This window comes from Salmo trutta, chromosome 17, assembly GCF_901001165.1.
Source record: "Salmo trutta chromosome 17, fSalTru1.1, whole genome shotgun sequence".
In the NCBI taxonomy this organism is placed as follows: Eukaryota; Metazoa; Chordata; class Actinopteri; order Salmoniformes; family Salmonidae; genus Salmo; species Salmo trutta.
In genome coordinates this window covers 42,110,015-42,254,193 of record NC_042973.1, presented here as the reverse complement: position 1 = coordinate 42,254,193, position 144,179 = coordinate 42,110,015, and the positions used below count along the sequence as shown (strand labels likewise).

The 144,179-nt window shown below is 42.3% G+C and overlaps 2 protein-coding genes across 5 annotated transcripts; one reads left to right on the top strand and one right to left on the bottom strand.

Moving 5' to 3' along the window:
• The first annotated feature begins 59,602 nt into the window (after positions 1-59,602).
• On the top strand, positions 59,603-83,677 carry cracr2aa (calcium release activated channel regulator 2Aa). Of its 4 annotated transcripts, none has more exons than XM_029696837.1 (18): positions 59,603-59,620; positions 63,734-64,021; positions 69,300-69,411; positions 69,650-69,851; positions 71,089-71,235; positions 72,410-72,500; positions 72,611-72,706; positions 74,193-74,380; positions 74,498-74,569; positions 74,842-74,890; positions 75,062-75,150; positions 75,558-75,915; positions 78,028-78,157; positions 79,175-79,256; positions 79,579-79,693; positions 80,759-80,860; positions 81,359-81,435; positions 81,998-83,677. In XM_029696837.1, the coding sequence occupies exons 2-18, from the start codon at positions 63,806-63,808 to the stop codon at positions 82,083-82,085; spliced, it is 2,214 nt and encodes a 737-aa protein (XP_029552697.1). In that variant the 5' UTR covers positions 59,603-59,620; positions 63,734-63,805; the 3' UTR covers positions 82,086-83,677. The 4 variants fall into 4 exon arrangements, with proteins under 4 accessions (XP_029552697.1, XP_029552695.1, XP_029552696.1 ...); XM_029696835.1 differs by lacking the exon at positions 59,603-59,620 and adding an exon at positions 59,640-59,742; XM_029696836.1 differs by lacking the exon at positions 59,603-59,620 and adding an exon at positions 60,495-60,628.
• Positions 83,678-85,698: 2,021 nt separating this feature from the next.
• LOC115152214 (protein arginine N-methyltransferase 8-B) lies at positions 85,699-123,503 on the bottom strand. Its single transcript, XM_029696834.1, has 10 exons — positions 122,823-123,503; positions 120,806-121,039; positions 119,300-119,455; positions 106,139-106,202; positions 98,729-98,871; positions 98,369-98,456; positions 96,794-96,909; positions 92,492-92,642; positions 88,063-88,184; positions 85,699-86,524 (listed from the first exon to the last, which is right to left on the bottom strand). Exons 1-10 carry the CDS (start codon positions 122,889-122,891, stop codon positions 86,441-86,443), a joined length of 1,227 nt encoding a protein of 408 aa, XP_029552694.1. The 5' UTR covers positions 122,892-123,503; the 3' UTR covers positions 85,699-86,440.
• Positions 123,504-144,179: the final 20,676 nt, after the last annotated feature.

Here is a 144,179-nt window from a genome sequence, read left to right as displayed (position 1 = left end):
CTATGTTTCCATGTGCCGTGTTTGTGCACGTTGTATGTTTATTTGGTACATTAGCTTTGGTGAGTGTTTTTCGCACTTTGCACTTTTACCTTTTTGCTGGAGGTTTTGACGCAGTTTGCGTCCGTCTGTTTGTTCACTCCAGCCTGAATAAAGTGTGCGCCTGTTCACAACTCTCTGCTCTCCTGCACCTCACTTTGCCACCAGTACACACACCCTTGCCAGGGGGTGAATACTGTTGATACACACTGTATCTGCTATCTCAGCATCTGCCCACCGCCTTGCTTGTTCTGCCATCTATGATTAATTTGCTCCCATTGGAAACAACAGGCTGTGGTCTATCTTAGAACTATCTTTAGTAGTAGTGTGACAATGGCAATGGCGGCTGCAACAGCTGTTATCAACTTCAAGGTGGATGTTGTTGCTAATTTGTTTACAAATGATCATCATCTGGTGAGTGGTAGTTTTTTTTGCAGCTGGCTTGCTGTTAGCTATCTCTTTGAAAAGAATGACTGTGAAACTTAGTTGCATTTACAACTTAGTTGCATTTTAGATCACCGGTTAGTGTGATGAACATGATGAAATATATTTGCAATGGGAAGTAATAACTGGTTTGTTAATTTTGGAAATTAAATGATTGTGCTTTTGTGTTATGATTTCATGGGGCCTACTGGAGTGAATGGACTGCTTATTCTTTAACAGTAATCGATGCTGTGTGTGACTGCTGTCTCCTGTCACTCAAAAACTCTCTCTCCTACAGCCACATGGAGTGATCCTGTCCCCTTTGATGTGACACTGTTGTTGTCACTATTGGTGCTAGTGGTGTTAGGCTACCATAGGTTGTGTAAACAGTGCATTCTTTTATGCTGCTGTGTGTCATGTGTCCATGCCAGTTCTGTCCCTTTGTGTGGGCAGCCCGAAGCGCAGCCAGGCCTGTTTTGATCCATTCATAATGTCATCCTAAAACATTCACTAGAACTCGAATGGTCCGACTACAGAATACATCATTTCGGGTGCATTTCGGGTGCATTTCGGGTGCATTGAGGGTGCATTGAGGGTGCATTGAGGGTGCATTGAGGGTGCATTGAGGGATGCTATTGAGTGATGCTATGTTTTTTGTTCTTTTCTTGATTTTGAGTTTGATACAACGTATTGGAAGATTGTTGGTCCCTCTGAAGGCCTGTGTCCTATAGTCACGGTTCACATCTGTGTATCAGCACTCATCACATCCCATAGAAAGTCTTTAAAAAGACATCACAAGGTTACAACAGTAGGAACAGTAGAAACAAAATGATGGCTGGCAAAAGATAATAATACCATACAGATATAACGCATGGTCATGGGGGTGTTTGCATTGTGTCACCACTGTGAATTTCTCAAAACCGAAAGAACCATGGCTAAAATATTGTCACGAAACAAAACTAATCAAGGATTTGGTACCAAATTACTGTGACTATATGTGAGCATTCCTTGGTAAATGAAAGATAAGGCTTTTGCCAAATAACTCAAATTCAGAATGACAAACAAAATTGCCCCCTAGTAAGACGAAGCACAAAAACAGCATTCAAGAAATAACAATGAATCGTACAACATTTTTGGGAGGCAGCTGTCCTGTTCTTGTTGAGAGAAAGGGATTGGGAAACAGAAGAACGGTAAGGTCAGCCAATGCCTCTCCAGCCAGGTACTTATAGGACCAATTTATGGACCATGTGGTGTGCACATTTCTACATTAGAGAGGAGGACACTTGATTCATGATTATTCAGTCTGCTTGATGGGTCTTATCTTTTTTGACAGCATTCTTCATTTTATAAAACTGAACACAAAAACACAAAGACTGGAAACATATGGTGGACTGGAACACCACCAAGATGGCCTGAGCTCTCCAAGCTCCAGCACAAAGAGCATTTGTTTTAAAACGGACGCTTTTCTTCATTTAATCAGTGCAGTCATTACCATGATTGAGGTAGAAAAGCACGACGAAGGAGAGGAATTTAATATCAGCAACACCATAGACTGGAAAGTTTTGAAGTTTTGCTACGTGGGACATCTGAATGTATGGTGATGCGAAGGCAGGCAGGAAACACTACTTGTGAGGTGCAGAGTACCAGGCCTGGTGGGTTTCATGGCAAGTTTAAACAGGTTTGGTGGTATCATTGACAAATAAAAACATGTAGATAATGCCTCAAGTCCATCCACCTGCGAACACTTAGGCGCAAGTGCTTGAATGTGGTCACTGACAGAGTCTGATAGACCACACATAATCCATCTTGGATGTCGACTCACAGGTTAGGTTATATCCTCCGGCCGAGCTACAAAACACTCTTGAATTAAATAAAAATCCACAAGGATAAGGATGTTACATTTACGTTTATCAGATATTTGGCTTTCAAGACAGTACATGCTCTTTGGAATAACAGTATGAGGGTCTTGTGGGATCATATGTGAGAAAACAAGGATCCAAAGCCAATCAGAGAATGAATGGACCAGTCCAGTTAGTGTTAACAGTGACAAAGACAAATGAAAACAATAAAGCGCGCTGCCTCAGAGTACATTGAGTCCATTTCCGAGGAATCCAAGGAATGCTTGACAAGGTAAAGGCAAAACCACACTACTGTTGCAGGTCGGTTCAACATCAGTCCATTCCAATACAGAACCCTGCTCACATCCGAAGTCATGGTGGCTTTTCAAATAACACTCTGGTAGAGTCAGATTTCTGCTGATCGAGTCCAAAATGACTCCTGCGCCGGCTCCAATAACTGACCTTAACTTGCAATTTATTTCCATGTGGAGTTTGTGCTTATTCTGCCAAGACTAGAGCCTGTTTAAATGCAGTTCCATACAGTGTTCCCTGTACTAACATCACTCAGCATGATTAATACTAGGGATGGGCATTTGAAATAATTTCACTATTCAAATAATATCATGCCATTTTTTGCCAACAAAAAACGTTCAACTTGGGAACTGGCTTACTGTGACTTGAGAAAGGCCATCAGTGCATGTTCTGCAAGCAGTACAGCAGATGAAGGCGCGGCATGAGCGGGGTGAACGGATAAATGTGGTTATGGACAGTGAGGAAGGAGAAGAGCCAAGTGGGATGTTGTTTGTTGAGGAAGAATGGCACCAAGTACAAACCGTATTCTGTTGTCTCTGATGGCTAAGAAATTTAAAATTACTAGAGAGAGGATGAATTACTTGTTGTGGCAGGTGTGGTGAAGACCTCAGAGTCGGAGCCTCGCCCCGATGGTCATGGAAAGGATGATTTGGGCCCATTGGGAGTGACATTTTTGGAGAAAGTGGATCCCTGCCTTTTGGCTGATCCATATGTAGTCTCAAGCTGGGTAGAAAATAAAGTTGGGTACTGTTAAAATCAGTGAAGGTAGCTTGAAGTGGACTTCCGTCCAAAGGGAGCAGGCTTTTTGCGTCATGCACCTAGGGACAAGACCTGTGACTTGCTTTGCTCTCCGGAGTAGGGCACCTTTGTAAGGAGTGATTACTGGGGTGGCGTTACATGTAAGTGTTGAGGTGGAGCAACTGAAATGTAAGATTCCCTGTGTCTGTGACGTCAGCCGTTTGGTGGACGGCAGACCTGGTGGTGAGGGTGGTGAAACTGAGAAGACACTGTCTTTTTTAGTTTAGAAGAAGAGTCTTTACCTGATAAAAGTCATGTTAGGATATGTCAGTTATCCCGTGAGAGCTTTTGTGCCGAATCCACTAAGTTGTTTCAGATGCCAAGCTTATGCTCATGTTGCAGCAGTGTGTAGGAGGGAGATTTCGAGATGTGAGAAGTGTGCAGGAGGGGATGAGGAAAAAGGAATGTGTAGTATCGGTGGAAAAACTTTTGTGAGGGTGCCCATGTGGCTGGGGAACAGAAGCGCCCGGGGCGAGAGAGACAGGCTGAGGTTACCAGGGTCAGAGTAGAACAGAGGGCGTATGCTGAGGCAGTGAAGAGAGTAGAGGATGATGGGTCAAGGGTGAGTAGTAGGCCTAGGCCAATGCACAGTGATACGAATTTGTGCTTCAGTAAGAGTCCCTTCCCCCCCAGGCTATCAGCCTGGTGTATAATCAGTTAGGGTCAAAGTCGTGGAATGGGGTGGTGATTTAAATGTTTTAATGAAGTAGTGCTATATGGGTGTAGGGTTAGTTGGTGGTACATTTTATTTATTTTTTTGCATCACAAAATGTAACGAGATCAACCACACACTACCGCAACAGTAGGTGGTGGCATGCACAAACAAAATGTGCGAATGCCATGATACCAAAGAAGAAGACTTGGGTGCCACCAGAGATATTTCTGAGGAGATGGGGAAACTCCGTTGGAATCCTATTAATGCCTACTGTGAATGTTGCCCATACGTTGTCAATGGGCTGCGGTGTGCATTCTGGGTTAATTCTTACAAAAGAGCTCTCCTTCAAGGAGTCAATGGGAGTCAATTGTGCGCTAGAAAAAATAAATAACATGATCACGAATTATGTGAACAAGAAGCTCAACATTACAAATATTTTATAGGATTTTAGATAAATAACTTGTCCTCTGTAATATCGTATAGGTTTGAAATTGTCACATTATTTACTTTCGAGGAAAAGAGGCAGGTTTCTCGGCTCGTGCCACGTTCACATGCTAGTCGGAACTAGGAAACTGAATTTTTCAACTTGCTAATTCGTTGAACGTGGCATGTGTATAACTACATCCAGTTAGTAAGTCGGACATTTTCAAGTTTCCTGGTATCGACTAGCACGTGAGAGCAAACTCTGATTTTTAGAAGGGATTGTGTGAGGATTATTTTAGAAATTGCATGACACAGCATGACAACATGAACAGGATTGGTCGACCGTCTGCTCCTTTTCTCCTCCGAGTGGCGCAGCGGTCTAAGGCACTGCATCTCAGTGCTAGAGGCGTCACTACAGACCCTGGTTCGATTCCGGGCTATATCACAACCAGCCGTGATTGGGAATCCCATAGGGCGGCGCACAATTGGCCCAGTGTCGTCCGGGTTAGGGTTTGTCCTGGGTAGGCCATCATTGTAAATAAGAATTTGTTCTTAATTGACTTGCCTAGTTAAATAAAGGTTAAATAAAAAGATGGTGCTACTTGCTTGCAGCAGTGTGATGGGCAGGGGCCTGTGAGTTTGGCACGAGAGGGAAAGAGAGAGAGTAGCCATACGAAGTTTAGCGGCCTCACCCAGTTGATGGATGATAGGAGCTTAAATTGGAAGTGGAGGGAGTACAGGGCTTAGCATGTCCTTCGAGGAGGCTAAAAAGAGATTTCTACTAGGAAAAGTTGAATATTTTCAGGAGTCGGGTAATTGGTTAAGGGAGGAGGATTGGAGGGAAAGAGGTTAGTTAAGAACTGTTCATCGAGAGCTTCATGAAATGGGTTTCCATGGCCAAGCAGCCGCACACAAGCCTACAATCACCATGTGCAATGCCAAGCATCGGCTGGAGTGGTGTAAAGCTCACTGCCATTGGACTCTGGAGCAGTGGAAACGCGTTCTCTGGAGTGATGAATCATGCTTCATCATCTGGCAGTCTGACGGACAAATCTGGTTTTGGCGGATGCCAGGAGAATGACATTCTAGACAATTCTGTGCTTACAACTTTGTGGCAACAGTTTAGGGAAGGCCCTTTCCTGTTTCAGCATGACAACACCCCCGTGCACAAAGCAAGGTCAGTAAAGAAATGGTTTGTCGAGATCGGTGTGTAAGAACTTGAATGACCTGCACAGAGCCCTGACTTCAACCCAAACTGAACACCTTTAGGAGGAATTGGAACACCTAATCGCCCAACATCAGTGCTCAACCTCACTAATGCTCATGGCTGAATGGTAGCAACATCTAGTGGAAAGCCTTCCCAAATGAGTGGAGGCTGTTATAGCAGCAAAGGTGGGACCAACTCCATATTAACGGCCATGATTTTGGAATGGAATTTATCGACGAGCAGGTGTCCACATACTTTTGGTCATGCAGTGTACATTTGGCCCAGTGGGAGTGAGATTTTTGAAGAGGGTGGAACCAGGCTGATCCATGTGTGGTTTCAAGATGGGTGGAAAAGATGGTGGGTGCTGTTGTGTCGGTGAAGGTAACCCGAAGTGGACATGTGATGTTTGTCTGTGTTTCTTCAGATCAGAGGGAGCAGGCGCTCTGTGCGACGCAACTTGGGGAAAGATCTGTATCTTGCTTTGCGCTAAGGTAAAGTGCACTATTGAAAGGAATGCCCTGCCGTTTGGTGCGACGCAGAACTGGTGGGGAGAGTGGTATTTGTATTTATTAGGGATCCTCATTAGCTAACACCAAGGCAGCAGCTACTCTTCCTGGGGTCCAAACACATTAAGGCACTTACATGACAAATAAAACAAAAGATAAAACAATACATTATTAACATTATTACACCACTACATACAGCTGAAGTTAGAAGTTTACATACACTTAGGTTGGAGTCATTAAAACTCATTTTTCAACCACTCCACACATTTCTTTTTAACAAACAATAGTCTTGGCAAGTCGGTTACGACATCTACTTTAAGTAGAAGTAATTTAAGTAATTTTTCCAACAATTGTTTACAGACAGATTATTTCACTTATAATTCCCTGTATCTCAATTCCAGTGGGTCAGAAGTATACATACAGTAAGTTGACTGTGCCTTTAAACAGCTTGGAAAAATCCAGAAAATTATGTCATGGCTTCAGAAGCTTCTGATAGGCTGATTGACATCATTTGAGTCAATTTGAGGTGTACCTGTGGATGTATTTCAAGGCCTACCTTCAAACTCAGTGCCTCTTTGCTTGACATCATAGGAAAATCAAAAGAAATCAGCCAAGACCTCAGAAAAAAGTAATAGACCTCCACAAGTCTGGTTCATCCTTAGGAGCAATTTCCAAACGCCTGAAGGTACCACGTTCATCTGTACAAACAATAGTACGCAAGTATAAACACCATAAGAACACACAGCTGTCATACCGCTCAGGAAGGACACATATTCTGTCTCCTAGAGATGAACGTACTTTGGTGCGAAAAGTGCAAATCAATCCCAGAACAACAGCAAAGGACCTTGTGAAGATGCTGGAGGAAACAGGTACAAAAGTATCTATATCCACAGTAAAACGAGTCCAATATCGATATAACCTGAAAGGCCGCTCAGCAAGGAAGAAGCGACTGCTCTAAAACCACCATAAAAAAGCCAGACTATGGTTTGCAACTGTACATGGGGACAAAGATCGGACTTTTTGGAGAAATGTCCTCTGGTCTTACGAAACAAAAATAGAACTGTTTGGCCATAATGAACATTGTTATGGTTGAAGGAAAAAGGGGGATGCTTGCAAGCCGAAGAACACCATCCCAACCGTGAAGCACGGGGGTGGCAGCATCATGTTGTGGGGGTGCATTGCTGCAGGGGAGACTGGTGCACTTCACAAAATAGATGACATCATGAGAAAGGAAAATTATGTGGATATATTGTAGCAACATTTCAAGACATCAGTCAGGAAGTTAAAGCTTGTCGCAAATGGGTCTTCCAAATGGACAATGACCCAAAGCTTACTTCCAAAGTTGTGGCAAAATGGCTTAAGGGCAACAAAGTCAAGGTATTGGAGTGGCCATCACAAAGCCCTGACCTCAATCCTATAGAACATTTGTGGGCAGAACTGAAAAAGTGTGTGCGAGCAAGGGGGCCTACAAACCTGACTCAGTTACACCAGCTCTGTAAGGAGGAATGGGACAAAATTCACCCAACTTATTGTGGGAAGCTTGTGGAAGGCTACCCGAAACGTTTGACAAAAGTTAAACAATTTAAAGGCAATGCTACCAAATACTAATTGAGTTAATGTAAACTTCTGACCCACTGGGAATGTGATGAAAGAAATAAAAGCTGAAATAAATCACTGTTCTATTATTCTGACATTTCAGATTCTTAAAATAAAGTGGTGATCCTAACTGACCTAAGACAGGGAATTTTTACTAGGATTAAATGTCAGGAATTGTGAAAAACTGAGTTCAAATGTATTTGGCTAAGGTGTATGTAAACTTCCGACTTCAACTGTATCTGGGGAACGGGCGGGCCAGTCCATAGCATCAATGCCGTCCTCTTGCAGGAACTGCTGACACACTCCAGCCACATGAGGTCTAGCATTGTCTTGCATTAGGAGGAACCCAGGGCCAACCGCACCAACATATGGTCTCACAAGGGGTCTGAGGATCTCATCTCGGTACCTAATGGCAGTCATGCTACCTCTGGCGAGCACATGGAGGGCTGTGCGGCCCCCCAAAGAAATGCCACCCCACACCATGACTGACCCACCTCCAAACCGGTCATGCTGGAGGATGTTGCAGGCAGCAGAACGTTCTCCACGGCGTCTCCAGACTGTCACGTCTGTCACATGTGCTCAGTGTGAACCTGCTTTCATCTTTGAAGAGCACAGGGCGCCAGTGGCGAATTTGCCAATCTTGGTGTTCTCTGGCAAATGCCAAACGTCCTGCATGGTGTTGGGCTGTAAGCACAACCCCCACCTGTGGACGTCAGGCCCTCATACCACCCTCATGGAGTCTGTTTCTGACCGTTTGAACAGACACATGCACATTTGTGGCCTGCTGGAGGTCATTTTGCAGGGCCTGGCAGTGCTCCTCCTGCTCCTCCTTGCACAAAGGCGGAGGTAGCGGTCCTGCTGCTGGGTTGTTGCCCTCCTACGGCCTCCTCCACGTCTCCTGATGTACTGGCCCGTCTCCTGGTAGCTCCTCCATGCTCTGGACACTACGCTGACAGACACAGAAAACCTTCTTGCCACAGCTCGCATTGATGTGCCATCCTGGATGAGCTGCACTACCTGAGCCACTTGTGTGGGTTGTAGACTCCGTCTCATGCTACCACTAGAGTGAAAGCACCGCCAGCATTCAAAAGTGACCAAAACATCAGCCAGGAAGCATAGGAACTGAGAAGTGGTCTGTGGTCACCACCTGCAGAACCACTCCTTTATTGGGGGTGTCTTGCTAATTGCCTATAATTTCCACCTGTTGTCTATTCCATTTGCACAACAGCATGTGAAATGTATTGTCAATCAGTGTTGCTTCCTAAGTGGGCAGTTTGATTTCACAGAAGAGTGATTGACTTGGAGTTACATTGTGTTGTTTAAGTGTTCCCTTTATTTTTTTGAGCAGTATAATACCACCATACAACAACATTACAATGTACATGTGTGTAGAGTGCGTGTGCTAGCGCTTGTGTGCGTATGCTTGTGTCTGTACCTTTGTGTGTCTCTTCACAGTCCCCGCTGTCCATAAGTTGTATTTTTACAAAAAAAATTCAATCTGATTCTACTGCTTGCATCAGTTACCTGATGTGGAATTGAGTTCCATGTAGTCATGGCTCTATGAAGTATTGTACTCCCATCGTCTGTTCTGGACTTGGGGATTGTGAAGAGACTCTGGTGACATGTTTTGTGGTGTATACATGGGTGTCCGAGCTGTGTGCTAGTACTTTTAAAGGCCAGCCGTGCTGCCCTGTTCTGAGCCAATTGTAATTTTCTTTAGTCCCTCTTTGTGGCACTGGACCACACTACTGAACTACAGTGGTTCTTCTTTTAAAAGTTGCATTATACTGCAGCACACCTTGTGGGCTGCCACAGAATGCATTAGATATTCTGTGTTTTTATTTTACCTTTATTTAACTAGGCAAGTCAGTTAAGAACACATTCTTATTTCAACAACAGCCTAGGAACAGTGAGTTAACTGCCTTGTTCAGGGGCAGAACGACAGATTTTTACCTTGTCGGCTCGGGGAATCAATCTTGCAACCTTTCGGTTACTAGTCCAACACTCTAACCACTAGGCTACATGCCGCCCCATTTACAGTAGTGATGGACAGCTGGAGGCATTTTGTTTTTCATAAGCGTAGTTTTAGAGTACTTAAGCATCGAATACATTGCAAGTTTGCCCATTTTGGCCTTTAGGCTACACTTTACAATAGTACAAATATATTATTGAATTAAAAAAAACTGTTTTAAAATGTATATGTTTATTAACCCTCCTGTTGTGTTTGTTTCATGTTAATTAATTCTGTGTTCCCGGTCCAAAATGACTGCCCATTATAGCTGATTATAAATCCATAATAATACATATATTATCGCCTAATGTTGTGTTAGATCTTTTTATCAACTTAAGTGCTTGTGAACATTACAACTTTTGAACTACTATTTGCCTGTAGGCCTCATTGACCTGAGCTCATACAACTCGTTTTTGACCAAAAAAAAGGATAATGTATGTATTATTTTGACTATAAATACTCAAATAGCACAATATGTTTCATCTATCACAGACTACTTTGTGTCAAAGTTTAACAAGGACATTTGTTTTGAAACCCTTTCAAATTTTAAATAGTGGCAGGATTTTATGTCATCAACCCGGCATATGGCGTATCTCGTTGGCCCTGGGGTAACCCTGATAACATTTTCAGCCGACCTCTCCTCTCAGGTGGGGATGAAGACCAGGACAAATTCCCATTCTTTGACCAGAATGTAACAACAACAACCTCAGCAGGGCCCTCTTCCTCATCACCGGATTGTTCCACATCAGTTGTCTCTTGGTCTGGATCATATTCTGTGTTGTCTTCAACTTCTGACACTTCCTCCTCTAATGCATCTTCACTGTCAGTTTCCTGGCCTCCCTCTTCCTCACCAGTGTCATTATCAAAGATATGATCAAGAGTCTCACATACAGTATATCGTTTGGTCATTGTGCTGCCACAGAATGAATTGTGAGCAAGGCCTCAAAAAAGCTTTATATACCAGAGCTGCGGGAAAAATTATATTTATTATTGAAACAATGTTGCGATTGTTTGTGAGAATTCCAACAGGTGTGGTTCCCGTGGGGGAAATATTCTATTGGGGAAAGGTTCCCGTGGGGGTTGCCATTGAAGCCAAGAAGGGGAGTGAGATGTGTGTGTGTGTGTGTGCTCAAACACACATGCCTGTGGGGGTCTGGGAGAGGAAGTGTGTCCATCAGCTGAATGGGCATGTACCTTAACTCAATTGTATACACTAATTGTAGTCTCACCCATCCATTTCTAATGACCAGTCATTTTTGACCGGGAACACCACATGTGTTCAAAAGTTAAATAAAAAACCCAAAATTGTATGAAAATCATCAAAATGTATTTTGTGTGTTCAGATACCCTGTGTGGACAAAGTCATGGAACCTTATGGCAATCAGATTAAATGAAGTACATTTTTTCAGAGAGAACTTGTAAATATGTCCAATTCGACCGGAACACAACAGGAGGGTTAAGTAGTCTTGTTTGTCTCAGAGCAGCGCGAAACGGTGCTGAAATAGTTGACCACATGCAGGTAGGTTATTGCTTCAAATCCGATTATAACAATTGGATGACTTTGGCTGTTCCAGTAAGCAACCATTTGTTTTCTTCATTAGCCTACATTTATAAAACGTCTTATTTTTATATATAGATAGATTTATATATATATATTCCCAATTATTGTTATTTCCCAATTATTATTTATATATATTTCCCAGAACATGTGTGTTCTCTTGTTTTGTACTGTTCTGTAGTTTTGACCCAATGATTCGCAGACAAACAAAGACCATGCATGGATCAAAGCTGGTGAGACATTCAATGACATCATCAAGAGATATGCTGGACCCTATTTCAGAGGTGTTTTTGGGACCACATCGTGTCTATTGTCCTGCTAATAAAAACATGTTTTCAAAAGACCTCCAGGGCCGACAGAGAATTTCCTTACTTTTTCCCCCCTTCCACATGCCTCTTCCATTTATTCCCATAGTTATTGTTTGCATTGCAAATGAGGGCATAAACTGGGTCAAGACGCCAGCAGAGCAATTAGACCTTTATGTAGTAAAATGAAGGTTAAATAAAAATACCTACAACACTTTTAATAGCACATTACTCAACACTAGTGAGACTCATATCACCAACAGTATATAAAAATAAATGTGTGGGTCTTCTGATTTAAACCCGAACTTGTTGCAACTGCATGTTTGCCTGGCATGGATTGTGACTCCAACTCTGCCAATGCCACCTGACTCTCTGCCAATGACGTGATTCTCCGCCAAAAATAGTTACATTTAGAGGATTGGAGGATTCTAAATTAATATCTAAGGGTGTAAGGGCTGTCGTGAGAGAGAATAGACCAAGGTGCAGCAGAGTTAGTGTTCATCATTGAATATTTAATTGAACAACGTGAACACTATACAAAAACAAGAAAAAACTGACAGCCAAACAGTCCTGTCAGGTGCAAACACTAACAGAAACAATTACCCACAAAACCCAAAGGAAAAACATGCTCCTTATGTGTGTGTCACATCTGTCTTCAAGAGAAATGGACCAAGGCGCAGCGGAAGTGTGGATACTCATGTTTTTAATGTTGAAAACAAAAGGAGTAGAGCATCCACTGAAAACCAATAAACAAAACAATGAACGGACTTACGATGTGACGGTGTGGCAGGCTATACCAAACGCAGCAGTGCTCACAACAATTCCCCACAACCCCAAAGACAAACACACACACCTATATAGTACTTCCAATCAAAGGCAACTATACACACCTGCCTTCAATTGGAAGTCCCAATCATCCAACCAACATATACAAACACAAACCTGTCACGTCCTGACCCCAAAACTAAAACACTAGCTCCATCTGCTGGTCAGGACGTGACAGTGTGACTCCCAATCAGCAACAACGAGCTTCAGCTGTGCCTGATTGGGAGCCACACACGGCCCAAAACAAAGAAATACAAAAACATAGAAAAAGGAACATAGAACGCCCACCCAATGTAACACCCTGGCCTAACCAAAATAAAGAACAAAAACCCCTCTCTATGGCCAGGGCGTTACAAAGGGGCATTTTTCGTTAGGGCAAAACTGGTCTGTGAGAAAATCTAAGGGGCTTTTATATACTTATAATGCAGGGTTAATAATAATCATTTTGTAAATAAGGATGCATTATGAAAGTAAAGTGACATGCGCAAGAGAATGTGGTCTATATTTTTATTCATCGCAAATTTCTTTAACCAATTTTGGTCTTTGATGCAGGCCTTTAAGACAAGTTCCTTATTTTAGATTTTTTTTAACTGAAATTGCAACCAACTTTCTATGGCTTGTTTAAAAAACAACAATATTTTGGAGATGATTTTGTTTAAAATAATCGAAAGTGAGCGATTGTAATCTGAATAAAGGGAAAAAGCCCATTCTTGGACATGGGTGAGACATTATTTATTTTTTAAATGTAACCTTTATTTAACTAGGCAAGTCAGTTAAGAACTAATTCTTATTTATTATGACGGCCTACCGGGGAACAGTGGGTTGACTGCCTTGTTCAGGGCCAGAACGACAGATTTTTACCTTGTCAGCTCAGGGATTCGATCCAGCAACCTTTCGGTTACTGGCCCAATGCTCTAACCACTAGGCTTACTAATTTGTAAATAAAGCCAGTTTGTTATTTAGAATTATTTATTTCTGTTTTTAGAGGGAGAGAAATCAAAAGCCTACGTGCCTATTTTTTGAAAATAGTCAGTCCACATGCCAATTGAAATTCCTCCATTATATTTACCCAAGTTCTCTCTTAACTCCAGGACCACCAACAGTTTTTGTTATTGCCTGATGCAGGACTCTAGTGCCAGAGGAGAGACTCTCAGACTGAAAACTCCTCCATTAATGGCCACAATTTAGACTTCCGACAGCCTTCTAACTCCCTCTTGTGACAGTGTGGTGCAATGACAGAATGCCACCATCTACCACAAAAGGTCGCGGCATAAGCTCATAACTTTTAAAGGAAGAACCACTGTAGGGCTTATAAGACCTGCCTTGTTGATATTGTTGTTAAGGCAGAGCAGCACTTTATTATGGACAGACTTCTCCCCATCTTAGCTACTGTTGTATCAATATGTTTTGACTATGACAGTTTACAATCCAAGGTTACTCCAAGCAGTTTAGTCACCACAACTTTCTCAATTTCCACATTATTCAATACGAGATTTAGTTGAGGTTTAGGGTTTAGTGAATAATTTGTCACAAATACAATGCTTTTAGTTTTGGAAATATTTTGGACTAACTTATTCCTTGCCACCCATTCTGAAACTAAATGCAGCTCTTTGTTAAGTGTTGCAGCCATTTCAGTTGCTGTAGTAGCTGACGTGTATAGTGTTGAGTCATTCTCATACATAGACACACTGGCTTTACTCAAAGCCAGTGACATGCCGTTAGTAAAAAAAAGTAAGGGGCCTAAACAGCTGCCCTGGGGAATTCCTGATTCTACCGGGATTATGTTGGAGAGGCTTCCATTAAAGAACACCCTCTGTGTTCTGTTAGATAATACACTTTTTATCCACAATATAGCAGGGGGTGTAAAGACATAACACATAAGTCTTTCCAGCAGCAGACTATGATCGATAATGTCAAAAGCCGCACTGAAGTCTAACAAAACAGCTCCTACAGTCTTTTTACCATCAATTTCTTTCAGCCAATCATCAGTAATTACTGTTGGTGCTGAGCTTGTTGATTGTCCTTCCCTATAAACGTGCTGAAAGTCTGTTGTCAATCTGTTAACTGTAAAATAGCATTGTATCTGGTCAAACATGTTTTTTCCCCCAGAAGTTTACTTAGGGTTGGTAACAGGCTGATTGGTCGGCTATTTGAGCCAGTAAAGGGGGCTTTACTATTCTTGGGTAGCGGAATGACCTTTGCTTCTTTCCAGCCCTGAGGGCACACACTTTCTAGTAGGCTTAAATTGATGATATTGCAAATAGAGGAGTGGCAATATGTCTGCTATTATCCTCAGTAATTTTCCATCTAGGTTGTCAGACCTAGCTTGTCATTGTTGATAGATAATTTTTTAGCCTCTTCCACGCTCACTTTACAGAATTCAGAAAGTACAATACTTGTCTTTCATAATTTGGTCAGATATAATTGGATGTGTAGTGTCAGTGTTTGTTGCTGGCATGTCATGCCTAAGTTTGCTAATCTTGCCAATGAAAAAGTAATTAAAGTAGTTGGCAATATCAGTGGGTTTTGTGATGAATGAGCCATCTGATTCAATGAATGAAGGAGCCGAGTTTGCCTTTTTTCCCCAAAATGTCATTTAAGGTGCTCCAAAGCTTTTTACTATCATTCTTTATGAAATTAATTTTTGTTTCATAGTATAGTTTTTTTCTTCTTTAGTTTAGTCACATGATTTCTCAATTTGCAGTATGTTTGACAATCAGTTGGGCTGCCAGACTTATTTGCCATACCTTTTGCCTCATCCCACTCAACCATACAATTTTTTAAATTCCTCATAAATCTAAGGGGATTTGACAGTTTTTACACTCTTTTTATTAACGGGTGCATGCTTATTAGTAATTGGAATAAGCAATGTCATAAATGTGTCAAGTGTAGCGTCTGGTTGCTCTTCATTACACACCACAGACAAGCAAATATTATTTACATCATCAACATAAGAGTCACTACAAAACTTATTATATGACCTCTTATACACTATATTAGGCCCAGCCTTTGGAACTATGGTTTTCCTAGATATGGCTACTATATTGTGATCACTACATCCTATGGATTTGGATGCTGCTTTAAAGCAAATTTCTGCAGCATTAGTAAAGATATGATCAATACATGTTGATGATTTCATTCTGTAATGAGTACGATGGGAGACAGAGTGCTGGTTTCAAGCACAGGGCGCAGCAGGTGTTTATTGTAAAGGACCACAGGAGGAGGCAGGTAGCTGGGTCCAGGGGCAGGCAGAAGGTCATACACAGGGGCTCCAAAAAGGTAACAGTACAGGCAGGGAAAAGGCTAATAACGTAGTCCGGGAGCTCAGGCAAGTGGTTGATGACAGGAAATCTGATAGTCAAAAGTACAGGCAGGGAAGGGAAAAAAAGGCGTTGTTAATAAGGATGGCCAAAAACTACGATACACGGGAGGACTAATATGGAAATAAACAGAGCTCCGAATAGAATGTCTACCAAAACAAACAATACCTCACAATGATTGGGTGCAAAGAACTGAACTAAATAGTGTGTGTAAATGACATACAGGTGTGTGAACAGGTGATCAGAATTCAGGTGATTGGGATCTGGAGAGTGAGCTGCGTTCAGGGGATCTATGTGTTTGAGAGTGAGAGTTGGAAGCAGACGTTACACATTCCTGTGCTGTTTGTAAATACCCTGGTAGGTTGACTGACAGCCTGAACCAGGTTGCAGGCACTGGTTACAGTTTGAGTAGGCAGCTTGATGAAAGCCAGTCAATATTTAAGTCACCCAGAAAATATACTTCTCTGTTGATATCACATACATAATCAAGGATTTCACACATATTATGCAGATACTAACTGTTAGCACTTGGTGGTCTATAGCAGCTTCCCACAAGAAGAGGATGTAGGCGAGGCAGATGAACCTGTAGCCATATTACTTCAACAGTATTTAACAACAAATCAAATTGTATTTGTCACATGCGCTGAATACAACAGGTGTAGACCTTACTCTGAAATGCTTACTTACAAGCCCTTAAAACCTGTTGAGGATCTTATCCCGATCTTATCCCGGTATTGGGATTCATTGTCATGTGACCATGGCGGGGAATTCAAAACTGCAAGAGTAATCATTTCAAAAAATCAAATAATCAACTATTTTCCTCCATTTGAAAGATATATCTCCTAAATCTAACCACGCTGTCCGATTTTCAGAGGCATTACGGAGAATGCATAAAGTTAGGTTATGTGAGGAGAGTACATTGACAATAGCTGCGTGTAATGTTTAGCCAATTCAAAGAAGGGCATCAACAGACAGAAAACTAGCTAGAATTATGCACTTACCTTTGACAATCTGCATCAGATGACACTCATAGGACATTATGTTATACAATACATGCATTTTTAGTTCCATCAAGTTCATATTTATATCCAAAAACAGCATTTACAGTCGCGGTGAAATTCAGAATTTTTTTCGGCTCGAATGCACCCAGTGAATCCAGCATTACAAATCACGGAATTACTATTCGAAAACATTGGTAAATTATAATATTGTCATTCAAAGAATAATATATTATCATCTCGTAATTGCTACCGAATGGCCAGATCTCAAAATAACTTTACTGGGAAATCACATTTTGCATAAACTGGGTACTATGCTAACAACAATAAGCTATATGCTAAGCTAAGCTATACCGTTAGCATTAGCATCATCTAATATCGATAATAACATTCTAAATATCCCCTTACCTTTGATTATCTCCATCAGAAGGCGCTGCCAGAGATCCCAGGTCCAGAACAAATGTGGTTTCTTTTGACAAAGTTCATAATTTATGTCCAAATAGTTAGCGTTCAGTAGGCTCCCACAAAATGAGGTGGGCAGTGTAAAGTCACGTCGAAAAGCTAAAGAAAACCTAGTAAATAATCTATTTACGTTTGTTTAAACATGTCAAACGTTGTTTAGCACTAATCTTTTGTTCCATTTTTAACGTGAAACATCAGTAAACATCAGTAATATTTTCACACAACCTATCAAGTGTCTAGAATAAACGATAATGACAAAGGCACTCTTCTCAGATTCATGCGCAGGCGCAAAAAATGAAGTGATGACGTGTCAACTTGTAAGCTTTCTAATTCGGTCTGTATTCATGACAGATGCTTCCAACAACTTTCTAAAGATCGTTGACATCTAGTGGAAGCAGTAGGAGTTGCGAACTGAATCCTTTCTCACTGTGGTATCTTTAAAACAATGACACTAAATAGTACAGTCACAAAATTCTCTTTTTTTTTAATCTATTTTTCACAGGTTTTTGCCTGCAATATGAGTTTTGTTATACTTACAGACACCATTCAAACTGTTTTAGAAAATTCAGAGTGTTTTCTATCCGAATGTGTTAATAATATGCATATCCTAGCTTCTGAGTTGGTGTAGGAGGCAGTTAAAAATGGGCACATATTTCTTTCAAAATTCTCAATACTGCCCCCGTGGCCCGTAGAGGTTAACCAACAATGCAGTTCAAGAAATAGAGTTATGAAATGATTTACTAAATTAACTAAAGTAAAAGAAATTAAAATAACTCAGGCTATATACAGGGGGTACCGGTAACTAGTCAATGTGAGATCCTCTCTAAGCTTTACATGAATGTGGTTCTGAATATAGACCGCAACACCGTCCCTGTTAGCGTTTGTTGTTTCTGTAGATGTTATAACCATGTATTGCTACCACTGCATCAAAGGTACTATCCAAGTGAGTTTCAGAGATAGAATATGAATGTCATCTGTTATAAGCGAGTTGACGTCATGAACCTTGTTTCTTAGGCTACATAAGTTAATATGGGCTATTTTTAGCACTTTTCTGATTTGCTTGATTGTTTTCGATGCTTTACTGGGAAGCTTATCAGAAGTAGACTTGTGGTGGTGAAAACAGAGGTGGCACCGTCTGTTCTTTGAGCTTGATTCAGAGGATTTACCTGATAAAGTAATGTTAGGATATATGAGTTATGCTGTTAGAGCTTTTGTGCTGAATCCACTGCAGTGTTATAGGTGTCACGTTTATGGGCATGTCACAGCAGTATGTAGGTGGGAGAATCCAAGATTGGGGAAGTGTGCAGGAGGACATGGGACAGAATAATGTTTCTTTTCGGTAGGAAAAGTTGTGTGTCAACAGAGAGAGGCAGGTCAGTGGCCTGGGGTAGGATGAGATAGGTTTACAGTAGTGAAATAAGGTGGTAGGGTTAGTTGATAGGGTAATTAAAACTATATTTTATTTTTTATTTTTCTTATTTCCCCTTTTCCCATGTTGTATCACAAAGTGTAATGGATTTATAATATAGTTCAGTTGGGAGCGGTAATTCAATATATTGGATACCAACCGCTGGTAAACCTCATCAAAGAAGAAGAGTAGCCATACAGACTCACGCTAGTTAGACAAACCTGTAGATTCCAAAGGTTATCATCCCATCTGGTAGTGCCTGTCTTGAAGATAGCTAGCTAAATAAGATACCCAGCTGTTAGCCAGTTAGCTAGCAACCTAGGCTTATTAAGGCTATTTTGCTACGCTTCCCGTCCTACCTGATGGTTGCTCATCGTTGTAGCCTACTCCTCATTTAACAAACTTTATTATGTAATTTGTATTCCATTTTGCATTGATTAGCGATCTCACACTTTGCCGGCTAAAGATGGAGCCACTGACTGTAGACACTGCCACAGACTCTCCTCAAACGCGCATGCTTTTTCAGTTCTGCCCACACAGTGGTAGGCCACACAAGGCTGAGACCTGCTGAACTGTATCAGACAACTTTTTTGCTGTTGTACCTAACATTTTACCTAACATTTTAAACATTTTAACAGTTTACAACAAAGGAGTTTTTTTTACCGGGAACGTGTCTCTCCGGTAAAACATGTACTTTGCCATGATTGTCAGTTATGTAGCTGCTCTACTGATAATCTCAGTGCGTCCTTGCTGGGATGACACAAATCTACTGCCGGAGAATATCTACACCAAACACATTGGTTCACCGATCCACCGGAGCGGACTATACACAGCATACCATAATATTCTGAATAATGGCCAAGTCTACCTCGCTCCCTATTCCACTGAACCGCTTAGGCGTGACAAACACAAGTCCAACATTTATCGGAAACTGTTAAACTACCTGTTCACTACCCTGCTGCTCTCCGGGGATGTGCAACTTAATCCTGGGCCTAACATCACCGAGCCAGCGATACTCACCGGAGTGGAAAGCAGGGGGTGGCCTCGTCCACAGATCATCGCCGCTGTGGAAGTGGGTGAGTGCTATCGTCCCATGGTTTCTCTCGATTCACCCGGCTCCAGGATAGATTTTGACTCTTCAAACATACCCAAGCCGCTATATGCGATCCCTGACTTTGCTTCTGGTACGCAAGTCGTTTTAATTAGTTCCCCACATCCAGTGCAAGCGGGAGGGATTGTTGGTTCCGCTACCGAACTGCCCCTAATCAAAACGAAACAAAACGGCCTAAACCCAGCTGTCAGAAAACACAGAAAATTTAACTTTTTTCAATGTGTCAATCACTCTCGAGTCATCTGGGACCCACGGGCTAAGCCCAAGGGACTACTAGGAGGGCACTTGAACATTCGTAGTGTCATTCCAAAAAGTGATCAAATTCAACATCTTCTCACAGACTCCAACCTTGACTTCCTCTGCCTCTCAGAGACATGGCTCCATAAAAACTCTCCATGTGCTGCTTTGATTGTGCCTGGCTACAATGTTTTCAGGAGAGACAGGATTGAAGGAAGAGGAGGGGGTCTGATGATTTACATTAAAGAACATATCCGATGTAAACAAATTGAGTGGTCATGTGATAATGAACTAGAATGTATTGGCCTGAACGTTACACTGTCTCCCCAAATGTCTTTTACCCTTATTGGAATGTATAGACCACCTTCCACCAAAAGTGTGTTTTTTGATCAGTTTAATAACATGCTTAGGGAATGTGATTTTGGGAAGGAGGTCATCTTAATGGGAGATTTTAATATTAATTATGAAGACAAGGCTTGTAGGAAAACCCTCAAACGGATCACTAATACCTTTGACCTTACACAGCTCGTTAAAGGGCCAACCAGGGTGACTTGTTGCTCTAAAACACAGATTGATTTGGTGTTCAGTAATAAACCAGAGAGAGTGACTAAATCATTCAATATGGTTACTGGGCTGTCTGATCATAATTTGACACTTATAGTCAGAAAGTTGTCTAAGAGCAGGTTTAAGCTCTCTACTGTTAGAAAGCCGGATCAACTAAGAAGACCTAAGAGTGAATTAAACTATTTTGAAAACGCAATTAATGGAATTAACTGGAATGATCTCTTGTCCTATACAAAGTGGAAGCTGATAGTGAGGTTTTTCTATCCACAATCCAGGCTACAATAAATGGTTTCCTAAAGAAAATCAAATCCAAACCTGGCCAAAAGAGCACTCTTCCTTGGCTAAATGGAGAAATTTGGAAATTGATGAAAGAACGAGATTATGCTCTAAAAACAGCCCTAAAATCCAAATTAGAGCATGACAGACGTAGGTTTACCATGTTGAGAAATAAGGTGATGAAAGAAATCAGACAGGCCAAGGCAAACTTTTTTATTAACATAATTGGTGAGGCAAAGGGAAATTCAAAATTGATCTGGGAGAATCTAAAAAAGTTAACAGGGAAAGACCATAGTAACACTGCAAAAAGACTAGAAATCATGGTGAATAACAATCTAACACAGGATGCAGTCGAAATAGCAATAGCCTTCAATTCCTACTTTATTGACTCTGTCAAGGTACTGACACAGAACCCCTCCACTGGTTTATTGGGCTCAGTGCTAGTGAATGACGCTCAACCTGTCTTCATCATAAGGGAGGTTTCTGAGTCAAAGGTGAACAAGGTGATTAGCTCACTAAAGAACTCTAAATCCAAAGATGTGTTTGGGCTGGACTCTACCTTTCTTAAAAACTACAAAGAGTCACTCATTGGCCCATTTACTAAGGTCACCAATACATCTATTGGTCTGGGGTATGGAAGTCAGCCATAATAACGGCCATCTTTAAATCGGGCGACCCTGCTGACGTGAGTAACTACAGGCCCATTAGTATACTACCTGTAGTGTCGAAGGTTGTTGAAAAGTGTGTAGCAGAACAACTGATTTCCCACCTCAACAACAGCCCCTTCACATTACACTCCATGCAGTTTGGCTTCAGAGCGAAACACTCCACAGAAACGGCCAACTGCTTTCTTCTGGAAAATGTGAAGTCCAAGATGGACAAAGGGGGCGTTGTTGGGGCTGTGTTTCTGGACCTAAGGAAGGCTTTCGATACTGTTAACCATGAGATTCTCCTCACAAAATTGTCCAAGTTCAACTTTTCCCCCGATGCCTTGAGATGGATGAAATCATACCTTGAAGGCAGAACTCAGTGCGTCAGAGTGAGCAATGAGCTGTCGCCCACTTTTAGCTATGATGTGGGCATGCCCCAAGGGTCAATACTGGGGCCCCTCTTGTTCAGCCTGTACATTAATGATCTGCCTTCCGTCTGCACTGGGTCTGAAGTTCAAATGTATGCAGATGATACAGTGATATATGTGCATGCAAAGAGCAAACAACAAGCTGCACAAGAACTCACTACTGTAATGGTCCAGGTTACAAAGTGACTCAGTGACTCGTGTTTGCATCTCAATGTGAAAAAAACTGTTTGCATGTTCTTCACAAAGAGGGCAACAGATGCTACTGAGCCAGATGTCTATGTGTCAGGGGAGAAGCTCCAGGTGGTATCTGATTTTAAGTACCTTGGAATCATACTTGATTCCAACCTCTCTTTTAAAAAGCATGTGAAAAAGGTAATTCAAATAACCAAATTCAACCTAGCTAATTTCCGATTTATACGAAATTGTTTGACCACAGAGGTAGCAAGACTGTACTTCAAATCGATGATACTCCCCCACTTAACATACTGCTTGACTAGTTGGACCCAAGCTTGCTATACAACATTAAAACCTATTCAGTCTGTCTACAAACAGGCTCTCAAAGTGCTCGATAGGAAGCCCAATAGCCACCATCACTGTCACATCCTCAGAAAGCATGATCTCCTGAGTTGGGAAAATCTGGTGCAATACACCGACGCATGTCTTGTATTCAAGATCCTAAATGGCCTAGCTCCCCCTCCACTCAGTACTTTTGTTAAACAGAAAATCCAAACATATGGCAGCAGATCCACAAGGTCTGCCATGAGAGGTGACTGTACAGTTCCCTTAAGGAAAAGCACCTTTAGTAAATCCGCTTTTTCTGTGAGAGCGTCCCATGTCTGGAATACACTGCCATCAGACACACATAACTGCACCACATATCACACTTTCACAAAATGCATGAAGACATGGCTAAAGGTCAATCAGATTTGTGAACATAATCCCTAGCTGTGTATTGTCGCTTTCCATGTTGTCTGTTGTCTGTAGCTTGTGAGGTGTGGAAACACTTTGTTTTTATGGATTTTGTCTTGTTGCTTTTTGTTCTATGTTGCTCTGTCTGTATGCTACATCTTGCTTGTCCTATGTTGCTCTGTCTGTATGCTACATCTTGCTTGTCCTATGTTACTCTGCGTGTGCTCACTGTTCTATGATTGTTTATATTGTAATTGTTTTTAATAACCTGCCCAGGGACTGCGGTTGAAAATTAGCCGGCTGGCTAAAACCGGCACTTTTACTGAAACGTTGATTAATGTGCACTGTCCCTATAAAAATAAAATAAACTCAAACAAACAAACAAATCAAAGTGTATTTGTCACGTGCGCCGAATACAACAGGTGTAGACCTTACAGCGAAATGCTTACTTACAGGCTCTAACCAACAGTGCAAAAAAGGTGTTAGGTGAACAATAGGTAAGTAAAGAAATAAAACAACAGTAAAAAGACAGGCTATACAGTAGCGAGGCTATAAAAGTAGCGAGGCTACATACAGACACCGGTTAACAACAAACACGTGAAACCCTTGTAGGTTACTACGGTATGTCTTTTTATGGGGCACGTCATCAAAACTACATTCAAAGGTTTGTTGTTTTATTGAGTTAAGAATTTCAAATGTCATGGTATATCATTGTGTGTAGCAATGTCACATGAAATGATTTGTCTTTCTCCAAAAATGAATACTCTTGCAAGTATTCAAATACTAATGTCCGTTTGGATATTCTAATAACTGTGCCCATCCCTAATTAATACACAGCGAGAACGTTTGCACATCTCTGCCTTTAATACAACTTCAGGACCAGCAATGTTGGTCAAGAACATGTCATCCATCATGGATTAAAAATGGATGAATGTAAGGCGATTACTTGAGAGGTTGTGTACTGTCCACATTTAGTCTAACATATTTCCTTGAGTTGCCCAGGTACAGCCATTACATTTACTCCATGTATACAATTTCAAGGTCAGATGTATGTTTTAGGGCTCCAGAGTGGCGCAGCGGTCTAAGACACTGCATCTCAGTGCTAGAGGTGTAGGGCGGCGCACAATTGGCCCAGCGTCGTCCAGGATTGGGTTTGGCCGGGGTAGGCCGTCATTGTAAATAAGAATTTGTTCTTAACTGACTTGCCTAGTTAAATAAATGTTAAATAAAATAAATACAAAAATGCCTAATTTCATTCTCTACTCTGGAGCAGTTAATTGAAGCAATCAGCAGGAATGCATCAGCAAAACTGCAGGTGAAACCTATAGCATAGAAAATGATAGCGACTCAATTGGCAACAGATGACTGTGATACAGTAACTCAGTTACAGTACCAAATTCACTTCATTTACAATTGCTAAAACTAGATAATTGAGGCAGGAAGACAGATTGGCAATCAAATTAACCAAAACAATGTCATTGCTGCCACTGCTTCTGAGTGGTGTATAGTGCCATTTTGAGACAAGGTTAACCTCATGAAATATGAAATTCCTGGGAGATTTTTAGAGCAAATGTATTCACAGTTTGATCCCTATATGTAGGCCTTTGCACTCGTACCCGTATACGGGTTGAAAATGGCAGATTTGGGTTACTGATAAAACGGCTACATTGGAATGCAGTGGCTACACAGTACAGTAACATGCTATATCCTACATGACGCCAGAGCTCTGGCTCTGCGCTTCACGGGTTTTGACTGAAAGGTGTTCTGAACTTGAGCACCTCCGCAACAAGGAGTTGCCCCCATCTCTCCTGTTAAACGGACAACTCTCGACAATTTGAGGGAAATGCTGTAAATTTCAAACGATGTATTTTAGAAGATGAGACGTTGAGGATTATAATAAATACCACAGCTTTGGTGTCAAGCCAAACACCTGTGAATCCAAATGTGCACATCACATTTCCATATCCTAACACTCATGTCATATACAGTGTCAACATTTATGGTCATTATGTTTGATAACATGACATCATACCCTGGGTTGTTCTGAACAGAATGAGCCATGTTTGTCTATTGTGAAAGAAAATTGCCACAGGACATACACCTAAATACGCTCATGACTCCTTGCATTGTGTAATATCGTATTTTATTACTTGCTAGTCATGTTGTCAATAGAACAAGCTTTCAAATGATCCCCACCTGACCCAGGCTGTTTTTGGACTGCATAAACAACAGCATATTGTGTGATGGCTGGGATGCAGGATTGTGTTCCAAACAAAACAACTAGAAGTGTGCTTGTTCTAATTCCTCAACTGCACAGTTAGGAAAGCACAAAAAAAAGTACCTTATAGTTGAAGACTCTTCTTTGAGTCATAAAAATGCATTGAAATGGCGTTCACTTTGGAGAGGGGTGAAGCCACTTGAAGACACCAGTTAGTCCTCTCACTCATACCCTTCTCATGTGTTTGTCTTATGTTGCACCTACCCCACATTTTCTAGGAATAGTCTTATCACGTTAGTAAATGTATCCAGAGTATTTTTTTTTCTTTTCGTTATTAGCAAATGCATTGAATACAGTAAATGAAAAATGCACATAAAATCAACAGTGTAATGTTTGGATTCAGTCTTGTGCCAGGTGAACTGTTGTTGTCCTCAACTTTGGTCTAATCATTTTCCCATAATCTCCCAGCTGTTCCCTTTCAATTGCTACCATGCTTATGCATACGCTTTTCATATTTCTTCTGTTAAAAAAAAAGTTTAATTTCTCCCTATCCATATAGACAAATTCCCATAAGTGTAAAGGGTTAATGCAACATCACATAAATCATGGCACGCCCGAATCAGTGTTTTGAAAACAGACATTCATCTTTGTCAATGGAAGCATATTAACATACAGGCTGCATAATAATAATTTAAAAAAGTTAACCTAATTTAGTAGACGTAGAAAGACGTCTGAGCGGAGTTCCCACTTCCGTTTTCAGGGGAAAGGGAAGTTAGTTGTCCCATCGTGCTGTAGCGACTTCTGTGGCGGGCCAGGCGCATGCATGCTGACATGGTCACCAGGTGTATGGTGTTTTTGTGGATGGGTATAATTTGTATGTATAAAATGCATAATAGTAATATTTAAAATGACTAAATCGGGTAATTTTGTATACGTGTATTTACATTTGCATCAGGCCGCTTCTGGGGGGATTCTGGTAAGATGCCGGCAAAGTTGGCTGAATTCCGGTAGACTGAAACGGCCTGATGTACTTGGGCCGATTCTGGGCAGTCATTCATTTTGATTGGGGCCGAGTCTGACACCCGATTCCGGGCCGATTCAATCAGTTCTGGCTCCCCGGAAGAGGGCCGCTTCTGGGGTGATTCCTCATTGCTAGCTGGGAAAGGAGAAGTGTTTGCTGCAACGCTCAGCAGAATGCAGGGCAGAGTATCCATATGAGGCAAAGCTGTTCTGCCAAGTTACTGATTTTGTTTTTACGATTGTCTGGATGGCTCCACAGGTAATCGCTAACAGTCATGCTAAAATGCTCATGTATTCCAATGCAAAATGCTAAAGGTAGTGCTAACGCTAGCGGGCGCAGGAGCTAGCTAACAAGCTCAACACACGGTAATTGTACATAATAGACCACAAAACGTAGCTTCACATAATAGTACACAGATCTCAAGGCACTTACGTTTAGATGCACACACAATCAGACATAAAGAGATTCAGCCCACAGGAGTAAAAGTTCAGTATGAGGGAAAACTGTGGAAGTGCTCATCAGAATGGGGAAAGCACATTTCTGACCACACAGCGTGCTAGACTAACTGAAACTGAAGTCCCGAGAATCAAGGTCACTGGTAGGCTGAACGAGATGTGGTTATAAGGATTTGGCGTGACCTTGGCCAATAAGACACTAAGAAAAGTGGGGGTCCTCTGAATGGGAGACTAAGATGCCCGACTAAAAGTATCCAGAAGGGATGGCTAGAATCAGCTGACTGAGTTGGCCGTTTTAACAGCAGCCAAGTCTTTTTTAAATATTTTTTTATTTTATTAACATCAAATCAATACAGGAAGAACATGAGGGAACACAAGTATATATGGATAATATACAATGGACAATTGAGCTAGGGGTTACAATATCACATTACACAAGGACCTTATTAAGGGACATACATACACTTATAATTCTAACAGCTTTTTTGTTAGTAGAGTATTTAATTGTCTTAAAATACAGTTCAATTTCTTTTTGTTTGTAAATTTACATTTGTGAATATGAAATTTGGCCAAAAGAATAATGAAATGAATTACATAAAAATGTTTCAGCTTATTCCTATAGTAGGTACAGCAGCCAAGTCTTTGAGTACATGCATCCTCCAAGAGGGACGTTTCATGGCTTGATGGTCAGTGCTATCCCATTGCTTGATATGAGGAAGGGTTGTCATTAGTTACCAAAGCCACAAAGTTATAAACCCCGCCTATTTCTGCAATGTATCGTCTTAAAATGTCATTTTAAACCGAACCTCTAGCTTTACCCAGGTTTCTTTGGAATGTGGCATATTCATTTTTGCATTATGGTAGTGAGACGCCCGATGTCGAGAGCTCAAATCAAATCAAGTATACAGAATTGATTTGAAATCTCAGATGATCTAAAGTGAAGTAAACAACTTACGGAACTAATGTAAGTCCATGTAAGAGCAGCAGTACTTGGATGGGCTCTCACATGGCATGAAGGCAGACACTTTTATATTCCTAATATGTCATGTCTGGTCTGCCAATAACTATACTCCTCAGATAAAAGCAACTCCATTTAAAGCCTTTTAACAGATTTAATGACAGTATATTCAGAGCTTTTATCATGAAAGATATAAACGGCACTGAAAGGTGCAGAGACCAACCAACCCACAGTTATTTAAGGGTAACTTCTACCACATTACCTGCTGTGAAAAAAATAAGACAAATAAAGTTGATAAAATATACTGTAATTCTTCCAGTGACAAACCCACAAGAATACCACTCTGATATCACTGTTACTGTGTTTCCAATGTAGAGAAGCCATTGATTCTAAGAAGTAAAATTGTGCCACCCTCTGGAATACCTACAGTATCACCACATTACTACCTCCAACAAACCACTACCTCACATGGCCTGTGATAGCATTAGAAGTGTCTCCAAGGCACAGTAAGAACAGAGTAGTATTCAGTACGGTTCTCTCCTCTATAAAACTGCAGACTGCTTTCACAAAACTCATCCAGAAAACCCTGTGAGTTATAGCATATTGGTGGACGTTTACAGTTACCATCCGAAGCCAAAAGTGAATAGATCCAATTGTTCTAAATGATATTTAAAGTTCTCAGTAGGACAAACGCACTTAATGACTGGAGTGAAGGAAATGTCTGCAAAGAGTGAAATCATGGACTGTTGAGGCTGATAGATATATAAATCATACTGTATATCAAATCCATTTCTGGAGTATGAGGCATAGTTACAGTACATACGTGAATGCATGCTTATAAAACACTTGTTCAGTGCATTTCATTTTTACAATGTCTTTATCTCCTGGATGAGCTGGCTTTTGATTTATAGCCAGCAAGGCAAATCTCCATTCTCCCAATAATCCATGTCTGACATATCCAACGAGAAAATTATGCACGCTCACATCTTTCAACAGAAAACAGGGTGTTGAAATCGCCCTGTCTACCCTCATAATGCCGTCCTGTACATCAACCTCTAAGCCGTTTGGCCTTGGGTTAGGTCACCTCCCATTTAGTTTGGAACCCTATCACAGGGAGCTTTCTCAAGCTCTTGCCTGACTGATGTCTTGGCCTTCATGAGCCCTAACCAACCAAAACACAGTGTTGGCCTGATTGAGGTTGTCTGCCTGTCTTGTGAGGTCAGCTTTTTTTTTTACAAGCTAAGCCACCCATAAAGACAGCAATGCTCACTCAGCGTACCGGTGGGAGGTCTCGCTACCTAAGGCAGGGCACCATTGTGGTTGAGAGAGCAGTTTGTGGCTACCCATTACATGACACAGTAATATGTGTGGACAGACACACTGCCTATACATTCAAACAGCATCCAGGAAGGGCTACTAATACCAACTAATAAGCACTATACAGATAGCTAACACCGCCCACCATTAAATGCATAGACGTTTTGTCCTTCAGCAGACTGAAGGTCTCTGAGGATGCTATGTGAGCAGTAGTCTCTGTGCAGTAAGTCTACGCTATGTGAAAAAGATGGTGTTTTGGCAGAGGTGGCGACTGTGGACCGGAATGGAAAGAATCAGTAGAAGATGGCTGGAAAAGAAGCTGTGGACCTGATCTGAAGCCCTGCACTCCCCAGAGGGCGATATGGCTCTCACCACACTCTCATGCTGTTAGCTTTCAGCCTGATACTAAACCTATTGTGAATCCAGCTAACATTTGATATCTCCAAGAGGAAAAAAGTGGAATTTACCAGTAAAACTAAATGGTATCAATAGGTTGCCACAAGGAAGAAAAGTAAGAAGTTCATTAATCATCTTCACAATCGTGAAGGTCAATGACAAAATAAATCTATGAACTTGGGACATGCACAACTATTGTGAGTGAATTGTAACACCAACCATAGTCATTTAAGATCCAACAACAATTTTTTAGAGGGTGTCTTTCCATACAGAACTGTACTGAACACTACTGTCATGGAAACTAGCCTACATCAAGCCAAACAGTAAACATTTAGACCCAAAGCACCCTTTAAACTTCTGTCTGATACCCTTGATATCTTTGCTATTGATGGTTAACAGGAGGCAGATTGTATTTTTTGAAGTTGGATCATGGAAGTTAAAAGATACATCTCAGTGTGCAACTCAGGGTTGTATTTTCCACAGACCCTTTTCTCTTATTTAATGTCTGTTCCTCTTCATTTGACAGGCTTGTGCAGCTGCAGGATTTCACTTTGAAATGGGCAGCAATGAATGATCCCCATGTGTTTGCAGACCGAACCAGGCATCCAGAGTTGAATTGCCCAATAAATGCATTTCCATTGATCGCCTGGTAGGTGTATTTTACCGAAGAGCATATAACTACTACAACAGCATTTCCTATTGCCACCATCATTAAACTGCTTAGCCACTCACTCACTTTCATCCAAGATGAAAGCTTCTATTTTTTAAAGGGCTATCCTTGCAACCTACCCAATTCGTAGGATTTGGTACGTAACTTTGTTTCCCTCCATTTAGTATTATACTGTATACTACGTTCCATTAGGTTCCATTATGACTGGAATAGCAGTGTACAATATCATACGAATTAGATTACGTTAGGGCTGGGCGGTATACTGTATTTTACTATATACCGGCATTGATGCGCAGACTGCTTTGGGTTTGTACTTTACCTTCTATTAAGGGTATTTAAACATTTACTCAGTTTGCTACTTGAGTCATATTTCTCACTCTCCTCCTGCTGCATGCCGCTTCCCACACCAAGCCCTGCCCCCTGTCACTGAAGGAGAAAAAAAGATGTCCAAAAGGCGTCAGCGTTGGTCCGTGCTTACTGAGTTATAGCCTACAACAGGGATTGGCAACTCCAGCTGAAACTAATTGCATTCTAAACTGAACACCGTGATTAGTTGATTATTGGTGTCAGATGTGTTAGCTGGGGTTGGGGTAAAAGAGTGACACCAATCAGGCCCCAGAAGACTGGAGTTGCCCATCCCTGGCCTACAGTGTCACCTGAAATTACATTTTAGGAATGCCCATCTACCGTTTGTAAACCCCCCCCCCCAAAAAAAAAGAAGTCCGATAGGACCAAAAAAAGACGGTCAAAGACGTCGGCATCCGTGCTTAGTGGGGTGTAGCCTAACATGTCGACCCGCAATGGAATTTTGTGAATGCCCATCCATGCGGGAGGCCCACTGTTTGTAAAACAAGCCATTGCATTGGCCTTATTAGTCCTGAATTGTTAAACTAATCAATTTGGCTATTTAAGATCTGAATATCAGCTACCAAACTTTATTAGGAAGAGTTATCCTGAGCCTATTTGCAATGTGTTTACACAGCTGGAAATGCAAAAGTATTTTTTTCCCCGCTATGATCAGCTCTTAAAAAATCTACGGATACAAACTTAAAGCCACTGATCATCCCCCCAGTACCCAGAACTTAGTCACTGTCACTAGCTGGCTACCACCCGGTTACACATCCCTGCACCTTAGAGGCTGCTGCTCTATGTACATAGACATGGAACACTGGTCAATTTAATGTTTTACCCATTTCATATGTATATACTATTTTGTAGTCAAGGCCATCCTATTCAAATATTGATGTGCATATACTATTCTATCCTAAGTATTCTTCAGATATACTACATATTCTATCCATATACTGTCCATAATGTCTATGCATCCCATCACAAACATATACTGTATATATATTTATATATTTATACTCCAGACGCCGACATTGTTTTTCCTAATATTTCTATATTTCTTATTTCCATTCTTTACTTTTAGATATGTTTGTATTGTTAGATATTACTTCATTGTTGGAGCTACAGTAGGAAAACAAGCATTTCGCTACACCCGCAATAACATCTGCTAAATATGTGTATGCAACCAATAAACTGTGATTTGATTTGGTTAATTTAGCTTGGAAAATGCTGCCCTCGTCAATCTGCCGCCACAGGCGACCGCCTAATCCTGCCCAAAGAGCAGGCCGGCCCTGAAAGAAACACATACCAGACAAGTAGATGTGCAATGGATTATGATCATTGTTGTTAATTACCACGTTTTGTGCCCTAAACTATATTGAGAATATTGGCCTGTTGAAAACTCCCTACTACATTGCACAGTTCAGGCTGGATCAGATTTATCTCTACAGAAACTGTGCTTTGAGCTTGCAGGGGAAAAAACTGAATGAAATGGAATCCAAATAATTGAACCGACATTGGTCAATTAGTTGTTTAAACAATGGAAAATAACCGACATTTTGGTTCATCGCTCAGCACTATGAACCCCTCTTATTTCTACAATTTATCTTCTTAAAATGCTATTTTAAACCTAAACCTAAACTTAACCACACTGCTGGCCTTATGCCTAACCCTAACCTTAAATTAAAACCGAAAGGCACATTTTGGTTTTCATGAGTTCTTGCAATGTTGCCAATTTTGACTTTGTGGAGGGTAATTGTCTACTACGAAGATAGCTATGGCTCTGGCAGCAAATAGTAAAACATATCAACAAGCATTCAGCAATGTAACCAGCTGGTTGCACAGTAACAGCATCAGCATCAGCATCACCAGCTTGAATCTATTCTGTAGTTACAGTTCCTCTATCAGCATATAAATGACTTCCAAAGTAGAAAAAGTTATTTTTCTCGCTATATGTTTATTGAGTGATTATATTTTATTTCAATTACATGCTAAAACCTGGTGGATATTTTTTGCTCAGTAAACTTGGGGGGCCAAATAAAGTTGGGGAACCCTGCCATACAGGGAGGTATAATATTTGCACATTGTTAAATTAGCAGAACACTACTTCTACAGTATTATGTGAAGTATGGTTTGTTCTACATGGAACTGTCACACTTGAAAGTTATCAAAACACCTTATTTAGAATATCTACATAAGTTCAGCAATTGCTCTCTTCTCATATTACTCTGCAGGCTACTGGCCGATACAATGCTTCCTCCTGGAGGAGGCTTTGAATTGGTCAGTAGCCTACAGAGTGGTATGAGAAGAGTGCCATCCTCCTGCATCTCACATCTACCTGTAGGAGTGTCATGCATTCCACCTCTCCTGCCACCTGGCTTCACCTGTCCATAGCCTGTATTACATTACATATAGTAGATGGAAGGGACTTTATCACCCACTGGAGACTTGAAGACAGAACCTCACCCAGAGAGCTATCCATGTCAGTGTGTGGTTAGACAGCCAAATCCTTAGATAGACAAATAGAATGTCAAAAAAGAGCAAATACAATGCCAGTTCTGGTTAGACACCTGCAGTTGTACTCTACACAGAACTTATTTTTAAGTGTAGGCATACTGTCTTTATAAGCACAGCAATATGATATTTAAAGCATAAAATATTTTGTCTTTCTAACACAAACTTACTTTTTTGTTGATAAATGTATCTACCCTCAAGCTGGGTGATGTTTGTAAAATGTCCACATGTATCCTAAACCTGTTGTAGGGATATTAGTAGTTATGGGAGGTGTCCCCCAGGAAAGATCTAACTGCGACCGACAGTGTGGTGAAAAATGCGCAAAAGCGCCTCGTCAACCTCAGGAGACTGAAGAATGTTGTCTTGGCCCGTAATACTCTCACAAACTTCTACAGATGCACAATTGAGAGAATCCTGTGGGGCTGTATCAATTCCAGGTAAGACAACTGCACTGTCCGCATCCGCAGGGCTCTCCAGAGGGCGGTACAGTCAGCCCAACGCACCATCAGGGGGCACACTGCCTGCCCTCCAGGACATCTACAGCACCCGGTGTCACAGGAAGGCCAAGAAGATCTGTGATTTTAATGCAGAAAAACTGAAATCCATTTTACCTCATTTCTACGAGCATCTCACCTGTGCAATTTGAGGGAAAAAAACTCTAGATCACATTTATTCCACACACAGAGACGCATACAAAGCTCTCCCCTGACCTCCATTTGGCAAATTGGGCCATAACTCTATCCTCCTGATAACTGCTTATAAACAAAAACTCAAACAGGAAGTACCAGTGATGCACTCAATGCGCACGGCAAGAGGTACCGGAGCGCCAAGTCTGTGACCAAAAGGCATCTGAAAAGCTTCTACTCCCAAGCCATAAGACTGCTGAACAGTTAATCAAATGGCTACCCAGATAATTTACATTGACCCCCTTTATTATTTATTTATCTTGATTTGCACTGGCTCTATGCACACCCACTAGACTCTACCCGTACACTCACACATACTAAACTGACACTCCAACACACACGCACACATTGACGCCACACACTCATACATAGACACACGTTACATATGCTGCTGCTACTCTGTTTATTATACAGTGGGGGGAAAAATTATTTGATCCCTGCTGATTTCGTACATTTACCCATTTACAAAGAAATGATCATTTTATAATTTTAATGGTACTATTTGAACAGTGAGAGACAGAATAACAACAAAAAAATCCAGAAAAACGCATGTCAAAAATGTTATAAAATGATTTACATTTTAATGAGGGAAATAAGTATTTGACCCCTCTGCAAAACATGACTTAGTGCTTGGTGGCAAAACCCTTGTTGGCGATCACAGAGGTCAGACGTTTCTTGTTGTTGGCCACCAGGTTTGCACACATCTCAGGAGGGATTTTGTCCCACTCCTCTTTGCAGATCTTCTCCAAGTCATTAAGGTTTCGAGGCTGACGTTTGGCAACTCAAACCTTCAGCTCCCTCCACAGATTTTCTATGGGATTAAGGTCTGGAGACTAGCTAGGCCACTCCAGGACCTTAATGTGCTTCTTCTTGAGCCACTCCTTTGTTGCCTTGGCCGTGTGTTTTGGGTCATTGTCATGCTGGAATACCCATCCACAACCCATTTTCAATGCCCTGGCTGAGGGATGGATGTTCTCACCCAAGATTTGACGGTACATGGCCCCGTCCATCGTCCCTTTGATGCGGTGAAGTTGTCCTGTCCCCTTAGCAGAAAAACACCCCCAAAGCATAATGTTTCAACCTCCATGTTTGACGGTGGAGATGGTGTTCTTGGGGTCATAGGCAGCATTCCTCCTCCTCCAAACACGGCGAGTTGAGTTGATGCCAAAGAGCTCCATTTTGGTCTCATCTGACCACAACACTTTCACCAGTTGTCCTCTGAATCATTCAGATGTTCATTGGCAAACTTCAGACGGGCATGTATATGTATTCTTGAGCAGGGGGACCTTGCGGGCGCTGCAGGATTTCAGTCCTTCACGGCGTAGTGTGTTACCAATTGTTTTCTTGGTGACTATGGTCCCAGCTGCCTTGAGATCATTGACAAGATCCTCCCGTGTAGTTCTGGGCTGATTCCTCACCGTTCTCATGATCATTGCAACCCCACGAGGTGAGATCTTGCATGGAGCCCCAGGCCAAGGGAGATTGACAGTTCTTTTGTGTTTCTTCCATTTGCGAATAATCGCACCAAATGTTGTCACCTTCTCACCAAGCTGCTTGGCGATGGTCTTGTAGCCCATTCCAGCCTTGTGTGGGTCTACAATCTTGTCCCTGACATCCTTGGAGAGCTCTTTGGTCTTGGCCATGGTGGAGAGTTTGGCATCTGATTGATTGCTTCTGTGGACAGGTGTCTTTTTTTACAGGTAACAAGCTGCGGTTAGGAGCACTCCCTTTAAGAGTGTGCTCCTAATCTCAGCTCGTTACCTGTATAAAAGACACCTGGGAGCCAGAAATCTTTCTGATTGAGAGGGGGTCAAATACCTATTTCCCTCATTAAAATGCAAATAAATGTATAACATTTTTGACATGCGTTTTTCTGAATTTTTTTGTTGTTATTCTGTCTCTCACTGTTCAAATAAGCCTACCATTAAAATTATAGACTGATCCTTTCTTTATCAGTGGGCAAACGTACAAAATCAGCAGGGGATCAAATACTTTTTTCCCCCACTGTATATCCTGAAAGACTAGTCACTTTTACCCCTACTCACAGTGCCTTCAGAAAGTATTCATAACCCTTGACTTATTCTACATTTTGTTGTGTTACAGCCTGAATTCAAAATGGATTAAATTGATTTTAGGTTATTGTCCTGCTGAAAGATGAATTAATCTTCCAGTGTCAGGTGGAAAGCAGACGGAACCAGTTTTTCCTCTAGGATTTTGCCTGTGCTTAGCTCCATTCTATTTCTTTTCTATCCTGAAAAACTCCTCAGTCCTTAACAATTACAAGCATACCCATAACATGATGCATTCAGTAATGTGCTGTATTGGATTTGCCCCAAACGTAACACTTTGTATTCAGGACAAAAAAGTACATTTCTTTGCCACATTTCTTTTAGTATTACTTTAGTAGAGAAGAAACCCCAACTTAATTAGGTCTATAATCAATAGCCTAACTGTTTAGTGTGCCTGGCTTTATAAATCATCCATATATATCTACATAAATAAGACAGATCTTGTTTTTGGTGCCTGTTTGAGTATTTGTTTAATAGCCTACTGATTTCATGAGCACCAAGCCTCATACAATGTTTTAAACATAATATTTTTATTCTGTACAGGTTTCCTTCTTTTCACTCTGTCAATTAGGTTAGTATTGTGGAGTAACTACAATGTTGTTGATCCGTCCTCAGTTTTCTCCCATCACAGCCATTAACTCTGTAACTGTTTAAAGTCACCATTGGCCTCATGGTGAAATCCCTGAGCGGTTTCCTTCCACTCCGGTAACTGAGTTAGGAAGGACGCCTGTATCTTTGTAGTGACTGGGTTTATTGATACACCATCCAAAGCGTAATTAATAACTTCACCATGGTCAAAGAGATATTCAATGTCTGCTTTTTTTACCCATCTACCAATAGGTGCCCTTCTTTGCGAGACATTGGAAAACCTCTCTGGTCTTTGTGGTTGAATCTGTGTTTGAAATTCACCTCTCGACTGAGGGAGATTACAGATAATTGTATGTGTGGTGTACAGAGATGAGGTAGTCTTTCAAGAATCATGTTAAACACTATTACACATGCAACGTTTTATGTGACTTGTGAAACACATGTTTACTCCTGACCTTATTTAGGCTTGCCATAACAAAGGGGTTGAATACTTATTTATTCAATACATTTCAGCTTTTCATTTTTTATCATTTGTAAACATTTCTAAAAACATAATTTCTTAAAACATAATTGTGTATAGGCCAGTGACACAGAATCTTCATTTAATCAATTTTAAATTCAGGCTGTAACACAACAAAATGGGGAAAAAGTCAAGTGTTGTGAATACCTTCTGAAGGCACTGTATTTAGCATGTTACCATATAATCTATAATTGTATACAATTCAACAGCACAATCCATCTTCCCTGTACTTACTCATGAGATATTCAGGAGACCCCCCCCCCCCCCACAGTCTGTGACCTTGTATCACTCCTTTAGTGTTTCACCCTCCCTACAACCCACATACTGATAAATGCAATTGTTATTACTACAAGTCTCATAGTCAATTGCCTACAGTAACTGTCAGATTGAAACTAAGAAACCACTGCCATTGAGAAAGTAAACACACGGTGTGGAGAGAGTCGAGAAGGAGACAGACAGAGCGGCCCCCGTGGAGCAAGCTGACTGAAACCCTGTGCGGAGGATAAGTGTCGTCTGTGGCCCCTCCACCAGAAAGAGCCACAGAGCAACTGAAGGCAATAAAACATGTATCTGTAAGAAAACTGGCAATGTGGCATTGATATTAGTCAGAAACATTTCTTCTAGTGGAATCTAGTCTCAGAATTGACTACAGAGTGTAAAAGTCAGTCTCGTCCAACTATTTGTGAGATAATTAGGAAAAAATGTTATGTCACGGAATGAAGGATACCATAAGAGTTTTCCTTGGGTTGGGTTTATTTCAATCTTGCCCACATGCCCACAATTCAGAGAGCAGCTGCACGCAACCCAATCGTTATGCCCATGTTTGATTTGGTTTGACATTTTATATCCCTATGCGGCTAGTTTATTACCATCAGTAAATTACACAATGTACACGGGACAATATTTTTTAAATGTCAATAGCTCCAAATTTCAATGGCTTAAAAACTTAAAATCAACTATAAATTGTAGATATTAATGTACAAATATTAAAAACATTTAATTACATAACTATTGTGGGATTGTCATGTATTGCCGGTCCCTAACTAGCCTCAAAGTCAAACCAATTTTGCCACGATGGCACACCGGCCTGGCTGAAGCTAATTGGTGAAAGAAGTTGGCTAGCTTGCTAGCTAGTCTAGGCTACTTCCAAACACAACCTGGTTAGACTGTTTCAAGTTATCTAGAAGAGTGACTGTAAATGTGACCTATTTTTGACAGAATGAAAGTACAAACGCTTCCCACGTTCGAACACACACACACACACACAAGAGACACCCACATCAAAGCATGCCTCCAAAACCCATATCTCATTCTCAGTCGCATTTCCTAATGAGGAAAATTGAAACAGAGGTTAAATCAGAACGTTCAGAACCCCGTTAATTAGGCTGCGTAAGTCCAGAGTTTCAAATTATGCTTTCATAACATTTGTGCTCTTACCCTGCATGGATTCCATCAATAGCAGTTACTATTCCTCTGTTCAATTCTGAAAATAATTATGAGGCAAAGAAAGAGTCCAGTTCGTTACGAAAACTGAAACACTTGTAATTGGTTTAAAAAAACTGCGTTACCTGTTCTACGATGTTCGAGAGCAACAGCAGGAAGTATTTACAGCGCAAGAAAGAAGTTTGATCTCCAATATACTTATCCTTTGAATCAGAGGATTATATGGTTATAACTAAAAATAACCAGTACGAATATGGGACAGACAGTTTTTTTATTGTGTTGTTGATTTTTCCACAGTCTTCATTTAAGTGTATTGAAATAAAGCTCAATTTCAAATCAGTTCATGTTGTTCTGTGGTCTCTCAAGCAGACCGAAGCAGACCTGAGAAATTGACAGAGCATAAATCCACATTGAGTTCTTCATGTGCAGTATTTCCAGCGAAACTATTTGATCAGTACTTTTGAGACTGGCTATACCCTCAAACAGTGTGCTTTACACTCACATAGGAACGCTGAAGTGAAGCTTTGCTGCTCACTCCATTATGTTCCTAGGACATTTTAGACTGAGATCTGGACAATCGAATAAACAATTTATTTTGTCTAAAAGTTGTGCAATAAATTATCCAAAAGCACTCACATATAAGAAGAATTTCAGAGCAGCCTGCCACTTTAATTTCTATCTGTTGAATACCAAAAGATAAGCTTAAAGCTGTAATTGTCACGTCCTGGCCAGTATAAGGTTAATTGTTTTGTAGTTTGGTCAGGACGTGGCAGAGGGTATTTGTTTTATGTGGTTCAGGGTGGTGTGTTTTGTTAAAAGGGTGTTTGATTTAGTAATTCCGGGTTTTGGTTTATGTTTAGGTATTTCTATGTGGAGTCTAGTGAGTGTATGTCTATGTTTGGTTAATTGGGGTTGGGACTCTCAGTTGAAGGCAGGTGTTGTCTATCTGCCTTTGATTGAGAGTCCCATATAGTAGGGTGTGTTTGTGTTTGGTATTTGTGGGTGATTGTTCTGTGTTTCGCCTTGTGCCTTACCAGACTGTTTTTGTTGATCGTTCGTTTTTTTGTTATTTTTGTATGTTCATTTTGAGAGTAATTAAAAATCAAGATGAGCCTGCACATACCTGCTGCGTTTTGGTCCTCCTTCACCGACGACAAGCGTGACAGAATCACCCACCACTCAAGGACCAAGCAGCAGAGGAAGGAGCAGAAGGAATTCGAGTTGGACTGGCGGGAGAAGTGGACCTGGGAGGAAATTCTGGACGGGGCCGGACCTTGGCATCAGGCTGGGGATTATCGCCGCCCGCAGTGGGAAATTGAGGCAGCCAAGGCAGAGAGGCGGTGGTACGAGGCCATAGACGCGCTGAGGGAGAAGCATGAGAGGCACCCCCAAGAATTTTTTTGGGGGGGGGCACACGGGTAGTTTGGCTAGGCGTAGGAAGAGCCGGAAGCCAGCTACCCGTGGTTATATGGAGGAGCGTATGGGGTGGAGAGCGCTATGTTTTGCTGAGAAGCGCACTATCTCACCCATACGCACGCACAGTCCGGTGCGAGTTATTCCAGCCCCTCGCAGGTGCCGTGCTAGAGCGGGCATCCAGCCTGGTAGGAGGATGCCTGCGCAGCGCATCTGGTCGCCGGTACGCCTCCGAGGACCAGGCTACCCAACTCCCGCTCTACGCACGGCTACCATCAGGCCCCTGCACAGCCCAGTCTGCCCTGTACGAGCACCCCTCTCGTACAGGGCTACTAGTTCCATCCAGCCAAGGCGGGTTGTGTAGGAGGTAAGATCTAGACCGGCTGTGCGCCTCCATAGCCCTGGGTTTCCAGCTCCTGTCTCTCGTGCGGACCCGGAAGTGCGACAACCCAGTCCGACTCGTCCTGTTCCCGCTCCCCGCACTAGCTTTCAAGTGCGTAAACCCAGCCCCGCCAGTCAACAGTCGTCGGAGCTGCCCGCCAGTCAACAGTCGTCGGAGCTGCCCGCCAGTCAACAGTCGTCGGAGCTGCCCGCCAGTCAACAATCGTCGGAGCTGCCCGCCAGTCAACAGTCGTCGGAGCTGCCCGCCAGTCAACAGTCGTCGGAGCTGCCCGCCAGTCAACAGTCGTCGGAGCTGCCCGCCAGTCAACAGTCGTCGGAGCTGCCCGCCAGTCAACAGTCGTCGGAGCTGCCCGCCAGTCAACAGTCGCCGGAGTGGCCAGACTGCGCTGAACTGCCGGAGTGGCCAGACTGCGCTGAACTGCCGGAGTGGCCAGACTGCGCTGAACTGCCGGAGTGGCCAGACTGCGCTGAACTGCCGGAGTGGCCAGACTGCCCTGAACTGCCGGAGTGGCCAGACTGCCCTGAACTGCCGGAGTGGCCAGACTGCCCTGAACTGCCGGAGTGGCCAGACTGCCCTGAACTGCCGGAGTGGCCAGACTGCCCTGAACTGCCGGAGTGGCCAGACTGCCCTGAACTGCCGGAGTGGCCAGACTGCCCTGAACTGCCGGAGTGGCCAGACTGCCCAGACTGTCCCGAGCGGCCAGACTGCCCAGACTGTCCCGAGCGGCCAGACTGCCCAGACTGTCCCGAGCGGCCAGACTGCCCAGACTGTCGCGAGCGGCCAGACTGCCCAGACTGTCGCGAGCGGCCAGACTGCCCAGACTGTCGCGAGCGGCCAGACTGCCCAGACTGTCGCGAGCGGCCAGACTGCCCAGACTGTCGCGAGCGGCCAGACTGCCCAGACTGTCCCGAGCTGCCAGACTGCCCAGACTGTCCCGAGCTGCCAGACTGCCCAGACTGTCCCGAGCTGCCAGACTGCCCAGACAGCCTGGAACGGCCTGAGCCGGAGCCACCTCCAGAAATAGGTGGGTTGGGGAGGGGGGGGGTGTAGCACAGTGCCGTCGTTGACGGCAGCCACCCTCCCTTCCCTCCCTTTAGAAAAGGGGAATTTTTCTTTTGGTGTTGCTTGGGGTTATTTTTTGTTAAGGTGCTTCCGGGGTAGCACCTTTAAGGGGGGGGTACTGTCACGTCCTGACCAGTATAAGGTTAATTGTTTTGTAGTTTGGTCAGGACGTGGCAGAGGGTATTGGTTTTATGTGGTTCAGGGTGGTGTGTTTTGTTAAAAGGGCGTTTGATTTAGTAATTCCGGGTTTTGGTTTATGTTTAGGTATTTCTATGTGGAGTCTAGTGAGTGTATGTCTATGTTTGGTTAATTGGGGTTGGGACTCTCAGTTGAAGGCAGGTGTTGTCTATCTGCCTTTGATTGAGAGTCCCATATAGTAGGGTGTGTTTGTGTTTGGTATTTGTGGGTGATTGTTCTGTGTTTTGCCTTGTGCCTTACCAGACTGTTTTTGTTGATCGTTCGTTTTTTTGTTATTTTTGTATGTTCATTTTGAGAGTAATTAAAAATCAAGATGAGCCTGCACATACCTGCTGCGTTTTGGTCCTCCTTCACCAACGACAACCGTGACAGTAATCAACCACACTCTATTAAAGGCAGAGGTTGTCAGATCTTAGTTGGTTAAACAGGTCAACTGCAGTGCACATAGAGACACTGGCAAACTGCTGACTCCAAGGAAAAACACAATAATCTCAAGATGTGTAGTCCAGTAGGAAGGAAACATAGCTACATTTATTTCTTCATCTCAAATCAAATCCAATGTTATTTGTCACATGCGCCGAATACAACAGGTGTAGACCTTACAGTGAAATGCTTACTTACAAGCCCCTAACCGACAGTGCAGTTTCAAAAAATACAGATACGAATAAGAGATAAAAGTAACAAGTAATTAAAGAGCAGCAGTAAAAAATAACAATATACAGTTGAAGTCGGACGTTTACATACACCTTAGCCAAATAAATTTAAACTCAGTTTTTCACAATTACTGACATTTAATCAGAGTAAAAATTCCCTGTATTAGGTCAGTTAGGATCACCACTTTATTTTAAGAATGTGAAATGACAGAATAATAGTAGAGAGAATTCTTTTTTTCAGCTTTTATTTCTTTCCTCACATTCCCAGTGGGTCAGAAGTTTACAAAAACTTAGGCCTCCCGGGTGGCGCAGTGATCTAAGGCACTGCATGTGCCACGGGGTGGTGCACAATTGGCACAGCGTTGTCCGGGTTGGAGATGGTTTGGCCGGCAGGGATACCCTTGTCTCATTGTGCAATAGTGATTCCTGTGGCGGGCCGGGCACAGTGCACGCTGACCAGGTGTATGGTGTTTCCTCTGACACATTGGTGCAGCTGGCATCTGGTTTGAATGTGCATTGTGTCAAGAAGCAGTGCGACTTGGTTGGGTTGTGTTTTGGAGGACGCGTGGCTCTCGACCTTCGCCTCTCCCGAGTCCGTACGGGAGTTGCAGTGATGAGACAAGACTGTAACTACTACCAATTGGATACCATGAAATTGGGTACAAAAATAAGTTTATATAAACTCAATTAGTATTTGGTAGCATTGCCTTTAAAGTCTTCACAAGGTCCTTTGCTGTTGTTCTGGGATTGATTTGCACTTTTCACACCAGGGTACGTTCAACTCTAGGAGACAGAACGTGTCTCCTTCCTGAGCGGTATGACGGCTGCGTCCCATGGTGTTTATACTTGCGTACTTTTGTTTGTACAGATGAACGTGGTACCTTCAGGTGTTTGAAAATTGTTCTCAACGATGAACCAGACTTGTGGAGGTCTACAATTGTTTTTCTGAGGTCTTGGCTGATTTCTTTTGATTTTCCCATGATGTCAAGGAAAGAGGCACTGAGTTTGAAGGTAGGCCTTGAAATACATCCACAGTTACACCAATTTTCTGGAATTTTCCAAGCTGTTAAAGGCACAGTCAACTTAGTGTATGTAAACTTCTGACCCACTGGAATTGTGACACAGTGAATTATAAGTGAAATAACCTCTGTGTAAACAATTGTTGGAAAAATGACTTGTGTCATGCACAAAGTATATGTCCTAACCGACTTGCCAAAACTTGTTAACAAGAAATTTGTGGAGTTGTTGGAAAACGAGTTTTAAAGACTCCAACCTACGTGTATATAAACTTCCGACTTCAACTGTATACAGGGGGTGCCGGTACAGAGTCAATGTGCGGAGGCACCGGTTAGTTGAGGTAGTATGTACATGTAGGTAGATTTCATTAAATTGACTATGCATAGATGACAACAGACAGTGGCAGTGGTGTGGAGAGGGAAGGGGGGTAGGGGGGCAATGCGAGTACTCTGGCTAGCCATTTGACTTGATTTTCTGGACGTCTTATGTCTAGGGGGTAGAAGCTGTTTAGAAGCCTCTTGGACCTGGACTTGGCGCTTCTGTACCGCTTGCCTTGTGGCAGCAGAGAGAAGAGTCTATGACTAGGATGGCTGGAGTCTGACAATTTTTAGGGCCTTCCTCTGACACCGCCTGGTATAGAGGTCCTGGATGGCAGGAAGCTTGGCCCCAGTGATGTACTGGGCCGTTCGCACTGCCCTCTGTAGTGCCTTGCAGTCGGAGGCCAAGCAGTTGCCATAGCAGGCAGTGATGCAACCAGTCAGGATGCTCTCAATGTTGCAGTTGTAGAACCTTTTGAGGATCTGAGGACCCATGCCAAATCTTTTCAGTCTCCTGTGGGGGAATAGGTTTTGTCGTGCCTGCTTCATGACTGTCACCGTGTGCTTGGACCATGTTAGCTCTCAGCCTGTTCCACTGCAGCCACGTCGATGAGAATGGGGGCATGCTCGGTCCTCTTTTTCCTGTAGTCCACAATCATCTCCTTTGTCTTGATCACGTTGAGGGAGAGGTTGTTGTCCTGTCACCACACGGCCAGGTCTCTGACCTCCTCCCTATAGGCTGTCTCGTTGTTGTCGGTGATCAGGCCTACCACTGTTGTATCATTGGCAAACTTAATGAAGGCGTTGGAGTCGTGCCTGGCCGTGCAGTCATGAATGAACAGGGAGTACAGGAGGGGACTGAGCACGAACCCCTGAGTTCCCTTTGCTGAGGATCAGCATGGCGGATGTGTTGTTACCTACCCTTACCACCTGGGGGAGGCCCATCAGGAAGTCCAGGATCCAGTTGCAGAGGTAGGTGTTTAATCCCAGCGTCCTTAGCTTATTGATGAGCTTTGAGGGCACTATGGTGTTGAACACTGAGCTGTAGTCAATGAATAGCATTCTCACATAGGTGTTCCTTTTGTCCAGGTGGGAAAGGGCAGTGTGAAGTGCAATAGAGACTGCATCATCTAAGGATCTGCTGGGGTGGTATGGAAATTGGAGTGGGTCTAGGGTTTCTGGGATGATGGTGTTGATGTGAGCCATGACCAGCCTTTCAAAGCACTTCATGGCTACAGACGTGAGTGCTACAGGTCGGTAGTCATTTAGGCAGGTTACCTTAGTGTTCTTGGGCACAGGCACTATGGTGGTCTGCTTAAAACATGTTGGTATTTCAGACTCGGACATGGAGAGGTTGAAAATGTCAGTGAAGACACTTGCTAGTTGGTCAGCGCATGCTCGCAGTACACGTCCTGGTAATCCGTCTGGCCCTGCGGCCTTGTGAATGTTGACCTGTCTAAAGATCTTACTCACATTGACTGCGGAGAGCGTGATCACACAGTCTTCCAGTACAGCTGGTGCTCTCATGCATGTTTCAGTGTTATTTGCCTCGAAGCGAGCATAGAAGTAGTTTAGCTCGTCCTGTAGGCTCATGTCATTGGGCAGCTCTTGGCTGTGCTTCCCTTTGTAGTCTGTAATGGTTTACAGGCCCTGCCACATCCGACAACCATCAGAGCCGGTGTGGTACAACTCGATCTTAGTCCTGTATTGATGCTTTGCTTGTTTGATGTTCGTAGGAGGGCATAGTGGGATTTCTTATAAGCTTCCGGGTTAGAGTCCCGCTCCTTGAACGCGGCAGCTCTAGCCTTTAGCTCAGTGCGGATGCTGCCTGTAATCCATGGCTTCTGGTTGGGGTATGTACGTACGGTCACTGTGGGGACGACGTCATCGATGCACTTATTGACGAAGCCAATGACAGATGTGGCGTACTCCTCAATGCCATTGGAGGAATCCTGGAACATATTCTAGTCTGTGCTAGCAAAACGGTCCTGTAGCTTAGCATCTGCTTCATCTGACCACTTTTTTATTGATCTAGTCACTGGTGCTTCCTGCTTTAATTTTTCCTTGTAAGCAGGAATCAGGAGGATGGAATTATGGTCAGATTTGCCAAATGGAGGGTGAGGGAGAGCTTTGCATGCATCTCTGTGTGTGGCGTATAGGTGGTCCAGAGTTCTTTTCCCTCTGGTTGCACATTTAACATGTTTATAGAAATTTGGTAAAACTGATTTAAGTTTCCCTGCATTAAAGTCCCAGGCTACTAGGAGTGCCGCCTCTGGGTGGGCGTTTTCTTGTTTGCTTATGGCGGAATACAGCTCATTCAATGCTATCTTAGTGCCAGACTCTGACTCTGGTGGTATGTAAACAGCTACAAAGAATATAGATGAAACCTCTCTCGGTAGGTAATGTGGTCTGCAGCTTATCATGAGAAACTCTACCTCAGGCAAGCAATAGCTCGAGACTTCCTTAGATATCGTGCACCAGCTGTTGTTTACAAAAATACATACCAGACAGCGCTGTTCTATCCTGCCGGTACATCGTATAGCCAGCCAGCTGTATGTTGATATTGTCGTCGTTCAGCCATGACTCCGTGAAGCATAAGATGTTACAGTTTTTAATGTCCCGTTGGTAGTTTAATCTTCCCAATAACGCGTCCATTTTATTGTCCAAAGATTGCATGTTTCCTAGCAGAATTGAGGGGAGTGGGGGTTTATTTGATCTTCTCTGACTCCTCAGAAGTCAGCCCACCCTCCGGCCTCTCTTTCTCCGCCTCCTCTTCACGCAGATCACTTGGTTTGGGGCCTGTTCCCGAGGGAGCCATATATCCTCCGCCTCGTCATCTTTCCTTGATTTTAAGAATATTCCGTTTTATATACACACACACACACCAATGAATGGATCGCCTGGTTTCTTAGGTTTGCCACTCTGGCATCCTTTATATCCTGGCAAACTGTATGTCATTGAGGGGACTGTGTGGGAGTTGGATACGGTCTGCAGACCTATTAAACTGAGAATATTCAAAATTCTAGTCAAGTCAACAAGCAGACAGTGCCAGAGTACAGCAGTATCTCAACTATGAGAGATCAAACATTATAGTTGTCAATAAAAGTATTTCCATGTCAGAAGTTCACAAAGATATGTCATTCACAAGTGACTATTCTAATCACGGCCTCTGCATTCAGACAGATAACAGAATCTATAAAATGACGTTGGCTATCGTTTCTGGTGCACCTGCAAAAGTTTCTCTCCATAAATCAATGTAATGGCTGGAATGTTAGATAATGGAAACAGGGATAATAGCGGCACATTGGTGTAAGATATCTCCAAAATTATGAGACGGAACGGTAGTAGGTTGATATGGATGCATTGAGACATCTGGTTCAGGTTGTTCATATAGCACCAAGAGGTTGACTACCAGATTAGTTCTTCAAATCTAATTTAATATGTTGCAATTAAATGAAATATCTTATAAGTTACAATAAGTGAAGACATTACGTGGATTTTAATGAGATTTTAAAAAATGATACAAATTGAGAATGTTGCACAAGTGCCTTTTGCTTCAACAGAGACCTGCTGTGACAATGCCTACAGTACAGTATATTAAATATATTTTAAAAAGTTAAATATATTTTTCACTCTCTAAACCTTTATATCTTTAGGTGGAGCTTTTGTCCTGCTTTTTAGCAGTGTTTATACCGAAAATTCAGTTATTTGATCAAACAATATAGTAGTAGCCTATACCAAGAAAATAAAGCAAATGTATAGCTTCTATGTTCCACTCTTTTTAGTCTGATATACCGTTATCATTTTTCCAACATTGAAATTTCGGACTGTAAAATGTACTGACACTTTGTGAGCATAACATGAGGAATGCATGATATGGATCAAGAGATGAAAAGAAAATATTATACAAAAATACAATATACAAGACTGAATAGTTGAGTTGTGAGTTTAGGCCGTGAATTTTACCTGACTGTGTAAAGTCATTCAACCGGGTCTGATAAAATGATGAACAAGTGCCCTCTGGTGCCAATGAAAAGACTCTAAGAAGAAAAAAAATACCACTTTTATGTGCTGAGTAAAAAACTTTGAGATACCTTTTGAAGTTGAAAATGCATTTAACAACGACTTGAATCCACTGACCTAGGAAGTCCTTCTAACCAGTCAATAGGGAAATATAACCCATTGAGACGGCGTAAAGAGCTGAGGCAGAATATAATTAAAATAACAAAGTCTGTATGACCTGCGAGACGGAACAGGACTATTTCATCTGGCTCACTATCAATGTCATAAATCAATCAATTATTTATGGCTGGGCCTGTAAAGAATATAGTGGACATGGAATTTCCTTTTTTAATGTTGGACTGTACATCTTGAAATGTTGCAGGGACATAAAAGCAGTTGTCTCGAACCGTTGACGAAATAATGAGACAAATTAACAAAAGTACACAGGTGACCCATGTCAACAGTAAGACGTAGGGTCCAACCGCCAGCAACCAGACAGGAATATCTTATCAATGAGAATATAATACATAAAAAATACAGCACTCAGTATTATACAGATGCTCATCCTCACATGCATCCACATACAGTAACACCCATCCTTATCATTTTTTTGGGACGTGATATCATGTCTGTAATTTATTCAGAAACACATACACATATATATATATATATATATATATATATATATATAATATATGACACATTTAATGCTGGCTTTACTGCCAATAAACATTTGGCACTTTTCCAAACCAAGTGTCTGTTTTATTTATTAGTCACTATAATGTATACAGCCCTCTACAGGGGGGAACTATCAGATGTCATCCCTCCACCCCTACTCCATGATCCCTCCCTCTATCCCTCCACCTCATCAAACACTCTCAACTTTTCGCACAAAACTGGGCAAGGGACCAGTTGTAGATAAAAACTGATAACCTGTGGAAATACACTGACTTTACAAAACATGCTCTTTCCATGACATAGACTGACCAGGTGAATCCAAGTGAAAGCTATGATCCCTTATTGATGTCACTTGTAAGATCCACTTTCATTTAACTAGGCAAGTCAGTTAAGAACAAATTCTTATTTACAATGACAGCCTACACCGGCCAAACCGGACAATGCTGGGCCAATTGTGCGCCGCCCTATGGGACTCCCAATCACAGCCGGTTGTGAACCAGGGTGTCTGTATTGATGCCTCTAACACTGAGATTCAGTGCCTTAGACCGCTGCGCCACTCAGGAGCCCACTTCAATCAGTGTTCAGTGGTTCTCAAACTTTTTATAGTCCTGTACCCCTTCAAACAATCAACCTCCAGCTGCGTACCCCCTCTAGCACCAGGGTCAGCGCACTCTCAAATGTTGTTTTTTGCCATCGTTGTAAGCCTGACACACACACACACACACACACACACACACACACACACACACACACACACACACACACACACACACACACACACACACACACACACACACACACACACACACACACACACTATACAAATAATTTATTAAATATAAGAATGAGTGTGAGTTTGTCACAACCCGGCTTGTGGGAAGTGACAAAGAGCTCTTATAAGACCAGGGCACAAATAATAACATAATAATAATAATCAATCATTATGCTCTTTATGTTGGGTTGCATTGGAGAGAGTCTGTCTTAAATAATTTTCCACACACAGTCTGTGCCTGTATTTATTTGTCATGGTAGTGAGGGCCAAGAATCCACTCTCACAAAGGTACGAGGTTGCAAAGGGCATCAGTGTCTTAACAGCGTGATTTGCCAAGGCAGGATACTGTGAGTGCAGCCCTATACAGAAATCTGGCAGTCGCTTCTTTTATAGTTGCAGAGAGTCCCTGTAATGCTAGATTCAGATCATTCAAGTGAGAAAAAACATCACCCAGATAGGCCAGATGTGTGAGAAACTCGTCATCATGCAAGTGGTCAGTCAAGTGAAAATTATGGTCAGTAAAGAAAACTTTAAGCTCGTCTCTCAATTAAAAAAACGTGTCCATACTTTGCCCCTTAATAACCAGCACACTTCTGTATGTTGTAAAAGGGTTACATGGTCGCTGCCTATATCATTGCATAATGCAGAAAATACACGAGAGTTCAGGGGGCTTGCTTTAACAAAGTTAACCATTTTCACTGCATTGTCCAAAACGTCTTTCAAGCTGTCAGGCATTCCCTTAGCAGTAAGAGCCTCTCGGTGGATGCTGCAGTGTACCCAAGTGGCATCGGGAGCAAATGCTTGCACGTGCGTTACCACTCCACTCCCTGTCATGGCTTTTGCACCATCAGTACAGATACCAACACATCTTGACCACAAGTCCATTTGATGTCACAAAGCTGTCCAGTACTTGAAAAATATCCTCTCCTGTTGTCCTGGTTTCCAGTGGTTTGCATAAGAGGATGTCTTCCTTAATTGACCCCCCATAAACGTAACAGACAAATACCAGGAGCTGTGCCAGGCCCGCCACGTCTGTTGACTCAGCCAGCTGTAACGCATAGAATTCACTGGTTTGTATGCGAAGCAGTAGTTGCTTCAAAACATCTCCTGCCATGTCACAGATGTGTCATGAAACAGTGTTGTTTGATGAAGACATTGTCTGTATAGTTTTTTTGGCCTTTTCCCCTAGCATTTTCCGAGCCATATCTGCTGCAGCAGGAAAAATGAAGTCCTCCACAATAGTATGGGGCTTGAGTGACCTAGCCACTCGGTAGCTCACTATATAAGATGCTTCTAGCCCCTTTTTATTAATTTTTGGCAGTGAAACGAGGCTACTCTAAATGGACTGTTTGAAAATGTGAATCCCGAAGGCATTGCGCATACCCCAGTTTGGGAATAGCCTGTGTAGATGAAGTAACGGACTTATAACCTGTTTTGAAGATGTTCTATATGTTTTAGTGAGAAAGAATGTGTTTTGTTTCTTTTTAAGCCTTGAGACAATTGAGACATGGATTGTGTATGCGTGCCATTCAGAGGGTGAATGGGCAAGACAAAATATTTAAGAGGCTTTGAACGGGGAATGATAGTAGGTGACAGACAGTCTGGTCTGTGTCAGGAACTGCAACGCTGCTGGGTTTTTCACTCTCAACAGTTTCCTATGTGTATCAAGAATGGTCCACCACCCAAAGGACATCCAGTCCAACTGTGGGAAGCATTAAAGTCAACACGAGCCAGCAACTCAATATTAGGAAGGTGTTCTTAATGTTTTGTACACTCAGTGTATGTTAATGTCAAAAACCCAGCAAAATGAAGTTGAGTGGATGATGTCATGTGGAAGGACTGATGGTACCATGTTGCGATATGAGTGGCAAACCAGTCGAGAATTATTTTACTTCAGTCAAGTAAACACATTCACAGCACACCCCCACTTTCCCAACATGTCCAGTGTGGTACATTGCCATCCTTCAAACTCTTAGAAAAGAATTAGCCACACATCTTACCATGCTATAATGCTTTAGTGTAGTGTGTTTACGTATCGAAATCTGAGGTGGGAAAAATGCAGAACTAACAAAAAAATTACTGGCATTTTAAATGTGAAATTCCAAAGGCTCTAGTTCATCTTGAGGATTTTCTGGTTGTATTTGAATGTAGGCGCAGGAGGACAGTGAGGTAGACACTGGTCTGGGAGATATGTATTCACAATGTTAGAGCGTGAACTGTTCTTTATAAGGGAGGGGAGCTACAGTTCACTTTCTCCTCTGGTAAGCTTTTGGTGCACATACAAAATCATAAGCTACATTTTGTTCGGTTTAACCGAATCCTTAAACTATTCATCTTAAAACAGGGCCGTTACATGATTGAAATAATACCTTTAATTCATTTCTACATGCAACATTTACCTTGAAGCTGTGCAGGCCAGAAAAGTTGCCTTTTTTCCTCCTTTGAGTATGTTTTTGACTCCTGTGGGTTGTTTAAAGGGTTTTTTGAGAGGCTGAGCCAAATAAAATATAAAAAGATAATGTTTTCACTTGCCTAGGTTATCATTGGGGCTGAAATTAAAGGGATTGCAGGAACTCAGACAGACGTTTGAAACTGCAGTATGGCACACTTAGCGACCAACTGGAAAAACAGTGGTGCATGGCTTAAATGTTCTCTTCTGACACGAGGAACACTTTGCAGTATTCCCTTAACCACCATTTGCCCCTTCAGATCACCTCAACTCTTAATTAGAATTAAATATGTTGGAAACTGGAATTTTTATATAAACCAACGTAAATCTCAAAGTAACGCAACAGAGCTAATGTGGTTGATTCCCGCTAGATTAGATACTCAATACACAAAGCATGCAATGTGCTACTAAACTCAGGTGCTGAAATTAGTCTGTAAATACAGAGAGAGAGGAGAGCTATGGAGGCGTATGAGACACTGGAAAGCCAGGGAGTCCAAAATGCTGTACTGTATGGGGGAACTCACTAAGCAATGGAAACCATATGTTCTCAAGGGATAGGCCTATGGGGACTGGTGCTTACATGCAATCATGTCTAATGCCGTAGTCCAGTTTCAAGAGGCGATGGAAATCCCTAATGCTCATTCGTGTACTGTAAGGTTGAGCAGAAATACAGGACAACGTACCCTGCAGTAGGCGCCTGGCTAATCAATTAGCTGTAATTTTAGTATGCTAATCTTGATCGAATCCAGGCTAAGTGGCTGGATTGGTAACGCTCTGTAACGGGCAGTTTTGCTACCTTATCACAAAGTTATCTGGCAACTCTGGCCTTCCACATCGCATCTGCAGCCAGGCTGAAAATGGTGCGTGTAATAGCTTGTCTTGCACAATAAAGCTTTGTGCGATAAGAGGCAATAGCAGCGAGGAAAGCACCCTACTCTGCATGCAGCCCTAAGCTTTAATTTGGCTACGGTTACGAGCCAGGTTGCCGAATGACTGCAGGCCAACCATGACCACATCCTGGGATAATCAAATCTATGCGCCGAATGGTAAACTTACCATGAAATGCTTGCTTATGAGCCTTCCCAACAATGCAGAGTTAAAAAATTATAATAAAAAGAAAAATAGTAACACAAGAGAAATCAAATACACAAGAATGGAGCTATATACAGGGAGTACCAGTACCAGATCAATGTGGAGCTAAATACAGAGAGTACCAGTACCAGATCAATGTGGAGCTATATACAGGGAGTACCAGTACCAGATCAATGTGGAGCTATATACAGGGAGTACCAGTACCAGATCAATGTGGAGCTATATACAGGGAGTACCAGTACCAGATCAATGTGGAGCTAAATACAGAGAGTACCAGTACCAGATCAATGTGGAGGTGTGTCCAAATCTGCAATTTTCAACCTGTAAAGGGCTACACAACAGGGGCTTTCACGCAAGACTCAGTGTTGTATTCCTCGAAGAGAGAATAAATGGCATTTAGCTTGTTTGGGAGTTCTGCATCACGGGGCATCTCACAGCTGGGTTTACCATTGTAATCCATTATCGTCTGCAAGCCCTGCCACATATGTTTTGCATTGGAGCTGGTGTAATAGGATTACACCTTTCTCCTATATTGTCCTTTTGCATGTTTGATGTCTTGTCGGTCGTAGCTGGCTTTCTTGTATGTGTCCATGTCCGCTCCCCGCTCCTTGTAAGTGGTAGCTCTAGCCTTTAGCCTAGCGAGGATATTGTTTGTAATCTATGGTTTGGATACGTTCATATAGTCACAATGGGAACATCATAGTCTACGTACTTATTGATGAAGCCTGTGACTGTGGTAAATTCCTCAATGCATTCGGATGAAACCCAGAACATATCCCAGTCTGTACTAGCAAAACAGTCTTGCAGCCTTGTGTCTGCTTCATCAGACCACTTCCGTATTGAAGTGAACAGGAAGCAGGAGAAAATAGAGTCATGGTCAGATTTGCCAAAGTGAGGATGAGGGAGGGCCTTGTATGCATTTCTGTCGGTAGAATCAAAGTTTCAGCACCCATAGTGGCACGTGTGACGTATTGGTAAAAGTGAGGTAGAATGGCTTTAATTCTCCCCACGTTACAGTCTCCGCCCACCAGAAACACTGCCTGTTCGTTGAGTGCCAAAGCGGTGCTGGCTTGTGGAGGGTCTACCCAGGGCCGGCACCAGAACTAATCAGTGTGACGGGCCTTTGATTTCCATAGTCAGGCACGTTTTCTCAAGGGACCTCAAGCGCGTGCACATTTTTTTTGATGGGCGTTATATTAAAAACCATAGGTGGTTCGTGAGTTTCAAGTTTGGGGAAGCGTACAATTTATCCTATCATTTCTCCTGATCTGCGTGCCAGTTATTATTAATAAAAACATTTTAGATGCGTATTTTTGTGGAACAGTTTAATTTCAATAACATTTTCCTTTGTCAAAATCATTGTCACATGGTTAATCATACAAATCATAATTAAAATGATAAAAATCTGGAGTGGGACAACATACCACAGGCCACAATCAACAGCCTGATCAACTCTACGCGAAGGAGATGTGTCACGCTGCATGAGGCAAAAGGTGGTCACACCAGATATTGACTGGTTTTCTGATCTACGCCCCTACCTTTTTTAAAAATCAGGTTTGAAGGTAAGACCCAGATTCAGACTGTGTCGAAGTAACAATATTTATTACAGCAACAGGGGCAGGCAAACGACAGCTCAAGGCAAGCAGGGGTCAATAATCCAGAGTAGTGGGGCAAAAGTACAGGACGGCAGGCAGACTCAGGTCAGGCAGAGGTCAGTAATCCACAGGTGGGGCAAAGGTACAGGATGGCTCAGAGACAGGGCAGGCAACGGTCAAAACCAGGAGGGCGAGGAAAAAGAGAGACTGGGGAAAAGCAGGAGCTGAGACAAACCACTGGTTGACTTGACAAACTGGCACAGACAGACGGAAAACACAGGTATAGGAACCCAGGGGATAATGGGGAAGATTGGCGACACCTGGAGGGGGGTGGAGACAAGCACAAGGATAGGTGTAACAGATCAGGGCGTGACATTTTTTGAAGGTATATTTGACCAACAGATGCATATCTGCATTCCCAGTCATGTGAAATCCATATATTAGGGCGTAATACATTTGTTTCAATTGACTGATTTCCTTATATGAACTATAACTCAGAAAAATCTTTGAAATTGTTGTATTATGCATTTATATTTTTGTTTAGTGTAGATTTATTCACTTAATATATTTATTTCATTCCCTTTAAGTCAAAGATAAACTATAAATGGAAGAAAATAAAAATGACACTCTTGCAGGGTAAAGTCAGAGTTAGTGCATGGAAGCCATTGTCAGGAACTCAATTGAAAATGTTGCCACCGGCCATGATTATCAGTGCTAAAGATTGCCACCTAGGGGTGGTAACAAGCAAATGACTCCTCATATTTCCAATATTTCATAAACACATTGACGATCTGGGCTCTGTTTTAACAAACCTAAGGCTGTTTTGAAACCAAGAAGACTTGCTAGCTACAGAATTTCTTCCACAGTCACTGTCTTAGTCTTCATCGTAGGGCCAGCAAGATAGCTATGGAGGGGTCAGCAGTCAAGAAGATAAAAAGAGGACATAGGAGATTTTTTTCAAAGTAGTGCAAAGGACAGTAAATACAGTTCTTGGCAACTGCCCACACACCACCCCTTGCAAACTAGCAGGCAAGTTTGAGTGCTTTCAGCCTAGATGTCTTTAACTTCATCACAGTGACTACAGGTGTCCTCGCAAAAATCTAATTGGCATAATACAAAATCCCCATAAAAATGTCAGTTTAAGCTAGACATATATGTTTTTTTTGCATTGGATGCATCTCAGTCCACCGCATCCGCCTATGTAACACTTCCGCATCTGCGGTGAAAGGTGACAGAGCTAGAGCTGTTTTTGTCAGACCATGAGACATCCCAAAAATCTGTCTTCTTACAAAATCTTCTGTAGCGTCCAAACGGTTTGGCATATGACCCCTCTGTGTAAAGGTGAGACTCTCACGAACATGTCAGTTGTTGATGCCCACAGGCCTCAATACACTCGTCTGAAGGTCCCGCGGTACTAGTTATGTCTCAGATATAGGATAGACACTTCCGAACCAATTTCCTTTCGATTTTTGGGGGGGGACTATCTGTTGTAGTGAATATGTTGTGCAATGTGTTTGTATGGGCTAACAGCAGTAAGGTGAAATACAATTTTTTATTAAAAATAAATAAATAAATAAAATAAATAAATGTATACTTCAAGGTGTTTTAAAATTCTAAATCAAATATCAAAATGATCCTTGGTATGAACTTCTTAAAACAATTCTATATGCAGTACCAGTCAAAAGTTTGGACACACCTACTCATTCAAGGGTTTTTCTTTATTTTTACTATTTTCTACATTGTACATAGTGAAGACATCAAAACTATAGAAATAACACTTATCCTCTGCAGCAGAGGTAACTCTGGGTCTTCCTTTCCTGTGGCAAAGGGTGGCTACTTTGAAGAATCTCAAATATAAAATATATTTTGATTTGTTTACCACTTTTTTGGTTACTACATGATTCCATATGTGTAAATAGCATAGTTTTGATGTCTTCACTATTATTCTACAATGTAGAAAATAGTCTAAATAAAGAAAAACCCTTGAATGAGTTGGTGTGTCAAAACCTTTGACTGGTACTGTAGCTTAGTAGCTAAATACATGTACAAAAACATTGACAGGGCTGTAGTGGAGCGGGTCCAGAGTTTCAAGTTCTTTGGTGTCCACATCACCAACAAACTATCATGGTCCAAACACACCAAGAAAGTCATGAAGAGGGCATGACAACACCTTTTCCCCCTCAGGAGACGGAAAAGATTTGTCATGGGTCCCCAGATCCTCAAAATGTTCTACAGCTGCATCATCGAGAGCATCCTGATTGGTTGCATCACCGCCTGGTATGGCAACTGCTCGGCATCCGACCATAAGCGCTACATAGGGTAGTTGGGGTGGTATGCGAATTGAAGTGGGTCTAGGGTCTCCAGGCTGATGGTTTTGATGTGAGCCATGACCAGCCTTTCATGACCACACTATTTATTCGCAGTGCACAGACTGCAATGGTACACTAAAACAATTAGGCATGGGTTGCTCTTTATACATTGTTTATATGGTTGTCTTTCTGTTTTGTGATGTAGCAGATTGAAAGGGCAATGGGCTCTTCTCCTGTAGCTTCTCCTGAAACAGGGATACTATGGTTGGTCCTAAGACCCTGGCCACTGCCCATCTCATTCTCAGCGAGACAGAGGGAGACTCCAAGTGTGATGTCAGTCCTTCCACGCCCTTTACACCCGTGCGGTGTGACCCTGGCCTGGCAGCGTTGTCACTCTCTTCCTGTGGTCTGCTTTTCCTCTCCACTCAGTGAGATGGCTCCCAGGGGTCTAGTAGTGCCTTTCTTTGGTAAGCTTCAGATGACTTCTAGAGCTTCCTGTTCCTCTCTTCAGTCTCCTGAGCTCCTCCCGGGGTGTTAGGGCTGAATGAGTCAAAGCTGTAAACCTTGAGCCCTTGGAAGACAGCGGAAACTGGTGCTCTTCACAGCCATCGATTGTGTAAGCAAGATATAGAGGAGGCCTGTAGCCTAGCTTCTAGTGCAGTAACCATCACAATCTTCATCAGCGCTGTGCATCCTAAAATAGTTGTCTGTGTACTTTCTTGCAATGACAATCTTTTTTGTTCAAAACTCCATACATGCATCTGGCTTTTGAATCTAATTTGGAATCCCACCTGTATCTGTCAGCAGCACCAGACTCACAAAACAACATTTTAGAAGATGTTCAAAGCTCTCTAGGGCCTTAATCATCACAAAATATGTGGAACATTCTGGAGACCTAGTCTAGTCCAGTGACAGACATGGCTGGAGAGAGTATTTTTACACCTGCTTGACATGGCCGTTAAGAGTATTTTTACACCTGCTTGGCTGCTGTGAGATGGAGCAGACACATTTTTATAGCATCAGGCTGCTTGCCTGAAGTGGAGACCCCACCGGCACAAGACTAATCCATGCAGCATTTATTGGATTATATCTGTGAAACAGCCACATATAAAACAGCACTTTTGGCAAGTTGATGAACATTCACATTTTAAATAACGATCGAGCGTTTAAAAGTTCAAATGTAATCAAAAGTTGTTTATGGATACATGCCAGTGTTACTGTAAATTAAATGAGTTATTATGTCAGAGTATATACAGTTGCCAAGCCTGGCTAATTGCCTGCAAGAAATACTGCTAATGAATGCCAAGTTTGACCTATTTAGAAATTTCTATAGATACAGTTTCATAGCCATCATGAACCATGGAACCATTATCTACTCTGATTTATTGGTCTTTGATTCTCTCAAAGACAAATTAATTCCCACTAAAGGCTATGAAAGACTTGGTCCAGTTAACTGAAGAGGGTATAATTCTGTTTTGATGATAATATGTTCTTCCACATTAAAAACTAATGCAGTTTCCAGATGCTCGGCATAAACCTCAGTTTTCCAAAAACAATGGCTTGATTCAAAGATGCATAACGTCTCTGTTTCCTATTCACAAAGGCCTTTACCATACTGTTCTGTACTTAATTCTCAAAAGCACTAGTGTACAAACATTTTATACAGGCTGTATGGTACTGTACATGCTCCTCTAATGCCCTCATCTGAACATTGCCGGCATTACAACTCATACCTCTGATCTGCTGAGTACAGTCACCATACAAATACTGTACCATTCTGTAAAAAATAACAAAACTACATTGAGTGTGACATTACAACCCACCTTGTTCATTATGAGTATCTTAGTTAGCTATTCTGTCATGTTCTCACTACTAGACCAATGTCTATACATTGATTAAGTTCCATCAATTTGAAGTGTTGTTTCATTTGGCACAACTTGGTGGCATCTTCATATAAGCATCAGCATCCCATATGGAACATCATTGCAAGCCAAGAGGACATAAGCTTTTGTCGAATGGACAAAAGCCAGGAAACTCTTTCCAAGAATGTTCTGGTTATTGAATGTTCTCCTTATTTTGAGATGGAGTATGCCTAAATGTCTATACAACAACTTATTATTGTTTTATTCATCAACATAGGGACCATTTTATTTATAATGCTTGTCTCGTCTGAGGAGAAGAGTAAGTGAGCATAAATTATTGCACATGTCAATAAGCATTTCAAAGGTATCTATGGCTTTGAAGAGAAACTGTCAGGGTTGTCATAGCGCTCTGTGAAATTAATCAGCCTCTGTAATTAGTTGCCAGCTGTGAATGGGATTCAGCTGCAAATTTGAGGCATACAGATCATAGAGGTCATGGTCTGATTATGATGTCAAAAAACAAATGTTCATTCATTCATTCATTCTTCTTCTTCTTCTCTGGATAGTGCACACTGCATTATGATTTCAGAAAGTCCAGCTGCTGCACGGGATTTATTCGGGACCAGTGATGGGCAGCTCCAGTCCTTAGGGGCTTGACTGGTGTCATACTTTTCCCCCAGCCCCGGCTAACACACCGGACTCTAATAATCAACTAATCATAAATAATCAACTAATCTTGATCTTCTGTTTAGAATGCAATTAGTTTAATCACCTGTTTTGCGAGGGATGTGGGAAAGGAGTGACACCACTCCAGTCCCTGAGGACTGGAGCGGCCCATTCCTCTTCTAGACAGAAGATCCCACCTGAAAAACCAGGTAGTCAAATATGGCACTTATAAAGTTTACTATAGGGCAATTCCATGGTAAGAGAGTGGCATTGAGACTCACATTTTTCACTTTAAAATGTGTCAAACAAAAACCAATGATTGCAAAGTTAAAGGCCCAGTGCAGTCAAAAACAAATATATATATATATTACACTATGAGGTTGGAATAATACTGAAATTGTGAAAATGATAATAAAGAGCTGTTTGAAACGACCGCCTGAAATTATAGCCTGTTTTGGTGTGATGGAGTTTTGGCACGCCTGGTGAATTAGAATAGACCAATAAGAAAGAGAGTTCTAAACCACTCTGCCAATTACAGCTAGTTTTCAGTTGTCCTCTCCCCAGTCAGTCTACTCCCAAACAGTCCTAGCAAAATTCTTGCTTGATGAATTGCTCTTTGCTAAGAAGCTTTTTTGTTGTTGTTGACCATTTTAATTTAAAACAATCACAGTAAGGTATGTAATTGTTATTCAGAAATGATTTGATATTGAGATTTTAAAAAGTGGCTGCATTGGACATATAAACAAATCCTACTTTCCACTGAAAAGTTTACAACACATATACTTGAATAACAGTGCAGATGCATTTTGGTAACAGAATGATGGCACGAAAGCTCACTGTTACTAAACTTTGCATCAGCATTGTTCTTCAAGTAAAGTTTTTTTGTACAAATGTTCAGTGGAAATTGTTTAAAAGTTGTCCTTGTGCATAGATGTGGTTCGTTTAACTGCAATTATTGATTTTAGTTTGAAATACCATTTCAAAGTAAAGAATCTGAGTCTGTCACACTGTTGCCATGGAATTGCCCTATATCTACAGACGCGAATCGACCTTGAGTCCCTCCCAGCAGGCAGGTCTGTGAAATTCCTCCAGTTATGTCGTAAACAAAGGAAATACAGCTTGTTGAAGTTGTGACAGATACACGTTTGAAGTCGCACAGTACATGACTGTCTTTAGTGCCTTCCAGTAACACATGGTAATGTATTACTTTAGCTTACTATTTTAGAAAGTAGGCTACTTTAGCTAGCTAGTTGGACTGGACAACTATCTGCAGTGACGGGTGAACCAGAATCTGGGTTTACAGGAGACGTTCTCCTCATAGATTCGGGTTCAAGTGGCGGGTAACGTTAACAGTTTGAGAAGGATCACTCTTTGTTAACTTTGTCGGCAACTCTTTCATTTCTATTTGACCTTAGTGCTAAATATGTTATTTTTTGGCTGAAGTGACGAGACTGCTTTTTATTTTAGAAACATGTCGCGACACCCGCGATAACATCTGCTAAATATGTGTATGCGACCAATACAATTCGATTGGTGCTTTCAAGACAACTGATAACTTCAACAACAAAAAAGGCCAATTTATTACGGCAGTGATCTTTAGTTCGGAAAGTCGTAACTAGAAAGATGCCAGAGTTTCCCGACTTGGAATTCCGAGATGGATGACCGTTCAAAATATTTTTCAAAGTCGGAGCTCGTTTTTTCCGAATTCCCAGTTGTCTTTAATGCACTGAAGTCGAGATTTCCGAGTTCCCAGTTGTTCTAAAAGTGGCATCACGTAGCCTACAGGTAGTGGTGTTGGTCACTTTATTTACGTGTTGTGAACTGGAAGTATCACATGCCGTGGGGTCTAGGCCTAATCATTAGTCCGAACAAATTCAGCTAGGTCCATCTACGTTTTGCAACAACATCGGCGTAATGAATACGCTTCTGGTTTGATCACCTGTTAGAGGTCAAATAAGTAAACTTAATATTCAATGATTTTGGCATCTCTGTCTCATAGGGTGTGCTAGGCAGTGTGCCAGCCAGGATATTGTTGATTGATTTTCTACAGGAATGGGTTATCACTAAAGTTCACTAAAAAGGTTAGTCTACATCTTTAGAAAATGCAGAGCAGAACCACATTTTTCATCCAGTCATTCCTTTTATAACCTGCAACACTGCTTTGCTATTGCATCACAATATTACATTGCAGACCTGTTAGACAATTGCACTACACCACGTTGGAATTGTATAATTTCTCACTATCCATGATGGTTAAACTGAGAAGTTGGCTCAACCAGGAAGTGACTTTCAATTGCCAGTTTTCTGACTGGGTAAACTTGAAAAACCTATGACCAGGTCGGATGTGCTGAAACCACTGACTGACACATGACCTGATAGGCAGGCCAGCGTTTGTTTGTACAGTCCCAAGAATGAACATTAGATCACATATCAAGACAGGAAGCGGTTTAGTTACCACACATTGACCTAGTTACTTATGTCATAGTGAAAAGTAATTGTCAAATGACAATATACCCATTCTACACTTTTCAAACTTTGATGTATGAATTGGGGTGGTAGGAGGCAGAATAATGCTCTGTTACCACATCATATTTACACATTTATCCTGTTTCCACAATCCAGTAATTGTCTTACAAAAAAGTTTGCTTTGTGATTTTTTTCTTTTTCTTTCTCTTGCGAAGGTTGGTTGGCTCCCTCTTGCTATTTTGTTGCGCTTCAACATCCAACCACTTGCCGATTAGGCTTAACCTAGTGAAGTGATCAGAAGGGGTTGCAGACTGGTCATTCAGGTACTCTTCAATAACTTTACCTGTGGTCATAAGCTCCAGTATGACTTTGACCTGCTGGTGGACCAGCACACACAGGAGAAGTTGCTTTATTTTTCTAGGGCAAATGGCTCTTGTCATAGTTCAAACAAAGGAAGTAGAGTAGTGAGACTGGCAGCACAGAGTCTGAGTGCTTCAGAGACAGCCCAGTAAGAGTTTTGCTCCGGAGATGAGTCACTTTCAGAGGCAGCCTGTTTGTAGGCAACCACAATTTTCTGTTGAACTTAGTGCATTGTTTTTTTTTTTTATTGTTTTTTTTAAACTTTATTGAGTGTCTGACTTTACACAGTTGTTGCTTCCTATATTGATTTAGTGTTGTCTATTTTAGTATCTAGCTTAATCAAATAATGTCATACATTGAAGGCCCTATGTTGCCTCCCTTCATTACTTCTGGTTTGATGCAGCAACTTGGAAGATAAGTTAGCTAACTGTATGCAAAGTAGTACAGCAGGTTATTTCCCTAAGTTGACCATTGAAACAAGCCAATAGCTTACAGCAACATTTAGCTTAGACTGTTTGAAATTCAATTGTTATGGAGACTGCACAAGGCATATGCTACTCTGTTCTACTTCGCTCATTAGCCTACATTGTAGGTCATAGACTCCTAGCTAAGACGGACAGTCTCTTGTTCTATTCAACAGAGGGTGTACCATGTGTCATTCATTGCATTGTAAATAGCCTATGTGTTTGAGTTGGCGACGTGTCATCATGCCATGTGGATTGTTAGGAGTCCATTACATAAGATCTCAAGTCTTCAACCTCCGTGTCAAATATCGTCTGATCCCGGTGGGTCGAGATGCATCCAGGATGATGAGATTCTCGGTCGAGATCATAAACTGAGTAGGTCAATTCATGATAGTCGTGTTGTCACGCGATTTAAAAGTTAGAGGATTACTGGTCCTGTGCAAAAGAAAAGTGTCAACTTCAGAGCTTTTAGAGTGCAATGCACAATAAAAAAGTATTTCATATTCTATATTTAATAGTGTTCAGAGTCTCCTGGATCGGTTTTCAGGGTTTAGTTTACAAGGGTTTTCTCTTACTTTGGCGTGAGCAGTTTTTTTTTGTCAACAAAATAACCATCCAAAAATGTTGATGCGGAGCATCAGACATTTAGCTAGTTGGAGCATGAGGAGGAATAGGGAGCACATGTATTCCAGCTGCAGACAGTCTGAAGTGTGTGTACGTCTGAATTGGCGTGCATGTGTGGCGGTGCACTCTCTGTTCTCTGCCTGCCCTGCAGTGACTCAGCCTGCAGCCTACAGGAGGAGGACAGCCCCTTTAAGGCAGTCTTCCATACCAGTGCACACAGGAGCCCATATAGACCTAACCGCCGTGTGGCTTTACCAGTCAATATTTCCATGCACGGCCCTTCCAGACAGGCCAAAGTACTCCTCCGGCTCTCAACTTGTCGTCGATCATCAATCCATTCACTCGTACGTGCTGTGGTCACACTGTGTGCCGTACCAAGAGAACAGTAGTACTGTAGTCTTTTGTGGACGCACAACACACAGTCAACCTTGTTGGATTGAGAGTTCAACAGTCTCCTATGTTGATGCATTGCATGATGCGGTGCTGTAAGAATTGTAGGATTCCGTACCGTTTGAGGCTTTTTTTCTCCCGTGGACTGGATGCTTAATTCAGAAGAATGTCTCTTTCCTGTTAGCCTCTTTACCCTGAGAAACCAGTAAGAATTGGCCCAGCCTAGTGCTAGCATAATTGTTTCCTTTGAACTACTCTGATAGAGAACATGCTACTTCCCACTGATAGGGGGAGGGAACTAAGTTCGAGCTTGGGGCTTCTGCCATCTGCTCTGTGATTTTACTTCATGGGTTTTTCGACTAGTTACACACACTCTGTGGTCCTCTTTGACCCAGTAGTCTGCCTAAATTGGAGCTGTTTGTCTAAACTGTTTATGGTCACTTCTCTTTAGCACCTTTCTTTGTTGATGCGTTGAAAGTAGGCTCTCTCCTTGTGAGCTTTGAGTTTTGCATCGCTCCTTCTAGGCTTGTTGTACTGTATGTTTTTTTAGTTGGCTGCTTTAGTTGGCTGCGTTATTAGACTACAAGTCATTATATTGTAATAAGACCTAGGTTATGTTATCACAACAAAATGAACAACTTAAAATGCTATGTGAAGAAAGACCATAGTCTGACATGTCACACTCCATCGTTCAGAGAGAGGGTTATTTTGAAGGGATCCATTTTACCTTTTCTCTCTCTCGCTCAGAGCCTGGGCTTCATCGACTAATTAAAGAGGCGGTTGCTAAGAGATGACAAGCGGTGACATTGCTGCTGAGAGCCTCTGTGCTGCAGCCTGAACCTGTGTCTCTACTCTGGGTCTCTTTTCTCATCCCCTGTCTAGATCTGACTACACCTGACCCATGTGAAGGAGTAGGGGGAGAGGGAGCGAGAGGAGCCACACCACACACACGCCATGGCAGCTTTCACCAGTACCCCCAAAGGGAGATCCAGGAGTGCTCCTCGGTACAGAGACTGGGACCAGAGCCCGGCCGAGTGTGACTGGAAGGACTGTGAGGCTGGAGGCGGTGAGAGATCTACAGGACACAGCACCATGCTGGAGAAGACCCAGGACTTCTTCCAGATCTGTGACATCGAGGACAAAGGCTTCATCACTCACCGGGACATGCAGGTGAGATCACCTACTGTGTATGGTCGCACTCAGTGAGCCCCAAACCGTCCCATGGGAGTTAATGACGTTTTTAGGTTACACCAGCATTATGCATGTTCCCATCCTTAGTACTGTGTATATGAGTTACCTAGTCATTATTTCAGAGTAACACATTTCAAATTGCTGACTTTTGATGTTGATTGACAGTGCAAGTTGTTGTAGTTGTTTTCTGAACTGTGTTTTGATCCTTCAGAGCAAGAATCAATCATGAGTTGTGGTGGGTTTGTTGGAGTTACATTCAGTAGCATTTGAGGCTTTTTCCCCCGTGGACTGGATGCTTAATTCAGAAGAATGTCTCTTTCCTGTTAGCCTCTTTACCCTGAGAAACCAGTAAGAATTGGCCCAGCTTAGTACTAGCATAATTGTTTCCTTTGAACTATTCTGATAGAGAACACATGATACTCTGTGGATGTATCCTAACCTATGCACCAGCTCCCATAGCTCATTGTTGTAATTTAGGCTTTTGTCAGGGCATCTGAATGACTGCTGTTGACAATAGCATACAGTGCCTTCGGAAAGTATTCAGACCCCTTGACCTTTTTCCAAATTTTGTTCTGTTACAGCCTTATCCTAAAATATATATATTTTTTAAATCCTCAGCAATCTACACACAATACCCCATAATGACAAAGCGAAAACAGGTTTTAGAAATTCCATTGATCGTCCTTGAGATGTTCTTACAACTTGATTGGAGGCCACCTGTGATAAATTAAATTGATTGGACATGATTTGGAAAGACACGCACCTGTCTACAGTGAGGGAAAAAAGTATTTGATCCCCTGCTGATTTTGTACGTTTGCCCACTGACAAAGAAATGATCAGTCTATAATTTTAATGTTAGGTGTATTTGAACAGTGAGAAACAGAATAACAACAAAAAAATCCTGAAAAACGCATGTCAAAAATGTTATAAATTGATTTGCATATTAATGAGGGAAATAAGTATTTGACCCCCTCTCAATCAGAAAGATTTCTGGCTCCCAGGTGTCTTTTATACAGGTAACGAGATGAGATTAGGAGCACACTCTTAAAGGGAGTGCTCCTAATCTCAGCTTGTTACCTGTATAAAAGACACATGTCCACAGAAGCAATCAATCAATCAGATTTCAAACTCTCCACCATGGCCAAGACCAAAGAGCTCTCCAAGGATGTCAGGGACAAGATTGTAGACCTACACAAGGCTGGAATGGGCTACAAGACCATCGCCAAGCAGCTTGGTGAGAAGGTGACAACAGTTGGTGCGATTATTAGCAAATGGAAGAAACACAAAAGAACTGTCAATCTCCCTTGGCTTGGGGCTCCATGAAAGATCTCACCTCGTGGAGTTGCAATGATCATGAGAATGGTGAGGAATCAGCCCAGAACTACACGGGAGGATCTTGTCAATGATCTCAAGGCAGCTGGGACCATAGTCACCAAGAAAACAATTGGTAACACACTACGCTGTGAAGGACTGAAATCCTGCAGTGCCCGCAAGGTCCCCCTGCTCAAGAAAGCACATATACATGCCCGTCTGAAGTTTGCCAATGAACATCTGAATGATTCAGAGGACAACTGGGTGAAAGTGTTGTGGTCAGATGAGACCAAAATGGAGCTCTTTGGCATCAACTCAACTCGCCGTAGTTGGAGGAGGAGGAATGCTGCCTATGACCCCAAGAACACCATCCACCCGTCAAACATGGAGGTGGAAACATTATGCTTTGGGGGTGTTTTTCTGCTAAGTTGACAGGACAACTTCACCGCATCAAAGGAACGATGGACGGGGCCATGTACCGTCAAATCTTGGATGAGAACCTCCTTCCCTCAGCCAGGGCATTGAAAATGGGTCGTGGATGGGTATTCCAGCATGACAATGACCCAAAACACACGGCCAAGGCAACAAAGGAGTGGCTCAAGAAGAAGCACATTAAGGTCCTGGAGTGGCCTAGCCAGTCTCCAGACCTTAATCCCATAGAAAATCTGTGGAGGGAGCTGAAGGTTCGAGTTGCCAAACGTCAGCCTCGAAACCTTAATGACTTGGAGAAGATCTGCAAAGAGGAGTGGGACAAAATTTGACCTCTGTGATTGCCAACAAGTGTTTTGCCACCAAGTACTAAGTCATGTTTTGCAGAGGGGTCAAATACTTATTTCCCTCATTAAAATGCAAATCATTTTGTAACATTTTTGACATGCGTTTTTCAGGATTTTTTTGTTGTTATTCTGTTTCTCACTGTTCAAATACACCTACAATTAAAATTATAGAATGATCATTTCTTTGTCAGTGGGCAAATGTACAAAATCAGCAGGGGATCAAATACTTTTTTCCCTCACTGTATGTAAGGTCCCACAGTTGACAGTGCATGTCACAGCAAAAACCAAGCCATGAGGTTGGAGGAATTTTCCGTAGAGCTCACAGACTGATTGTGTCAAGGCACAGATCTGGGGCAGGGTAACAACACATTTCTGCAGCATTGAATGTCCCCAAGAATACAGTGCCTTCCATCATTCTTAATTGGAAGAAGTTTGTAATCACCAAGACTCTTCCTAGAGCTGGCCAAATCTGGGTCGAAGGGCCTTGATCAGGGAGGTGACCAGGAACCCAATGGTCACTCTGACAGAGCTCCGGAGTCCCTCTGTGGAGATGGGAGAACCTTCCAGAAGGAGAACCATCTCTGCAGTACTCCACAAATCAGGTCTTTATTGTGGAGTGGCCAGACAGAACCCAATCCTCAGTAAAAGGCACATGACAGCCTGCTTGGAGTTTTCCAAAAGGCACCTAAAGATTCTCAGACCATGAGAAACAATATTATCTGGTCTGATGAAACCAATATTGAACTCTTTGGCCTGGATGCAAAGCGTCACGTCTGGAGGAAACCTGGCACCATCCCTACGGTGAAGCATGGTGGTGGCAGCATCATGCTGTGGGGATGTTTTTCAGTGGCAGGGACTGGGAGACATGATAGAGGGAAAGATGAACAGAGCAAAGTACAGAGATCCTTGAAAACCTGCTCTCAGGACCTCAGACTGGGGCGAAGGTTCACCTTCCAACAGTACAACGACTGTAAGCACACAGCCAAGACAACACAGGAGTGGCTTCGGGACAGGTCTCTGAATGTCCTTGAGTGGCCCAGCCAGAGCCCGAACTTGAACATCTCTGGACAGATCTGAAAATAGCTGTGCAGCGACGCTACCCATCCAACCTGACCGAGCTTGAGCGTATCTGCAGAGAAGAATGCGAGAAACTCCCCAGATACAGGTGTGCCGAGCTTGTGGCGTTATACCCAAGAAGACTCGAGGCTGTAATCTCTGCCAAAGGTGATTCAACAAAGTACTGAGTAAAGGGTCTGAATACTTATGTAAATGTGAATAATAAAAAAATATATATACATTTGCAAAAAATTCTAAACCTGTTTTTGCTTTGTTAATATGGGGTATTATATGTAGATTGATACAAATCAATATTAGAATAAGGCTATAATGTAACAAAATGTGGAAAAGAGGAAGTAGTGTGAATACTTTTCGAAGGCACTGTACATTTAGCTAAATAATGCCAAACCTAACAACTGCAACAAATCCTCCATAGACCCTTTGTTAGCTTTGGAGACAACAATCTGGTCATTTCACAAGGCTGTATGTGGAGGACAGGGGCTGCGTTTGCTCCATAGAATTAAATGGAACACTTTTATATCTCTGTGGTGTGCTCATTAGAGATGATTCTGAGGATGTAGCCTGTATCTATCTTATTCAGGAGAGCATGTGAAAGAGTGACAGGAGCCCACAACACATACGGGCAGCAAAGAGCCACACAGAGCCCTGCTTTGTCATACAGCAACTTCATTTGCGTTACTGTGCAGATCCAAATGCTTCTTACATATTCATCGATGGGCAGAGTATTCCTTTGATCGAGCACTTGTGAGCCCACACCGTGACGAGAGTCTCAATAGAATAGATCCCTTTGATCCAATGTTTATGGAAATATACAAAACATGCCCCTATACCCGCTCCCCGTGTTCGTTTCTGAGTTGTGAAAGTAATGAAATCAGCCCCCCAAAACATTTTTTTGTAATAACGTCAGTGCATAACTGTGTGCACTCCTGTATAATACATTACAATTGTCTTCGTGAATATGTGTTATGCAACTGAAATGCATTTCTGCTTGTCTATCCTTATATGACCTGAGTAGATGGAACAGAAAATGTATTTCTCTGCCGTATGCAAGTTGGTTTTAGATTTAGTCGGGTATTTACTATGCCTGATTAGGCTTACCTTGTTTATCCATAAGGGCAAAGTGGATAAATAAGTAATTTAGCAAAGTTCTGAACACATCAAATTCTTTTTTTGAACATTTCATGAATGTTTTCTAGCGACTGCCAGCATTAACCCTGTATGTGCTCGTACCGTTTTCTGCTGATTGCACAAACAGCCTTACGATGTTTCTCACACCGTGACCAAGAGGGTGGCAATGGTGTCTCCGGCTGTGATCTCTGTCTGCTGACATAAGGGATGTGTTCAGCCCAGATAAGAGTTTAACAAGGAGTTCCTACTACAAATTTCACAAGTGGTTTCGGTGTAAACATAGACATGCCCGACTCACAGAGGTGAGGCAGCGCTTGGCTTTTCTGCATCGTTGTGGTCTTTACTGCTTATTGTCAGGGTTTCAGAGTTTGTTTGCTTTCACACACTGCTTGGCCTTGCTGTGTAAATGGCGGTTTGGGCGTATGTTGACTGTTTTGTTTTTGACTTTGGGCAGAAATGTTCATTGCTATAATGTTTTGCGTTCAATCTGAACGAATGAATGTCTCAAGTTTATTAATATAGACGTTTTATGGAGCAGCCAGTCCTAGTTGTTAACGGTTCCTTTGTCATGAACTCGCGTTACGTCGGTTGTGTGAATGCAAATGATACACTTTATGAACAGGAAGAACATCTGCTCTCCTGTACATGACCGTCTTTTCTGATGCTGATGATACTGTTGAGTGTGTTCCCAGGTGTTTGTGCTTGGCTGGCAGCTGTTGTACCGTACTGTATTGTTGGCACAGGAGGCTTCTGAGGGATAATGGCTCGTAATAATGTTTGGAATTGAGTGAATGGAGTTGCATGGAAGCCGTGTGTTTTTTGAGTTTGATACAATTCCATTTATTCCGTTACTATGAGCATGTTGTCCCCCAATTACGGTGTCTGTTTAACGTAAAGACTTGAGTCCTTCAGGTCCCCAGTTGTGTCCATGGCACCTGATTTGTGTTGTGTGTCCTGCTCTGCAGAGGCTCCATGGACAACTGCCCCTCAGTGCAGAGGAGCTGGAGAATGTCTTCGACACCCTGGATTCTGACGGCAACGGATACCTCACCCTGCAGGAGTTCTCCTCAGGGTTCAGTACGTTGACTATGTCCTCTTCTCACTTTCTACTGTCCAATGTACGTTGATGTGCTGTGATTTGTTTTGAAAAAGTGATGTAGTTTGATTTGTTGCATCTTCCCTTTCCACATAATAACGTTAACTGCGCTAGTGCACTGTGCAAGCAGAGGATGCAGCTCTGGGTAGGTACAGATACATAGAAAGAGAGGGAGTAAAGGGTATTATAAATAATCTCCTGGACTCTTTATTTCTCCAGGTGAGTTCCTGTTTGGCCGAAGGATCTCTGTAACAGAAGGGATGGGGGATGCCTGCCCCATTTCCAAGGAAGCCAACCAGGGCCCCCCAGACTCCCTTTACCAGACCCAGTGGGAGGAGAGGCTGATGGGCAGCGAGGACGAGGAAGAGAGGCACTTCTGCATGCTCATGGAGAGCTTGGGCGCCAGCAACGTCTTTGAGGAGTGAGTGTTTGTTTTTGTCTGTGACGTCCATACTATGTGAATCTTTGTCCAACCCTAAATAATGCCCTCAAATGACCAGTCTATTCCTTTAGAAATATTAGATTGATTGAAGTCAGCTGTGCAAAACAAAAAGCGCTAAGTTGCCGCTCCATAGTAGTGCTAGCCATTCTGTTTCAATCTGCTTGCTTTGATATTTCTCAAATTCTATAAGCTTAACAAACAAGCATAAAGTCTACAGACATGTTTAAGTAGAAAACAGATGAAATACCTGAGGTCACTGTCGTCTACCCAAAAAACCTCACATAGGAAAAGTTAGTCTAAATTGAGTTGGGTTATTTAACCTTGGACAAATCATTATAGTCACTGACATTCATGTCTGTGGATGTATTCCAGACATTGGTTGGTGCTGGTACCAGTGCTTTTGCCTTTTGAACTCCAGGCATTCAGAGGAGAGAAACGAGAGAGCCGGGCCTCGTTTAATGCATGTCTAGACTCACCTTCAGCAAACAAATGTGGCTCAATAAAAGTAAACGGTAGTAGGTGAGGATGTCAACTTGATAAGTACATCCTATTGACTGTCTGCAAACCTGGGTTCGAACCAGAACGCAATGCTGACAATTTACATCACATCAATTTGCTTCAACCTCCGGTGTGTTTTCCATGAAGTTGACACGGCATGTAACTCTACTGTGAGGATTGGAAAGTTTCCATATTTGTTTAGGAGTCTTCCAGAGGCCTGCTAGTCTTATCAATCAGTCCAAATTTCAATGAACAGAGATCCATCAAACATGCATTGAATGAGATCATTTTCTCAATTGGTCTTTCCACATATTGCCCTGCCAAAATATTACATAAATAAGTTATTCCAGTTGTTATCTGAACACTGACATGAAGACCATGGCACAGACAAAGATAGTGCTATTTTGACAACAGTAAACACAATTTTCTACTAACAGGAAATGGGATTTCCTAGGCTAAGATCATCTTGACCAAATGTCAATTTTGCACAAATATGTCAGCACGGCTGCAGGCAGCCCACAGCTACCCACTGCCAGCCTGCCTACATTGTCCTAATTGTTCACATTGACCTAAAGGTTCAACTTGAAGTACTTTTTTTATTTTCTTCCCCCACCAAGAAGTACCTCAGTACAGTTGTTCTACACAGAAACCTGAGTACAGACTGTATTCCATGTCTTGTCATTCAAACTAATCTTTGTTCTGACCCCCTTCCCATCAGCCCTGGTGAGGTGCGTAGTCTGTGGGCCCAGCTGAGAAGAGATGAGCCGCATCTCCTGTCCAACTTTGAGGAGTTCCTGGCCAGGGTCACCTTCCAGATCAAAGAGGCCAACCAGGAGAAGAGGGAGATGGAGAGCGCCCTTAAAAGGTAGAAATATCGCCATTCATCAGGTATTGGTACCTATGTAGAATTTGGGCAATTAGTAGCTCACTGTAGCCTGGTCCCAGATCTGTTTGTGCTGTCTTGCCAACTCAAATAGTCATTGGCTAGACAACACAAACAAATCTGGGACCAGGCTAGCTCAATGTTCCTTTACAGATAACCTCTGCCCGAGTAACGAAGGGCAAAGTAGCTTACTGTATATGCTTGCTACGATATGAATGCCATTTAAACCTTTTTTGCATTAGGGCATCTATAGAATGATCGTCCCCAGTTATGTTTTTTCTGGGGGTTTTTTCCCTTAAAATTTTTTTTTATTACTTAAAGTATAGCTTTTTCTGACTGACAGATTTGTAGTCCTTAGTTAAGCCTGGGAGAAGTGTTTAAGTTTTACAGTGTGGGTGAAAGAAACTTTTACTCCACCATTGGGATGTGGCTAACCTCCCAGCTCCAAAGCAATATTAAGTGCTTGTGAATGTGCTCCCAAAACTCTCACTTTCTCCAAATTGTGACAGACAATGTTCATGGCAATTTTACAAGGAATATTACTTGACAATCTCTACCTGCTTGTTTATTATGTCATGTTTCAACTGAGCACAGCGTAGCTTTTGTACCATAGTGGTACATTATCACACAGTTTCCCATAGCTGAAAAGCAACCTGTTTTTGAGGCCGTTTCTAAGTGAAAGGAATGCAGATGTTGGAGGAGGCTGCTATGGTTGGGTTTTATGACAGGTGGCTCACACCGCAGCTGTTTCGAAACTCGTGAACATCTTTCTTGCTGTAGAGACGCAGGGATTCGATTTGTTTTTCAAGCTGACCGGAGTGGTCAGGCCTTTAATGGTTAAGTAATTTATAGTTATCCTTTTTGATTTTCAGATGTGAACTACACTGATAATAAGTGCACTTTTTTTCTTCTGGTACTTATCTGAAACTGTTATTTGTTGCTGTGCCTGTTCAGAATGCGTCATGCTAGCTTACAGTTGACCTACTGTATGATTTTGAAATGGCAGACTGAAAGCTTAACTAAACATTTGATAACGCTTGAGCGCTCCATTTTCTTATGTGCTGCCAAAGCTAATGGAAAAAGCTTTATTAGCATTAACAAGACCCCCCCCCCCAAAAAAAAATTTTTTTTTACAAATAATTCTACATCCGAACAGAAAAGCAGCAACACATGACGACGAGATCCAGCGCTTATATGAAGAAATGGAGCAGCAAATCAAAAATGAGAAGGACAGGATCCTCCTGCAGGTAAAGGAAGAGATCTCCCACTGCATACGCCTTGTTAGTAACCTCAGTTTTTGGGAAGATCCTCTTGCTCTCTCGTTCTCCCTCCCGCTCTCTCTCTCTCCCCCCTGCAGGACTCTGAACGCTTCCTGTCTAGGAGCCAGGACCTTGAGCATCAGCTCTCCAGTAAGGAGCGGGAGCTGGAGCAGATCTTCCAGAAACAGAGGCGGGTGAGTCAGGACACGAATGATGAGTCCTTGACGATCACAGGCACTGATGGGTAGATTTGCACTGTACAGAACTTATTCTTTTTGATTCAATCTAATTTTGGTGACCGAATTGTCACCAGTTATTATTAGTAGACTCTAAGAGCTGTTGCTGAGTGTCTGTCTGCAGCGTATTCTTTAATGGAAACTAAGTGATGATCATGTGTAACCGTGACACTCTCACAAACAGAACTCCACTGAAGCTTTTAAGACAAATTAGTCCATTGGAAATTAGTCTCATTTTTAATTTTATGGGGAGGGGTGGAGATTAGCTTTAATATTGCAGATTGTGGCTTCCATCAATGTAATTGTCTGCATCATTTCCAAAATGTATTATTTTCCCCGTACCTCCCCTAACTGGAGTAAACTAATGGGCAACAATTAGTCTTACTCGTACTTCTTCATTTACATTACAAAGGGGAATAAGGCCTGAGTTCCTACTGTACCCAAGTCACCAAGGCTTTCTCTCAGAGGTACCTGAGCGCCTCTAATTATTATGTCTGTAATTCACATTCCATGTTCCTCTCTGCCGACCATGTTAATAGAATGGCGGAACATTGACCTTAATGGGAATGTCTGTTCTAGAGATTCTACTTCTATGCTGCCAACACAGTCTCTGTAAAGGAGGCATCCAGACGCTATGCTGGCTAGCCTCATCGCAGTGTCGCTCAATTAAAAAAAAAATATTGTTTTAGATCCCATGTTGGAGCTCTTTGGCTTATATATGTAGAACAGTGATAGTAGTGTTTGAGGCTACAGTCAGACCACAGCCTTATGTGTGTCCTCACACAGCCCGTGGATTTAATGGATGTGTGTGGGTCAGACCACAGCCTTGTGTGTGTCCTCACACAGCCCCTGGATTTAATGGATGTGTGTGGGTCAGACCACAGCCTTGTGTGTGTCCTCACACAGCCCCTGGATTTAATGGCTGTGTGTGGGTCAGACCACAGCCTTGTGTGTGTCCTCACACAGCCCCTGGATTTAATGGATGTGTGTGGGTCAGACCACAGCCTTGTGTGTGTCCTCACACAGCCCCTGGATTTAATGGCTGTGTGTGGGTCAGACCACAGCCTTGTGTGTGTCCTCACACAGCCCCTGGATTTAATGGATGTGTGTGGGTCAGACCACAGCCTTGTGTGTGTCCTCACACAGCCCCTGGATTTAATGGATGTGTGTGGGTCAGACCAGGCCGGCAGATATCACTTGTTTCATCTTTTCCATTCATCAATGCTCGGTGTATCGTCGCAATCACACAATAGACACTGATTTGCTAAGGCTGATCAGACTATGATTGTTACTGCATAGTAGTGTCTGGGAAATTGTGTTTTTAAAGCTGTATATGACCAGATGAAAGTGCATTTTGTAGGGCGTCTGCTTTTGGCTGTAGTGTTTTTGTGTGTTGTCTCCTCTGTGTGACCGTGGCCCCTCTCCCCTGTGTCCCCTCCCCCAGCTGGAGTGTCAGTGTCGGGAGCTGCACAGCGAGCAGCACGTGACCAAGGTGGAGAATGTGAAGCTGAAGCAGACCAATGAGGATCTGGCCCAAGAGCTGGAGCACACCAGTCAGGAGCTGATCCTGGCACAGGAGCAGCTGGGCCTTCTGCAGGAGCAGTCGTCACGCCTGCAAAAGGAGAGGGAGAGGTAAGTCTGCTTGTTTGTGGCTGGCTGTCTGGTTGGCTAGCTGACTGTCTGGGATCCTGATTGGGTCTCCTTGTGAGTCCACAGTACACAAATATGTGGATTTGTTTTCCAACACAGGGAAATGTACCAGGTCACAGAGGGATTGCAGAGAGAGCGAGCAAGCCTGCTGAAACAACTTGACCTGCTGAGGTAGAAGTGGAGACCTACAGACACACACTAGGAGAGAGGCAATGGGTTATATCAGTCCAGGGGCCACTGTTCTCCAAATCAATGAGCAAATAGTATACTGTACAATAGGGTACAATGTTATATTCACTACAAACCAAGGCCACCCATCCATCGAGCAGATAGCAAAGCATATAGCATTGACCTTAGGCAAACTCCTCGACGCGGTTTCCCACTTGTTCTTACAAAATGTTTTTTTTTTGCAATGAACCCATTCCTTCTTATATTGTCTCCAGGGAAATGAACAAACACTTACGAGATGAACGAGATACGAGGACATATCAAGTAAGTATTCGCATGCATTTTTCATTGTCCTTTTGTGAAATCCCATGTCTGTCTGATCTGTTTGATAAGATCCTATCCTAAAAACGTGATTCCTTGAAAAAGCATGGAACCTAGAAAACATTTTTTATCCAATTGCAATCAAACTGTAGATTTAAATTAGTTGTTTTGCAGAAACTGAGGAATACTGTTGAAAATCCTGCTTGGAACCCGAGGCCTGGATCAAATACTCTGAATCCCTTTGACAAAAAGGCCTTTAAATGGTAACCATTTGCTCTGAAATGCTTTTAATACAAATTGAGTGAATACTGTCTGATTCAGTCGTGGAGGCCTTAATTTATACTAACGTTCAATTCACCTACAATACACACTTCAGTATGACTGACTGTAGCTTGAGTAGTTATTAATGGAATGATTCATATTTTCTAAGTAGATGGCATTACACAAAGTAGAACAAAGCACATGGCACAGAATTCAATAGGGCTGCAGTTGTAACTCACTGCAGAACATGTCCGTACTGTATTTACATTGTTCTGAATATGCAAATGCTTATATAAATATGCGAGTCAATTCACATTCTACAGCCATACCATTATGTTCCAAAAAAAAAGCAATTGTCAGCCAATTCACATTTGTCCCTCCAATTACCATCTCATCCCTGTCTCTCCAGTGAGGAAGAGGTAGGGCTCCCCCACTCTAAGAAGAAGAGCCCGGGGGGAGTGAATGGCTACAGCCTGGAGGATGTGGTAGACTCCAAATCCACCCACAGACCCCTACAGAGGATCATCTCCATAGAGGAGGACCACCTACCCCAGCTCTTGCAGGACGACTACCATGTCCAGCTCTGTGAGTGGAGCGAGGAGGCGGAGGAAGAAGGAGAGGAGGAAGAGCACATAGAGCTGCAGATGAACTCAATATATCCTCCTAGTTCTCTTCCGACTAGGGAGCAGCAGCCAGCTGACACCAGAGAGTCAGAGACGCCTACGTCCCCCAGGGGCCAGCCTGTCGGCAAGGAGACCGTGGTGAACGTAAGACTTGTATGCTCACAGACAAGGTTGATTGGTCATAATGTTGGACAGGCTTTGTTTTTATCTCTGATCAATAGACAATGAGAAGGTATCAGTTGGCCTAGTAACCTTCCCTTTAATAGAACCTTGCCTTCCTCTTCAGGCCTTCAGGGTTGTTTATAGGTCAGTGTGTTTTTGTTGGTTCTCCTGACCCAGTATAGAGGGGTGAAGGTGGATGTACAGCACAATGTGTTCTCCTGTCTGAGCAGACCTGAGATGGGAGAACAGCGGTCACAGGGTTGGGTTTCTCACTTTGAGTGACTTGACCCCACAGTTACCCTGGCAACAGGTTTAGCTACTTGTGTGTGTTGAATGAATGTTTCAGGAAGTTTACATGATTTAATGTCATCTAGGAACTTACTCTATATACAGTGCATTTGGAAAGTATTCAGACCCCTTGACTTTTTCCACATTTTGTTAAGGTACAGCCTTATTCTAAAATGTATTAAATTGTTTTTTTCCCCCGCTCAATCTACACACAATACCCCATAATGACAAAGCAAAAACAGGTTTTTAGAAATTTTTGCTAAACTTAAATCATATTTACATAAGTATTCAGACCCTTTACTCAGTACTTTGTTGAAGCACCATTGGCAGCGATTACAGCCTAGAGTCTTCTTGGGTGTGACGCTACAAGCTTGGCACACCTGTATTTGGGGAGTTTCTCCCATTCTCTGCAGATCCTCTCAAGCTCCCGAAGCCACTGCTGCGTTGTGTGCTTAGGGTCGTTGTTCTGTTGGAAGGTGAACCTTCGCCCCAGTCTGAGGTCCTGAGTGCTCTGGAGCAGGTTTTCATCAAGGATCTCTCTGTACTTTGCTCTGTTCATCTTTCCCGTGATCCTGACTGGGCTCCCAGTCCCTGGCACTGAAAAACCTTACCACAGCATGATGCTGCCACCATGCTTCACTGTAGGGGTGATGCCAGGTTTCTTCCAGACGTGACGCTTGGCATTCAGGCAGGCAAAAGCGTTCAATCGTGGGTTTATCAGACCAAAGAATTTAGTTTCTCAGGGTCTGAGAGTCCTTTAGGTGCCATTTGGCAAACTCCAAGTGGGCTGTCATCTGCCTTTTACTGAGGAGTGGCTTCCGTCTGGCAACTCTACCATAAAGACCTGATTGGTGGAGTGCTGCAGAGATGGTTGTGCTTCAGGAAGTTTCTCCCATCTCCACAGAGGAACTCTGGAGCTCTGTCAGAGTGACCATCGGGTTCTTGGTCACCTCCCTGACCTAGGCCCTTCTCCCCTAATTGCAAAGTTTGGCTGGGTGACCAGCTCTAGGAAGAGCCTTGGCAGTTCCAAACTTCCATTTAAGAATGTGTTCAATGCTGCAGACGTTTTTTTTATACCCTTCCCCAGATCTATGCCTCGACACAATCCTGTCTCGGCGCTCTACGGACAATTTCTTCGACCTCATGGCTTTGTTTTTGCTCTGACATGCACTGTCAACTGTGGGACCTTATATAGACAGGTACGTGCCTTTCCAAATAATGTCCAATCAATTGAATTTACCACAGGTGGACTCCAATGAAGTTGTAGAAACATCTCAAGGATGATCAAAGGAAACATGATGCACCTGAGCTCAATGTTGAGTCTCGTAACAAAGGATCTGAATACTTATGTAAATAAGATATTTCTGCTTTTTAATTAAAAAAAAATGAAAATTCCAAACCTGTTTTTGCTTTGTTGTTATGTGGTATTATGTGTAGATTGAGGAAAAACATTAATTTAATACATTTTAGAATAAGGCTGTAATGTATATGTCGGAGTACTTTACAAATGCAGTTTCAAGAACTTTACAACTTGATGGTTTTATAGGATAGTAGTTGTGTTGTGGACTTAGGGGGTATATGCTGCATTCAAAATATGCTGAAATGTGTTGCTCAAATATTTAGTGCATCAGCTAGGGCCATGTCATCGTTTTAGTATACCCTCTCTCAGCATATATTGAATTGGATAGCCGCAATCTGAAATATCTTGGTTATTACTTGAGGAAACGTTAACTTAAGCACAAAAGGGAGTTTGGCAAAATGCAATGAAACTTTTCTCTCTGCTTTATCTCTCTGTGTTGTTTCCAGGAGGGTGCAGCACCACCCCCGGACCGCCTGTTTAAGATCGTGCTGGTAGGGAACTCTAGCGTGGGGAAGACCTCCCTCCTCATGAGGTTCTGTGACGACTGCTTCTACCCAGGCACCTCTGCCACCGTGGGTGAGTAGTGGCTGGCCCCTCCAGGGTTCCTTTTCTATAGCACAGCAGGGTTTTCATTAGGCACCAACGGAACAAAGCGGACTGAAACCCGGAAGGAATTACCTGGACTTAAGAATAAGAATCTCTAGGTTTTGTTTTATGTTGCAAACTGTTTTGATACTGTGTGTCCTGATCAACATGACCCAGGGCAGAGCTGAGCCCACAGACATGTGGCTGGCTGACCTCACCCTCCCTCTCACACCTCACACTGGCTTTACTCAGTAAGCTCTTTTAAATGCCGATTGCTTACACTGTGGAAAGCCGACTGTTGTGTTGATCTTGCACTACATAGGCAACAGCCTAAGCGGATAAACCATATTGTGTTACTGTTGTATTGACTGACTTGCATTCACACAGACCATAACTGTATACTTCCAATTGGCCTTTCTGTTATACAGTAGGTTAATGTTACACACCCAAACCTAGTTTGTTCTTTGACTGACTGCAAGCATACTGAATTATTCTGAATCCTAGTACGAACGGCTCCAGAACTCTAATCTCCTCTCTATTTAGACCCTGTTTGGAAGCACACAAAAATGATTTGATTCTGAAAATAGTCTTTTATTTTTTTTAATTTTTTGAGCGAGTCAGATGGATTTTGAGTTGTGTGGTCCCTCTAGAACAATGGGCAATATACTCTCAACTCTCATTGACAAAAAAACATGTTTCTCCTTTTCTATTTGAGCACAGGGGACAAATATTGTTGATTGCAACCATCGATGGGAGTAACATTTCAAAAACTCAGAGAAGGACATATCCTTTTGAAGTTCCTTGTTCTACCAGATTTTGCCCGGAAATCAATTGTTGGTTCCTTTCATCATTTTTTTAACCTTTTCTATCTACTACAAACCCAGCACTTCTAAAAAGAATACGGACAGAAAATTGCAAGGAAAAAATATTATTGGAAGGCAAAATATTGTAAATTACTTAGGTGACTTAAATCAGAGGAGTAGTATCTTGTCCATCCTGCATCAACAGGCATAGACTACAGTGTGAAAACGATAACGGTGGACAACAGCCAGGTGGCGCTGCAGATGTGGGATACAGCAGGACAGGAGAGGTGGGAACTTGACTATATTACGTGAATTTACACACATTCAACTTTTTACCTCAGCAACTTTTGTTTTGCTACATGCAGTTATGCTGTATGGCACATTGCTAATGTCAGTGAAGTGAAATATTACTGCAGTGCTTAAATGTCTTTCTTTTTTTTTATATAGTATTTTTTTTTTCAGTATTTTCTAATGAGACCATGTTGACACTTGAAAATAGTATCTAATGAGACATTTTTAGTATGAGATCAAATTCCATACTTATTTTGTTGTGCTTGAGGATAAAGTACAAATGGGGGAGTTCTCAGTTTTCCTTCTCCATTCCTTCAGGTATCGCAGCATCACCAAGCAGTTCTTCCGCAAGGCTGACGGTGTGGTAGTCATGTATGACATCACTGATGAGCAGAGCTTCACTGCGGTGAGACAGTGGCTGACCAGTGTACAGGTAAGACGAGCCCAAACACTTCACTGCTCACCTCTGAAATAGCAGGTCTACACATACAAGCTCAGAGAAATGTAGATAATACGGAGAGCCTCCTCCTGCTCAATAGCACATTCAATGTAGGCTTACAGAACATTTTATATACAATATCAGATCAAATGCGCTACCGTAAATTCCGGACTATAAGCCGCAACTTTGAACCTTGCAGCTTAAACAATGACGCGGCTAATATATGGATTTTTCCCGCTGTCAATTTTTTTTCTCCTAAAAAACACATTCTGTGACGTGCTCAGTTTTTTGGCGGCATGAAGCTTTCATTAGACCAATGAAATTGCCGAACGGGTTAAGGTCAAACAACTTTTTTGGTTACTGTTTAGATTAAATCGAGCTCTCTCAAACTTCCCATCATTCTGATTACGGTAGTCATTTTGTCACCCTCATCATGGCAAAGACACGGAGAAATGCATATGATGCAGCTTTCAAGTTGAAGGCGATTGATCTGGCTGTTGGAAAAGGAAATAGAGCTGCTGCACGGGAGCTTGGTCTTAATGAGTCGATGATAAGACGTTGGAAACAGCAGCATGAGGAATTGACTCAGTGCAAAAAGACAACTAAAGCTTACTGCTAATTTTTTGTTACAAACCGTGTTTCGTTAAAGCCTGTGTAAAGTTCATTTGTTTCAATGTACCGGTAGGCACCTGCGGCTTATAGACATGTGCAGCTTATTTATGTTCAAAATAATATATATTTTTAAATTCAGTGAGTGCGGCTTATATTCAGGTGCGCTTAATAGTCCGGAAATTACGGTAATTATTGTAATTCTTACTGGATATTTGTAAAGCGGCACGATACAAGTTACCATTCGTTATCGTTACGGATTGTGTGTCATGTACTACCGTTATGCAACATGTAGTGAATATAGATTTGTCCGTGACCTTGCTCAGTGTAGCACTGATGTTAAAAACCTACGACGCTGAATGCTGCCCACCCACTGGGTATCTGAAAGAGACCGCTGAGGATCCAGTCCTAATGGAGTGCATCAGTGCCCATCTCCGTCTCTCTTCACAGGAGGGGGCCGGCGAGGATATTCCCATCATGCTGCTGGGAAACAAAACGGACAAGGAGAACGAGCGGGAGGTTCAGACGAGAGTAGGCGAGAAATTGGCCAAGGTCTGTCTATCAGCAATTCCCTGGGGCGTTGTCTTCAACCCACAGGTTTCTCAGTGCCCACAGCCACAAAGTAGTGGGCCATCTTCTCACTGAATAAGTAAAAGCAACAAAATTCGTTTTTTGTTTTTTTTTAAGAGATGTGTGTGTGTGTGGGCCTTAAAGGTCTAGGAGTTGTTTTTCGACTTCTATCATCCCTCTATAATTTTGTATATTCCATTTTTTCCCCCCATTGGGCCTGTAGTTTCTATGGTGATAGATAATTGCTAAGTGCCTTAGATCAGTCGACCTGCTCTTATTCTTCATTTTCCTCCAATGGCCATTAGTCCAGACAATGATTACCTTTAATGTTACTAAACAGGCCTGAGTAGGAGGCTGTGTGGAAGAGGAGAGCATGATCGACCCTACTACAGCCAGTTCCAATCAGAGCACTGTACTGTACATCCCATTGACTTCCCTGTTTTTCATCTGCTAATGACAGTTATCAAATCTCCTTTGCAGGACTGCCAGTTGATTTTCTATGAGTGCAGTGCTTGCTCTGGACAAAACGTTGTAGACTCTCTGGTACATTTGGCAAGGTGAGTTAAGTTAAGCGCTGTGTGGGATTCTACCCAGCGTTTTAACAGGACATAAGTCTTACTACTTCCACATTTACTATTGTCTTAACACGACTGTTTGTCATTTTGATTTTGGCCATTAGCAAGGCTATACGAAGGGAAAGCAAGCTTAACACTGTCAGGCCACAAAATATAATCACTGTCTGCTTGGGCTTCATCCAAGCTAGGCTTTATGTGTTTTGCAATGAAATCTGACAACTCACTTGAGGCCAAATGTGTCAGTGTGTCTGGAGGTACAAAAAAACTCTGTGTTGATATTAACAAGTACAGGGAAAGAACGGAAAACAATGACCAATCTTATCATTCCTAAATATACACTTAACACACATGATAAACAACTTTATCCTAGCAGTTGATGCTCCCAACTTCAATAATAGTATTGGAATCTAATATTGGGTGATTTCTTTAGTCAAGTCTATTGCACTGTAATTTATGTTGGGATCTCACTCTCAATAATTAACAGTTAACCTACAGTATGTGACTTTGGCTCATTTCTGAGTAAAATCTCTTCTGTGTCCCCTAGAATTCTGAAAGAGCAGGAGGACCGAGAGAAAGAGAAGACGGTCCAACTGGTAAACAGCTCTTCACAGAAGAAGAGGTCCTGCTGCTAGCAACAAGAAGGCTACTAGCTAGCTTCTATCTTCTCAACACACAAGGTGATGGTGAACTCACCTAATTAAATATACAGTAGATTCTGACTAAAGTTCCTTAAGAACTCAAAGATCTACAGCACAATACCTCTCACTGTCACCCAGTCCACCTACGGTGGGAACACCCGTTTCTTGAATCTGTGGTTTTAAAAAAAAAAACACCTCTTTGAGGGGAAAAAATTTAATAAAAACGTCTTAGCATTTCACACGATGAAAGAGCCAGGGTACGTGCTGACACTGCCATACATGGATAATGACATTTTTAAAAAGACAGTCTTGCACTACAATAATAACATATAGATTTTCCTAATAAAAACGTATTTTTAATGAAAATTAATTTTCAACTAGCTAAGTCAAAACCAGTAACTATACTACTTTTATATTTAATTCAGTACAGTTTACACTGTCTGACAAATGTACTGAAAAAATAAAAGTAAACCTTGTTTATAGTTGGGTTAGGTTTCGTGAAATCTGAATTTCGTTCAGGACCAATTTAAAATTTTCCAGTAGTAGAGAAGGGTTATAACATTTGTCAGATTTGGACTTTATCTCAGATCAATCTGATGAATAGATTAGCTTATCCCTCAAATGTAATTAGGTTTACTGTGTTGTATATGTAATGTTGGGATGATTTACCAGAAGTCAACTACAGATGTGGGATCCTAATTTGACCAGTATTGTCGCAGCAAAATAATCCTGCAGCAACAGGATTTGAATGTTTAGTCCATTAACTTTTCTGCCGATGTAATGTTGCTAGATCGGGATTAGGCTACGTGAAAAGTGCAATACTGTTAATATAATGTGTTAGTGTGAGTTTTTAGTGAAATCTATGTAAATTCTGGGGCACAGAAATTCTCAGCAACAGCAGTGATCAAGTGAAGATCCTGCATCTGTATGTGTCTAGAAAGTCTAATTGGCAGCTTCTCCTTTTACACAAATGTTTGTGGAAGGTAGTAAAGCTCTGACATACTATACCTCTCTCAAAGCGTTTGCATATAAACCGTCACCACTATTTGGCTTTTTTATGTAATTGGCACAGTGTTATTTCTATGAAGGAGTTCTGTTGTACTGTAGTTGTTTGCTTAGTTTTGTCAAGAGATTTGCCTTCTCTTAGAAGTATTTGTTTGTGGACGCACTAAAACATTTCTCCTAATAATTCCATAAAAATATATATTGTGCCAAGTATCCTTGAACAAATGTTCCATTTTAAATCTAACACATTGCAATGTATGCCATCACTGCACCTGTAAAGTACTTCAGAAAGTGATAGATACGTATGAGACACTGGAGGTACCATTTAGATACGTACTGTATGTTCTGTGATGTTGAAGGATACTGAGAAATCGTCATTTGGAGCCCTCCGGTATAGAGAGTATTCCTTGTGTATTTGACAGTGTGCCATAGCACCAGGACTACTCTAAATGAACCAATTCAGTTGCATTTGTGCCACGCTACTGGGCCTGTGTTCTTGCACAATAATGTATGTGAAAATGTAAATATGAAAAATGTTGTATGGTTTCTCTGAATAATAAACATATTGTATATTTCAGTGATCTTTTAAATTAAAACACCACTTCCTTGAAGTAGCAAAGTGGATGCAATTGTGAAACTTGAATTTCAGATGACACCTAGTGGACGATCTTGAGCAATAACTTTTATTTAACTGTTACATTTTTTTTTACATTATTTAGCAGACACTCTTATCCAGAGCGACTTACAGTAGTGAATGCATACATTTCATACATTTTTTTTGTTACGTACTGGTCCCCCGTGGGAATCGAACCCACAACCCTGGCGTTGCAAACACCATGCTCTACTAACTGAGCCACACGGGACTGTTACATGACAGGAGGTAAAATTAACAATACAATACAAAGCTTGAATATAACTATTTTTCAACTCTGAATTGTCATACCAAATTTATATATATATATATATATATATATATATATATATATATATATATATGAGCACAATTTCAGTAGCTGACATGAAATAGTGGCAACCATGTTGTTTTAGTACTTAAATAACCAACTGAATGCCGTGAGTGGTAAACTGGAATAACACTAGTCGTGTTAGGTCTGCTAAAGGCCAAACCTTAAAGTTAGCTTAAATCACTGACGTAATTCCAAAGACAAGTGTTCTATGCATGCTACTGAAAATGATTAAATGGATTTTATTAAAGTTAGAAAGACTAACTGCTTTTGATCCAGTATCAATTTGTTTATCTACAGGTTTAGTTTATTATTCATCTAGCACAGCATCTACAATAGAATACTATACAAATCTATGCTCTCACAAGTAAGCTCTCAACATGAAACTGAACATAGTCAGACCCTTTACTGAACAGATTGTACATCCATCAAATGTGACTCACTCATTACTAGCCGCTGGTCTATTCATACATGGCATGTCCTACATCTTCTGAACAGTCATAAGTGCTGTGCTGATGAGCTTCACAGAAAGGCATGGGAGAGCGAGGGGACTGGGAGTGAGGATCTTGGCTGCGGATAGAAAGGAAGGATGGTGTAAATGCACGTGTCAAACTCATTCCACGGAGGGCAGAACGTCTGCAGGTTTTCGCTCCACCTTTTCTATTTGAGTGATGAATTAAGGAACGCCCCTCACCTGGTTGTCTAGGTCTTAATTGAAAGGAAAAACCAAAAACCTGCAGACACTAGGCCCTCTGTGGAATGAGTTTGACACCTCTGGTGTAACAGTACTACACAACTGAGGGGAGGTCACAGTTGGACTGGAGGACACCTCCAGTTGTTGCCTTGGCGACGACCTTAGTAAGAGCACAGGTTAAGGGAAGGAGCTGCTGTCAACTGATGCGCCGAGTAGAGAGGCCAGAATGAACTCTTTGCTACTGATCAAAGGATGGGACTATCTGAGGACAGGCCAGTTGCAGACCTGAGATCAGTGGGGCCAGAGCAAAAAATGGTAACGATGTGAGGCCCCGCCCACTGAATGCTGCAGCACACACCACTTCCTGGGAGCGATCTCAATTGCATAATTCTCGTGTCCTCTCTCCTCGTCTGCATCTCAGAATCCAGTGGAGGAGATGGTCAGAGGGGCGGGACCTCTGGCTTTCTCATCAAATGGGTTTTGAGAAGGAGGCGAGGCAAGAAGACATGCGAATTATGGAATTAAGATCTTCCCCTGGTGTGGCTTCAGTGTCTCCAAATCAACCATCTTACAGAACTTAAGAGATCATGGTTATTGTTGAAAATCGTGACTACCTAATTATCTATAGTATGAGAAATACAGCACTATAGAATAGATTTAGGGAGGATTGGAGAAATGTAGGCAGGAGCTTTTGCAGGCATCTAGACAAGGGCCCCGGACTACACTGATTACAATGTTGACATCACAGCTCTAACAGAAACCACAGACCACCACTTTGGAGTGCAAGCTGTGCAAATGTCTGATGAGCTCTCATACTGTTATATTGCACCCACCTAAAAAGCTACAGTACATCGCCTGACTGCAAATACACATATTTTATATATATATATATATATATATATATATATATATATATATATATATATATATATTCACATCCTTACACAATACAGTATGCAGTACTGAATTTCCGATATATTCAATTACTGTACTTTTTACCAGATATGAAGATTATTAAAAAACATGCAAAATTGGGTAATTTGGAAAGCCTATTTGAAGAAAAATCATAACTACTGGCTGTAGGATGTATATATATATTATCATTATATGCAATATAAATGTGAAGTTCCTGAAAAATACAGTAGTTGATCATATGGGCTCCAAACTTGCTGTAGAAGATAACATTGGTTGCCACCTCTCACATACAGTGTAGATCAGTCAATAACATTCATAATGACAAGAACATTCTTGAATTCATAAGGTGTTACATTCAAAGTTGTCCTCTGAACAGTTGGCCTAACAGTAAAGTGCCAGTTAGAGGTGTCAATGTGAGCATGTTGATATTGGTTGGAGTGCCACCCCTGCACTGATGAGCTTCTCTCATCATAACCTGCCTCCTCTGATCTAGCCAATCCCTCCATGTCTCTCCATCCTCTCTCATCCCCTTCTTCATATATTCTATTCTATCTCCTCACTGATTCCTGCATCCCACCCTCTCTCATCCCTCCATCTCCTACCTCTATCTGAACTTCTCTCCTCCATCCATCCTCTCTGATCCCTCCAATGCACTCCCTCCACCCCATCCTCATTATTGTCTGTTGTCGAGAGGAGTGCCTCTTCTTTCCCTCTGTGTATTTGTGGGAATGCAGGCAGCATTGCGCGCCGGCTTCTCCCTATTGGACACCTAGCTAGCGCATCTTGTAGTCGTGGGAGATGGCTGCCTCGCATATCTGTCCTTTGAAATCCAGCTCAAAGGTGAAGTCCAAGTCACGCTGAGAGAGAGAGAGAGAGAGAGAGAGAGGTAATTCACCAGGGAATAAAAGAGAGAGAAATCTAAGTGAGTGTTCAATCAGGAGTGGGGCACTGACACGGTTGCTATCCTCATCTGCTGTTTGGTCTGGGAGTGATTAGTGCTCTCTCTCCTTTGACCTCTATCGCAAAGATGATGATTGAAGTTCAAACAAGCAGTCTATTGTGGAGAGGCAGTGGTGGAATTGGGTTTCATTCTAGCCATATAATGTTGGTTTAAATGCCTCGCCTGCCTGAAATGACTTGATTTGACCTTATGTCTTTATTTTGTTAGACAAGTACAAATGTATGTATGAACTCTACCTATCCCTGTTGGGCCAGTGTCTGTAGTTATCATACAGTAGGTAGGGGCCAGGGGCCTCATTTATCAAAGGTGCGTGTGCACAAAATAAACTCGAAACCTTGCATGCGCTAGTCTTCCCGCAAAGGTTGGTATTTATACATTTTGAACTTGACGGGAAAAGTGTGAATCTCCACGCACAGCTCAGACCATGCGTACGCACAACTTCTAATGGTTGGACAATTGTATTGGGGGAAATTGTGTTTTACGCACACTGGTAGGCGAATAAAAACATTCAAACGTAATGATGCATTTGCCGATGGTAAGGAGATCACATAGCAGCATGTAGGTAGGCTTATGTTTCTTCAAATGTGATTAAATAGGCCTAAAGCATAATCACATTGCAGGACATCTCCTTTTCTTACATTACTGGTTTATTCTCGCTACACAACACTTATTAGGCTACCATTCATCCGTCACTTATTCAATAGCCAAGCATGCTTGAAAGTAAATAGACTGGTACCCTATTGAAACTATTTGACAGTATGGGTAGGCTACAGTATTGGTGTGCGGTAGGAGCGCGACATCATAGCCTATTTCATCTCAAAGCCTATACCACGGCAGGAGAAATACAATCATCTATTGATCAACAAGTTATTGAAGAACAATTTTTATTTTGCATAGAAGTGTGGGCTGTAGCATTTACTTTACAATCGTTCGAATAGACAATCAATCTTGCAGAATGCGCGGCCAGTGTTTGGCACTTGCTATTGGGAGCATGCATTTTTTCGTTTGAAAAAGTCACTGCAAAATATTAAAACGTTCTATCCACACCTCTACAGAAATGTAATCCAATTTGCCGTTGTGTTTCTTTTAGAAACGGTCATGGCCCAGTTCCAACATTTCCAAATCATACAGTAAATGATGACGTTTCTGCTACCTTAAAAGGTAAATAGAGGGCGATTTCCAGGCGGGGATGTAATGCTCATATACGCCAGAATATAGTATGAAATGTATGCACGGTTGATAAATGAGGCCCCAGGACTCTGGTCACTAGATGGGGCGGTTTCCCGAACACTATTAACACTATTCCTGCACTACAAAGAATTTTCAATGCAGATTCTCCATTGAACCTTGCTTTTTAGTCAAAGACTGGATACTGCCCCTATAAGTGTTTCAAAGTGAATTACTTTTTACTGGTCATAGATTCCAGACACTCACTATGTTCTTCTCGTTGGGCTTCATGTTAATACTGCCAATGATCTCCTCGCCCCTCTTTACGGTCAGGTAGTCCTCCAGGTAGAAGACTGTCTGTTTCCAGTGTGTGAACGGAGCATCAGGGGCTGTAGGAAGACAGGCATGCAGTTAGGGCCAAATCTGAACTTCAGATCTGTATGTTTAATTCATATTTTCATATAAATAATGCATTATTGTCAATGGGAGATTTGTTCAGAAACTCAAGTGAAGTGCGCAGAGTTCATTTGGCTCTTAGAGTAGACACGACCCCTGACCCTTAAAACCAAAACAATCATGAGCCAAAGTTTTGACCCCCAACAAAAACTAACATACATTTAACTTTTCACCTTTGACATTGGACCTCTGATGCACTTTTTAGTCACGAAGACACAACTTTTGTAACATTAGACAAAGTTTTTTTCTTCTTGTTTTTTTTAATCTCTTGGTTCTAAAAAAAGTTACCCATGGTTCTGACTGTATACGTGATTCACTATATCATCATGCTATTTACAAGCGTAGATACAGCACTGTGGATCGGTCATGCTAAAATGCTGGTTCAAATCAGGATATCAAATGACATTGATATAACAGACAGATAAGAGGAATTGATTGAGTTGACCCTCCCTACTGATGTTTGTCCTTGTCAATCTCCATTCTCCCATTACCTCGCCCACATGCATTCTGCTAGTTGAAGTGTGTGTGTGTTTGTGCATGCGTACAGTATGTGTGCTCGTGTGTATATGCTCATGTGGATCTTCCAGCAAGACAATGACCCCAAGCACACATCAAAATCCATAAAGAAATGGTTAATTGACCCCAAAATCAACATTTTGCAATGACCATCTCAGTCTCTTGACTTGAACCCCATTGAAAACCTGTGGTTTGAATTGAAGAGGGAAGTCCATAAGAGCAGACGAAGGATATCAAGGATCTGGAAAGATTCTGTATGGAAGAATGGTCTAACATCCCTCCCAATGTGTTCTCCTCATAAAACATTTTAGAAAATGCCTCAGTGCTGTTATCCTCGCAAGGTGAGGTATTGAAATGCATTGAAAACAGGGGTGCCAATCATTTTGACCCCTATCTTTTTGAGAAAATAAAATATGACTTGTTAAACAAAATCTCTTTCTCTGATCAATTGTATTCTAAAATAATATAATAACAAAAATGTTGGAGCCTACAATATAGCTAAGTATTTGTAATATTTTTTTGCTCAACTTTATCAATGGTGCCAATCATTTTGAACCTGACTGTGCATGTGTGTTTGTATGGGTCTATAAACAATATGCGCACATGTGTGTGTGTGTGTGTTTGTATTTGCGTGTCTCAGCTTCACTCCAGCTGCATACTGCTGATACCCAATACCCCCGCCCAAAACAACGTGCGCCCACATGTGCCTGCGCTGTTAAACTACAGCTTGGCCAAGGCTCAAAGGCTCAAAGGTCAATATAACTTTAATCGAATTTCAGCCGGCTGTCCTGGGATAACTTTGTACCTCAGACTTTAAAGGCATGCCGTTTGAGGGCTCATGGATAAATTGAGTTGCTGATCATGCTGCATAAACAGACAGATTATGAAAGCTGTACTCAGTGGGAACCTGAACGGAATAGATAGGGCTGTATTTGTTATGGTGGTTCAATGGGTGATATTTTCCAGCAGCATACAGCATATGCCCAAGTTTCTATGTGTGCTCTTTTTCCATGTACTGTATATATTACCATTAGTGTATTACCATAAGTATTTCTACAGTATATCCTACTACCAGTCACGTTTTATGTATAAACCCACCTCAACCACTCCAGTACCCCTGTACATTGAATAAGATACCTGTATATATTTGCATTCTCGTGTTTCTTCAATTTATATCGTACTTCTTGTGTTGTTCTATTATCTATTATTATCTATATAATCACTGCAATGTTGGTAAAGAGCTCTCAAGTAAGAATTTTACTGTACTGTTTTACACCTGTTGTATCCTGTGCACGTGGCGAATAAACTTGAAACTAGAAATACCTGTCCTACAGGAGAATATAGGAAATCAATGGCCATAGAGGACTTAGGCCTCCATGTGCGCATTTAGATGTGTATCAGAGGTTCAGTGAGGCTAGCAGGGTTTAGCATCGGCTAAGGTGATTTGGTTTGATGGACAGGCTCAAATCAATACAAGAAGAGCTGGAAGAGCTGTATATGATTGGAGGTCAAAAGTAAGACATTGTCCACTTTTAAGAGTGACAACACATGGTCATCTAGCCACTGCCTCTGCATAATGCAAGCCACAGAAAGTCACAGTTTAAAGTCTCCTATTTGCATCACAAACTCTGATGAAGGCGAACTACTGAAGACATTATGCATATAATCACAGAGGAGCGATAACATCACATCACCACTAGAGGTCGCTCACTGACAAATCCAAACACGATTCTTGCCAAATGAACTCAGCTCATCACACAACTTCTCTGGATCATGCAAATCAACTGGGGACTCAAAGGTCTTCTAATTTCCAGTGGTATCAGTGTTTGCTGTTGTACTCCAGGCCTTTCTGGCTCATCAAAGAGCTCATTAAAGGGGGGTCTTTGTCTGTGAATACAGATCAGGATGGAACCCACAGGGAGGATGGGAGGATGGTGGGCAGGGAGCAACAGGACTCTCCTAGCCTGTAATCTGCTGCTGCTGCTGCCAATTAAAAGGATGAAACCCTGGGTCTGTCAGGAGCTGGTCTGATAACGACACAGTGAACTGGAGAGATGCTAGTACTACAGTACAAAGAGTGCTAATGAATCAAAACAAATCAAACTTTATTTGTCACGTGCGCCAAATACAACAGGTGTAGACCTTACCGTGAAATGCTTACTTAACCAACAGTGCAGTTCAAGAAAGAGTTGAGAAAATATTTACCAAATAAACTAAAGTAAAAAATTATTAAAAAGTAACACAACAAAATAACAATAACGAGGCTATATACAGGGGGTACCGGTACTGAGTCAATGTCCAGGTTACAGGTTAGTCGAGGTAATTTGTACATGTAGGTAGGGGTGAAGTAACTATGCATAGATAATAAACAGTGAGTATCAGTAGTGTAAAAAACAAAAGGGGGTCAATGTAATAGTCCGGGTGGCCATTTCATTAATTGTTCAGCAGTCTTATGACTTGGGGGTAAAAGCTGTTAAGGAGCCTTTTGGTCCTAGACTTGGCGCTCTGGTACCGCTTGCCATGACAATTTTTGGGGCTTTCCTCTGGCACCGCCTAGTATATTGGTCCTGGATGGCAGGGAGCTTGGCCTCCCACATGAAAAAAATACTACAGTACTTACTATAGAATTCTATTGTAAACTGTAGTATACTGTAGAATAATACACTACACACTGTATTTACTATAGAATGTTGTAGAATACTATAGTAAAAACTACAGCATTATTCACACAAAAAACACTGTAGTAAATACTACAGTAATGTCCGCAAAAACACAACAGTCCGCAAAAACACTACAGTTTAACTATTGTAAATACTTCAGTATTTCATTTGCATATACAGCCCATTGCCCTTCCCCATGTCCCAATTTGTGCCACCCATAAGTGAGAAACATACATGCCAAGTATAGATCATATTGTGTTCCACACAGGTTATAGAAAAGAGTGGAATGCTGAACTATCCATTCAGACCCCAGAATGACCTACCTACAAGTTGTGAACAATTTGTATTTTAGTATTTCTCCAGTACGTTTCCTCAAGGAGAAAGACTCCACTTCTATGTCAAAGATAATTAAACAAAAACCCTATAGTAAATAATACCGTAATGTCCACAAACAGTAAATACTACAGTATACTATAATCCACAACAACACTACATTAATTACTATAGTATTTACTACAGTTCTTTTACTATAGTATTTCTACTATAGTTAACTGTAAAAAATACAGTATACTACAGTAAAACTACAGTATTCACTGTAGTGTTTTTGCTGACTCTAGTCCGCAAAAACACTACAATGAATACTATAGTAAAATCAGCAAAAACACTACAGTAAATACTATAGTATTTATACCATAGTATACTTAAGCAATAAGGCCTGAGAGGTTGTTGTATATGGCCAATATATCATGGCTAAGGGCTGTTCTTATGTACGACGCAACGCAGAGTGCCTGGACACAGCCCTTAGCCGTGGTATATTGGCCATATACCACAAACCCCTGAGGTGCCTTATTGCTATTATAAACTGGTTACCAAAGTAATTAGAGCAGTAAAAAAAAACATGTTTTGTCATACCCATGGTATACGGTCTGATATACCACGGCTTTCAACCAATCAGGGTTCAGGGATCGAAGCACCCAGTTCATAATATATTATATTAGCCTGTGTAAAACAAATCAGAGAGAGTGAGAACAACACTGAGAAGAGAAAGAGAGTTGAGGACGTACCGGTGGAGAAGCCAGTTTTCTTGTGACACTTGGTGAACTCAATGTTGAAGTAGGTGACCAGGGCGTGGATGTAGTCGTTCCTCTGGATCTGAAGGCAGAAGGCTGAAGTGAAGGACAAGTCCTCAGTCTTCACTGTGTAGATGTCCACCTCCTGTTGAAGAGAGAGAATAACCACACTGCTCTGTTACATCTACATCTAGCATTGTTAATGCTAATCATATACAGAATCCATAGTGATTGGGGTTCTATTCACACCATTCACTGCCAGCACAGTGGTTTCTCCATTGTGCATGTACATGTACAGATGTAGGATTTAAATGTTATCACTCTTTTGTTGCTGAGAATTTCGTGACTTACATAAATTCACTGAAAACCCGTACTCAACACACAGTTATATTAACAGTATTCCACTTTTCATGTACCCTCATTTGGACCAGCTAATAGCCTAACTACTGATCAAGCAAAATGATGTTGCTGCAGGATTTTTTTTGCTGCGAAAATACAGGTCAAATTAATATTCTACATCTGTAGGCCTAACTCTTCCTCTGTGGGTGGCCATTAAGCAGTGTGCCATGGGAGGCTAGTCAAGTCTTGCATTAAGTCTTGTAAGGAGATGAGAGGTGTGAGTGTGTCCAGGTGCAGGTCTTATATGGGTGTCATATGATCTATGTGGCGGTGCCTCTGAGCACTGTGTCCTGTATTATCCCTGAGTCCCTTATTCTCTCTACCAAGGATGAGGCCTCTGCTTTCTGCTACTCTGCTCCAACCTCTCCCTTTGGTTCAAGGTTCACGCAACTGAAACCAAACCCCAGTACCCCCTCCCCCCAGAGGGACGAGCCAAGGAAACCCCACCATAGGGGGAGAACGAGGAGAAGATGGGGTCATTTGGCTGGAGGACCAAGGCAGTAACTATTGTCAGGGTAGCATTGTACTGGTGTCCTGCTCCTTTATAGACCTCCCCTGGTTCATATCCCATATTTTAACAGGGTATCTGATGCCTCGTGATTCTGCAGTGGGAGAGAGGAGAGAGAGGAGAGCATATGGTAGTGGAACACAGCTCTCTGTTCTGGTCAGACCCACATAGTTGCAGTGAAAAAATGACTTATGTATCGCGCGATCAGCTGTAAAAAAAAAAATAAAAAAAAAAGAAGTGCGCAATACAAAGTCAAGCTCCCCTGCTATCTTTCGCAAACAAATCCCAGCTTCCATAAGAGTAAAAACGGTTTATTTTGGTCATGCACCACAAACTCCTGAAAGTCATATTTTTATAGTGCAGGACGACAATTCAATTCAGCTCTCTCTTTCTCACTCACAAGTTCTGAACATGAGGCACTCATTTGATCTTTTTAACAGCCTAAGCTCCTTTTTGCACACTGTCTGTGTACATGATTAATGACATGATTCATCCTGTAATCCATTTAGAAGACATGCAACAGCATGTGAGTGGGTTGTCATTTTCAAAGGGCTTTCATCTTACAGGCGCGAAGGACAAATAAGGCACCAGTGTCAAAATCTTGAAGATAAAACACTGACTGTTTCAAAGATTATTTCCCTGCTTCCTATTATTACAGTCTAATGGCTTTAGATAGCAACAATAGAAACACATTTTAGTTATGTAACATCTGAACTGAGAAAAGGGCAGAACAATTCAATCAATACACTAGATAAGAAGGGCACCTCGGACAAACGACACAATTAGCGGTCTAGACATGGGAATAGATGCATAGCATCATGCATGGAACAATCCCTGTACCCAGTAGTGAAGGATGGCCAGCATGGCCAGAAGGCTCAGATTGAAGGATCACATTACGGTAACATATTGTCTAGTTACAGATGAGGTCATACACCTCTGAATTGTGATTGGTATGTGGATTGTTTACTGTCCCTTTACTGTAACCCAGTGATCCCCAACCGGTCGATCACGATCTCCATGGCATTCCTAGTCAGTCAATCACCAAACAAAAAGCCCAGATGTTTTATTTTTACTTGATTCAGCTGCCCTGCGAGCCAGGTGCTCAAAGTGTTTACATTTTCAACCATTTAATGTCTGAAGGTACAAACTCTGCCTACCCGGAAGGCCCGGAGAGCAAATCAAGTGCAAATAGGCTACGGCTGGCCAATGAGATCACTCAAATCACTTTGTCTGCAGCTTCCACGAGCCCACAGCAAAGTTGATAGTCGACTCTAATGTGAGATTTGATTTTGAAACTTTAAAAACCATAACTAGAGAGAGACTGTCAACGAATACAGCAATATCTGCTGTTTTTATGATTGACTTCATGTTTAAGATTTTATTAAGCTCTGTCAGTTTATTCAACACTTTTATAAGATATAAAAAGCGCTCCCCTATCCACTCGCATTACAAAGTGTATCGATAGACATGCGTTGTTATTAGCGACTTGTGTCTTTCCAATATCGAGGAGTATTTCATGTTCCCTGGTCATACGAGTAACAACATGAATTTGTGCTTGAGTCAGAAATAAAGTGTGACTCGAATTTCGCCATCAGATGGAAGACGGTGTCCCTTTTGTGGTCAGTCAGAGGAGGGAGGAAGAGCTGAGGGACGGTGAGAGGCAGCCTATCCGCTGCTCTCTTTCAATTTAAATTTAAGGGGCTTCTCACTCTCACACACACTCCATTTCCCTCCCACTTTCCATCCGCTGAGACTGACCATCACATACAGGCGCCATCAGTCACCAGTAAAATTAAAAAAGCGCTAATGATTTCAATTTATGCCTCAAAAGAAGTAATACAACCAATTATCTATTACCAGTATATCACGTTTTGAAATATAATGTTAAAATGGTGTGAGGTTAATAACATTGGCAGGGCAATTCAAGTGTAGCCAATATGCAATTATAATGTATTCAGCCTATAGCCTACTGCACAAACCTCATTTATACAGAACAGTTTTTAATAGGTTAATGTTGAATGAGCTTATGTTTTTAAAGTCATGTTTTTTTATTTATTCTGAGGGGTAGATCTCGGCTGGTGGCCCATTATAAATATAACAGTAACACTGGTTATGTAAATCCCACTCTGCATGAGCCCAGAGACAACGCTGATTCAATGCTTTCTGATTAAACTGTAGGCTTTCACACTGCTGGGCCTCAACAAATCCTACCCACATATACAAATCAAATCACATTTTATTGGTCACGTACACAAATTTTGTAGATGTTATCGCAGGTGCAGCGAATTGCTTATGTTTCTATGTCCAACAGTGCAGTAATATCTAACAATACACACAAATCCAAAAATATCAGTGTCCGGAATATAAATACAGTACCAGTCATGAGTTTGAACACACCTACTCATTCAAGGGGTTTTTATTTTTACTATTTTCTACATTGTAGAACAATAGTGAGGACATCAAAACTATGAAAAAACACACATGGAATCGTGTAGTAACCAAAAAAGTGTTCAACAAATCAAAATATATTTTATATTTGAGATTCTTTAAGTAGCCACCCTTTGCCTTGATGACAGCTTTGCACACTCTTGGCATTCTCTCAACCTGCTTCATGAGGTAGTCACCTGGAATGCATTTCAATTAACAGGTGTGCCTTGTTAAAAGGTCATTTGTGGAATTTATTTCCTTCATAATGCGTTTCAGCCAATCTGTTGTGTTGTGACAATGTAGGGTTGGTATGCAGAAGATAGCCCTATTTGGTAAAAGACCAAGTCCATATTATGGCAAGAACAGCTCAAATAAGCGACAGTCGATCATTACTTTAAGACATAAAGGTCAGTCAATCTTTCTTCAAGTCCAGTCACAAAAACCAGCTCAAATAAGTAAAGAGAAATGTTACTTTAACATTTTGAATGACATCACAAAATAACAAGTAAACATCTTCCAGAGCGAGTGGAAGCAGAGTGAGCTCTGTAGTTCTGTTCAGGACTACACGACAGTTTGACGGATGCCGGGTAACAGCAGAGGAGAGCAACAGTAGAAGAGACGGGTGGGGGACCCCTTTTGGACAAGCATAGAGACAATCCAAGGGTTCACCTACTTATTCCAACCTACACTGTGAATGTTTAAATGATGTATAGACAAGAAAAATACAAGAATTTGTGTGTTATTAGTTTAAGCACACTTTGTCTATTGTTGTGACTAAGATGATCAGATCAAATTTTAGGACTCATTTATGCAGAAATCCAGGTAATTCCAAAGGGTTCACATATTTTTCTTGCCACTGTACACACACACACACACACACACACACACACACACACACACACACACACACACACACACACACACACACACACACACACACACGACGTGAAGACAAAGCTGACCTTGATCAGGCAAGAGTTGGTGACCACATGTTTGGGGTCCACTATGTCCACCAGGGGCTCCTTCATGGCCACGTTACGGATGCAGGTCATGTCAAAGCCATACACGTTCTCCCACCCTGTGGAAACACAGCGCATTATGGAACACCTTTGTGGAAGAAGGGCTATTACATAAATCGTCCCTAGAGAGGGGGGAGTACATTGTATGTATCCCATATGGCACCCTAATCCCTATGTAGTTGACCAGGGCCCAAGGACTCTGGTCAAAAGTAGTGGTCTAAACAGGGAATTGAGGGCCATTTCTGAAACATACGTTATATTCCTCCCTCTCTAGGTCGGATTTACAGTATTTCATTGCCCTTCTATAGGGTCGCGTAGACAGCTTCCTTAGACTCTGTTGCACTTTGCCAGCTAAATAGAGAGATTCTCCTTCTCTTCCCTAATATATTTTCTCCTCAGGCTAACTGATCATGGATTATGCATGGCCACAGTACTTAGAGATGGACTGTCAAATTTTTGTATAATTTTAGATCCCGAATTGCATCTTTAAGATAGGATAGTGTGTGTGTAAGCATCTCTATTGTGTCCCAATAAAGTGGAACCACTTAAGTTTAACGACAGGAGGAGGAAGGAATAATGAGAAGGTCGCACCTCAGCTGTTGATGTGCATTCTCATGCCCTAAAACTGAAGTTGTCTAGTCGTAGGTCATATTCCTTAAGCATTAAACATAAGATAATGGACTGAAACAGGAAGGCACTATCTGATTTTGTCCGATAAGAAATGCAAATTTCCATTTTCTGTTGCAAAATGTTTTGCTATGGTATGCCCTAATGAATACAACCCTTCTGTCAGGATGACAGAACATTATTTTAGAGCACTAAGTGATCCAGCATGCCATCCCTTCCCAAAAGGCATCTACAGTATAAGCATCTGTTTGTTGGAACCAGACTGGGCCCAACATGGACAATGTGCCCCAATCGTCTTCTATCTCTTCTCAAAGCTTTCCCTAAAACATCACTCTGCACACGCAGAGAGCGAAACAGCACTAGCTGGACTTCTCTTCAATGCTCAGTCATGTGGCCTGGGTTTCTGTAAGCCTAAGGAGCTCTGTCTCATGGTGTGTAATTCCCTAGTTGTGGCGGTGTGTATGTGGAGTGGGTGCGTGTATTGCTTCTGCTTCTTGTCCTCTGTTCTGCTGCCATGGCTCTGTTCTCTGGTCTCTGTGCTGAAATGAAGATGAACAATTCCACCAAATCCTCCAGGAGAGCTTTAGTGTGGGCTAGCACAGATATGGAGAGGCTTGTTGACTTGTAATATCAGATCAATCATCACTTATGCCTTTGAAAAGTTCAAATGCACCAATACTAATGTGTGTGTGTGTGTGTGTGTGTGTGTTTGTGTGTGTGTCTTTTTTTTTGCATGTGCTACTATGGTTGTTCTACATTCACGGTCTATTAGCGAAGCAGAAACATAAGCCAGGTAAGATCCACCCTGGGAATAGAGAGCGAGTTAGGGGCAGCAGGACTTATGTGAGGGCCCAGGGCCAACTAAACATACACACTCACAGACACACTCACAGTGGATTTTGAAGTCCTTGTACTGCCTGTCCTCGATAGCCACCACATACAGCGCAGCACGGTCGGGAAACATCAGACCGCCGGGTTTCTGTGTAAAATATGGGGAGGAAAAAAGACCCTGCAATCAATCCTGCACACAAGACATGTCATTTATCAGCTGTGCTGCATGTGAGAAGAACCAAACACCAGGCCAGGTTATGGTTTTCATCCCTGGTTAAGTCTGTGAGGTTTGAGCGTTGTTCGTTCTGCTAGCATGTCTGGTTAGTGCATGTGCACACACACACACACACACACACACACACACACACACACACACACACACACACACACACACACACACACACACACACACAAGCCTACCAGCCACTTGTCCCTTGCAAAGATGACGGTATTGAGCATGGACTCGTAGAAGAGACAGTAGCCCATCCACTCTGAGATGATGATGTCAACCTTCTCCACTGGCAGCTCCACCTCCTCCACCTTGCCCCTGAAGATAGTAATAACTGCAAGACATACCATAACACACCATTACCATGGAGCAAATCATATTAGGTCTATGTGAAGAGTACATAGGAGGTCAACACCACAGCACAGAACACAATCACTTAAGCTCAGCTTCTAACTCAGTCGGGGTCTCAACTTACTTTCTTAAAGTGTTCTGAACAATTTGAGAACATTCCCAATGTCCAACCAGTTGGAGAACATTCCTAGAACATTACCAATTTCTATTTTATTTTAATCCAGAAAGTTGTGGGAAGGTTGTATGCAAAATAAGCAAAGAACAACATGCTCTACCCAAGCTGTAAGAAACATGGTTCTCAGAATATTATTTGCTAGCTGGGAAGATACATTCATACAGAAAGATTCTAATCATTAAGCATGTTTCCATCCACAGTTTTTATGCGTGTAAAGTTATACTGTTTTAAAAAAAAATTATTGAGTACTATTGGTCATAGTATGGATATAGTTAGTATGCCAAAGGTTCCCGGATGTCATACTAAATTCGCCAAATTTCGAAATATACAAGCAGTGGACACTATTGCTGTGCTTTTAGGGCCCATAATGCAATTCTTCAGAAAATGGGCATGGCTTCACAACATTTTCAGATTTGAAGAAAGTCCAATGAGAGATAATACAAATGTAAATACAAAATGTAAATATTAATTGCTTTAACTAATTATTACAAATGTTAAGAAAATGTTGAGCAATTAAATAAAAAAGTAATTACTTTTCAAATATATTATGTTACATGTTATGTTGGCTGATTATTTGTTAGCTACACTACTAGCCTTAAACTGCATAGCATATCATTACAGCAGATGCTTGTATGTACCGGTATATTAGCTAGCTACCTAATGTTAGGTGGATACTAATACATCAAACTTGCCAGTCTATTAACTATTACATAGTTGTGTGTGGTATGTCTGTCTCGAGCCACATACAGTGCATTGCGTGCCGATGAGCCATTTAGGGTTTACGATAGGATTGGACACAAATAATGAAACATCAAATACAGATGGAGGAAAACATTTATTGATTTGATTATTCACGTCATTCTTAGCTTAGCTAAGTGGTATAGTCGTTGTGCATTCTCAATGGACATTGCTAATGAAGTCGTAAGATGTCTAGCTAGTAATTTCTTACAATAACAAGCTAGCATGAAGTTGCATAGCAACAGCATCAACTTCCGGTAGACATGCGAAGCGCTAGCACACTCAACTGAAAGGATACCGTTCGTTTACAGTATACTAAAATTAACTAATAGTATATAGTTTGCAGTATATACTCATTAAGTACACTACCGTTAAAAAGTTTGGGGTCACTTTGAAATGTCCTTGTTTTTGTCCATTAAAATAATATCAAATTGGTCAGAAATACAGTGTAGACATGTTGTAAATGACTATTGTAGCTGGAAACAGCAGATTTTTAATGGAATATCTACATAGGCATAGAGGCCCATTATCAGCAACCATCACTCCTGTGTTCCAATGGCACGTTGTGTTAGCTAATCCAAGTTTATCATTTTGAAAGGCTAATTGATCATTAGAAAACCCTTTTAAAATTATGTTAGCACATCTGAAAACTGTTGTTCTGATTAAAGAAGCAATAAAACTGGCCTTCGTTAGACTAGTTGAGTATCTGGAGCATCAGCATTTTTGGGTTTGATTACAGGCTCAAAATGGCCAGAAACAAAGACCTTTCTTCTGAAACTCATCAGTCTATTCTTGTTCTGAGAAATGAAGGCTATTCCATGCGAGAAATTGCCAACAAACTGAATATCTCGTACAACGCTGTGTACTACTCCCTTCACAGAACAGTGCAAACTGGCTCTAACCAGAATAGAAAGAGAAGTGGGACGCCCCGGTGCACAACTGAGCAAGAGGACAAGTACATTAGAGTGTCTAGTTTGAGAAACAGACGCGTCACAAGCCCTCAACTGGCAGCTTCAACGTTAACAGTGAAGAGGCGACTCCGGGATGCTGGCCTTCTAGGCAGAGTTTCAAAGAAAAAGCCATATCTCAGACTGGCCAATAAAAAGAAAAGATTAAGATGGGCAAAAGAACACAGACACTGGACAGAGGAACTCTGCCTAGAAGGCCTGCCTCCCGGAGTCGCCTCTTCATTGTTGACGTTGAGATTTTTGATTTGTGGGTACTATTTAATGAAGCTGCCAGTAAGGGCAAGCTAAGGAAGAAGCCAGGAAGGAGGAAGAGAAGGTCAAGGCCAGAAAAGCACAGCTGGAGCTTGAGTTCAAAGTAAGGGAAACTGCACAACAAATCATCAGTATGAATGACCGATTGACTGACTGACTGACACTTTTTTCGTGTCATGACCCTTTTGTGCCATTTATCACATATCACATTTATGATTTTCTGCATTGTAGAATAATAGTGAAGACATCAAAACTATGAAATAACACATATGGAACCATGTAGTCACCCAAAAAACATTATATTTGAGATTCTTCAAAGTAGCCACCCTTTGCCTTGATGACAGCTTTGAACGCTCTTGGCATTCGCTCAACCAGCGTCATGAGGTAGTCACCTGGAATGCATTTTAATTAACAGGTGTGCCTTGTTAAAAGTTAATTTGTGGAATTTCATTCCTTCTTAATGCGTTTCAGCCAATCAGTTGTGTTGTGACAAGGTAGGGTTGGTATACAGAAGATAGCCCTATTTGGTAAAAGACCAAGTTCATATTATGGCAAGAACAGCTCAAATAAGCAAAGAGAAACAACAGTCCATCACTACTTTAAGACATGAAGGTCAGTCAATGTGGATGGTTTCAAGAACTTTGAAAGTCTCTTCAAGTGCAGTTGCAAAAACCATCAAGCGCTATGAGGAAACTGACTCTCATGAGGACCGCCACAGGAAAGGGAGCCCCAGAGTTACCTCTGCTGCAGAGGATAAGTTCATTAGAGTTACCAGCCTCAGAAATTGCAGACCAAATAAATGCTTCACAGAGCTCAAGTAACAGACATATCTCAAAATCAACTGTTCAGAGGAGACTGTGTGAATCCAGCCTTCATGGTCGAATTGCTGCCAAGAAACCACTACTAAAGGACACCAATAAGAATAATAGACTTGTTTGGGCCAAGAAACATGAGCAATGGACATTAGACTGGTGGAAATCTGTCCTTTGGTCTGATGAGTCCAAATGTGAGATTTTTGGTTCCAACCGCCGTGTCTTTGTGAGATGCAAAATAGGTGAACGGATGATCTCAGCATGTGTGGTTCCCACCGTGAAGCATGGAGGAGGAGGTGTGATGGTGTGGGGTGCTTTGCTGGTGACACTGTTGGTGATTTATTTAGAATTCAAGGCACACTTAACCAGCATGGCTACTATAGCATTTTACATTGATGCGCCATCCCATCTGGTTTGCGTTTAGTGGCACTATCATTTGTTTTTCAACAGGACAATGACCCAACACACCTCCAGGTTGTGTAAGGTCTATTTGACCAAGAAGGAGAGTGATGGAGTGTTGCATCAGATGACCTGGCTTCCACAATCACCCGACCTCAACCCAATTGAGATGGTTTGGGATGAGTTGTACCGCAGAGTGAAGGAAAAGCAACCAACAAGTGCTCAGCTTATGTGGGAACTCCTTCAAGACTGTTGGAAAAGCATTCCAGGTGAATCTGGTTGAGAAAATGGCAAGAGTGTTTAACTCAAACCCTTATACTGACTAGTAACTTGCATGCTTCACTAGTGAGTCTATTATTCACCCCAATGTAATGTCGGTGTTTGTCCCAGATCACTGTGCCCAGGGTCATGTGCCCATCTTCAACAAGGCCCTCTTCCCACCGGTCCCCCATGATTTGGGCCAGCAGGAACACCCATGTGAACTGCTCCTGCAGGGGGCGCTATAGCGGTCTCTTCTAAACCCTAACCCACTAACCCTAAACCTTAACCCTAATCTTTAACCCTTAACCCTAAACCTTAACCCAATTCCATTTAAATGTAGGAAGTAAACTGAAATTACAATTCAGATTTTTTTCTCATAGTTGGCAATGAGGAAATTTGGAATTGATATTGGCATTTCAGTTTACTTCCTGAATTGGCTGAATTGAATCAACCATAACTCTAGTCCAGGGTTTCCCAAACTCGGTCCTCGGGTCCCCATGGGGTGCACGTTTTGTTTTTTCCTTAGCACTACACAGCTGATTCAAATAATCAACTAATCATCAAGTTTTGATCATTTGAATCAACTGTGTAGTGATAGGGCAAAAACGGAAACGTGCACCCCTTGGGGTCCCGAGGACCGAGTTTAGGAAACCCTGCTCTAACCCTTTACCCGAAACCTTCTAATCATACCAGCTGACCCTTACCCTCTACCCCTAACCCTAAATCCCAAATCACTCTAACACCGAGACAAACAACTCTAGTGCACTGTCCAAAATGTATCGCAACAGTTGACAAACAACAAAAGGACCATCTGTCTTTTTTCACACGTTTACCTGAAAGAATCCGTACAGTAAGTGTGCTTGTCCTTGCAAATGACACAAACACAACCATGTTAGCTCTGATCAAAGCAATGACTCCATCGTTCTCTCATGAAAGCCTCTTACTGAAATGCAAGCCTGTGTCTGTTTGAATACACACAGATCTATGCAGAGCTCCTTTTCTTTTCTCTGGGATAGTTAATTGATTGGACATGTATAGCGATTCTTAGACACCCAAACGCTTTGCAAATTAAGGGGGAAGCTCACCTCATCCACCTCCAATGTGTACCACCCACTTGGGTGATGCATGGCAATCAATTTGCACCAGAATGCTCACTACACATCAGCTATCAGGTGAGGAGTGATATATGCCAATTAGGAATGAGGGGGATGATAATGTGGCCAGGTTGGGAATTTAGCCAGGACACTGGGGATGACACCCCTACTTTTACAATAAGCACCGGGATTTTTTGTCACCACAGAGAGTCAGGACACCCGTTTAACATCCCATCCGAAAGACGGCACCCTACACAGGGCAATGTTCCCATCAATGCCTTGGGGTATTGGGATTGGAATTTCAACACCATTTACAGCAGCATCTGGTCTCCCATCCAGGGACTGACCAGGACCTACCCTGCTTAGTTTCAGAGGCAAGCCATCAGTGGGATGCAGAGTGGTATGCTGCTGGCATAGTCACCTGTTGAAGTATCCTATGGTTAGGAAAGCTTTTTTGAGATTGTCAATTCCCCTTTTTGTTCAAGTTGGGCTGAAGTGCTTTTGGGTACGCTTTGACTTTGTCAGTGTGTTTGATGTCTGGTAGAGACCAAAATAGTGTAATGCAATAATGGCAAGGAGTTTAGTGTATAACGGGAAACTAGGTGACCCTGGCTACAGCACAGAGATTCAACATCTCTATTCTCTTTACACAACAAGCTATTTCTGTCATTCAGATCAATCAGACTTTGTTCTACAATGATGACTGAAGACTGGGCTCTGAAGCAAAACAGCTCTGAGACAAACAAAATTAAGTTAAAATATACTGCAACATACTGCATTGGGAATATTGTTTACCTCTTCTTGAAATGAGATTTCTTTCACATTTGAAGTCCCCTTTCCAGTCATTATGCGCCCTGTCTACACATACAGTAAGTACCACATTATAATGAATGATACTGCCACACTCAAAGGTGTTATGACTGGTTTCATAAATATGTTATGAATGTCTTATGTATACCCCCTTTAGGTAAAGTGTTACCGATGTGTCACTCTATTATTTGGCCATGGCATATTTGTCACATACTGACAAAAGATCTCAGACACACTTTTACTGGTGAGCACTCATTACATCATATATTATGGTATCCCAGTGCCAGCTATCCCTATGCAAAGCCAGCCCTTAATCAGTTCAGCTGGAGGTTAAAGAAAACGAGCGGAATCTCACTCTGGCTGAGATGAGTTGGCGACAATCGCTTTTGTTCTCCAACTGGAAGTTATTGAATACAGTTTCTCCAAGAAAGGAAGTATTTGTCATCTATTTTGCTGGTGCCACTTTGTTTATGCTGCTATTATTTTGTTAGGGCTTAAATCGCAGCTTAGCTAAGCTGTTAGCTAAGCTGTTAGCTGTTGGTGCCCCCCCTTGGGTTTGTGCTGTGGGGGAGATCTTCGTGGGCTATACTCGGCCTTGTCTCAGGATGGTAAGTTGGTGGATGAAGATATCTCTCTAGTGGTGTGGGGGCTGTGCTTTGGCAGAGTGGATGGGGTTATATCCTGCCTTTTGGCCCTGTCCGGGGGTATTGTCGGACAGGACCACAGTGTCTCCCGACACCTCCTGTCTCAGCCTCCAGTATTTATGCTGCAATAGTTTGTGTCGGGGGGCTAGGGTCAGTCTGTTATCTGGAGTATTTCTCATGTCTTATCCGGTGTCCTGTGTGAATTTAAGTATGCGCTCTCTAATTATTTTTCTCTCTTTCTTTCTTTCTTTCTTTCTTTCTTTCTTTCTCTCTTTCTCTCTCTCGGAGGACCTGAGCCCTAGGACCATGCCTCAGGACTACCTGGCCTGATGACTCCTTGCGGTCCCCAGTCCACCTGGTTGTGCTGCTGCTCCAGTTTCAACTGTTCTGCCTGCGGCTATGGAACCTTGACCTGTTCACGTGCTACCTGTCCTAAACCTGCTGTTTTCAACTCTCTAGACAGCAGGAGCGGTAGAGAAACTCTGAATGATCGGCTATGAAAAGCCAACTGACATTTACTCCTGAGGCGCTGACATGTTGCACCCTCTATAACCACTGTGATTATGATTATTTTTCTTGCTGGTCATCTATGAACATTTTAACATCTTGGCCATGTTCTGTTATAATCTCCACCTGGCACGGCCAGAAGAGGACTGGCCACCCCTCATAGCCTAGGTCCTCTCTAGGTTTCTTCCAAGGTTCTGGCCTTTCTAGGGAGTTTTTCCTAGCCACCGTGCTTCTACACCTGCATTGCTTGCTGTTTGGGTTATTAGGCTGGGTTTCTGTACAGCACTTTGTGACAGCTGATTTAAGAAGGGCTTTATAAATACATTTGATTTGATTTGATAGCTGAGTGACCGTTTTGCATGAATGTGTTGTTGTTCCCCTATAAAATATGACCGTACTACAGATAAGTGAGAATAGAGGTTACTTTCATATTATGTTTTAAATGAACCTATCGCACACAGAAGGACAACTTCCCATGTTCTTGGTGAATCCTCCCCTTTCAGACACTCTACCACACATCCCTGTTGTACTGCATCTCTGAGGAGAATAGTGAATAGACACAGTGAATAAGAAAGACCTTCAGCTCTTACCACTGTCCAGGTGGTTAGACTTAATGATTTTCTCAGAGTATTCCGATATACTGGAACATTCAATCTGGGGAAAAAGCAAAACAAAAATAATTTCAAACATTTTGACACTAATACCACTGATCACCAAAGTAAAGAGATGCTTGAACTCATTACGGGACTGACAAAAGCCTTAAGTTACTACTGTGCATCACACGTGGAGAATGTTTGGATCATAATGGTGGAATATGCCACTCTCTAACTATGTCCAACCAGATGGGGTCTGAGACGGTAGTTAGCACTGGGAGTCCAGAACTTGAAGTGTTCTTTAGTAGAGTTAAAGAAACAAAGAATTTAACAGTCCAGCTGTCAGAGCTGCGTACTTCAGGTAATGGGCCAAGTAGAGGTTACTCACAAGTCGCCTGCCCGCAGTCCTCCCAATGGAAGCAGGACCTGAAGAACCTGTCGCCCACTCACGCTCTCTCTCTTTTATTTCTCTCTCTCGCTCTCTCTCTCTCTCTCCCTTTAACACAGACACACTCACAAGGCACACTGACACGAACACACACACACACACACACACACACACACACACACACACACACACACACACACACACACACACACACACACACACACACACACACACACACACACACACACACACACACAAACACACATTTGCACAGCTTGATCTCTGCCTGTATGAAAAAGCAGCTCCCCCCATGTCAGTGGTACTCTGCCGTCCTGTCTGGATTTCACAATGGCCACACTTTAGGGGCCCGAGGCCCATAGACTGGAACCCCACCAGGAGCGCCCAACTGCGCCAACTTCACATCCAATGTGCTTGATTTATTGAACTGACAAGAATTTTGTTTTTATACAATAAAGACGTTTTTATACAAGAAAGGCACTCCTTTATCAACTTTAAAGAATTCAATTGAAAGCCTTCACAGGAATAAAGCAGGGACACAGTTATACCGTCCGTAATGGGTCTGCGGTCAAACGACCACCCCTCATCACTGTCAAACGCTCCCTAAAACACTTCAGCGAGCAGGCCTTTTTAATCAACCTGGCCCGGGTATCCTGGAACGATATTGACCTCATTCCGTCAGTAGAGGATGCCTGGTTATTCTTTAAAAGTGCTTTCCTCACCATCTTAAATAAGCATGCCCCATTCAAAAAAATGTAGAACCAGGAACAGATATAGCCCTTGGTTCACTCCAGACCTGACTGCCCTTGACCAGCACAAAAAATCCTGTGGCATACTGCATTAGCATCGAATAGCCCCTGCGATATGCAACTTTTCAGGGAAGTTAGGAACCAATATACACAGGCAGTTAGGAAAGCTAAGGCTAGCTTTTTCAAACAGAAATTTGCATCCTGTAGCTCTAACTCCAAAAAGTTCTGGGACACTGTAAAGTCCATGGAGAATAAGAGCACCTTCTCCCAGCTGCCCACTGCACTGAGGCTAGGAAACACTGTCACCACTGATAAATCCACGATAAATGAGAATTTCAATAAGCACCCCCCACAGCAACTTGCACAAGCCTCCCCCATTTCTCCTTCACCCAAATCCAGATAGCTGATGTTCTGAAAGAGTTACAATATCTGGACCCAAAAAAAATCAGCAGGGCTAGACAATCTGGACACTCTCGTTCTAAAATTATCCGCCGAAATTGTTGCAACCCCTATTACTAGCCTGTTCAACCTCTCTTTCATATCGTCTGAGATCCCCAAAGATTGGAAAGCTGCCGCGGTCATCCCCCTCTTCAAAGGGGGAGACACTCTAGACCCAAACTGCTACAGACCTATATCTATCCAACCCTGCCTTTCTAAGGTTTTCGCAAGCCAAGTTAACAAACAGATCAGCGACCATTTCGAATCCCACCGTACCTTCTCCGCTATGCAATCTGGTTTCCGAGCTAGTCATGGGTGCACCTCAGCCACGCTCAAGGTCCTAAACAATATCATAACCGCCATCGATAAGAGACAATACTGTGCAGCTGTATTCATCGACCTGGCCAAGGATTTCAACTGTCAATCACCACATTCTTATCCGCAGACTCAGCAGCCTTGGTTTCTCAAATGACTGCCTCGCCTGGTTCACCAACTACTTCTCAGATAGAGTTCAGTGTGTCAAATCAGAGGGCCTGTTGACCGGGCCTCTGGCAGTCTCTATGGGGGTGCCTCAAGGTTCAGTTCTCGGGACGACTCACTTCTCTGTGCTGTATACATCAATGATGTCACTCTTGCTGCTGGTGATTCTCTGACCCACCTAAGCAGATGACACCATTCTGTATACTTCTGGCTTTTCTTTAGACACTGTGCTAACTAACCTCCAGACGAGCTTCAATGCCATACAACTCTCCTTCTGTGGCCTCCAACTGCTCTTAAATGCAAGTAAAACGAAATGCATGCTATTCAACTGATCGCTGCCCAAACCTGCCCGCCCGTCCAGCATCACTACTCTGGACGGTTCTGACTTAGAATATGTGGACAACTACAAATACCTAGGTGTCTGGTTAGACTGTAAACTCTCCTTACAGACTCACATTAAGCATCTCCAATCCAAAATTAAATCTATAATCGGCTTCCTATTTCGAACAAAGCATATTTCCCTCATGCTGCCAAACATACCCTCGTAAAACTGACTATCCTACTGATCCTCGACTTCGGTGATGTCATTTACAAAATAGCCTCCAATACCCTACTCAGCAAATTGGATGCAGTCTATCACAGTGCCATCCGTTTTGTCACCAAAGCCCCATATACCACCCACCACTGCGACCTGTATGCTCTCGTTGGCTGGCCCTCGCTTCATATTCGTCGCCAAACCTACTGTGCTCGGTAAAGCCCCGCCTTATCTCAGCTCACTGGTCACCATAGCAGCACCCACCGGTAGCACGCGCTCCAGCAGGTATATTTCACTGGTCACCCCCAAAGCCAATTCCTACTTTGGCCGCCTTTCCTTCCAGTTCTCTGCTGCCAATGACTGGAACGAACTGCAAAAATCACTGAAGCTGGAGACTCATATCTCCCTCACTAACTTTAAGCACCAGCTGTCAGAGCAGCTCACAGATCACTGCACCTGTACATAGCTCATCTGTAAATAGCCCATCCAACTACCTCATCCCCATACTGTTATTTTATTTTGATCCGTTGCACCCCAGTATCTCTACTTGCACATTCATCTTCTTCACATCTATCACTCCAGTCTTTAATTGCCATATTGTAATTATTTTGCCACTGTGGCCTATTTATTGCCTTACCTCCCTCATCCTACCTCATTTGAACACACTGTATATAGACTTTTTCTATTGTATTTTGACTGTATGTTTGTTTATTCCATGTGAAAATCTGTGTTGTTGTTTGTGACGCACTGCTTTGCTTTATCTTGGCCAGGTCACAGTTTTAAATGAGAACTTGTTCTCAACTAGCCTACCTGGTTAAATAAAGGTGAAATAAAAAATAAAATAAAAAATAATTAAAATAAATACCGATCAATATTAAACCTTGAAAGTGTCCGGATTCTGCAGTTATAGACTTCTACTCCCACTATGGGCTTGTATCCAGGGTAAGGTAGGTTACTTTCTAAATGTAATCTGTTACAGTTACTAGTTACCTGTCCAAAATTGTAGTCAGCAATGTAACTTTTGGATTACCCAAACTCAGTTATGTAATCTGATTACTTTCAGTAACTTTTGAATTACTTTCCCCTTAAGAGGCATTAGAAGAAGACAAAAAGGATCCATCAAACGCATGTGGTGTGTCGTCATAGTGGTCTCTGACATGTGGTCAGACTCGCTCAGCTGGAACAAACTTAAACTTGCACCGTTTTTCAATGCTGAATTGAATGTCATTGAGAAAACAGAAAGTTGTCATAATGTACTTTTTGCAAACATCCTTTCTGAGTTTAAAAGTAATCCAGGAAGTAATCATCTTGTTTTTCAAAAGTATCTTTAATCTCATTACAATATTTCTGCTGGTAATGTAATTTATTACAGTTTTTTCTGTAACCAGTTTATATGTAATAGAAGACATGTAATCAGTTACTCCCCAACCCTGCAAGTATCTCTGAGCTGTACGAGGTGATTCATGCTCTACACCACCCATTTATTCTCTGGAAAACAGAGAGGACAGGGCGACAGGGTGAAGCTGGCTAATGCTGGAGCCCTTGGTAAAGCCGGGGTAGAAGGACCCAGCTGTGGCTTGCCTTCTCCGTGCATTGCTGTTCTGGAGCTGTCAACCTGGGCACAGCTGGACCTCTACAACCCATTAGTAGCAGTGCCCATGGTAATCAGTCAGCTGCCAGCCTGCCACCACTGGCCACACACATCTGTTCCCCCAGTCCTGGCCTGCTGTACAATGGCATGTAGAGGAGAGAATGCCATCGATAATGTGTAGCCCTCACTGCTGCTCGATCATCCTATTTTTCCAACTTAATTGAGGAAAATAAGAACAATCCGAAATATCTTTTTGATACTGTCGCAAAGCTAACTAAAAAGCAGCATTCCCCAAGAGAGGATGGCTTTCACTTCAGCAGTAATAAATTCATGACCTTCTTTGAGGAAAAGATCATGATCATTAGAAAGCAAATTACGGACTCCTCTTTAAATCTGCGTATTCCTCCAAAGCTCCGTTGTCCTGAGTCTGCACAACTCTGGAAGGACCTAGGATCAAGGGAGACACTAAAGTGTTTTAGTACTATATCTCTTGACACAATGTTGAAAATAATCATGGCCTCTAAACCTTCAAGCTGCATACTGGACCCTATTCCAACTAAACTACTGAAAGAGCTGCTTCCTGTGCTTGGCCCTCCTATGTTGAACATAATAAACGGCTCTCTATCCACCGGATGTGTACCAAACTCACTAAAAGTGGCAGTAATAAAGCCTCTCTTGAAAAAGCCAAATCTTGACCCAGAAAATATAAAAAACTATCGGCCTATATCGAATCTTCCATTCCTCTCAAAAACTTTTGAAAAAGCTGTTGCGCAGCAACTCACTGCCTTCCTAATGACAAACAATGTATACGAAACGCGTCAGTCTGGTTTTAGACCCCATCATAGCACTGAGACTGCACTTGTGAAGGTGGTAAATTACCTTTTAATGGTGTCAGACCAAGGCTCTTCATCTGTCCTCGTGTTCCTAGATCTTAGTGCTGCTTTTGATACCATCGATCACCACATTCTTTTGGAGAGATTGGACACCCAAATTGGTCTACACGGACAAGTTCTGGTCTGGTTTAGATCTTATCTGTCCGAAAGATATCAGTTTGTCTCTGTGAATGGTTTGTCCTCTGACAAATCAACTGTAAATTTTGGTGTTCCTCAAGGTTCCGTTTTAGGACCACTATTGTTTTCACTATATATTTTACCTCTTGGGGATGTCATTCGAAAACATAATTTTAAATTTCACCGCTATGCGGATGACACACAGCTGTACATTTCAATGAAACATGGTGAAGCCCCAAAATTGCCCTCGCGAGAAGCCTGTGTTTCAGACATAAGGAAGTGGATGGCTGCAAACTTTCTACTTTTAAACTCGGACAAAACAGAGATGCTTGTTCTAGGTCCCAAGAAACAAAGAGATCTTCTGTTGAATCTGACAATTAATTTGGATGGTTGTACAGTCGTCTCAAATAAAACTGTGAAGGACCTCGGTGTAACGGGCGTCGTATAGAGGGGACCAAGGCGCAGCGTGTTGAGTGCTCATAATTGTATTTGAGTGAAAACGAACACTTTGACAAAAGAAACAAAATGACAGCCAACAGTTCTGTTAGGTTACATTAACGAAACAGAAAACAACTACCCACACAAACCAGGTGGAAAAGGGCTGCCTAAGTATGGCTCCCAATCAGAGACAACGATAGACAGCTGCCTTTGATTGGAAACCATACCCGGCCAAAACATAGACACACAACACATAGAATGCCCACCCCATATCACACACTGACCTAACTAAACAGAGAAAAAACAGCTCTCTTAGGTCAGGGCGTGACACTTGGCATTACTCTGGACCCTGATCTCTCATTTGAAGAACATATCAAGACTGTTTCAAGGACAGCTTTTTTCCATCTACGTAACATTGCAAAAATCAGAAACTTTCTGTCCAAAAATTATGCTGAAAAATGTATCCATGCTTTTGTTACTTCTAGGTTGGACTACTGCAATGCTCTACTTTCCGGCTACCCGGATAAAGCACTAAATAAACTTCAGTTAGTGCTAAATACGGCTGCTAGAATCCTGACTAGAACCAAAAAAAATTATCATATTACTCCAGTGCTAGCCTCCCTACACTGGCTTCCTATTAAGGCAAGGGCTGATTTCAAGGTTTTACTGCTAACCTACAAAGCATTACATGGGCTTGCTCCTACCTATCTTTCCGATTTGGTCCTGCCGTACATACCTACACGTACGCTACGGTCACAAGACGCAGGCCTCCTAACTGTCCCTACAATTTCTAAGCAAACAGCTGGAGGCAGGGCTTTCTTCCATCGAGCTCCATTTTTATGGAATGGTCTGCCTACCCATGTGAGAGACGCAGACTCGGTCTCAACCTTTAAGTCTTTACTGAAGACTCATCTCTTCAGTAGGTCCTATGATTGAGTGTAGTCTAGCCCAGGAGAGTGAAGGTGAACGGAAAGGCTCTGGAGCAATGAACCGCCCTTGCTGTCTCTGCCTGGCCGGTTCCCCTCTCTCCACTGGGATTCTCTGCCTCTAACCCTATTACAGGGGCTAAGTCACTGGCTTACTGGTGTTCGTCCATGCCGTCCCTAGGAGGGGGGCGTCACTTGAGTGGGTTGAGTCACTGACGTGGTCTTCCTGTCTGGGTTGGCGCCCCCCCTTGGGTTGTGCCGTGGCGGAGATCTTTGTGGGCTATACTCGGCCTTGTCTCAGGATGGTAAGTTGGTGGTTGAAGATATCCCTCAAATGGTGTGGGGGCTGTGCTTTGGCAAAGTGGGTGGGGTTATATCCTGCCTTTTGGCCCTGTCCGGGGGTATCATCGGATGGGGCCACAGTGTCTCCTGACCCTTCCTGTCTCAGCCTCCAGTATTTATGCTGCAGTAGTTTTTGTGTCGGGGGGCTAGGGTCAGTCTGTTATATCTGGAGTATTTCTCATGTCTTATCCGGTGTCCTGTGTGAATTTAAGTATGCTCTCTCTAATTCTCTCTTTCTTTCTTTCTCTCTCTCGGAGGACCTGAGCCCTTGGACCATGCCTCAGGACAACCTGGCATGATGACTCCTTGCTGTCCCCAGTCCACCTGGCCGTGCTGCTGCTCCAGTTTCAACTGTTCTGCCTGCGGCTATGGAACCCTGACCTGTTCACCGGACGTGCTACCTGTCCCAGACCTGCTGTTTTCAACTCTCTAGAGACAGCAGGAGCGGTAGAGATACTCTCAACGATCGGCTATGAAAAGCCAACTGACATTTACTCTTGAGGTGCTGACTTGTTGCACCTTCAACAACTACTGTGATTATTATTATCTGACCCTGCTGGTCATCTATGAATGTTTGAACATCTTGGCCATGTTCTGTTATAATCTCCACCTGGCACAGCCAGAAGAGGACTGACCACCACTCATATCCTGGTTCCTCTCTAGGTTTCTTCCGAGGTTTTGGCCTTTCTAGGGAGTTTTTCCTAGCCACCGTGCTTCTACACCTGCATTACTTGCTGTTTGGGGTTTTAGGCTGGGTTTCTGTACAGCACTTTGAGATATCAGCTGATGTAAGAAGGGCTATATAAATACATTTGATTTGATTTGATTTGTAGCCTATGAGTGTGTGTGTGTGTGCGCGTGTGTGTGTGTCAGCTCACACTAATTGGCACTGATTTCTCCCCTTGCCCGAAGACAGTGACAGATCCAGCACCTACCTTCAGTGCCATGCCTGAGTGGGCGCTCTCACCCACAGAGATCTGTATGCCCCTCACATTGCCTCCCAGCTCCCAGTGGTGCCAGAACGCATCAATCTATCTCTCACCCACAGGCAGTCACATAGCTCCTCCTCCCTGGAGACAGTCTCCAATTGTCACATAGCTACCTCTAAGGAATACATTTCACAAGGTTGGCTTAAAGGCAGGCAAATATCTGCATGCAGACTGTTCAACTAAGTGTTGCACGGTATTGGTATTGGAAGAACAGTAATTTGACCAGATGATCCAGACACACACACACACACACACACACACACACACACACACACACACACACACACACACACACACACACACACACACACACACACACACACACACACACACACACACACACAAACACACACACACACACACACACACGCACACGCCCTCAGAACAGCCTCAATTCATCAGGTGCATGTATTCTGGTGTCGAAAGAGTTCCACAGGGATGCTGGCCCATGTTGACTCCAATGCTTCCCACAGTGGTGTCAAGTTGGCTGGATGTCCTTTGGGAAGTGGACCATTCTTGACATACATGGCATTGCTGGTCTTGACAGCAGAATAGGAGTTCTTGATACACTCAAACCGGTGCGCCTGGCACCTACTACCATACCCCGTTCAAAGGCACTCAAATCTTTTGTCTGGCCCATTCACCCTCTGAATGGCACAAATACACAATCCATGTCTTAGTTGTCTCAAAGCTTTAAAATCGTCTTTAACTTGAAGTGGATTTAAGGTGAAGGTGACATCAATAAGGGATGATAACTTTCATCTGGTAAGTCTATGTCATGGAAAGAGCAGGGGTTCCTAATATTTTGTACACTCAGTGTAATTGCACATAGCGTAGTTGAACCACTGGGCGATTCCACGCCAGCGTAGAAACTTCATTAGGAGGAAGGATGTTTGACATGCTTTTTACATTTAGAGTTTATTTCCAAAACGCTATATCGACCAAATTTTCACATTTGTGTTTTGTCATCAGAAATTATTGCTTATCATGTGGGTGTAAAATATTACTGCTCTCAGATGTTTTATTAATAGATTTTAGGTGTGAATTAAAATGTTTTTCTTGCAAAACGCTATTTATTAATTATTTACCTGAAATTGAATGTTGGTATCCTGTATATTTGATGCTGATATGTAGTTGTCTCATCTAGATACAGTGCCTTCAGAAAGTATTCATACCGGTTGACTTATTCCACATTTGTTGTGTTACAGCCTGAATTCAAAATGGATTAAATATATGTTTTTTCTCACCCATCTACACACAATGCCCCATAATGACAAAGTGAAAACATGTTTTTAAAATTATTTGCAATTTTATAGAAAATGAAATACAGAAGCATCACTTTTACATAAGTATTCACACCCCTGAGTCAATACATGTTATAATAACTTTATTATTCTTATTATTCTTTCAAATATTCTTCAAACTCTGTCAAGTTGGTTATTGATCATTGGTAGACAGCCATTTTCAAGTCTTGCCATAGATTTTCAAACCGATTTAAGTCAAAACCGTAACAAGGCCATTCAGGAAAATTCAATGTCGTCTTGCTAAGCAACTCCAGTACATATTTGGCTTTGTGTTTCAAGTTATTTTAATGTTGAAAGGTGAATTTATCTCCCAGTATCTGTTGAAAGCAGACTGAACCATGTTTTCTTCTAGGGTTTGCCTGTGCTTAGCTCTATTTCATTTATTTTTATCTCAAAAACTTCTTAGTCCTTGCCGATGACAAGCATACCCATAACATGATGCAGCCACCACCATGCTGGAAAATATGAAGAGTGGTACACTGTGATGTGTTGTGTTGGATTTGTTTTGTATTCAGAACATAAAGTGAATTTCTTTGTTTTACTTTAGTTCCTTATTGCAAACTGTATGCATGTTTTGGAATAATTGTATTCTGTACAGGCTTCCTTATTTTCATTCTGTCATTTATGTTAGTATTGGGGAGTAACTACAATGTTGTTGATCCATCCTCAGTCCATCCTCCTATCACAGCCATTAAACTTTGTAACTGTTTTAAAGTCACCATTGGCCTCATGGTGAAATCCTCTCCAACAACTGAGTTAGGAAGGATGCCTGTATCTTTGTAGGGACTGGGTGTACTGAGACACCATCCCAAGTCTAATTAATAACTTCACCATGCTCAAACGGATATTCAATTTCTGCTTTTTAATTTTTTTACCCATCTACCAATAGGTGCCCTTCTTTGCGAGGGATTGCAAAACCTCCCTTGTCTTTGTGGTGGAATCTGTGTTTGAAATTCTCTGCTCCACTCAGGGACCTTACAGAAAATTGTATGTGTGGGGTGCAGAGATGAGGTAGTCATTCAAAAATCATGTTTAACACACACAGAGTGAGTCAATAAAACCTATCATGTGACTTGTTATGCACATGTTTACTCCTGAACTTATTTAGACTTGCCATAACAAAGGGATTGAATACTTATTGACTTAAGACATTTCAGCTTTTTAATTTTTAATTAATTTCTAAAAATGTCTAAAAACGTAATTCCACTTTGACATTACGGGGTATTGTGTGCAGGCCAGTGACACAAAATCTCAATTGAATACATTTTAAATTCTGGCTGTTACACAACAAAATGTGGAAAAAGTCAAGGGGTGTGAATACTTTCTTAAGGCACTGTACTTTCTGTAGGCACTGTACATTCTGAAGGTACTGTAAGCCCCATTTTGATCAAGAAAAACCCTGCAAGGAATGACCATCCATGAGATCAAATCCATTGACTCCATTTACCATTCACTGTGTTGTTGGTGCTCATAAAATGTATCAGAACTTCAGAATTAACAGAGAGCCCACTCTGGAAATGTGATGTAGTTGTACAGCATATTGTTCCAAACAATGTGTCTTATAATGAAAAGGGCACTTCTGAGATTCATATTCATATTTGTAATCTTGAATACATTTGTGAAAATGTGTATTTCATAATCTAGACATACTCCATATGTTAGAGCACACTATAAGGAACATAATGGCAATAAGATTTTGTCTACATAATGCACTGTTCACAGATCATAAGATCTTACAAGAGGTATATATACAGTGCCTTCAGAAAGTATTCAGATCCCTTGACTTTTTCCACATTTTGTTACGTTACAGCCTTATTCTAAAATGGCTAACTTTTTTTTTTTATCCTCAGCAATATACCCACGATACCCCATAATGACAAAACGCAAACAGGTTTTTAGAAATGTTTGCAAATGTGTTAAAAATAAAAAGCAGAAATACCTTATTTACATACAGTAAGTATTCAGATCCTTTGGTATGAGACTCGAAATTGAGCTCAGGTGCATCATGTTTCTACGCCTTGATTGGAGTCCACCAGTGGTAAATTCAATTCATTGGACATGATTTGGAAAGGCACACACCTGTCTATATAAGGTCCCACAGTTGACGGTACATGTCAGAGCAAAAACCAAACCATGAGGTCGAAGGAATGTTCCGTAGAGCTCCGCAACTGGGTAAGGGTACTGGGGAAGGGTACCAATAAATGTCTGCAGCATTGAAGCTCCCCAAGAACACAGTGGCTACCATCATTCTTATATGGAAGAAGTTTGGAAACACCAAGACTCTTCCTAGAGCAGGCCGCCTGGCCAAATTGAGCAATCGGGTGAGAAGGTCCTTGGCCAGGGAGGTGACCAAGAACCCGATGGTGACTCTGACAGAGCTCCAGAAGGACAACAATCTCTGCAGCACTCCACCAATCAGGCCTTTATGGTAGTAGAGTGGCCAGACAGAAACCATTCCTCAGTAAAAGGCAGATGACAGCCCGCTTGGAGTTTGCCAAAAGGCACCTAAAGACTCTCAGACCATGAGGAACAAGATTCTCTGGTCTGATAAAACCAAGATGGAACTATTTGGCCTGAATGCCAAGCGTCACGTCTGGTGGAAACCTGCCACCATCCCTATGGTTAAGCATGGTGATGGCAGCATCATGCTGTGGGGATGTTTTCAGCGGCGGGGACTGGGAGACTAGTCAGGTTCGAGGGAAAGATGAACGAAGCAAAGTACAGAGAGAACCTCAATAAAAACCTGCTCAAGAGCGCTCAGGACCTCAGACAGCGAAGTTTCACCTTCCAACAGAACAACGGTCCTAAGCACACAGCAAAGACAACACAGGATTGGCTTTGGGACAAGTCTCTGAATGTCCTTGAGTGGCCCAGCCAGAGCCCGTACCTGAACCCGATCAAACATCTTCGGAGAGACATGAAAATAGCTGTGCAGTAAGGCTCGCCATCCAACCTGGCAGAGCTTGAGAGGATTTGCAGAGAAGAATGGGAGAAACTCCCCAAATACAGGCGTGCCAAGCGTGAAGCGTCATACCCAAGAAGACTCAAGGCTGTAATTGCTGCCAAAGGTGCTTCAACAAAATACTGAGTAAAGGGTCTGAATACTAATGTAAATGTCAGTTTTTTATTTGTAATAAATTAGCAAAAATTCTAAAAACCTGTTTTTGCTTTGTTATTATGGGGTATTGTGTGTAGATTGATGAGGTGAAAAAAATACATTTTAGAATAAGGCTGTAACATAACAAAATGTGGAAAAAGTCAAGGGGTCTGAATACTTTCCGAAGGCACTGTAGGTCTAAAAATGCCACTTGTCATTATTTTCAAAAAATATCACTTGTGATACAAATGTGAAAAGCATGTCAAACATCCTTCCTCCCAATGACATTTCTTTGTGATCATTGCCAGAACAATAAATATATACACGCACGCGCACACGCACGCACACACACACACAGCTACACAAACAGACAAAAAAACCTTTCCAAGACCAATGTACTAAATGAGAACCACAGGGTTGTCAACAAGCTACTGGCCCAAATCCAGCATGCATTTTCAGATATGCCTAGAGTGGAAATTACTTCTGCTTCACAATCCACAACTCAGCATCTGAGAGCTCTAAAATAGAGAGAGCTTATCCAGACAACCTGCCTGACAAGCAGACAGCAAATAACCACCTGAGGTAAACCAAGTCTGCACCATGACAAACTCATACATTCATAAACAAATAACTGTACATATGCATATGTATACACATGTAAAGATACAAGTACACACACTCGCACGCACACACACTCACTGGACGCACGCACGCACACGGTCTGGGGAGAGCAAACGGCTTGTCGGGCTAGGCTTCCCAGCATTTCCTGATGCTGTCGGATATGATGGTTCTGCCTGATAACATTCTAGTCCGAGGCCAGACAGGGAGCAAGGAGTGAGGCAGCTTCTCGTACCCCGTACACGTGCTTGGCTCCCGCCTTGGCTGCAAACATGGACAGGATGCCGGTCCCGCTGCCGACGTCAAGGACAATCTTGTCCTTGAAGGCGTGCTTGTTGTGGTACATGGAGTTCCTGTAGGTGAGCGTCCTCACTTCGTCCTTCAGCATCTCCTGTTCAGTGACAAATGATTGGTATCAGGGTGGGAGGTGTCAAAACCACTTCTAACAGTGTATCAAGGTGAAAAACAAGGTGTTTTTCAATCAAAGCCATATTAACTTCCATGACAATATGAACGTAGACTTAGTGTAGTGTGAGTGGATGAAATACAGTATATTAAATATGAATCCGCCAGTCACTGTAATCCCACCCTTCCATTTCAGACACACTGGTCCACATTGAAAAACAGTGGGGGGTTACTCTTAAGTCAATTCAACCATTCTCTTTCTCTGTCTGTCAGGAACATTCACAGAGCAGAAATTATAAAAAAACAATCTGACCTAGTAAATTAAAAAAATGTCACAGAACAAACCCCATCTCACAGGTCTTACTTGAAATATGCTCTCTACCCTTCTGACACCCTCCTCCCATATACCCTGGAACAGTTGGACATCTCTGGGGAGGAGCTGCAGTTCTGTGAAGTGTTAGGCTGGTTGGCTTGTCTTTAGTGGAACTAGCTGGAACACAGTACATCTCTGGGGAGGAGCTGCAGTTCTCTGAAGTGGTCTAATGTGGGCTGGCCTTTAGTGGAACTAACTTTACATAGAGTCATGTAAGAACACCGTTGGTAAGAACTGAGAGTATATTTACAAAGCATCTTAAAGTAGAATAATAATAATAATGATACTAATAATAATAATAATAATAGTATTACTAATAATGATACTACTACTACTACTAATAATAATAATGATACTAATAATAACAATGATTATACTAATAATAATAATGATACTACCAATAATAATAATTATAATGATACTACTACTACTACTACTACTAATACCAATGATACTAATAATAATACTAATAATAACAATACTAATAATAATAATACTAATGATAATAAAAATAATAATAATGATAATAATAATAATAATGATAATAATGATAATAATAATTATACTACTACTACTACTAATAATAATAATACTAATAATACTACTACTAATAATAATACAACTAATACTACTACTAATAATAATAATGAGACTAATAATAATAATTAAAAAATATATATATAATACTACTGATACTAATTATAATGATGATACTACTACTATTAATAATAATACTACTACAAATAATGATACTAATAATACTACTAATAATAATAATACTAATGATACTAATAATTATAATGATGATACTAATAGTAATAATAAAAAATAGTATGAGGGCTCATCTAAAATCAAGACCCCCCCCCCCCCCCCCCCCCCCGTCTAATCTTATGCTGATCCTAGATCAGCATTACTACTTTAAGTTTGAGAGGCTTGATGCATACAGCCCCTGGGCAGCCCTACCTCATGGATTCCAAAGTGGGCGTAGGAGTCAAAGTAGTAGTCCCTGGAGGTCATCTCCTCAGGGTTGAGGAACTTGGCCATCTTCCCCCGGCCAGGGCAGCTAGGCAGGGAGGCAGCGTGGGCTGCATGGGGCGGCCGCGGGACATGGTGGACGGAGGGCACAGGCTTGGGCAGCGAGGTGGGCTGCACGCGCTGAGATTGGATGATGCGGATTGGCTGTGGCTGCTGCTGTTGCTAAGGGATATTAGAGAATGGTAACACACAATAAAGACATCATGGGGCGGGAGCAGATTTCTAAAAGTCAGGTCTTCTACAGAGAAACAGTGGGCGAAGGACATACTGTATGATGCTAAAACTGTAAAACCCAATGAATTGATTTTGTGTTAGCACAATATTCTTTGCATTCACCTCACAATCTGTGGGAAGAACAGATCTTGCAGCAGTTTATATTCTTTGCTATTTTCCTCTCTCATTTGTTCTTTCAACGGTCACTGGCTTTCCCATGGAGCCCCAGAGGTGAGTGGACCAAGCGTATTTGTCTAGAGACAACACTAACAGTATTGACAGGATGTCTGTCTGTCAGTCTGTCTGAGGAAAGCAGAAGATACAGAATTCTACAAAGAATGTGTGCCTGTAAAACTCTGATCGTCACCTTTAATGCCTGCTGGGAGAGCACAGACAGAAGCCTGTCTGATCAGCCCATAGCTCAGCGGAAGAAAAAGGATCGAGGATTTCCTTCCCTTCCAGACATATTATCAAGAGCGGAAAAAGGGGAAAAACGAATTTGAGCATTCAACTCAATCCATGTCATGTTCTGTTCCCTGGTGCACATATATCTTAAGATTTACATTTCACTCTCATGGCTATCAGTGATATTGATCTGGCCTTGTTAAAGAGAGTCAGTCCTTCTCCTCAGTCTTGTGCTCGGCAGCCACTCTGACTGTGCAACTTTGTCTTTGTCCTTGTTTTGCCTAGTAATGAGGATGGTCTGTCAACAGGGGGTGGAGCAACAGGCAGCTCCAATCACTGGCTCCATTCACACAGAATAACCTGTTCTATTCACATACTGGGTAAGCAGAAAGATACATGGCAACAAACATTACTTTCACAGATGGACAAACAGGATGGGCAAAAACAAACACAGAGACAAGAAAAAAAGTGTATTAAAACTATATGGGTACCACAGTAATCATTTTTTACCACCTATCTTCTGTTCCTCAAACTTTTACTCTCAAGCATAGAATGCTACAATTCTCATGTTAACTACATCTAAAGTAAACCCCCGGTTCTGCTGATGAGAATTGTTCTCCTCTCTCTGCTCATGCAGGGAGTAGTAAAGGCCTAGTGCAGTAATTTGGTGGGATGTTTAAAATGTATATCAATTCGTTTTTTATTGTGATTTATCAGGGGGTGCTGCAGCACCCTCAGCACCCCTTCAAACCGCGGCTATGCGTTTCCCCGGATGATCCACTCAAGGGAGCAAGCCAAGACAGCCGTTCCAGTTTGAGGTTGCTACAGGACCAAGGACAGCGCACCAGCTAGAAACGCGGGCTTCGCGCCTTAAATCACGTTTCTCTGAATCTTTACCTGTGACTGACCGAGTGCAACCTTTCTCTGGATTACGAACAAGCCAAAATAATTAGTGGCAAACACGAGTAGGCTATCATTAGGGTAGCTCCTATTAAACAGAGTGTCACACGAATCAATTACGTTTACGGAACTCAACTAATGGTCAATGGACAGTTTGAAGTCACTGTATGCTTAGGATAAAAATATTGTATGAGTGAAGCATGCCATTTGGTATAGACATTTTACAGGGCATAGTCTATGTTGCACAAAAGTGGACCCAAAGAGTACCAACACATATATTGCAGAGGTACCAGCATACACTTGTGCGCCCAGTGCTTTCCATGCTTGAAATGAGAAATTAACCTGACAATAACAGCGCAGTGGACTATTCATCACTCACGTTGATGTGTAGCTTTGCCTATGAATGAATCGAAGATTGCACACCTACCTCAGTGCTCTCAGACTCCGCCATTTTCCCCCTGAGCAGCATACAGCGGGAGGAGTGTTTAATTCCCATAAAAGCCCAGGAGATTTGGTCTCGAAAGGATGAAATTATTATTTTTTGAAAGGATTTAGTCGGAGTTATTTTTGTCCACACTTTTCCTCAACTTGTAATTTACAGAGACAATTGCTGTGAAATTATATTTCAAAGACAAAAAAAACGACATAAAGTCTCACAGGAGTAGCGACCTCTATTAGCAGATAAAAGTGTTCTGGATTCCATTGTGCAAAAGTTATATGTCTCCCATGTCGCTTTCTAGGAGAGCATACGGCAAACCTCTCATCACTTTGCAACCCTTGAGGAAAATGAATAAGGTAAACGGCATTCCATGTTCTCCAGCGATGTAGGCTACTCTAGATCAGGTGCAATGCACACTATCAGATCACATTTAGGAGCAAGTTGTTAATTTATGGTCGGAACATTGGTGTCTAAAAATAGAGACCCATATCCCTATTGCTGTGATGTCTTGGAGAAAAGCAGGCAACATGTTATTTCCTTAAAGCTTTGGGTTGTCACACTCTTGATCACCCCTTACAGATGTTCATGCCATCTTATTTTCCACGAGATTATATTGCAAGCATTGCATATTTAAGCCTATGAATAACGCAATAACTACTAGAAGAGTCCATTCCAGTGCAGGCAGCTCCAAAACATAGAAGGGCTCAAGCTTTGCTTGATCTAATTTCCACTTTGTCGAATTGCTAGGCAGCCTCATATGGAAAGTTCAACTTTACTCTCAGTTTGAATGTGAAGATATGACAGGATGCTCAAAGCCTTGATACTTGAAACAGAAGGCACCACCACCTCAGTCCGCGTGTGAAATCAGTGCATGCTGCTCGCGGGGATTGCTTTTTCACCTTCTCAGCTGATCCTGTCATTTGAGATGAGTTCAAACACCTCAGTGAGAGGATAGGTGTCTAGTCAGGGAGGTTCTCCTGCTCCCTCTCCATCCCCACAACTGAGATGAAAAGAGACAGCATCCCTAAAGCCCCCCTCCCCTGCTTGGCCAAATGATTGTGCAGGCAAGTAAGGGATGACAAATTTAGCTTGCCCTCTTCAATGTTTTATTTAGGTACTTCTTTCATTTTTATTCAGCTATTCCATTCCTTTGCATGTATATATTGTGGTGCTGCTCAAGACTGAGCTTTCCTGGATTTTTTGGTGTGCAATTTGACTGAGTAAAAGCTGTGTTTCTTTTCAGGCAATACCTACATCTGCCACCAAAACCACTCATGGCCCCTGCACACACCATGCATTGAGCACAGAAATGGTGTCCTAAAGCCTGCACAAACACCCTGAAACCCAGATACTGCAACTATGCATGCACACCCACACACTTCAGGTCCTTGAAAAATGTTTGACTATCGAACAGATTGGTGGGGACAGATTGTGTTCAAATGGTGGCCAGCCCTTTGGCTTAAGTCTTATTGCTCCTCAGATCTGATGCCACATCAGTGTCTTGTCCATCTAACTCTTTATTTCTCTGAACACAGTTCTCAGCGGAGGACAGGCAGTCTCATTGTGTCAGCTGTCCTCCATTCTCCCCATAAGAGCCTACTTTAAAAGTGAAGCGCTAAAATTGCTTCAATTACCTCTTCTGCTTTCTCATGATCTATATACCCGCCTTTTCATGAGCAAACGACTGTAAATGAAATATATCCCATAGTCTCGTCTGATCAAAGAGCAAAGTAACAAGGAATGACAATGATGAAATACAATGAGTTGGAATGATTAGCCTCTTTTTTACTGACGTTGCTCAGAGCTGTCTATTGACTCTTGCTGTTGTCTCACAGTTACCTCTCCAGGATGTTCTGATTGGAGAAGTGTTCCCTCCAATTTAACAGGGAAACTTTTAGTATGGAATTTAGAGCACCTCCTCCTAGGTCCTAGAGATATTTCCAAAATATTCCACATTTGTGTGGTAGTCCCAGAACATTGCATTCTCACAGGAGGGAGTGGGAGTACCCGTGTAGGAGAGTACAGCAGGGGGATATTTCTGTAATGCTCACTGACATTTTGTGCAAATCTACATGCTGCACGCCATCAACGATTGTGGAAACCCCCCAAAAACAATTGGCATACAGTCACTGATTGCACCTTGCAGATTTATAGATTGATGTGTCCATTTTTTATTTGTTTTTTGTATATTTTGTTAATATTTGTATATTTTTGTTCAAAAAATTAAGCACTTTGAGATTATTCTGTATAATGTAATACATTATTCTTGTTATCTTGTGAGTATGCAAAACAGGTGTAGGCCTACAGTAAAGCATACATTCTATTGAACAAATATTGAAAAGAGGATTCAAATATAGTCATTCACCTCTCTGTCTCGTCCCTCTCTCTCATCCCACTCTCTCTCTGTTTCTTTACCTGCTCCGTTTTCCTCTGTTTGGCTGGCTTGACCCAGGCTGGCTTTTGTCTACTCTGTTTAAACAGAGAGAATTGTGAGCGAGTTCATTCCAGCTCAGTGAACTGTGAATTGACCTACACAGCACTTCTTTGGTCTGGCTCTAAGGCTATACATTTTTCAGGCCTGATAATGATATGTAACCTAATTTGGAGTTTGGTGATAAGTCATTTTTTATGAGATGCTATGATCTAAATCAAAATGGTTGCTCATAGAACACGGTTGTTTTAGTCTGCAGTGATTTGAGGTGAATGATTATGTGCCATAGAATAGATGGCCCACATCCAATGTACTTTCTTCTATGTAGATGTAACCCAGTGGTAAAAATGAGATTGAATATCAATCTCACAACCTACCTAAAACACTAACAGACTAATCAGCTTTGAGGAATTGGGCTGGGGTGTGGAAAGAAATAGAATTTCCAAGCATGGGCACATAGAGAAGTCAGATTTGAAAGTTCCTAATAAGACACTTTAGTCATCACCTTTGTGCACAAAAAAATCCATTGAATTATTCAAATAATTGTTGCTGAGGCCATTTTTTTTCATCACTCACAGCTGAAGATATTAACATTTTATATACATCCAATGTCTGCCATGTTTTTGGATGACGTCATCGCTGCTCGCACTGCTCCCTGTGCGCACTGAGTGCTAGTGTGATGTGATGTTGGTCCGTATAAACCGAATGCAACCCAGATGCATTCAGAAAGTGCATTCAGAAGGTATTCGGACCCCTTGACTTTGTCCACATTTTTACAGCCTTATTCTAAAATTGATTAAATCATTTCCCCCCCTCATCAATCTAGACACAATAACCCATAATGACTAAGCAAAAACATGTTTTTAGACATTTTTGGAAATGTATTAAAAAAAAGAACAGAAATTTCACATTTACATTAGTATTCAGACCCTTTACTGAGTACTTTGTTGAAGCACCTTTGGCAGCGATTACAGCTTTGAGTCCTCTTGGGTATGACACTACAAGCTTGGCACACCTGTATTTGGGGAGTTTCTCCCATTCTTCGCCGCAAATCCTCTCAAGCTCTGTCAGGTCGGATGGGGAGCGTCGCTGCATAGCTATTTTCAGTTCTCTCCAGAGACGTTTGATCGGGTTCAAGTCTGGCCTTTGGTTCGGCTACTCAAGGAAATTCAGAGGCAAGTAACAAAGCCACTCCTATGTTGTCTTGGCTGTGTGCTTAGGGCTGTTGTCCTGTTGGAAGGTGAACCCCAGTCTGAGGTCCTGAGCGCTCTGGAGCAGGTTTTCATCAAGTATCTCTGTACATTGCTCCATTCATCTTTCCCTCTATCCTGACTAGTCTCCCAGTCCCCGCCGCTGAAAAACATCCCCACAGCATGATGCTGCCACCACCGTGCTTCACCGTAGGGATGGTGCCAGGGTTCCTCCAGATGTAACGCTTGGCATTCAGGCCAAAGAGTTTAATCTTGGTTTCATCAGAAAAGATAATCTTGTTTCTCATGGTCTGAGTCTTTAGGTGCCTTTTGGCAAATTCCAAGCGGGCTGTCATGTGCCTTTTACTGAGGAGTGGCTTCTGTCTGGCCACTCTACCATAAAGGCCTGATTTGTGGAGGGCTGCAGAGATGGTTGTCTTTCTGGAAGTTTCTCCCATCTCCACAGAGGAAATCTGTAAGTCTGTCAGAGTGAACATCGGGTTCTTGGTCACCTCCCTGACCAAGGCCCTTCTCACCCGATTGCTCAGTTTGGCCAGGCGGCCAGTTCTAGGAAGAGTCTTGGTGGTTCCAAACTTCTTCCATATAAGAATGATGGAAGCCACTGTGTTCTTGGGGACCTTCAATGCTGCAGACATTTTTGGTACCCTTCCCCAGATCTGTGCCTCAACACAATCCTGTCTCGGAGCTCTACGGACAATTCCTTCAACCTTAGGGCTTGGTTTTTGCTCTGTCATGCACTGTCAACTGTGGGACCTTATATAGACAGGTTTGTGCCTTTCCAAATCATGTCCAATCAATTGAATTTAAAACTTGTGGACTCCAATCAAGTTGTAGAAACATCTCAAGGATGATCAATGGAAACATGATGCACCTGAGCTCAACTTTGAGTCTCATAGCAAAGGGTCTGAATTCTCATGTAAATAAGGTATTTCTGTTTATTTTTAATACATTTGCAAAAAAATCAAAAAACCTGTTTTCTCTTTGTCATTATCTGGTGTTGTGTGTAGATTGATGAAGAGGGACAATAATTTAAGCAATTTTAGAATAAGGCTGTAACGTAACAAAATGTGGAAAACATCAAGGGTCTGAAAACTTTCCGAATGCACTGTAGACAGTCCATGAATCAATCGCCATTGCGAACGTGAGTAGATTACCTTGAAAACAACAGGTGGACATCTCGGACGCAGCGTCCAGTTGTTATTATACCTCAGTGGAAAACAGTCCCGAGAGAAGTCAGGTGCCATTTCGCATACAGTAATAGTTTCACAATAGAAACGTGCATGTAGTCTACAGTATATAGTTGTCCTGGCTATTGTAGCCATGTATGCTTACCTGCCCACAGCATCCAGTTTCATTTGGTAGCTAGCTAAGTTTTCATACTAGCTTCTGTTTTGTCATGTCCTAGATGGTTAGCTTTACTGAGAGCAAACACTTATCTAGTTCCGGTGGCAAGCATTACCTAGCCATTTATAGCAGCCAGTGTAAGGCCGGGATTTAATCCGGTCGGGGGTTGTTGGAAATACAGCTTTTAAAGGCAATGTTACCATGTTCAAGGAGATTGCATTCACGGTAAAACGCAGCAGATGTTGGCTCAATCAGAAAATTAATTTGAAATGGATTGAATCCTGGCCTTAATAATACAGATAGCACTCTTAGTGATTGGTAAAGCCTTGAGTAGGCTACCTCTGGCAAAGAAAGAGAAATACGATTCCTGTGTAAAGACTATTACTGTTTACTTGCTACATACAGTGGGGGGAAAAAGTATTTGATCCCCTGCTGATTTTGTACGTTTGCCCACTTACAAAGAAATGATCAGTCTATAATTTTAATGGTAGGTTTATTTGTACAGTGAGAGACAGAATAACAACAAACAAATCCAGAAAAACGCATGTCAAAAATATTATAAAATTATTTGCATTTTAATGAGGGATTCTGGATATTTCTGTTGTTATTCTGTCTCTCCCTGTTCAAATAAACCTACCATTAAAATTATAGACTGATCCTTTCTTTGTCAGTGGGCAAACGTACAAAATCAGCAGGGGATCAAATACTTTTTCCCCCACTGTAGCTATCTGGGCCCGATTTGTCAAAAGCATCTTAAGGCTATTTTCATCGTTAGAACCTTCGTAGGAGCATCGTTAAATGTCAGAGCTTCTTCCCAAAACCATCGTTACCAAAGTTTCATTTGTTATTTACCGACTGCCTCAGACCACTCTAGAACAGCTGTGTGCATTGGATGTTGTTTTGCCCTTCCCAGAAGATATACCCAGAAGATAGCCGCTAAACATAGAATCAAGATATTTATTGATAACTTCAGAACAAATTTGCCAATGTCTTTGAAATTCTTACAAACAAGCAAATGATAACCAAGACAACTGCATTAAAATATACAGTTGAAGTCAGAAGTTTACATACACTTAGGTTGGAGACATTAAAACTAGTTTTTCAACCACTCCACCAATTTCTAGTGTACAAACAATAGTTTTGGCAAGTCGGTTAGGACATCTACTTTGTGCATGACAGAAGTCATTTTTCGAACAACTGTTTACAGACAGATTATTTCACTTATAACTAACTCACTGTTTCACAATTCCAGTGGGTAAGCGGTTTACATACACTAAGTTGACTGTGTCTTTAAACAGCTTGGAAAATTCCAGAAAATGATGTCATGGCTTTAGAAGCTTCTGATTGACATCTAATTGACAGGCTAATTGACTTAATTTAAGTCAATTGGAGTTGTACCTGTGGATGTATTTCAAGGCCTACCTTCAAACTCAGTGCCTCTTTGCTTGACATCATGGGAAAATCAAAAGAAATCAGCCAAGACCTCAGAAAAAAAATGTAGACCTCTACAAGTCTGGTTCATCCTTTGGAGCAATTTCCAAACTCCGGAAGGTACCATTTTCATCTGGACAAACAATAGCACTAAAGTATAAACACCATGGGACCACGCAGCTGTCACACCGCTCAGGAAGGAGACGCGTTCTGTCTCCTAGAGATGAACGTACTTCGGTGCGATTAGTGAAAATCAATCCCAGAACAACAGCAAAGAACCTTGTGAAGATGCTGGAGGAAATGGGTACAAAAGTATCTATATCCACAGTAAAACAAGCCCTATATCCACATAACCTGAAAGGCCGATCAGCAAGGAAGAAGCCACTGCTCCAAAACCACCATAAAAAAGCCAGACTACAGTTTGCAACTGCACTTGTGGACAAAGATCGTACTTTTTGGAGAAATGTCCTCTGGTCTGATGAAACAAAAATAGAACTGTTTGGCCATAATGACCATCGTTATGTTTGGAGGAAGAAGGGGGAGGCTTGCAAGCCATCCCGACTGTGAAGCACGGGGGTGGCAGCATCATGTTGTGGGGGTGCTTTGCTGCAGAAGGGGCTGGTGCACTTCACAATATAGATGGCATCATGAGGGAGGAAAATTATGTGGATATATTGAAGCAACATATCAAGACATCAGTCAGGAAGTTAAAGCTTGGTCGCAAATGGGTCTTCCAAATGGACAATGACTCCAAGCATACTTCCAAAGTTGGCAAAATGGCTTAAGGACAACAAAGTCAACAAAGTCAAGGTCAAGGTATTGGAGTGGCCATCACAAAGCCCTGACCTCCATCCTATGGAACATTTGTGGGCAGAACTGAAAAAGCGTGTGTGAGCAAGGAGGCCTACAAACTTGACTCAGTTACACCAGCTCTGTCAGGAGGAATGGGCCAAAATTCATCCAACTTATTGTGGGAAGCTTGTCGAAAGCTACCCGAAACGTTTGACCCAAGTTAAACAATTTAAAGGCAATGCTACCAAATTCTAATTGAGTGTATGTACAATTCTGACCCACTGGGAATGTGATGAAAGAAATAAAAGCTGAAATAAATAATTCTCTCTACTATTATTCTGACATTTCACAATCTTAAAATAAAGTGGTGATCCTAACTGGCTTAAGACAGGGGATTTTTACTCGCATTACATGTCAGGATTTGTGAAAAACGGAGTTTAAATCTATTTGGCTAAGGTGTATGTAAACTTCCGACTTCAACTGTACATACTACAGTAGGCCTATAGGATATAGGCATATAATTATTAATATTGAAATAAATGTCATGTTCAATCAATTTAGTTTTATTTAGCTAATTGTAGGCTACTGGTTGTAATTTTTGCATCAATATATGTCATGGTTTAACAACACGTGCAGAATGATGTGCCAAATGTGTGATCAGTATTTTACCTAGATATGACTGCTAAACTCTAGGTTGAGGTGTATGGCTTGTTTGTTCAAATGACTCAAGATCAATAGCACAGAGTGGTGTGTGACTGCTGCAAAGACAGAAAATATGAGCAAATTAGGGACATTAGACTAGTTTGGTTAGAACCGTTTTTTTTACTTGGCATCCCAGGGTGCATGGGAGCTGTCTGGAAGCACATAGACTGCAGTTTATTGTTATTTTTATTTCTTTGTGAACAACTGATCATATATACATTTGTTGTTTCCTGCCTACATATCAATGCATTATCAAAGCAGTCTCACACATAAGCTCTTCTTTCCAACTTATTCTATTGTCTTTTTCAAGGCTAATAAATGCACTTGCTGATCTGCCTTAACAAAGAGAGCTTACATTGTGATTAAGGGTGCCATCCCCCGTCCTGCATCACGTACACATACACACTCGCGCAGACACACACACGCACACACTGCTGACCAACAGATACAGTAGGCGTTGCCATCTGGTACCAAGCAACGGTTGGCTTAGAACCAACAGTTACGTCACTCATGTCTCTATCACTCTTGCCATAGGTTTGTGCTCCACTTGTTATTTTACACATCAATCAGGAACCATCCATTTACAATGGATAGAAAAAGGTGGTCAGTATCAATCCCAATGAAAGATTGGACCTTCATAAAGTAATAAGAAGCCTTTTGTGTGTTTGTCAGGTTTGAAATAGCACCTCTTCACTGATGATATGCTACACTAGCTACGCTATGCTGTCACGTCATTGTGGTTAGGCTTCACTTCATCTGTTGCTCAGGGGGGAAAGAAAATACATCATTTTATATTTTGTCTTAGAACATTCTTGTAATAAAGTAAACGGGTTATGTATTTTGTGGTGACATTATATTATCTCAAGTTATAATCTGCACATTTCTAGCACTATGACCATAACTCCAGATGAGAAGACCTACAGTCCATATAGTACAGAAAGCCTGCAAACTTCGCCCCTCCTTGGAATAACTGCTAGCACCGGCCTTCAAGTCCTCTCGGGTACTTCCTGATACACCCTTACTGGTCTAACTTGTGCATTACACAGAGGGGCAAGTTTGCTAACTAGGACATTATGTGGTGGGTCAAAGGGTTAAACTTAAAGGGCCTCTACAGTGTTGTTATTCATGAGCACTCTCTGTGAGAGTTAGTTCTCCATGTGTACCTCACTCAGCCATGTCAATCACTGGGGAGCGAGCCCTGCACTGTTTGACAGCTGCAGAGGTGTTCCATATTAAACAGGAGAGAGAGCAGGAGTCATGAGAGTTTGGTTCTTCAGATGGTGGTCATTACTGGTCATTGTTGTTGTTTGTCAGTGGAATATAGTTGAACAGATAGTTATAGTTTTTTTGTATAGCTTTTCTTACACGGCTCATTCATCTTGCATGGACAAGTCTACAATGAGAGCTACCCTTCTAAAAAGATGAAAGGATTCCCGAAAGGATGAAGCTAACTTTAGTTTAAAATGCTCACACACCAGTAGCGGTTCGTGCCGTTCAAGATTAGGGAGGATGATTTTTTTATGAGCATGGCCTTATTTCTATTATTGCATATTGGATGACTGTCATTTATATTCTATTCACCTAACTCCACAATTGACAGGTTTAGGCTACTACATGATACTCACATTTTCCCTATACCTATCATGAGGTTGCTACAACCTAGCCTACAAATTAAAGTTTATAATATAGATGCACAGGCCGAGAGACAAGTTTGAGTAGTCAAGGTGACAGACAGTGAGTGACACAGCCTTATACACTCCTGCCTGCATCTAGCTGATCTGGGGTGTAATCATTAGTCAAACAGTTGCTAAACATTCCGTTTTGCATCTAAAACGAGTTCAGGTAGGTTCCTCCCAGTTTCGTTCTGTTTGCTTCCATTTAAGAAATGTTTTGCAACAGAATTGTGTCACCTGCACACATAGTTCACTTTCGTAGCAGACACGTACAGCATCATCACTTTGTTTATTGTAGCCAATAATTTCTTCTCGCATTTATGTGCTCTCCTCCCACCTTTTCCCTTCGCTTGTGGACTTCAGTGCACAACACAACAGCTGTCTGTGGGGTAAAAACCTCTCCAAGCCAAACCTTCATACCATAACCACTAACCACTACTAGGGCTGTGGCGGTCATAACATTTTGTCAGCTGGTTATTGTCATGCAAACGACTACCGGTCTCACTGTAATTGACGGTTAATTAAATATAAACATGTTTTGCATCTCCAGGACTCCATTCATACAAGTAGCTGATGCAAACATCTATATTTAAAAAGTCTAATAAATCCATTTAATATACAACATCATAATAAATCCAGAAAATAGTAAGGAGGGCCTCCCGAGTGGCGCAGCAGTCTAAGTCACCGCATCGCAGTGCTTGAGGCATCGCTACAGACCCGGGTTCGATCCCAGGCTGTCGCAGCCGGCTGTGCCCGGGAGACTGATGAGGCAGCACACAATTGGCCCAGTGTCATCTGGCTTAGGCGAGGGTTTTTACCCGGCTGGGATGTCCTTGTCTCATTGCACTCTAGCGACTCCTTTTAGGGGGCCGGGCGCATGCACACTGACTTCGGTCGCCAGTTGTACAGTGTTTCCTCCGACACATTGGTGCAACTGGCTTAAGCGAGCAGTGTGACAAGAAGCAGTGCGGCTTGGCAGGGTCGTGTTTCGGAGGACGCATGGCTCTCGACCTTCGCCTCTCCCGAGTCTGCACGGTAGTTGCAACGATGGGACAAGACTGTAACTACCAATTGAATATCACGAAAAAGGGATAAAAATATATATTTTTAAATAAAATAATAGAAAATATATTATTTCCATTCCGGCGCGAATGTGCATATGAAGTGGCTATGTTGAGCGGAAAAGTGAGGATTTGAAACACTAGATTGAGTTATTTGACAAATTTAAGCCATTCTCTCTTTCTCCCCTGACCCATCTGTCTATCTCCTCATTTGAATTCCATGCTGTCACAGTTACCAGCCCTTTCAAGCTTAACATCCTCATCATTTATCGCCCTCCAGGTTCCCTTGGAGAGTTCATCAATGAGCTTGACGCCTTGATAAGTTCCTTCCCTGAGGATGGCTCACCTCTCACAGTTCTGGGTGACTTTAACCTCCCCACGTCTACCTTCGACTCATTCCTCTCTGCCTCCTTCTTTCCACTCCTCTCCTCTTTTGACCTCACCCTCTCACCTTCCCCCCCTACTCACAAGGCAGGCAATACGCTTGACCTCATCTTTACTAGATGCTGTTCTTCCACTAATCTCATTGCAACTCCTCTCCAAGTCTCCGACCACTACCTTGTATCCTTTTCCCTCTCGCTCTCATCAAAAACTTCTCACTCTGCCCCTACTCGGATGGTATTGCGCCGTCCCAACCTTCGCTCTCTCTCTCCTGCTACTCTCTCCTCTTCCATCCTATCATCTCTTCCCTCTGCTCAAACCTTCTCCAACCTATCTCCTGATTTTGCCTCCTCAACCCTCCTCTCCTCCCTCTCTGCATCCTTTGATTTTCTCTGTCCCCTATCCTCCAGGCCGGCTCGGTCCTCCCCTCCTGCTCCGTGGCTCGACGACTCACTGCGAGCTCACAGAACAGGGCTCCGGGCAGCCGAGCGGAAATGGAGGAAAACTCGCCTCCCTGCGGACCTCGCATCCTTTCACTCCCTCCTCTCTACATTTTCCTCTTCTGTCTCTGCTGCTAAAGCCACTTTCTACCACTCTAAATTCCAAGCATCTGCCTCTAACCCTAGGAAGCTTTTTGCTACCTTCTCCTCCCTCCTGAATCCTCCTCCCCCTCCCCCCCCTCCTCCCTCACTGCGGATGACTTCGTCAACCATTTTGAAAAGAAGGTTGACGACATCCGATCCTCGTTTGCTAAGTCAAGCGACACCGCTGGTCCTGCTCACACTGCCCTACCCTGTGCTTTGACCTCTTTCTCCCCTCTCTCTCCAGATGAAATCTCGCGTCTTGTGACGGCCGGCCGCCCAACAACCTGCCCACTTGACCCTATCCCCTCCTCTCTTCTCCAGACCATTTCCGGAGACCTTCTCCCCTACCTCACCTCGCTCATCAACTCATCCTTGACCGCTAGCTACGTCCCTTCCGTCTTCAAGAGAGCGAGAGTTGCACCCCTTCTGAAAAAACCTACACTCGATCCCTCCGATGTCAACAACTACAGACCAGTATCCCTTCTTTCTTTTCTCTCCAAAACTCTTGAACGTGCCGTCCTTGGCCAGCTCTCCTGCTATCTCTCTCAGAACGACCTTCTTGATCCTAATCAGTCAGGTTTCAAGACTGGGCATTCAACTGAGACTGCTCTTCTCTGTGTCACGGAGGCTCTCCGCACTGCTAAAGCTAACTCTCTCTCCTCTGCTCTCATCCTTCTAGACCTATCTGCTGCCTTTGATACTGTGAACCATCAGATCCTCCTCTCCACCCTCTCCGAGCTGGGCATCTCCGGCGCGGCCCACGCTTGGATTGCGTCCTACCTGACAGGTCGCTCCTACCAGGTGGCGTGGCGAGAAGCTGTCTCCGCACCACGTGCTCTCACCACTGGTGTCCCCCAGGGCTCTGTTCTAGGCCCTCTCCTATTCTCGCTATACACCAAGTCACTTGGCTCTGTCATATCCTCACACGGTCTCTCCTATCATTGCTATGCAGACGACACACAATTAATCTTCTCCTTTCCCCCTTCTGACAACCAGGTGGCGAATCGCATCTCTGCATGTCTGGCAGACATATCAGTGTGGATGACGGATCACCACCTCAAGCTGAACCTCGGCAAGACGGAGCTGCTCTTCCTCCCGGGGAAGGACTGCCCGTTCCATGATCTCGCCATCACGGTTGACAACTCCCTTGTGTCCTCCTCCCAGAGTGCTAAGAACCTTGGCGTGATCCTGGACAACACCCTGTCGTTCTCCACTAACATCAAGGCGGTGACCCGATCCTGTAGGTTCATGCTCTACAACATTCGCAGAGTACGACCCTGCCTCACACAGAAAGCGGCGCAGGTCCTAATCCAGGCACTTGTCATCTCCCGTCTGGATTACTGCAACTCGCTGTTGGCTGGGCTCCCTGCCTGTGCCATCAAACCCCTACAACTCATCCAGAACGCCGCAGCCCGTCTGGTGTTCAACCTTCCCAAGTTCTCTCACGTCACCCCGCTCCTCCGCTCTCTCCACTGGCTTCCAGTTGAAGCTCGCATCCGCTACAAGACCATGGTGCTTGCCTACGGAGCTGTGAGGGGAACGGCACCTCCGTACCTTCAGGCTCTGATCAGGCCCTACACCCAAACAAGGGCACTGCGTTCATCCACCTCTGGCCTGCTCGCCTCCCTACCTCTGAGGAAGCACAGTTCCCGCTCAGCCCAGTCAAAACTGTTCGCTGCTCTGGCACCCCAATGGTGGAACAATCTCCCTCACGATGCCAGGACAGCGGAGTCAATCACCACCTTCCGGAGACACCTGAAACCCCACCTCTTTAAGGAATACCTGGGATAGGATAAAGTAATCCTTCTAACCCCCCCCCCCCTTTAAAGGATTTAGATGCACTATTGTAAAGTGTTTGTTCTACTGGATATTATAGGTGAATGCACCAATTTGTAAGTCGCTCTGGATAAGAGCGTCTGCTAAATGACTTAAATGTAAATGTAAATGTTTAGTTGTGAATGATACAAACCTTAGAATGACATAGAAAATCTAAAATGCATGATGAGACTATAGGCTATTGACTATTTGATAATTTCGCAAAAAAAGCTAGCGCTCTGTTCATTGCATCAGGCTGCACACTCTGTTCTCTCATCAAGTGATCATATTTTCATCCATCAGACTATTCTCAATTGAATCTTGTCTTTACTAATATGTCAAATTTGTTTCAATTTAGAATGGGTAGGAACAGGGGCAGGGGAAAAATAAATGTAATCCGTACGCAGTTTAAATCATGCCGGGAGGCTACTCCGGTTTATAGCAGAGCAGCTGAGAACTATAGTAGCTGCTGGGATCCTCCTCTTTTTAGTGGCAACCATCAAACCTCTACTTTCACTTGGGATTGCATATAGAAATGTCTTGGCTTGTAACAACACTTTTTTCACTTCACGCATCCACCACTGTTTGAGGAGCATGCAGACTCTCGCTGTGCGACAGGTGATATTCCGCACAAACTCCGTATGCAATGGGCTCTCAAACCATGTTCCTGCAGCTACCTAGTGCTTCATTTTGGAAACCAAGTGAAATCTGTTCAGGAACATCGACAGTAACATGTTTTCACAACAAAACATATTTAATTAACAACCCTCATCTCTGCATGCTTGAGAAAGGAATGAAGGAAAAAGAGGAGGAGATGGAAACGCACGGTGGTGAGATATTCTGGAGCTAAAGGTAATGTGTCAGCCTATTAATTATGATTTTTTTTTATTTTTTATTCCCTATTACTAGGCTATTCAAAATCAAATATAAATTCCCTATCGTTGTAGGCTAACTCTGTAAGCCACCTTACACAATCAATGAACCAACAGCATCGCCTAGGCCTATACGTTCTCTCCCAGACTCATAGGTAGAACGTTTAGAGCATAAGGTAAGCAGTCCATCTAGTATGCATAAGAATACAGTCCACACTCAAAGGTGATTACTAGAATTTGTTTAATTTTGGTCATTAGCTAGTTGGGTACTACCAACGCATGTCCAGAGTGTATAAAAGGATATTACCGTGGCTCAATGGTCACGTAGAATTTGACTGCGGTCATGACTCATGACTGCCGGTGTGGCAATAATACGGTCACCACAACAGCCTAAACTGCTATACAGCTTACATTTAAGTCATTTAGCATTTATTTAAATAGCATTTAAATTTACATGGTTTTTAGAGTGAAGTACTTCGGAAAAAAGCAAAAGAAAACTGCAAGACTGAATAGGAGAAAAAACAAGCAACAAACAAAGAAGATAGGCTTTTGAAAAAAGTTACTATTTTTCATAAAATTGTAGCTATCTTAGCTAGCTGAATTGTTTACCAGTTGCTAAGCAGTTGCTAGGGACTCTTTTGGAAGAAGCTAGCTAGCTAACGAAGAATAACAAAGAATATCTAGTTAACAGAAGAAAAGAAAGAGAAAATCAGGACAGAAGAAAAAGGATATCAAAGTGAAACAGTTCTCTAAAGACACAAGAGACAATAATACAAGAAACAACACTTCTGTAGCTTGTCAACTATGTGTCTGTCTATCCCTGTTCTCTCCCCTCTGCACAGGCCATACAAACGCTTCACACCGCGTGGCCGCTGCCACTCTAACCTGGTGGTCCCAGCGCGCACGACCCACGTGGAGTTCCAGGTCTCCGGCAGCCTCTGGAACTGCCGGTCTGCGGCCAACAAGGCTGAGTTCATCTCAGCCTATGCTACCCTCCAGTCCCTAGACTTCCTGGCTTACATCATATTAATATCATATTAACGTTATGGTCAACAAACTAGAACTAACCCATTAGTAAACCTAGAATCCAATCCATGAGTACAATTACGCAGTGCAGTTTAGCAGTTACCCCAGCAGGGCCCGGTGGCAATACATTTATAAAACCAAACACTTACCTTGACTTTGAACAGATGCAGTGTTAAATAGCCTTAGCCTGCTAGCTAACATAAATAGCATTTCTCACTATTTGAGTCAGGTTGTTGAGTAGGCTAAATAAGCTGCATTAGACAAGTAAGTGAAAGGTAAACTAAGAAAAAAAATACAATGAAAAATAGCTAGCTCTCTCTCTGCTGAACCTTCATTTTGGAAGTAAATAATTTGTTCAAAACTGTCCACACTTTATGCACTGCAGTGCTAGCTAGCTGTAGTTTATGCTTTCAGTACTAGATTCAATTTCTGATCCTTTGATTGGATGGACAAGATGTTAGTTCATACTGCAAGAGCTCTCATAGGTTGGAGGACGTCCTCCGGAAGTCATCACAATTACTGTGTAAGTCTATGGAAGGGGATGAGAACCATGAACCTCCTAGGTTTTGTACTGAAGTCAATGTACCCAGAGGAGGACGGAACACAGCTGTGTGTTTTAATCCGTTATTTGGTGACGTGAATATATTCACTACAGTGTTATCTAAAAAGGATAACATTAATGTTACACACTTTTTATGAAATTCACTGAGTAGGATGGTCCTCCCCTTCCTCCTCTGAGTTTTGGGACTCTGGTAAATCCCTGTGGTCATTTGTTGTTGTTAAATGGAGCACAGTGTTCTTCAGTGTAGACTGTAGCTAGCTAAAACTGGATTGAGCTGTCATTCAGTCCCACTGGAGGAGAGCTGAGCTTGACAGATCAAAGTAGTTGTCTGGAGATCTCATTGTGTGTTGTGGATACATGGACATTTTTAATTACAGTTCTGTTTTTAGCTACAGTTGCTGCCCACAGGCATGGACTGGCATCCGTCCAATATCTGTGATTAGAGCTAATGATAAAATGTGTGTGCTTCGCCATTGAAATGAGTCAACGTGATGTTGGCTTTCACAGCAACAGATGTTGTAGTTGCCTTAGAAGCCCATATCATTGCATACCCTTAAAATAATTGTGATTTCATCTCCTGTTGATGAAAAGCTAGTCTGGTTTCTTTGGGAGCATTAATTGAAAAGGCTAATTATTAGTAGCCTCCTAAGTTCCCAGAATTAGGTCCGTATGTTTGTGGCGTGAGGCTGTCGCTGCTGAGATAAATGGAACGGTCCGAAAAAATGGCCAGACCACCCACAGCACTAATGTAGATTATTACAGCCCAGCCCAAAATGTAGCTGCTGCAGTGTCACCATGTCGCTGCTGAGGATGGAAAGACTGAAGTCACTGCATATTTCACTGACCAAAAGCATCACACTCAAATTATTACATGAGTAAGTCCATGAGGAATTCACATTGGGTGTGTCACTTGCAATGAGTGTGTCCCACAACACTTGAATGTCAGTGCTTTTGTTTAGTTGAAAAAGTGTATGATTTCACTCATAAAGGGGTGACATTGCAGCACTCCTAATGAGGCTTAAAGAACACAAGTTACAAACAATGTCATATTTCCTGTCAGTTCCGTACATTTGACCTCGTGCAATTAAAAAGTAACATTTTGATGTGGCTAGCTCATTATGTGTTTGTGTAGTAAGCAGTACACTCTGAGGGGACATGTCACCGCTGTGGCACCAGATCAGACTACTTGTGTTTTTAATTGACTCCTTGAATGTGTTATTTGACTTTAGAAGGTAGCACTTTGAACACACACACACACACACACACACACACACACACACACACACACACACACACACACACACACACACACACACACACACACACACACACACACACACACACACACACACACACACACACACACACACACACACACACACACACACAAACACCTGTCATTCCCACAGACATGGAATGTCCGTCTGTTTGCTGCTTTCTATCTATCCACTGGGTGAGACAGTAAACGAACTGTTCAGTTTGTCTATTTGATAGATTATGTGGGAACCTGTATGTCTTGTAGAGCAATAGCAAGTTTTAGCTCTGAGAATGGACACAGAGCTGAAGGGACTCAAACCCTCTGCTTGTTGAGCTAAAGTAACAGTAACCATAGCCTACATGGCCTGGTGCCCAAGAGCAGCAGAGAAATTGAGCTAGTGTGAGAAGACCCTTCCTAAGACACACACACACGAGTCACACCCTGCCAGAGAGCGGTTGTAACTAAACTCAATTCAGTACCATAGCTCCGACTACACCACCTTAGGTTTAAACCAAGAGCATAAGGGAGCTCTGAGTAACAGTTACCATAAGCAAGACAGTGGAAGTACATAGAAGGAGGGTCGTAGACAGGTCATAGTTCACAACTTACGATCCTTTTCTCCCAGTCTCGGTTTCCCTGAACCACAGAGTTAGCTCAACACAAAATGGAGAGAGGATACATCAAACAATACAAACAATTAAATCAAACAAATACAGGTTTCAGTGGAGGTGGCAGTGACCTGTGGTGAGGTTAGTGGCTGGGTAAGCACGGGCCATTATCAAAGCCAGATTTACTCAAATAAATCTTGATGAAGCCTGAGTTCACCATACAACGGCCATAGGCTATTAACTGAAATTGACAACAACAACAAAAAATCACCAAATGTAAATATCAATGTAGCCAAGATGCAAAGCGCTAGCCTCCGATAAGGGCATATTTCATCCAACAAAATGATACACTGCTCAACACAGCTCAGCCATAGACCAATGTAGCATCCAGATACACTGATAGGTAGCACTAAAAAATGTGTGAACACATTTCATCCGAATAATTCGCAAGGCAAACTCCATAGCCTTTCACAATGGATTTACAGTTCCTCCAATGCGTGTTAGGGGTGTGTACGGAGGAGAAGTCAGGTGCAGGAGATCAGAGTGTAGTAAATAGGTGCACTTTAATTCCGGTCCAAAACAACATCACATAAAAACATAAATGTGCCAAAAACATGGAACATAACAAAAGTATAGCGCCTGTCAAACATCCACACAACAATAAACAATCACACACAAAGACATGTAGGGGAACAGAGGACTAAATACATGCAGTGTGATTATGGAATGGAAACCAGGTGTGTATGGAACAAGACAAAACAAATGGAGATATGAGAAATGGAGCGGCGATGGCTAGAAAGCCGGTGACGTCGATCACCGAACGCCGCCCGAACAATGAGAGGAGCCGACTTCGGCGGAAGTCGTGACAATGCGCGACGCTCGCAAACACACAAATAATAATACCTGAAATATTACACACACACACACAATAAATAAAGTTACCAAAAAAAATCCATACCAACAATCTAAATGACTAAAAACTGCAGTTCAAAACGTCAAAAAAGTCTAATCAAAATGAAATTCGAGCTTGATAAATCAAATGCATTCAAAGGGATATTGTCTATTCTAGTGATTCGACAGTAGCCTGACAAAGGAAAATGCATTTAGGCCTACCTTTACTTGTAAATTAAGTCTATTCGTCTGGTGAACCTCTTGGTGACAGCAGAACCCATGTCCATTATTTTATTCTGCATGCACACAGCAGGACCACAGTTGGAGATGCATTCCCAAGGCCTCCTTCAGTTCCATTTTCACACTGACACAAGTCATTCCCATTATATCCACAAAGTAAAAGTAAATGTCCAAGATGTGTAAAAGTCTGGGTAAAAAGGATTCATTGGTAATGATGTTTTAGACAAGTGGACTGTCCAGTACTCACCGTTCGCCTGCTGGACAGCCAGCAGAGAGGGAGATGGGTGGTTGTCTGTCAGGTCACATCTTGTGTACGAAGCTCCTGTATGATGCCACTGTCTGGTCATACATTTTCACTATACACTGAACAAAAATATAAACGCAACATGAAACAATTTCAAAGATTTTACTGAGTTACAGTTCATATAAGGAAATCAGTCAATTGAAATAAATAAATTAAGCCCTAATCTATGCTTTTCACATGACTGGGAATACAGATATGCATCTGTTGGTCACAGATAACTTTTTTTTGTTAAGTAGTGCCGTGGATCAGAACACCAGTCAGTATCTGATGTGACCACCGTTTGCCTCATGCAGCGCGACACATTGATTGTGGCCTGTGTAACGTTGTCCCACTCCTTTTTAATGACTGTGCAAAGTTGCTGGATATTGGTGGCAACTGGAACACGCTGTCATACACGTCGATCCAGAGCATCCCAAACGTGCTCAATGGTTGACATGTCTGGTGAGTATGCAGGCCAAGTAAGAAATTGAGACATTTTCAGTACAGATCTTTGTGACCTGGGGTCATGCATTATCATGTTGAAACATAAGATGATGGCGACGGATGAATAGCACAACAATGGGCCTCAGGATCTCGTCACGGTATCTATAAAATTACCATCTATAAACTGCAATTGTCTTCGTACTTATGCCTGCCCATACCATAACCCCACTGCCACCATGGGGCACTCTGTTTACAACGTTGACACCAGCAAACCGCTCGCCCACACAACGCCATAGACTCTGTCTGCCACCTGCTCGGTACAGTTGAAACTGGGATTCACCCAGTGAAGAGCACACTTCTCAAGCATGCCAGTGGCCATCGAAGGTGAGCATTAACCCACTGAAGTCAGTTACAACACCGAACATACAGAAGTCCACATACAGAATATACAATATCGGAACAGTAACCATAAAACTCTGGAGTATAGGCTGATTACAGTAGGAATACACAATTTACAGAGGGGATATATCTATATAAGCAGAGGGAGGGATTCGGCCGTGGTAAATATATGCAGAGCATATACAGTGTTGTGCAGATTAGTATTTGAGGTCATTGATGACAACGTGCCGTAATGGGCCCAATGCAAAGTCACTTAAACCCTAGGAGATCGATGGCCTGTTTATGAGGGTCACAGCATGGGGGAAGAAACTGTTCAGCTGGCGGGTGGTTATGGTTCATAATTGACCTGAACCATCTGCCAGAGCGGAAATGTCCGTGGTGGACAGGGTCGGCAATGATCTTACCTGCACTCTTCCTTGTCCTGGAGGCGTACAGGACCTTGATGGAGGGCAGGTGACAGCCGATGACCTTCTCCGCAGACCAGATGATGAGCTGCAGTTTGCCCTTGCAATGGGCAGATGCAGACCCAAACCAGACGGTGATAAAAGAGGTGGGGATTGATGTGTTGAACCGAACAAGAATTGTCAGAGAGAGTTTGAGTTTCCTCAGCTGGTGCAGATAGTACATCTTCTGTTGAGCCTTCTTGGTCACCGCTGTCATGTTGTCCTCCCACCTGAGGTTGTAAGAGATTTATGGTCCCCAGGAATTTGAATGGCTTGGCCGTGCTGATGGCTGAGACATCAATCTAGAGGGGGAGAGATGTTGTGGGACGTTTTCTGAAGTCCACCACCATCTCTTTTGACTATGTTGAGTTCCAGGTTGTTGCGACTGCACCAGGCCACCAGTCGGTCAGCCTCACCTCAGTACTCAGTACTTGGACTGATGACACCAGGGTGGTGTCATCAGCAAACTTGAGTTGTTTGACAGATGTGCCGTTGGAGGTGCAAACATTGCTGTAAAGTGAGTAGAGGAGGGGGGAGAGCAGTTGTGGTTCTAGCTTGTATGGCTCCCTGGGCACAAATGAATAATCATAACATTTAAAACTATAAAAATATATACAAAAATAAGACTCATAAATATCAAAAAGAAGTAACAAAGACAAATAGAAACAAATTGTAGTAAATAAACACAAATAAAAAGAGAATCGAATTATTACACTATTACCCTTTTGCTAACAAAAAACACAAATAAAACTAAATTGCACAAATCCTATATCACACAAATACACAAATAGAATAACACACTTATAAAGAAGATTACCTGATTATTACACTATTGTACTTCGAACAAGAAACACACAAACTAAATTGCAGTACTAATTGCATTACTAATTGCAT

What these genes read in the sequence shown, in the direction of transcription:
- cracr2aa (XM_029696837.1), top strand. Translation starts at nt 63,806, where the DNA reads ATGGCAGCTTTCACCAGTACCCCCAAAGGGAGATCCAGGAGTGCTCCT. An exon ending in AGGACAGGATCCTCCTGCAG is followed by an intron (nt 72,501 to 72,610) that starts GTAAAGGAAGAG and finishes TCCCCCCTGCAG; the next exon opens with GACTCTGAACGCTTCCTGTC. An exon ending in AGTGGCTGACCAGTGTACAG is followed by an intron (nt 79,694 to 80,758) that starts GTAAGACGAGCC and finishes CTCTCTTCACAG; the next exon opens with GAGGGGGCCGGCGAGGATAT.
- LOC115152214 (XM_029696834.1), bottom strand. Translation starts at nt 122,891, where the DNA reads ATGGGAATTAAACACTCCTCCCGCTGTATGCTGCTCAGGGGGAAAATG. An exon ending in GTCTAACCACCTGGACAGTG is followed by an intron (nt 98,872 to 106,138) that starts GTAAGAGCTGAA and finishes TATGTCTTGCAG; the next exon opens with TTATTACTATCTTCAGGGGC. An exon ending in CAAGGACTTCAAAATCCACT is followed by an intron (nt 96,910 to 98,368) that starts GTGAGTGTGTCT and finishes GTGTTTCCACAG; the next exon opens with GGTGGGAGAACGTGTATGGC.